The sequence below is a fragment of the Asterias amurensis genome, chromosome 9, assembly GCF_032118995.1.
Source record: "Asterias amurensis chromosome 9, ASM3211899v1".
NCBI classification, from domain to species: domain Eukaryota; kingdom Metazoa; phylum Echinodermata; class Asteroidea; order Forcipulatida; family Asteriidae; genus Asterias; species Asterias amurensis.
The window spans coordinates 12,542,061-12,686,239 of NC_092656.1; the positions used below are offsets into that span (position 1 = coordinate 12,542,061).

Sequence of the window (144,179 nt, forward strand, 5' to 3'; positions counted from 1 at the left end):
ACTAATTCTGAGGTCTCGAAATCAAATTCAAATGTTACTTTTTTTCTCGAAAACTATGTTCATTCAGAGGGAGCCGTTTATCACAATGTTGTATACTATCAACAGCTCCCCATTGCTTGTTACCAAGTAAGTTTTTATGCTAACGATTATTTTGAGAAATTACCAAAAGTGTCCGGTGCCTTTCACAAAACAACTCACAAAACAAAAACAAACATTTACTTTTTGGCAAAATAACCAAAGAAAGGTGACCATTTTAACTCATTTTTTTTTTTTTTTTTTTAAAGATCTTGTATTAGAAAAAAAATTCTCAGGCTGACTACAATTTGTTCAATAATATAACATGAAATAATGACACACCTGCTATAATAATAAATCAAAAACCGCCCCTTTTTTAAAGGAGAACAAATCTACTGCTTAAATTAATTGTTAAACTTATTTCTATAGCACAAACGAAACCACTTTGACTATGATATCTTTGATGTGACGAAAGTAATAATGGTTTAAAGGCACTGCACACGGTTGGTAATTGTCAAAGACATGCATAAAATAACAAGCCTGTGAAAATTTGGACTCAATTGGTCATAGAAGTGGCAAGAAAATGATGAAAAAAAAAAAAAAAAAAAAAAAAATCCCTTGTTGTACAAAATAGTGTGCTTTCACATAGGAAAAAGGGCTTCTGGCCAGAAGAATTCTATTACTTTACTGAGAAATTACCTCTTTCTCAAAACTACGCTACTTCAGAGGGAGTCATTTCTCACAATGTTTTATACTATCAACAGCTCTCCGTTGCTCATTACCAAGAAGGGTTTTATGCTCGGTAATATTTTTAGTAATAACCAATTAAGTACAGTGCCTTCAACGACAAAACTTATTTTGTACTTATTGTGACATCAGCGGTTAGCTTGAGATGATAACCCATAACCTCGTGCATGCAAGTCCTGCAGTCTATAACTACTTGATGACGGCGACTTGTAGGTGAAGGTACACCAAACTCGTCCCTTATTTTAGTTTTTTTCTTCTTTCTGGAATCAAGAAACCTTCTTGGGTCATCTTTCACAGCCCTCCATCAGTAAATCAGGCCTAGATTTACACAGAGTGCCACAGATGCAATGACCTCCGTTTCCCCTGGTTTCCCTTTCACAACCTCTCCATCAGTAAATCAGGCCTAGATTTACACAGAGTGCCACAGAAGCAATGACCCCCGTTTCCCGTGGTTTCCCTTTCACAACCTCTCCATCAGTAAATCAGGCCTAGAATTACAGAGTGCCACAGAAGCAATGACCCCCGTTTCCCCTGGTTTCCCTTTCACAACCTCTCCATCAGTAAATCAGGCCTAGAATTACACAGAGTGCCACAGAAGCAATGACCCCCGTTTCCCGTGGTTTCCCTTTCACAACCTCTCCATCAGTAAATCAGGCCTAGAATTAAACAGAGTGCCACAGAAGCAATGACCTCCGTTTCCCCTGGTTTCCCTTTCACAACCTCTCCATCAGTAAGTCAGGCCTAGATTTACACAGTGCCACAGAAGCAATGACCTCCGTTTCCCCTGGTTTCCCTTTCACAACCTCTCCATCAGTAAATCAGGCCTAGAATTACACAGAGTGGCACAGAAGCAATGACCTCCGTTTCCCCTGGTTTCGATCCCTTTCACAACCTCTCCATCCGTAAATCAGGCCTAGATTTACACAGAGTGCCACAGAAGCAATTGCATCCATTTCCCCTGGTTTCCCTTTCACAGCCTCTCCATCAGTAAATCAGGCCTAGAATTACACAGAGTGCCACAGAAGCAATGACCTCCATTTCCACTGGTTTCCCTTTTACAACCTCTCCATCCGTAAATCAGGCCTAGATTTACACAGAGTGCCACAGAAGCAATGACCTCCATTTCCCCTGGTTTCCCTTTTACAACCTCTCCATCAGTAAATCAGGCCTAGATTTACACAGAGTGTCACAGAAGCAATGACCTCCGTTTCCCCTGGTTTCGATCCCTTTCACAACCTCTCCATCCGTAAATCAGGCCTAGATTTACACAGAGTGCCACAGAAGCAATTGCATCCATTTCCCCTGGTTTCCCTTTCACAGCCTCTCCATCAGTAAATCAGGCCTAGATTTACACAGAGTGCCACAGAAGCAATGGCCCCTCGCCTCTGGTCTTGGCCTTGGTGCCCCTCCAAAGACATGCCCACGATAGACTTTTAAGATTTTCAAATGGAATTACTCTTTGCAAAATGAAAATAACCTTGCCCTCTCAAAGATGAAATTGCAGGCATGGTAAATTTACTCCATCTGTTCATTTTTGCCGACTGGTGCCTCCTCATCATCCTTATCCTCACCACTTTCGATCTCCCCATCCTCCGCGCAGCTCCGGTTTCCCTCGACAATACTGTCTTTAGTCTCCTTAGCTGCCTCTACTTTAGACTCTACACTGCTATCCATTCTACTTTCCTCAACTACTACAGTTGTGTCTTTTGTTTCCTCCACTGCGTCATTGGCAAACTCCTCTTCCCCCTCCTCCATGGATTTTGCCTGAGCGGCCATCTTACGCCGGTGTCTGTCCTTCTTGTGTTTCAGGTCGGTCTCTTTTTTCTTTTCCTCTGCGAAGATTTCAGCAACCTGAGAGAACAAATTCGTGGAAGATTACTTCTTTCTCGAAAACTATGTCACTTCAGAGGGAGCCGTTTCTCACAATGTTTTATACTATCAACCTTTCCCCATTACTCGTTACCAAAGGTTTTATGCTAGTAATTATTTTGAGTAATTACCAATAGTGCCCACTGCCTTTAAGGAGCACAGCAATTCTCCTCTGGCAAGGGGCATTTCTATGAGGAAATCTTACACCACATCAAAAGCATAGGGCCCCACAGCAATTGCTGTGGTAGCCGCAGGTTATTTCCAGGTATGTGACAGTTCATGTCCAGATTAACAGCAATTCAAGGGTTAATATTTTATTGACTGACCATACTAAAAGTAGAGCCATAAAGAATGGTAAACACTCGACAAAACAAGACCACAGACACTTTCTTGGTCAGAAGCACGGCAGCTTTTGATAGTAAAAACTATTTTGAGAAAAGATTCCCTTTGAAGTAATATGGTTTTGATCACCCCCTAAACATTTGAATCTGAGAAAAGAATACTGGGGGCTCCGGGTGTGGTTAAAATGAATGAAAATGTACATCAGCGTATAAGCGCCGTCAACTGCGCATCTATGCAGAGGGGAGTGACAAAAATAGAATTGACAACAAAAGCCCAACTCAAGCCATATTGAGCATAATTTTTGTGAAATTGTATAACATTTTTGGTGGACTTTTTCTTCTGCTTATTTTCATTTTGAGTAACTTTTTTTTCTTCTCTTTTTTTTTTTTTTTTTTTTTTTGGGGGGGGGGGTGGAGGGTGGTAACAATTCAATAGGTCTATGAAATTGGGCCTAAGTTTCGGGTGGGATGGGGTGATAGCTAGGGGAGGAGAACAATCCATCATAACACAAACCTGTTGCTTTGTAACTTGGGGATCTGTCTTCATGAGAAAGAGAAAGACACCTCCCGGCAAACGCCTTCGAGACCCATTCTGAAATAAAGAGAGAAATGAATGATATTATGGTTCTTTTTTAAACATTCAGGGCCCAATTTCATAAGGGCAAGTAACACTGCAGCGATTACGAAAACGATAACGACGCTAAGAGAGCGCATTCTATCGGATGACATGCTCCACGCTGAATACCGACACGCTTATTCAACCAATTTAGGGCGTGCATTGTTAACATTCACGATTTCGTTCTCGTTATCGAGGCCAGTGTGAGCGGGCCTTTAGAACTGCTTTAAAAGCAGCAAATATTGCCTGACAATTTTCTGCTTAGCGTGAAATGGTGATTTGGTTGGTTTCCTTATTCTTGCAAGCATAACTTTGTTTTGCCAAAAATTTGAATCTGAGAAATGTTACTGACAGGAATGGTTCTCAGATTTTTTTTTTTCCCCATTGCAGATTATTCTTTCTGCGTGGACATAGCAGCTCCAGATTTTCAGCAATATCTAAAAAACGCTACCACCTTTTGAAATAAAAATTTCACAGGTTAGTTTTATGGCATAGGCCTATAACTATATAGGATGGCAAGGCTCCCCCACTATATATCTGAACTGCTTCAAGTTTACACTCCATCAAGGAATCTTCGATCAAGTTCCATGCTTCTCCTCATTGAACCCAAGTCTCGACACTCATGGGGTGACAGGTCTTTTTCTTAAGCTGCGCCACACATCTGGAACTCTCTACCACTTAATCTTAGATCTTGTCTTTGTACCACAAAATTCAAATCTCTTCTCATAACTTATCTTATGTCACAGGTTTTCAAGGATTAATTTTGTTGTCTGTTTTTCTTTGTTTTTGTTTTGGTTTTTGGTTTTACTGCGCCTTGAACACCCAGCAGGGTGGATACGTGCGCATTACAAGTCTTATTATTATTATTACTATTAGGATTGAAACAAATGGTGTGTTCAAATAAGCCATGTCTGCATGCTAGATTTGAATACAATGATGTGCTTGACCACAAGTTACCACTTCAATTTGAATTCATCAGACTACAGAGACTGTTGCTATGTCACATGATTAGGTGCAAGCTTTTGCATTGTTATCCAAGATGCGGTAAACACTCGCCCACAGTTTAATGAATGGACGTGTATGACACAATGGTATCAGGGTTTGTCATCTGGAGGCTGCTATACAAAGGCTTGCCCTGAACTATTTGACATAGCAACTGTCTCCATAGTCCGAGGAATTCAAATGTAAGCGTGACAATGTAACTCAGCGAGTCATTGTACCAGACATTATTCAAATCTAACTCGCAAATGGCTTATTACCAAAATCCCTTTAAAGACACTGGACATTATTGGTAACAATTGTCAAAGACCAGTCTTCTAACTTGGTGTATCTCAACATATGCATGAAAAAACAAACCTGTGAAAGTTTGAGCTCAATCAGTCGTCGAAGTTGAGAGATAATAATGAAAGAAAAAACACCCTTATTGTCACATGAAGTTGTGTGCTTTCAGATACTTGATTTTGAGACCTCAAAAATCAAAATCTGAGGTCTCGAAATCAAATTTGTGGAAAATTACCTCTTTTTCGAAAACTACATACAGAGGGAGCCGTTTCTCACACTGTTTTATACTACATGTATCAACAGCTCTCCATTACTCGTTACCAAGTAACTTTTTATGCTAAAATTTATTTTTAGTAATTACCAATAGTAACCACTGCCTTCAAATGTTACCAATAGTAACCACTGCCTTCAAATGTCCCTTACCAGTGTCATCATTCCGCCATTCTTCTCTGTGTCAGCAGTGAGCTTCCATAGCTCCAATGCCTTATCAACCCCAACGGCGTTCACAACACGCATAATAAGTTCTCTCTTGCTCTCTTGAAGACTGAACGCGATCTTGCCGGCAATTTCTTGCTTGCTCAATGATGGGCAGATAGAAATAAACTTCATGGAGGATGAGTAGTCGGATTTTGGGCGACTCCCAAGTCTGGCCTTTGCAGTCTTTCTGCGGCCCGAGTCCCTTTCCCCTAGTCGCTGATGTGCACTGGCAAGCCAGATATCATCAGAAGTTTCCCCGACACCATGTTTTAGCTCTCGTTCCCCGAGGGACTCATTCTTGGTGATAGGGGGCGCTCCAAGGTTGCCTCTCTTCGTGCTGTTCTGACCCATTTTGTAGTCATAACTCTCTATGTCGCGGCTGCGAGACAGCTCCATGTTAAAGCCGTCCATCTCTCGTGCAACATGGTCTTCATTTTGTCTCTGCACCACCTCACCCCACACGTTGTTCCTCTTCGATCTTTTGACCCCAGAACTTGGTGCGGCACTGCCAGGCGCAGCACCCATCAAACCATGTCCCCTGTCAGATTGTTCTACTCTGTTGCCACGCTTGTCAAAACCGGACTGTTGTCCGGTCCATTTGCTCTCCGTCTGGTTGGATTGTTTTCGACGCTTCCATGGCTGATCGTCATCACTGTCACTGTTTGTGTCACTACCACTGTCGTCTGAGCTGTTTGTTGCTCGAGTCACATCTCTGTACGATGCCATGCTTTGTCTAAAGCTAAAAATAACTTACTTAGCTGGTTCCACGACCCTGGAATAAATGATAATTTATTGTTAGTGTTTAACATCAGAGCTCAAAATTTAGGATGAAAATTCACAAGAGAATTTCATCGAGGTAAATCTACATAATTAATATTATTTCATATCGAATGAAAAAGTGGTGGCGCCACACAGCACTGAAACTTTTCCCAAAATAGTACTACTAGTAGTAGTACAGTTAGTACAGAACAGCTAACTAGTATTATAACACCCCTTACAATTATTCTGCCTTTTCATTGGTTTAGAGCACGTCACATGATATGTCTAAGTTTTACTAGACGGCAGCGGTGTGACAGTGCATCGTTTGCCGTGTTAGTGCGTCCTTTGCCGTATGATAGTCCGACGACTATCACACAGCCTGAAGTACCCAGACGTCTTTTTACCCACCTCAAACCCAATCAGTTGTGTACTTTTGTGCACATGTGTGTCTGAAACACGCATTTGAAAGTTCAGTGTTCGAAGATGATAAATAGTCTGTTGGGGTGTTATAAAACAAATATTGACTGCTTTAACTCGTGCTGTGGTTAAAAGTACGACTCCCTCCAGTCGGTGATCCCTGGACCGTTCCGGCTGCGCCTCGGAAAAATAGAAGTCTTCGGGGATCCCCTCGGGTGTCATAGTTTTAACCATAGCACTCGAAGCAGTCAAGATTTGTATACTATACTAGCTGTCACTCAGTGTCATGACTAAGTGAGTGTAGTAATATTTTGTCTTTATTAAAGGCAGTGGACACTATTGGTAATTGTCAAAGACTAGCCTTCACAGTTGGTGTATCTCAACATATTCATAAAACAACAAACCTGTGAACATTTGAGCTCAATCGATCATCTAACTTGCAAGATAGTAATGAAAGAAAAAAACTCCCCTTGTCACACAAAGTTGTGTGCGTTCATATCAGATGGTTGATTTCGAGACCTCAAGTTCTAAAAGTAAATCTGAGGTCTCAAAATCAAATTCTCGAAAACTATGGCACTTCAGAGGGAGCCGTTTCTCACAATGTTTTATAGTACCATCAACCTCTCCCCATTACTCGTAACCAATAAAATGGTTTTATGCTAATAATTATTTTGAGTAATTACAAACAATAGTGAGTGTCCACTGCCTTTAAATTTTAGGCCTACTGAAATGCACATGCACTGTACTTGTGTAGCCTTTGTAGGACGTCAGACAGTGCCACTGTTGCCTGCAGCGGAGGAGTCCAACTTGGGCTATGTACTTGTGTTTTGTTGCATTTAATACTACTATTATTTATGTAACAATGTCCTAAAAAAAGGCTAAATTAAAGTCCCCTTAAAACAAAGTCTGAATGTAGATGCCGTTTGGTTGCATGTCCTCATGAATGAACACGAAATAATCATTATTTGGGAGTCGGAGGACACAACCCAAGGATAGTGGATACACCATGAACTAGAAAACTTACCTCATCTATTTTGGTTCGGAGTGAGAAGTAAAAGGTGCTCACTTACTTACACTTACAACCACGTTTTTGTACTGACATTTTTTGTTATTATGACATGAACCTACGCGCCTAGACGCGGTACCCCCTAGACGTCGCAAGGTCAAAATACAACGTACCGGTTCTCAAGCCAAAACAACCAGTCTGTGCGGGAAGCAATTTCTTTTTCTGTACCACACGCTGGCTACGGGGTCAACAGTGAAATGATCCGGGAAAGCGCCCATACCTTATGCGTGTGGGTATGGGCTCTTTTGCGGTACGGAAACAAAAATTGCGTGCGGGAACGGTACAAAGCGCGCCCTCAAGTGCTGGTAGTTCTCTGGTTTGTAATTTTTAGTCTGGTCCCCTGCCCAAAGATTCCTTGACGTCTCTTGTTAAAAATCTTAGGTCAGGTATCACCATATCACCCACGGTTAAAAATAGAGCATGACGCAACTTGTCAGGGTCGGGGGTCATCTCCAGGGAAACCATGTCTGCACGTGCTACTAGTTGCGATAACGTAACCCTCTTCCCAACGGCCGCAGGCCGGAGGGTTACGAGATTATTTTGATCGTCAATTAATGACAATCTGGTTCAACACGTATAATTTCGACAGCTAGTCACCAGATTTTCCCCCATTTTTACCACTTTTAAAAATCATGAAACTTAATCCTCAATCAATGTCTAATGACTATCAAGTCAAAACACCTTTGAAAAAATATTTTTGAAGAAAAAGGACAAAAACTTACCAGATCCCGGAGAGATTTCCCAGGTTTATATATTTTGAACTTGTCGCATCGCTTTGCAAACGCTTTATTTAGGCACAACGCCTGCATTGGCAATAACTGGCATAAAAACTCCTGCTACGGCCGACAGGACTGACATTACGAGTCCGTACCGAACATGAACGATATACTGTCCGAATGTTGACGACAACACGTTCGGAACATTTCGGATAACTTCGAAAGAAGAGGAATTCCTCCTTTTTGGTCACGTGATTTTGGGTGATACCGGGTGATAAATTCGACAGAGCCTACTCGGAGATTTTTGGGTCACAATCACCCGAGAACCGCTATCACAGGAGAGTCTTGGCACATTCGTTAAATCTCCCCCCAAAATGAAGGGGCGGGCTCTGCGGGAAACCTACGCACGCACATCATGTTTCCCCTCGATTTTGGGGGGAGATTTAACGAATGTGCCAAGACTCTCCTGTGATAGCGGTTCTCGGGTGATAGCGGTTCGTGGTTGATAGCGCGTTGGGGGTGATAGCGCGCTCTCTTGTGACAAATCCAGGAGAGTCTTGAACCAAGACTATGCCCATGGCGGCGCCCAACACTTGCGCGCCTGGATTCGTCTATAGAAATGTATAGGTAAGTCTGCTGCCAACTAGCGTTTCAAAGTATCCCATTGTAATATATAAATAACTCTCCAATTATTCTAAAATATTAATTTGTGGTTTATATTGATAAAATATTAATTCCCATGTTTTCCGAACAGTAGGCCTACGTAAGAATGATTGACTACAACGTCATGCATGCTAATTGGAACAATGCATCTTTAGGCTAATATGAACGACACTGGCACTATTGGTAATTTCTCAAAATAATTGTTATCGTAAAAACTTATTTGGTAACAAGCAATATATGGAGATGTGATAATATAACTCCTCCTAAAGTAACTTAGTTTTCGAGAAAGAAGTAATTTCCACTAAAATATTAGAATTCTATTTCGAGACCATAGAACTAAGTGTTGAGGTCCCAACATCAAGCATCTGAAAGCACACATTTTCGTGTGACAAGGTTATTTTTGCTTTTAATTACCATTAGTGTCCAGTGTCTTTAACCGAATAGGAACGTTTTTTTTTTATCTACCAGTAAGCATACTACAGGTCACAAATTTGAAAACCAGTAAAAACTATTAATTCGAACAATGACTTTATCATTTTATTTCAACATTTATAAAAAAAGACAAACATGCATTCAATTATTTAACTACAAATTATTTACCACTTCCCCAGTATTTTTCGCCTTTTTACACACAAAAAGAGGAAACAAAATGCAGCAAAATGCCTGATTCTGCATGTATATTAAAATAATAATAAATACTAGGTGAAAGTGTCACAGTGGCCCTTTCCCACAACTTATGCAAATTACACATCACACCTGCGCACTCTATTGCTACTGTGGGCAAAATGAGAGAGCATCGCGTGTTTTTGTGTGTGTGAGGTTGATGGTGGCATGACGCATGCGCGTTTTCCCCTCTGCACATGCGCACGCGTGAAAATAATTAGCATGTTTGATGGGAAAAGGCCAATTTCAGAGGTTGAGGGCGTGTGAATCGAGCGTCTTTGGCTCAGGCTGCTTAATTTAGTACAGGGTCTGTTGGGCAATGTAGCCATAGCCGCTACCGAAGCCGTGAAATAGAAAGAAGCCACTATAGATGTATTGCACATGACGTCACTGTCATTGACCACCGTCTTTGTTGTAAAAAACAATGAAAACGTACAAGCGTGTACACGCACTGTTACGCGTGCTCACATTACATCATTGTGGTCAATGCAAGGGGTCTGGTTTTAGTTTTGTCAAGACTCTGGTTTCAAAAGAGATGGTTACCCAGATGTTAACAGGGGGCCGACCCGTGTCATGGTCAGGCTGACCTGGGATTTGTTAGGGTGACCTCGAGGTCATACCGCCCGGAAATGGGTCTGGCTCAATGGGATTATAATCCAGATTAATTCTAGTCTGGGAGTTGTTAACAGTGGTTTTTATTTTTATTATTATTTTTTTTTTAAGTTAAAGTTTGTTTTATTACTTAAAATCTGACAAAAATGGAATCCTGCCATAGGAATAATATTTTCTCATAATGCCAAAAACAACAAAGATTCAGAAAAACAAACAATTATTTACAAATTTGAACAAAATATCCAAGTCTTTTTTTATTTTACAGTTATTTATTAGTTTTTAAATACAATATTTCATGGCGTTGAACTTAAATGGATTGGAACGTCGCTGACTTTTATATCGGTTCATTTTGTAAAGTGATGTTCACATAATTATTATTTTGAAGAAAAAAAAAAAAAAAAAAAAATACTAAAACTTAGCATAGTAACACATGATAACACCTCGACTGCATTCTATTTAAGTACATACTCACTATGGAAGATAACAAATCAATGCAACATTTGCACGTAGCATATTAAGAAAATGCTTCCCATCAAATAAGCAAACTTTCATTTTATCTTGAACCATTCGAGGTTTTTTTTATCACGGTGACAAGCAACCCTTCTGTCTTAACCTCCAGGAAGAGCGGAAATGTTAACCAATGCGTCAGAGATCTATAAGTGTATGTAAGTTAATTCAATCAAAATCTTCAAAAGGTCAGGAAGCAGTGCGCAGGTTGACCGGGAATGGCTGACTAAGGAAATAAGGGAATTGGGGAGCGGTAACGCGTATAGACAAAAGGGGTGTGGCACACGGGTTGTGTTAATTTAAGTGTTTCAAAGCATGGGTACCCTTTTTTTTTACCCATGATTATACCCGTCTGGAAGCCACAGTACGAAAGTTTTAAATCGAAGTTCGTTGGTAATCATTTCGTTTAAAAATAAATCATGTGTTTTTTAACTGTTCAAAATCTTGAGCCGTAGTTAGCCGCCCTCCGCTTCCTGTAGGCGTAGAAAGCGCCACCAGCGGCAAGACCAACAACTGTGAGAACCCCAGCGAAGATACCGAACTTGGCACCGGCTGATGTGCCTTGGCCCGAGTTGACGATGAGCCCTGGGTCGCCACCGATTACGTTGGGTGAAAGTGTTGTGGATGTGTCACCAGCGTTGTTTCCCCCAGCGGCTCCGGGAACTACCACAGCACCGCCAGTGTTGGGGCTGTCAGGTGTGTCTGCCCCATCGAGTTCCGAACCGTCTGCCCCATCGTTCCCTCCAAGAGGCCCAGCGGCGTCTTCTTCGGCACTGTTTGAAGCGCTGTTTGCCCCGACATCGGCATCGACCTCGGAGAATACTGAAGACTGACCGGTCTGCTGCTGCTGGTTTAACGGGGCGCCTGCGTTTCTGTACGGCTGTTCAAATTCAGGTCTTTCTCCCTCATTGTTCCTCCTTCCTCCTATGTTGAAGAAATGCGGGAACGCCACTGAAACAGCTGGAACGAGAACGAGAAATAGGAACGATTTTGTTAAGAAACATTGACAACAAACAAACAAACAATTATCGAATTGGGCTTTGTATGTTTCAAAGTCAGTTTGGTCATGTTTTGGCACAAGGCGTATTCTTTTGGTGACATTACATAAAAATAATTGGTTGACACTTCTGAACGCTTCTCAAAGCCCTCTTTTTTGAGATATAGATACCTTCTGCATGGTTCCGGTCGTTTGAGATATGACCTTAATCAATAAACTATGTTCATTAATGTCTGATCCATCATGAGGCAAAGATAATGTAAGTCAGGATCACACACTGTCAGTGCATAATTAGAGATGTCAACAGGTCAAAGGTCAAGGCTTGAGTCACCTCATATATTATTTTCAAATCTCATGAATGATGCTGTTTAAGTGCGAATCGATTGCAAGTCTCGGACCTAATCCACGACGGCCCGAAGAAACTTTTTACACTTATAAAAATAGACACTGGGTTTAATTGAACAATTGACATGTCACCCATCGGTTAAAGAACCTAAAGGCGGGTAATTATCCGTGTCGAACCCACGACCCAGTTTTCAAGCGGCCTGTTAATTATAAATAGCACACAATATGCGATGGTTATTTTTGGAACGAGTGGGTTTATCACGTTTTGGTTTTCTTCCAAGACTCGCTGGCGAGGCAGGTACCGGGCTGTGCTCTGCCGGGCTGTGCTCTGCCGGGCTGCTTTCCTGGCAAAAGGCGCACGGGCATATTTTGGGTTTCCCGTTCGGCAAATATAGACATTAAAAACCTTGTCGAGACCTGGGGAGAAATACCCAGTCTTATCCTTTCACTGACAAGAACAGCGGTGTTTTTTCATTTTTTTTATAGCCACTGTTAATTCTGCGTTCAGAGTCACCTGCCAGTGCCCATCCTACGCGCATTATTCGGTACCGTGACACCTAATAAGGGCAATACACGTCTTAGTCATGTCCCGTGATAATTTGCCAATTCCGCTAGCAATCACTTTGTATAGAAGACGTTTTTAGACTGCCACACACCGCCCGCGTGCTGGTCTGGTATCTGACCTCACGCAACATATCCTCGCTAGGGACTTTAAGGAGGATAGGGGAGCCTGATTGCCATAGTGCTCACTGTCAAGCGGCTCAATGCTATTATTAGGTTTGTATCCATTCCCAACAGATTGCGTACAATAATCTGAAAGGGTATACATAATGGGCTGATCTCAAAAATAGTTTCGGAAGACAAACAAGTCTTGAGGGAACCGAAATGTAATTAAGAACAACTGATAAAAGTTTTGTGTACATCCACATGTTCAACCACGAAACTTAACACGTCTTAGTCTAACAAATCTGCAGACAGAAAAAGCTCGAACAATAATTTGATTAGATCGTCAATATAGCTCGAGTCCAACTAACTTGAAATCCTGCAAATCATCCGAATAGCCGAGGAAGGGCTGGGAAGAGGAGGGGCTGGGGGTTAAACCCCCCCTCCCAAAACTGTTGGAAATGCTGCTTTAATGAAGATTTCCAAAATCTCACAGACTCCCTTTCGTTTAAAGTAGGATTTGAAAAATTGCATTGCGGCTGTACGGTGAGGTTTGCTGTAGCACCAAGTGTAAATCTCGTTTGAGTAGTGTTAGCCTATGAAGCCATGGCTAACATGCTGATCAGCGTATTACCAGCAGACTACAATCACTTGTCGAAGCATTGGGTAATATAAATCGTGACCCGTCAATGGGTGTGGCAGGTTCAGTTTTACAGGTCAATATTCCGCAGGGAGTTCAAGTTGTCGGCAAATGTCCGTGTCAGAATATTATACAGTGCAAGTCACGCAAGGAATTGTTTTGGGACCACTTTGGTCCATGTGTGTATTAACGCGCCACGAAAACAAAACAATCGCAAAACAACCTTAAGGGGTGCCAATGTTTGAATACAAGCGAGACTTGCCAAAGTCTACTGACGGCTTTATCAAGTGGCTATGGCTAGATCGCCGCTGGCTTCTTCAATGTTGTAGCTGCAGCCACTGGCAATAGCCGTAGCCTGAGTCATGTCAGTCGAACAATGTCTATAAGAGTTTACATACATGTACACGAACTCCAAATGCACACATCTTGATGCCAAAATATTAATATAATATGCTATAAAAGGAAGCTTGAGAAAGTATGCATCATGAGTAACACGCGTATAGAAAGTTGATTAGGAAACTGTTTAGTCGAATCGATGACATCCAACAACAGACTAGGAAGAAAGTTAAATAAATGCAAACATGTATAAGTACCCCATTACAACCTGGGTCGCTCTAGAAATGCCAAAGTGTTTCTTATAATGAGTTCATTTTATTTCTCGATGAGAATAAAGCATGAAGTACTTGAAGTCAAACACCACTATGTTGTCTTTAATTGCGGTAAGAAAATACATATTAATATTCATAACAATACACAATATTGTGAAGATGGCTGCTAAAGTATTACAATTGGTACGAGTGTGAATGGTACAGTTATTTAACTGGTGATGCATTACACTGAAGTAAATAACAATTTCATCACTGACAGATTGTTTCGCATGTTAAACCGTCAGTTACAATAGTCCAGTTTGCGGAATTAATAACAACAATCGTGTACTTGTATTCCCATCAGCTGCTGAAAGATACCAAAGTGCAACATGCTGTAGTCTCTGCTAATTCCTGGCATTTACTTCGAATGGTAAGCTTGCCAAGAAGCCGTCTTGGGCAGATGCCATTGAACTTCATCCAACAAAAGTTTAAACAACTTACCGATGCATGAGAAGAAGAATACTGACGTCTTGAGAGAAAACATCTCGCTTGTTTTGTTGAGTACCAACGGTTTATTTGGATACGAAAATTGAGTCTTGTAGACGCTTATTTGCCAGGGAGGTCTGCTGTATGGTCTCGTGTAACTGATTACTGAATCGTCTCTTCCCCCTTCCTAGTTTTATAAGCCCCCTCCCGACCGTCCTCCGACATTCATGCTCCAATTACTCATCCCTGTACCCCCACGTACGTGACTGGTTACTGGCTGGTACAGCCGTACCTCGAAGCCACGTCACGTCAAACAGCCTTTCCCTTTACGTCACAGTCTTGGCCGAGGACGACTTTAAATAGCACATTGAGAGGTCTTTAAGGTCAAGTTTCTGAGGGCTGAATTCGAGGCTGAGCCCGGATGTTACTAATGGTAATTTGGGGCTAATCGTAATTTCGCAATAAATGTAAATGATCATGTAGTATGTAGATATGAATACAAGGAAAGAAAATCGAACGACTGCAAATGGCCGTGAAAAGTTTCACTTTAGGTTGCAGTTAAAATAATTGTTGTGATGATTGGAGCCAGTCTGTTGATATTGTTACTAGTGAAGTTTCTTGGCTGAAACGGGTTTTTAAATAAAATAAAATTGAATAACGTGGTCGGAGATGATTACGTAATTGGAACAACAGGGACAAGATAATTATTTTGATGTAACTGAATAAAATTGGCGTTCAAATAACAACGCTCCTAATATAACAGAGACATCAAAGTATTGAATAAGCCCAGCATCAACACAGATTGATGATTATTCAGCGGGGGACCGTACTGACTCATTCTCCTTTTCTCTCTTGGTCTTACTGATTAAGCTCGGATAAGTGGTCAAATTACGAAATTGAACTACCAGGGATGGAATATATAGCGTTCACAGGGGAGGATTTGAAGAAATCGAGAGCATCCTCAACCCACCCTGAATCACTGCCATCTACAGGCGGGTACAAGCTGGCAGAAGTCGGAAGACTCAAACATTTTCCCGGAAGCAATAGTGACAAAATAGGTTAAATTTGTAGAACTGAGAAAGTTATAAATATGTGTTGATTACCGCTGCTGTTGGTTACCGCTGCTGCTGCTGGTTGTTGCTGTTGTTTCTGTTGTTGTTGCTGTTGTTTTTGTTGCTGCTACTGCTGCTGCTGTAGTTATTGCTGTTGTTGTTGTGCTGTTGTTGTTGTTCTTGTTGTTGTTCTTGCTGGTGTTATTGTTGTTGTTGTCGCTTTTGTTCTTGCTGTTGTTGTTGTTGTTGTTGTTGTTGTTGTTGTTGTTGTTGTTGTTGTTGTTGTTGTTGTTGTTGTTGTTGTTGTTGTTGTTGTTGTTATTGTTGTTGTTGTTGTTCGTGTAATAATGATGGTGATGATGATGTAAGTAATGAGGATGATATTTACACTTATGATGTTGTTGTTGTTTTTGTTGTCAATGTGCTTTTGTATCTTCAACTTTTAAAGGGAAGGTACACGTTTGGTAATTACTCAAAACAAATATTAACTTAAACATTGACTTAGTAACGAGCATTGTAGAGCTGTATAAAACATTGTGGGAAACGACACCCTCTGGAGTATTGTAGTTTTTGAAAAAGAGGTAAATTCTTACTAGAATAATAAAATATTTCTAGCTAAAAGTCTTTTATTCATATCTGAAAGCACACAAATTCGTCCAAGCAGTGGTGTTTTTTCTTTCATCATTTTCTCGCAATTTCGACGACCAATTGAGCTCGAATTTTCAAAGGTTTGTTATTTTGTGATTATGATGGGATACACCAAGTGAGAACACTGGTCTTTGACAATTACCAAACGTGTACAGTGTCTTTAAGTACGAGCTGTTCTTAGGATAACAAACCCAATACACAAATTCAACCCTTTCTCACAAAATAAATTAACGATGTCCCGATGGATTCACGACTCATTATCAATGTGTTGTTCCCCTACTGTGGAAGGACAGGGGGATGCAAGTGACATGACGTCACATTTTAATTTTAAATCTGGTGAAGGCGCTTCCCTTGGAAACATTTTTGGGCAACGGTAATGACCCGTACTAGCTCCTGGGTACGGACGAATTAGTTTTCCTCCAAGTTTTCGCAAGAGTTTTTACTCTCATGCTGTAAATTAAATTAGCCTTTCAGTGTTGCGGTTGTTTTACCTCAGAAATTAGTCAGCCGAATTCAGTAAAGGGTATAATATACAGTATGTTATACAAGTAGCCATCACACTAATGCATCATTTGCTGAACTTGATAGCCTGTTGTCTGGCTGCTTATCACTCAGTTCTGATCATAACCGCTTCACGGTCAACAATGTGTACATGCCATTCTGTATAATATTTCATGTTTTTTTGTACTAACTCATATAAATTTAAGTGAGATAATCGATGAATTTACTTGCAACCTCGTTAAGATAAAAAGTATGATCACAGTTTTACACAAAACCTACATGGTATAAAGGTTATGGAAGATAACTACCTCTAAATTGTTGCCTAAATGGCCCTACACATCACATGGGATCTACGGCTTCCCGAGCGAACGACGCATCAAGACTCGTTTGTGTATTGACCGGGACTCGAACCCACACTCCTCTGCTGATCAGAAGAAACACCAGACATTGAGTCATGTATTCTAATCCGCTCGGACACACACGCCATGAATCATATACCTTCTTCTGCGGTAATTTCCTATCCTGTACGTTTGCCTCTATTGACATTGATGACAATGTTGCATAATACCTACCCCCGGATGCAAAACAATTAATCTTTGTTAGCATCTGACTGCCCCTGTCAAAGAAGGAGATTATAAAGTCGGTTCCGGCTTCCCGGTTAATTGAAACATCGTGTCAATTAATGCCTGGGCTAATTGAGTTTTGATTAACGATTATCACCAACAAGGTTTCCACTTTCAAGTCGATGACAAAATTACGAAGGGTACCAAAGTCGAGCTTCCGGTTGGCCTCTTCGATTATCAACCCCCGCTAGTGGATTATAGCGATCCACTGGAATCCAAAGGCCGCCTTGGAAATGATACGTCATAAGTCCGTATCACCTGTTAAAAATCTGACCATATAAACGTAGTTGGATGTGCTAACGCACTCTTACTTACACATTATAAATAATGGGGTCAGGGGTCAGGGGCAGTCCGAGATAATAATGGTACGGGGACCAAGTTTGTATATAATAAAAACCCTTCCTTTTGACAACTGCTTAGCTAGACGTACTGGTAATATGCCCAGGGATAGTCTATATCAGTCATAATAAATAAATTGACCAAGGCTCGTGTGTGTACGAGTCAATGGGGGAATGTTCCGAGACAGCGGACAAGTCTATGTTGGAATAAATCCAGCGAGTAAACGAAATTACACGAATACAAACACTTAGTTTTTTTCTCCTTGTCTTTATCTCGACACTGGCTGTCAGAGCTTAGTTATAGTCCGCTTGTGATCAAACAATACGCACAACGAAACTTCAAAATGAGATCATTTTGTAAATAGTATTTGCAATTCAGGAAAATCACTATTTTAATATTTCGTGTTAATACTCGATTTTCTGTGACGTTGGTTTATAGTCCATTCGCGAACTTCTATTCACAACAAGGAAAAGGCACGTCTTCAAAATGGCGATTCAAAGTTATGGTCAGAAAAGTATTTGTGAACTCTGTTTCCTAAACAAACAAGAAGATACATGTATAATTAGCCTTGACAATTTAACGCGGCGAATGAACGATTGAAATCAATGTTGCTTTTTAAGATCGGCGAAATTTTTAAATTCTTAACCTGCCAAAGTTAAATTTGGTTAAGGAGTACTATATGTATTGAGTCACTGGAATGGACAGAGGTCAACGTCTAAAAATAGGTCCCCCCTTTTCCCGAAAGTTGATGGGCCGAACGAGGACAAGCTGACTTAATGCCGGAAATCGGGGCTGAAGACCTGGGTATACGTCGCATGGTGTGATTGCTAGATGACCTTTAGTTACCAAGGGAAAGGAAACATTGCGCCTAAACATCAGACTTATATTAAATGCAGTGGACACTATTTGGAATTGTCAAAACCTAGCCTTCACAGTTGGTGTATCTCAACATATGCAGAAAATAACTAACCTGTGAAAATTTGAGCTCAATCTGTCATCAAAGTTGCGAGATAATAATGAAAGAAGAAAACACCCTTGTCACACGAAGTTCCGGCGTTTAGATGGTTGATTTCGAGACCTCAAGTTCTAAACCTCAGGTCTCGAAATCAAATCCATTGAAAATTACTTCTTTCTCGAAAGCTATGGCACTTCAAAGGGAGCCGTTTCTCACAATGTTTTATACCACCAACATCTCCCCATTACTCGTCACCAAGAAAGGTTTTATGCTATAATTATTTTGAGTAATTACCAATGCCTTTAAGGTCGTTTTCTATACCCGGATCCGGCTTCGGAACGGGCTATTGCAGCTACATCTTCATTTTTCTTTTTGAAATGTACGCTGTCTGTATTGTAATTGGATTCAAGTAGACGCGAAGCCCCAAGCCGGATCCGGAACCTCAACGCAGTGGCTTCGTAAAGAACCCGGGATGCAATCACCATATCTGTTTTTGTAAGGATTATCTCAATAAGTAGTTTTTATATAGCACATTTCACATTGTATATTATGGCATGACATTTTGGCCAGTAACATGTGTAAAATAAGCAAGCTATGTTCATGCTTAAGCAATTTTTTTGCTTAAGCAGCTCCATGCAATTGGCCCCTGGTCATTGGGCCAATAACATTCATTTAAACAGTCCTCTGGGGAGTATACAACGAAGACAACCGTAGTGCTCATAAAGGTTGTGTCTATACACAAAAATCGAGCTCTATCCTCACATGTAATCATTTATACCCCAGGGAAGTAGTATAGTCAAATATCTTGCTCAAGGACCCAGGTGTTCAGACCGAGATTCGAACCCACACTCTGAGGACTTGAATTCGGTGCTCTGCACAACTCAGCCATAACTCCCAATATGTTACAGTTGTACACGTCCGATTTCAAATACGGAGGAGGTTGTGATTTAAGCCGAATCTTGGCACGTCTCTATTTTTTGTGTTAGTAATACGAGCATTAACTCAAGGTGGTTAACAAAAACCACAAAATAGCCAACTATAACCGATTTGATGCCGTATTAAGCTGAAAAGTTGGTGGTGAGTGAACAGTTGGTGTGGGTGGACAGTTGATTATGAGTGTACCAGTTGGTCATAGGGACAGTTGATGGTGAGTAATGGATATTAGTTTGTGAGTGGACAGTTGATTATGAGTAACAGTTGGTCATAGATTGGACAGTTGGTGGTGAGTGGACTATAGACTGATATAGACACTTAGTCATGAGAGGGCAGTCGGTCGTGGTTGGACAGTTGGTGAGTGGATAGTCGGACAAAACGGAAAGGTAGACAACAGTTTGGCTGTTTGCGGGTAGTCTACCTGATAAAGTCTTCCCATTGGGTTGGCTGCATTTCGACAAACAAATTGCACCAGCAACGAGACCTAAGAAAATTGGTCCATTAATTTAGCCGAAACTCTCTCAATAATACAGCTCTCTGCTGGTCTAACCTCTATTCACCAATCAGTGACCAGCAATTGCTCTGTATTTGTAATTCCCAGTACAGATTAGATACAGTCCACCTGTTTTGTGTTTATAATAAAATGACGTGAATATTGACTCAAATGTCCATAAAGCCGAAGTAAAGAAGTTGTCTTTCTCTCAGTGCACTTTATGCATACCATCGTAAAGTAGCGGATAAACACAATGTAGAATATGAAACTGAACTTAAGCAATGTCATCAAGAAATTTTAAGGGCCTACAACTAACAAGGAAGTTAGATTAATTACACAGTTATTATATGACCCCTTTGAACTTCCGTGTGTCTAGGGAGCCAGTCAGTGTAAAACGACATGATACGTATGGCGTGTTCTGGCTGAGATGTTAAGAGCACCGGACACAAGCATTGGTGTTTCTGATCAGAAGAGTGTGGGTTCGATACCTGGTTGATGAAGCACCTTTGTCCTAAAAGTTTGCGGGAAGCCTCTACTCTCAAGCCTATCCCAACATCCTCTCCTCCAGCTACACTAACCACAAGCTTCACGGCAATATTATTTGTTTGGTTCTATCCAACTGCGTAAAGCGGCCTCATGTCGACCTTGCGTCAACAAATTACAGTCGGCGACTGACTTTCCAGGATCACACTGCGCCTGAGCTAAGCCGATCGGGAACTTTTCAGTCGGCGATTATTCACGACCTGAGCGTAAAACTGCGATGATTTTAATACAATCTGAAACAGTCACCGCTCGAACAAAAACCAACAGTCGCAAGAGTAGAACAATTTCAACTTGTACGACGTGATCCCGACGGTCGTGAACCAATCGCAGGCGCACGATTTCTCAGTACTGTTGTTGTGACCTGCACATTTTGACGGTTTGTTGCGGGCGCAAGAAAACCGTAGGTCGACCTGAGGCCATGAGTCACAAATTTTGCAACCACCCTGATGTTTTGTTTTATGACCCCAGACCCCAGTTACTGTACTGTAACCTATTTTACACTGCGAAGCCACCTGACTAACAAAATAAACTCTAGTGAAACTCGTTCCAATTAAACAGCCATCACTCGCATATGTTTAGACTCAGTTAGTTTAAAATTCTCTGACATTGCTTGTCTGACAGTCATCATTTGTACACACCCTACTACGAGCATCCTCCTAAAACAATTCAGATGACAGCTACTATGTTTAAGCAAGATTATTGGGGCGTTCGATAAGCTTCCCTGGGTCGACCCCGCATAACACATCACACTACATGCTAGCTCAGACATACATCTATCATTGCATCTTCAGTCTGCTTTTTGTTTTGCATTGCCTGTTGTCTTACTTGTCTTCATGTTTATAGTTCAAATCTGTCTAGCCTTGGATTTATCGGACAGCCTCATACTCTCTTATATGGCAAGCTAAACGCCTCTCTTAATATTTACGCATGACGTCATAATTCTTACCCAACATGAGGCTATGGGCGCATTTCCCCCATCACTTGCAGTGGCTGCGCCCATCGCCTCGTTTTGTGATAGCATTGTGACGTACCTCATGCATAATATTAAGAAAGGCGAATACAAATTAATGCACCCTTTCCCTCCTTTTTCTGTGCTTACCATTTCGCATATCCACACTGTGCACTTGTGTTGACTGGAGAAGGCTAGTAAAAAAATGTTGAGTTGAATTGAATTTCCTTTAACTGAATTGAACTACTAGGTGGTTCTGGTTTAATCTCCCACTCAAGTATTAACGACTTCAAGCTTGAAGCTTATAGGCATCTTAAAACGCACACATGTTGTGCAACGAGTTTTTTTTTCTTCTTCTTGAAACTATTCTCTTGCAACTTCGATGATCAATGAGTCCACATTTTCACAGATATACCATAGTGTGCACATAGGCCTGTGTCTGTATACACAAAGTAGATTGGTTTTGTCAATGGACGGCCATATTGCGTGTTTACCATGGATTTGCACTGTGACGTCATTTATTTTCGTGCGGTAAGCACCGAAAGGTAATAGCACGCTTTATCGTGTGCTTACGGTAAGCAGCGCTATGAAATATAAATTTCACAGTAAGCACAAAATCGGCCGCTAATCGGCGATATGAAATTGGGCCCTGGCCTGGGCCCAACCTCATGGAGCTGCTTATCGGCCGATTTTGTGCTTACTGTCTTCTTTCCATTTCATAGCGCTGCTTACCGTATAAACACTTGACAAGGCATGCTTACCTTCTCGTGCTTCTCGTGCACGAACATGAATGACGTCACACTGCAAATCCATTGTGGACGTAGCCTTGCTCAAGGCAGTCGCATTATTCGCTCCGAAAAGACGCAGCTGTAAACCCACCCGCCGTATACCCTGTGCATGGTGTGTGCGATCACACCGAATGACCCACCCGTATACACACTGTCACATCGCACGAATACTGTTCACACAAGTCATCGCACTCGTACACCACTAACCGCATGCGGAGGCCGTCAGGCCGACAGCCTTGTCGGGTCTGTATCTTCCCGTTTTAATGTGTTGTATTGAAAACATTCCAATAGTGGACGAAATTGGGGGGGGGGGGCTCTAGGATATGCTAGTATGCAGCTCATGAATATGTATATCGTTCGTCAGACCTATCAGACAACACAGGATGTGAGGCAAATGAATTATTCATTTTGACGTCCAATCACGCACGCCTATCATGCTCGCTGAGCGTCCGTGGTGGTGGTGTGTGATGATGTAGACATGTCTCATCTTTCGCGGGCATTATGGTAATGAGCTGACCGTGGGAACTCTTCGCTTATTATAGTAATGAGGTCAGTGGCTTCAACACAGACCCTACAAGGCTGTCGGCCTGACGGCCTCCGCATGCGGATAGTGTACGGGGGCATCGTGTCGTGCGATGTTACGCACAGTGAATACGGGTGGGTTTTACGCACAGTGAATACGGGTGGGTTTTTATACAGCGGCGGTCTTTTTTCGGAGTGAATAATTCGACTGCCTTGAGCAAGGCTATTGTGGACGTGTGTGGCTGCCTACTTTTCTTGCTAACCTATGAAAAGTTGATGCACCTCAGCAAATTGTTCTGCTACAGTAAGCACGAAAATTTGCTTACTGGATCGCTTAGTTGGCGATTCTTTACTGGATCGGTGTATTGTGCCCAGACGGACGCGGAGGGCGTCTACCGTATATGACGCGCTTCCCCCTCTGACGTCATAGAGCATAACCTAAATCAAAGACCGTTGGGAAAGCAAAGGTTCCCATGTGTTGCGTCTTTGTCTAAGATTGATCCATGATCTAACAATAACAGGTGGACAGAAGTATGATCTTACAGCTGAAACGGAACAACTCTCTCATCAACATTTTGAATATTGTACTCTACTGTCTGGTATCCGCCCTTGATTCCATGCTCCTTTTCTAAAGTACTGGTTTTATGTTTCTTGTTCAGCCCGCCTGAGCTTGACGTCTTAAGGAAGTTAAACCGTCTTGCGTCTAATCTGAGACTAGACGCAGCCCTAGCCCAATTCTGTCTGGATTGATCGCACTCGTCAGCTCAACGATTTATCATAGTGAGCCTTTTAGTAAAAAAAAGAAAACAAAACAAAACAAAAACAAAACATGCATCTATACAGCGCATAATACAGGGTTTCTAAGCGAAGAAACGTACTAAAACAAAACAATTAGAACGTTAAGTGGGATGAAATAGCTGAACTGAACAAGCTTAGATGGATTTAAACAGGTGGGTTGTGGGAGCGGTTTTAAATGAGTCCAGTGTAGTGGATGCACGGACGTGGACGGGGAGATTGGTCCAGAGAGTGGACTGTAGCCATCAGTAAAATAACGGATCAATGGATCACAAGAAGCATCTCTGCCCTCACAGAGACCTATTTACTCCTGGCTGAATAGAAGCCCGATAGACACAAGAGTCATAACCGGGACCTGAACCCCATACCCATGTTACATGATCCAGAACTGGAGTCCAGTGCTCCCGGTTATTACACATTACGAGCGTATACATGAGGAAATAAAAGGGTAGCGACGAGTTCTTCTTTCTATGACTGAAAGGACAGTTTTCGGACCCGTTCGTTTGCGTAGTCTTGGTACAAGAAGTTTCTTGTTTTCCTTTCACACACAGTGCGAGCAACTCACCGACAGCGCCCGCATCACCCGTAACGGGAAACGTCTTGTACCAAAACTAGCGCGCAGTATCCGAAAACAACCGGTTCTCCAGAGAACCAGCTGGTCATTGTCAACCGTTTAAACACCCCCCCCACGTGACGCGCTCTCCACCAATGGGAATAGTGAAACTGTCTGAGGTATTTATGAATAAAACTGTAGTAAGGTGCACACCATTAATTTAATAACAGTTTCCATTTGAGTTTACGCATACAAACAATGATACCCGAATGGAGAAGGGCCATCGTCCTGCCGGGTTTGTGTTAGCTTTACAATAATTATGTCGTGTGAATGCGTAGGCAAGGCGGGAAATAAATATTAAAATGTCTTACTTAAAGACTTCTGGTCTTTTAAACACATCTCTTTACTATTCAATAGTGAGAAATGCTAAGTGTGACACACTTTTAGTTGTAATATTTGTTTAACCACGTCCTTAGCAATGACTGGCAGCTGCCATCCAGATGATTCAACTGTCTACATTGTTCTTTGAGAATGACGTCAGTGTTTCTGTGATCATCCTGCCTTTTACTCGTGGGAGTGAACGTGAAAGTCCCGGAAACTTTCAAATCACTTGAGCTTGGCATTGACAGACAAATACGCACAGCTCAAGCAGATATGTTCGGAGGAAAAACCATAGAACAGTTTATTTATTAAGAAAGCATAAGCTGGTGACAAGATTGCTGTAGTAAATGCCAATAAACCACACTGACGATTGATTTTAATGCATGTACCTCCAACCACAAACACATTGAACATCAGTTTTACGGGACTTGGAAATCTGTACAGTCCAAACTTATTTTAATAATGCTATTATCAACTTTCTTGGCTATTGTAAACATCTCGTTTGTAAATACACGCGATAAAACTTGTTAGTGAGAAAGCTAATAATTTAATAATTAGCTTATAAACATTCTTATTTTGATACATTATCACAAGTTTGTAAAGCTTGAGTTTATATGGCATTCGTCATACGCTGTTTATTGTTCTGGTGTTTTTTTTTATTAACACTCCTCGGAAGATTTGAATCGATGACCTCTTCCGTAATCAAACTAATGTGGAAAAACGTAGCATTGTAAGTTGTACCCCATTACAACAATTCAATACAATTTTGTTTGTGTAAGTTATCCTTTCATGTAGAGACCATGAGTGTGGGCATGTCTACTATTGATAACCGATGACTTTAACAAAAGGGATCCGGGAAAAAGTCACACCGGGGAGAGTCCTCGGAAAAGTTTGTGTACAAAACCAATGGGGACGTCTGAAGAACTATGTCCAAATAATGGGAGAACAAAGATGAGTCCTCAGTCTGCACCATAAACATGCCTGGGTGTGGGTGTGTTGGGGGGGGGGGGGGGTAGTTCGCTGGTTGCGGTTTCCAAAACCAAATTCATTCACAAATTATACTTTAGCCTTCAAAAAGACTCTGTTGGCCGAAACGCCTGGCTTTTATTTGTTGTTTGCATTTAAACCGTTTCAGACAATTTGTTTTGGTGAGCTAATTAGCTAATTATAGTTTCGCAAAGATATCTTAAAGTTACAGATGCTATGTCAGATCTTTGGCTCAAAACATTAAAAAAATAGATTTTTTTGAGTGAATGATATTTCAAAGAGTATCACCCGCTCTAACGAAAACAAGTTTAGCTTTTACTTTTAATGGTCAGGAACCATGACAAAAGTTTAAATCGTTTCTTATAAAACACATAAGAATTGGTCACGTGATATATTGTCGGGATCCCGACAAAAACTAATTTGGAGCACTTTATTTCACTGCTACTAATAATTGGCGGACTTTTTCGAGCAATGGCTCAAATGAAAGCTTGTAACTTTCTCGACCCCTATCAAAATACCTGTTGAATTTTAATTCTAAATTTTTAGATCAAATCGGTCAAAAATCTGACATAGCATCTTTAATAATTAAATCCGCATTTCCGATCATGCCTCGCATAAAATGACGCACCTCTTTCACCAAATAATTTTGATGAATTTCCGGGTAATTTTCCTACCTTGAATCAACCGACGTTTGTGGTTGACAATTGATCATGTTTCTAAAAAAAACCCGCCAATTAGCAAACCCTAAATATTGACCATGACCAAACCAGCAATTCAGTTGTTGAAATAATTAAACATGATGTCAACTTCCTCGAAACGTATAATGCCGACTTTGTTGGCGTGACGTGGCCGAACAGCCAAGAACTCAAGCAATGGTATTTCTGTTCTGCAGGGTGAGGGTTCGAGTCCCCGTCTTGGCACCTGTGCATCAGCAAAACATTAGAAAATTAGCCCCTTTGAAATAATTTCATTCACAGTTTTTGTTTTTTATATACAGATAATGTTTACCCAGACGTATCGGTGCAATGTGTAAAGTTAAAGACACTGGACACTATTGGTTATTATAATAACACCCCGTTACAAATATTCTGCCTTTTAATTGGTTAAGAGCGCGTCACATGATATGTCTTAGTTTTACTAGACGGCGGCCGTGTGTGATAGTGCATCGTTTGCCGTGTGATAGTGCATCGTTTGCCGTGTGATAGGGCATCGTTTGCCGTGCACTGATATACCGACGACTATCACACCGCGTGCAGTACCCAGACGTCTTTTTACCCACCTTGAACCCAATCAGTTGTGCACCTGTGTATCTGAAACGTGCGTACGAACGTTACGTGTAAGAAGATGATGATATGAATAATCTGTTATATGTTATAAAACAAATATTGACTGCTTTAACTCGTGCTACGGTTAAAACTACGACTCCCTCGGTGATCCCTAGAGCGTTTCATTTTCCCTCCGCCTCGAGAAAATAGAACGCTCCGGGGATCACCTCGGGAGTCGTAGTTTTAACCATAGCACTCGAAGAGAGTTGCCGGCAAAAGTGGTTAGGCGGGTGCTTTGACCATCCGTCAGACCATCAGGCACTGACCACAAAACAAACATGAGGAAAGAGATATGTCTCTGGTGGATAAGTTTAAACTTGACATTGGATTCGCAACATACGTCTGCCAACTACCAAGAATTGATTCAAATCTTTACCAGAAAGGTACCAGACTATATAAAGTAGCCACTCTACAATATTGTACTCATTGTAAAACACGCCCTCTAGTGTACAATAAACAACAGTTAAACGTGTCATTGCATAGACTACTTCCAAATAGCAGGCACGAACATAATGGTTTAATTGCATACAATGATTTCATTGGATAAACGTGTAGTGACGTTTGGTCCGATTGATGTCTGTCAGCTTGTCTTTCAGTCGTTTGCATGCAGCGTGCACAATGTTTGGCATATAATTTTTTTTTATTAATTGTACGTAGGATTTGAATGCGAATCTCCATGCAAAATGGTTGCGACGTCAAAGGTACATTTGTAAGGATCCAAACATTCGCTCAAGGCGGGCCGGGTATAAGGCGTTATTCGCGAGCCTCGAAGTGTCAAGTCAGATGTCCAGGCTTTCTCTATAGTTAGTATCGGCCGAGTAGCCTAGTGCACCCGGTGTCAAGTTCTGCTGGCCAAGTCATCGGACTGCGAGTTTTAATCTCGGTGTCCTTTAGCAAGACAGGTATCGCTTATATTCACCCATGCAGGGGTATGCTTAAACCTGCGGTATACCCCCTCCCCCAGAACACACAGTACTGTCAGTCTGCCGCAAACACAGTCTGCCCAGAATCTCATCATCCCATCAACAACTTTGCCATCTTTGTACGGAAACACTGCCAAGAACGGGTTCAAATTCTACCGAAGAGGGTGTGATCATTTCCAATCACGTTGGGTTCACTTTGATTTTAATTCACGGAACAAAATGTATGCACAGATCTTTAGGTACAAAGGTGAGATCACGCCTTCAGAACTTTGATCACTCTACAAAAGGTGTTTCTTTTTAAGAACCAATAAATTGATAACTTCCCCAAACTGACGGTAATCAAAAAATTGACGTAAGATTTATATGGACGGGTTCCAGGCAGCACCAACGGTTCTGATTCTGATGACTCAATTGCCCTGCAGCGAATTTCCGTATACGGTAAAAATATACTACCATTGAATGTCAGGTTTCATTTCTTGAAGTATAGGGTTTACTCAACCCGATTTAGAGGTCCGATAACCAACAAAAACGGATATTGTCAGAGGTGGTACTCTATTTATGTATTGCACGATCCTGTGGGTAGGACGGTGTCATGCTGTACGGGTTTCACCATTACGTTTTTGGCGTCTGAATCATTTCGGGTCTTTTCAGGAATGTTATGATGGGTTAAAAAAACACAAGGATGGTAATTGTCAAAAACCAGTCTTCTCACTTGGTGTATCTCGTCATATGCATCATACAATAACAAACCCGTAAGATAATAATGAAAGAAAATTAACCCTTGTCACACGAAGTTGTGTGCTTTCAGATGCTTGATTTAGAGACCTCGAATTTAAATCTGAGGTCTCAAAATCAAATTCGCGGAAAATTACACTTCTTTCTCGAAGAGGGAGCCGTTTGTCACAATGTTTTATACTATCAACAGCTCTCTACAATTTGTGACCAAGTAAGTTTAGCTAAACACTATTTTTGAGTTATTACCAACAGTGTCAACTGCCTTAAAAAAAAGAGTAAAAAACAACAACAACAACAACAACAACAACAACATGTGGTACTGATAATGGTTCTTGGAGTTGTAAACTGTCACCCAGTCATTGCACACGTTTGCCCTCCCCGTATCAAGTCTACGGAGAGCGCCCACTCACTTGTAGTAAGGTAATAGTTTAAAATAGAACCCCTTGCATCACGGAGCTCTATCACGGTGCAGCCATCTTGAATTTCTCACATTGATATCAGTGTTACCAAACCGAGGCTGGAAGAACAATTAATAACAATTTGCAAAATGGTTATTAGCAGTCATTATTGTTATTCGACACGCGGAACACGGCCACGATGTATGCAGCATGATAAAGTCTTTTGGCCTGCATCGTTGATGAAGACTCACGCCTGAAATGCTGTAGACCTTTGTCATGATGCCTCCATTTTGGCCATCCATCATATCAAACAACAAACAAGTTTACTAAGAATCATTAAAGACAGTGGACACTATTGGTAATTGTCAAAGACTAGCCTTCACAGTTGGTGTATCTCAACATATGCATAAAATAACAAACCTGTGAAAATTTGAGCTCAATCAGTCATTGAAAGTTGCGAGATAATAATACAACAAAAGAACACCTTGTCACACGAAGTCGTGTGCGTTCAGATGGTTGATTTCGAGACCTCAAGTTCTAAACTTGAGGTCTTGAAATCAAATTTGTGGAAAATTACTGCTTTCTTGAAAACTATGTCACTTCAGAGGGAGCCGTTTCTCACAATGTTTTATACTATCAACCTCTCTCCATTACTTGTCACCAATTAAGGTTTTATGATGATAATTATTTTGAGTAACTACCAATAGTGTCCACTGCCTTTAAGCAAATAAGAACAAGACTATTTTTTTCTTCCAACCTCGGTTTGGTAACATTGGTATTAATTGGACAATATAGTTGCACCAAGGTCTAGTAGGAGGTTTAGCTTACGTGCAGACGTCATACGTGAGCATGAAATGAGCCCAAGCAAGTAATATTTTTAGGGAAGCTTTCTACTAACATATCTTCAAACTGTGTAAGTTTAATGTAAAGTGGCCTTTTTTTTTGTCCTAGACAAAAAAAGTGCATATACCTTTTAAATGTGGCCTCCGAATTAATTGATAAAGTGTCCCTTGGTTCTGGTGGGATGGCCTATTGAAACTGAGAGAATGACACGCCTCTTAAAAAGCAACGATGCTCTTAACTGTTTGGTCTGACAAAATTGTTCATAAACGTTTGGGAGATTAATCGAATCATTTGGCGAATTTACAAAAAGGGTAGCGACGAGTTCTTAAACTGTCATTTATAACCCCCGGCGGGCTGTGGCCGTGCGATAAAGGCACCCACCTTTTGCTCAGGCCTTTATCGCACGGCCACGACCCTGCATGGTTTTAAACGGCATTTAAAAAAATGAGTCACTACTATTTTATTCAAATTCATAAACATTTTTAGGTTGGTTAAACGACGTAAAAAAAGTATGAAACTCTGTAAAATTGTGCCGTTGTCTGACGCCCTTGACTCTGTATGTGTGTTGCATTTTTATGACTGAGACAGTTTTCGAATATGGATTCGTCGTGTAGTAGTAGCCTTTGCATCCAAACGTATCCGAAAACAACCGGTTATAAACAGCTACAGCTGGTCGTTATCAACCGTACCAGCTTTTGTGCGTGGGAAGAATACTGATAGAGGCTTCTTTAATAGCCCTAAGGTCCGTCACGGATTTATTTTAAACACATGGTCATGACACGGCGAAACGTGCGGAAACAAGGGTGTGTTTTCCCGTTATTTTCTCCCGACTCCGATGACCGATTGAGTCTAAATTTTCACATGTTTGTTATTCTATATATAAATTGTCCACTGGCTTTAAACGAACACTCTACAAACTAAAGGGTTGAATCCAACACTTGCATGAGTTCGGTGACGGTGACTTCACTTTGGAAGTGTTGGATCCAGCGTTGTTTTTGTTAAATCAAGCATTTAAAATGTTTGATCCAACTAAACGCAAAAAAGGGTTAATTCAACAATTTAAGTGTTATTTCAACATTTCTCAAAAATATTCTTTGGAATTGTTGGATCATTGTTGACTGAATACTTTAAAATGCTGGATTAAAAATATAAAACGCTGGATCCATCACTTAAAAAGTGTAGTCATGCACTTACCGAAGTCATTAAAGTGTTGGGTTCAACTCTTAAGTGTTCGTTTACGAGAAGACCATGCAAAATCTTCAAAAATCGACAAGGTGGGGGGTCAGCGATTTAAACTCAAATCTTGGCTATTTGATCCCCACCTGGGACCATAACACCTGGTGGAGCAGCTCGCTCAAAAATCTTACAGTGGCCGAGTACGGGCACCAACTAGTTTCAGCGCAAAATTGACACTTCCGGGGAGTTTATTTGTAGTGTTTCTGGCGTACTGTTAGAGCCCCGTTAATTCCATTAAACTGTATCAATTTTTGTCGACATATACATCAAAAGAAAGAGCTCATCGTCCTCTTTACGATGAAATAATACAAAAATGTGTGAAAATTTTCACTTTAGATATCTAGGCATTAGGAATACACTTGACAGTTCTACTAAGGAAATAAGCCATCTACGCAGTTAACCATAACTTAATTAGTGCAGGGCTGAGTGTCAACAAACTTGGTGGAAGTATAGTTTAGATGTCCAACTACAATAATAACAAATAAAAACATTGCCAGCTCTTCTTGATTTTGATTGCCAAGGGTCAACAAAGATGGAAAAGTTCATAAGTATCTGTATCAAACCTACATACAGTCCTGAGTAAAGTATTGCTTGCCTTTAATTTACGTCTGGAAGAGGATGTTATTACAACATTAAACAAATACATCAACAAAGATGATACATAGTTTTTGCAAGTTGTGTGTATTAAGGTGGATGGGAGAGTTTTGTTTGCAGCAACGACCGTGATAATGGAAGTGGAACGTCCAGAACCGCCCACCCAGTTAGCGCGAAGTACCGCAAGAGGGCGCCCCACATTGCATTGCAACACCCCCCCCCCCCCCCCCCAATCAAGAGCGATGTCAACATGTCAGCCATGGATATGGCGGCTGTATCGCTGCAGTGTGATTTTTATAATCTTGAGCATTGCAAAGACATCGAGTGTGGTGTATATCCCTCTTATCCGCGAGAGAGCAATACCGTGCATCTTCGTCAATGCACAAAAAACATACGGAGCCATTTGCAGAAGTGGAAAGTTGCTGTACATGATGTGAATGTCGAGTGGAAGTTGATCCTCCTGCGATGTGGGTTATTCGACGTTGATGCTTACAACAGTGATAAGACGAAATGCCCGGCACATCGGTACAAGTTAGGGTTGAGTTGGACATCAACAAGGAAATGCTGTCATCCACTCCATGAAGGGAAAGGCAAACCATGTCGTGGTGCGAATAAAACAACTAGTCGTGAGGTGGGATAATCTTCCGCACGTCGCCACCAATTTATCCGCCGTTAATTAACATCAAAACCACATAATTTGTTTCTTACCTGAGAAGAAGGGTTACCGCATATATACATCAACAGTTTGTAAACAATGGTCAAAATTGGGCCGTTTTTGACTTCCAGTGACATCGAACTCCGCCATGTTTATGCTGTTTGTGTGTGTGTGAGTGTTGTTATAACGGGTTCTTCGTTACTTTATTGTTCGGATAAGGCTACAACGGATTTGACGATACAAAATACAATAATTACAGATGATTTATTATATACCTGTGCTCAGCTCACAGGAGCTATCTTGTCAACACAGTGTATTCAATCCCACAATGTATTTGGCATTCATGGTGCGCCTAATGGGGTACCTCTCAATAGTAAAGTATGAATAAAACGTGTCCGTTACAGAATTGTAAACACGCTTCTTCATAAGCACATACTTGTTTCATCCTTGCTTTATGCAGCATACAGTATCTCACTGGATTTATTCAGTTTCTCAAATTTTCAGCAAACGTGCGAGTCTTCATCAACTGATGACAATGTTACACATGATCTAGGTGCATTTGACTCTTCTTGGGCTCCAACCCCCCAACCAAAGATTATCCATCTGATTATTAGGAGTACCATCCGTTATTATAGAAGAAAGGCAAAGGAAGCTTTTGGTTTAGTTCTCAATTGTTCGGCACCTGGTCAAGAAGATGGGCTTATGAAGATCACAGTTGGTGAAAAAGCTGCTGACTTATCACAAAGTGATCAAGATGTTGACAGCAGTACCAGCTCTCTAGTTGTGTGCTATCAAGCTGCAGACAACTGGTGTACCAAGCGACAGATTTTATCAATATTGGCCCACAACATGACAAACATTACATTGTTACTTTGCACGTAAGTGGGCTGAAAAGATTGGCGAGATGCAAGCTGGCCCTTCTTGTTCCAGTACAGATGTTGAGACTCAGTTCTGGAGCAGCTTCGGCCTCTATGTCCCAGGCAATCGTTCCTGGCTGGGCTCGCAAGATTTCCAAGGCAAGGAAGAGGTTTTCACAGCAAGTGAAGGATTTTTTTGCTTGCTCAGTTCATGATTGGCGCCAGTACAGGAAAAAAGGAAAACCCAGAAACTGTGTCCCGGCGATTGAAAAGCGCTTTCACAGAGATGACTGGTTGACTACCCAACAGATAGCCAGCTATTTTTCACGTCTTGCTCTCCTACAAAAATCTGGGACACTGCCATCAAAGAGCTGGACTGATGTGCAAAATAATGCTGTAGAATTGGTAGAAAGACAGGTTCTCGTGGATGCTGTACAGAACCAGTGTGAGCTTTGAGGCATTTAAATGCATGATGCCATCGGACGCTTATCAAGTGTTCGTTTTTGATTAAACATTCAGTACTACTCTTCCATTTTTTTTTTTTTTTTTTAATCTCAAAATGTTGATGTTCCCAAACTACACCTAGCCAATTAGCTTTCCAATTGTCTCGTTACCATCAGGGCTGATTTTCACACCCCCAAAAATCCATCACTCAATGGCCAGTACTGCTTTCAACTGTGATGCCGTTTGAGTAATATCTATGGTTTAATACTTGTACCACTCTATCTTGACTGTATACATGTACATGTAGTCAGGGAATACCACACACAGGTAGTGTGAAGGTAAAAACTAAAACATATTGAACTGTTGCACTCATGATGTCAATAAATAAAACCATTGACACTTATTGTGTTATTCTCTAAACTATAATAAAGTCCTGGTGTGTTTATTTTGTTATCTAATGTTTTCTAATTAACTTATTCTGAAGAGGATATTGGCTTTGCAGTACTGCAAATGCCTGACAAGGACCAAATAACTGGCACTGATAGCTACTCATGTGATCATACAAATCACAACGGGTGAAAGGCTTGGAGGAGGGGGCTATAATTAAAATATGAATCAGGATTTGAGTATGACAAACTAAACAAAACATTTAAATATAAGGTCAGTGTCTGAATCCTGAGGAAATTGGTCATGTTTACCAAAAATACCTAATTAAAGATTCAGGGACCAATATAATTGTTTCATGTAGGGTGATGAGGGGTTTGCTTCATGTCCAATGCATCGAGACTACCATTGAAAATGAGGCAATCGCAAATCACAAGAGGTACCAGTTTTGAATGCTGCAATGCTAAACCGTCATTATAAGGCAAAAACAGGCACCTGCCATTTCAAACAAAAAACTGCTGGCAAATATTTTATTGATGCTACCTAAGGACCATAATAAGACCTCTCTTTCACCTGAATGTCATTGCTCACAGACCTGCACTAGTGACTCTACAGCGACTCAAAGATGTGACGCAAATTTGAGGGTACCCTTAAATGAAGAGTTACTGTTGCCTCTTAAGAGTCTTGGTTTTCCAAAATTTTGAGTTCGTGGTTTAGGTCAGGATACTAACCAAAGACCCTGCAAAATTCATTGCTCTACTGTATTCCACCTTTCAGCAGCAAGCATTTAAACTTTTGTAGTCAAAAATCATCAAAAACGCAATTTTTTCACTAAAAAACACATTTTTGCTATTTTTTCTGTTAGGGAGGTCGGATTGGCCAAATATTGTGCACAGCCTCAAGGCTACCTATGACCCACCTACGACCAAAGTTTCAGCCAAATCCGTTGACCCCCACCTTATCACGGACTGCAAGGTCCTCTCATGGACAGGCTCTTAAGTTTTTAGAGTGAATGTGACCGGAGGTACACTATTTTCAGAGCTGCAAATCTCTGTATCAGGCTGTAAAACCAGTTAAAAATGGTACCGTTAGATTATCTTGAATAAGTGGCGAGACGCTTGCTGTTTGAACCATAAATACATTGCACAAACAAACCCACAGCCGTAATCGAATCTGCCAATTTCCTAAAAGTTTCTTAAGTTCAACCGTCGTTTTCACTTTTTGTCTCGTGTGCATAATTCACGATTGAAAGCTTAAATTTCTGTTTCCGATGATAGCAGCACTGTATCTTGCTTTCCTAATGGTTGGCCCTAACTGAGTACACAGCGCCCTCAGTGGCCGAATATTTGTGCTCAAACATTTTTTGATGAATATTTTGAGGAGCTTACATATTCACAACCCGTCCTTCAACAGAATCACAAAACGCGATACTTGCGCCCTCTATCGACATTAAACTAACCATCAGAGTTGCGACGCAGTGACAACTTTTTCAACATTAAAATGACGTTGTTCAATGGCTTATACCAAACCTCGTTATGTGTACGGACTATTGGAAAACATACAAAGTGTCGGCGATTGTTGCTCGTAACATTAGTTTACCGGGGAAATAAATCAGAATAAGAAATAGTCGTATGATTTTACAGGCAGGCTTAAAATGGATTTTTGTTCACTTTTGACACAAATCCAACGCTTACCCCTTTTGACTTAGGCGCCCTGTTCTTTGTATATCGCCATGTAAATGCTTTGTTTTATTACTTCTTACTATTATTATTCCATTTCAACCCAGTTTCGCCATTATTACAATGCTTACCTCTTAAGGATGTTTAATTTTTTCGACTTTGCCAAGAAATGCACTGCTAAAGTAGCTGTTATCTTTTTTGGTATAATAATAATGTCGATTCACTTGTATGTGCACGATCCACATTTATGATGACGAAACACTTTCCTAGTACTCAGTAATTTTTGTCATCACTTTTCAAGTTGCAATACGAAGTGCATTATTGCACCAATGCTAAACATTAAAATAGTTTGTGCGATAGATCACAGCCAGTATTATCAAATTTGAACTGCGATTGAAAAATCGCGAAATCTTGCATTTTGAATTGCTGTCTCCAGCGCGAGTGGCTCAAGACTTGCAAATGGCCATGTTGTGTATAGGGCGCCACCAATTAGTCTGCGTGTGTGCGTGCGTGCGTGTTGCGTTGCGCAAAACTTATGACCCATAGACCTTTTCGCAAATACTGGGGCGCGCGCGTAAAGCTTGGAATTAGGTGCATTGTGGTCTAGCTGGTAGCAAAACTTGATGCGTATCTATCCCACAATGCACCTCATTCAACAGTCTGCGCTTGCGCATTGGTATTTGCGATAAGGTCTATGTTCATAATTCTGCAAAAACTGATGTTTGTGTCTTTTTGCTCACCAATGCCAGCTGTTCTAGATTGCATTACTTGCATCAAGAACTGCCTCAAATTATTAACAAAAAGCACCTTTTCGAGTCTGATCTCGCAACGGGCTGCGCTGCTACATGCTCGTTTACGGAACGACCGCTCACTTCTCCTTGGTTGTGTGGCTGGTGCAGGAGTGATTTAGCCTCGCTGAGGGCAGCCGCAGTTAGTTCAGCAAAGCCAAGGCAACTCCACCTGGTGAGTCCGTCGATCCGACCCCGCGACCGTGTCCGAGTGTGGTTCCCTCAAGCACTGCTGCTGCAAGATCACCCTGGCGTACTGCAAGACCAAGCCAAGCGGATTTTTGTTCCGTGATTGTGTTGGCAGAGAGTGTGGATGCCCTTAATACATTCAGTTCAAACAGGTTGAAAAACTAAAACATTTTTTTCTCAGACTAAAACATTTTTTTCTCAGAAAATGAACGATTTCAATCCGTCGAGTTCCAAAAATGAATCTTAATCTAAGAATTACCTTTAATGGAACCCATTTGCTTTCAGTTTCATTTCATATTCAGGGAATCACTGAACATCGAGAGCTCCGAAATTGCCACCAAAAGCAATGGGGGGGGGGGGGGGGCGTTAAACACATCGGGGCCCAAACTAATAGAGCTGATAAGTTAGCTGAGCATTACGTTTTTCCCTTGATAAAAACAGAATTACCAACCAAATTTACACGTGGTTTTAAGGATTTGCAAAAAAACAACAACATGTAACAATTGGAAATTTGGTTGGTAATCCTATTTTTTACATAGGAAAACATTGCAATGTAGGCACATTTCGTGCTTAGCAGCTATATGAAATTGGGCGGAGGAATTTGTCAAATGGTAATACTTGGCTTTCCCTCTTCCAACTAGGCATGTATATAATACGTTTGACTTTTCTTTTAATAACATTCATCCCATGGACTAAAAATGGCGCCCAGGCATGCGTATTACAACATGTATGCAATTTGCAGTCATATTATGGATCTGTTCATAGACATGGTCACTGGTACCTGCAACGCCACAGCCCGGGGCTTCTTGCCAAACCTGGTTGGAAAACTATGGAAAACCAAGAATGTAGATCGAAAACAGATCGCTATAGTGTTTGTAAAAATCTTTACAAACAGACTATTCTTATTATTCACATCGTTTATTTGGAATAGACTTCCTGTGCATATATTATTATTATTATTATTATTATTATTATTATTATTATTATTATTATTATTATTATTATTATTATTATTATTATTATTATTATTATTATTATTATTATTATTATTATTATTATTATTATTATTATTATTATTATTATTATTATTATTATTATTATTATTATTATTATTATTATTATTATTATTATTATTATTATTATTATTATTATTATTATTATTATTATTATTATTATTATTATTATTATTATTATTATTATTATTATTATTATTATTATTATTATTATTATTATTATTATTATTATTATTATTATTATTATTATTATTATTATTATTATTATTATTATTATTATTATTATTATTATTATTATTATTATTATTATTATTATTATTATTATTATTATTATTATTATTATTATTATTATTATTATTATTATTATTATTATTATTATTATTATTATTATTATTATTATTATTATTATTATTATTATTATTATTATTATTATTATTATTATTATTATTATTATTATTATTATTATTATTATTATTATTATTATTATTATTATTATTATTGTTATTATTATTATTATTATTATTATTATTATTATTATTATTATTATTATTATTATTATTATTATTATTATTATTATTAGGTCTTATTTTCCTTTGTGCCGGTAACTCCTCGAGTCGGGCTACGTCCCGTAGCCTTAGATCTCAAGGGTCTTTCTCAGGATCCTCGCTGTTCCCAAAAGCGCTGCCTTCTGCAACAGATCTACCCTCACATTTGTCCCTATTTCATCTAGATGTTTCCCCAGTGCTTTGGGAATGGTGCCAAGTGCTCAAACCACGTTGTTTATTAACAAAACAAAGCTCTATAATGACTTATTATGAGTCAAATCACTCTTTTTTTTATGCAAGTCGCCAGACACACAAGGCCGGAAGGCCACTTCAAGGTGTGAGCTACAATTATTTTATTCTAGAGGCCGTTGCCACTTACTTCTAGGACTGAAACAGGGTTACCCCTTTTACAGTTCATATACGGATGTTGCCTTGGGTATCATCTTGAGAAAGCACTACCTCCCCAATTTTACGTAGCAAGTGTCACGACCGGAACCCGAACCAACTTTCTGATGATCAGAAACACCAGAGCTTGAATCCGGCGCTCTTTAACCGCTCGTCAATGACAGCAGAAGGGAACATTATTGCAAACTTAATGACGCCATGCTTAGGTTCTTCTCTGCAGAGTCAACGCATAGCTGGTATTTCACTTTAATATCACTCTTTGTTTTGTTGTTTCACGGGTTGACTTCGAGTTATTTGAGTGATATTGTTTCAGGTATCTTCATGCAATTTTGAGATTCGAACATCAGTTCAAGCCACTGGACACTATTGGTAATTGTCAATGCAAGTCTTCTCACTAGGTATCTCAACATATGCATAAAATAATAAACCTGTGAACATTTGAGCTCAATTGGTCGTCGAAGTTGCGAGATAATAATAAAAAAAAAAAAAAAAAAAAAAACCCTTGTCACACGAAGTTGTGCGCTTTCAGATGCAAGTTGATTTCGAGACCTCAACTAATACTGAGGTCTCGAAATCAAATTCGTGGAAAATTACTTCTTTCGCGAAAACTACTTTACTTCAAAGGGAGCCGTTTCTCACAATGTTTGATACGACCAACCTCTCCCCATTACTTGTTACCAAGTAAGGTTTTATGCCAATAAACATTTTGAGTAACTACCAATAGTGTCCACTGCCTTTAAAAACAAAAAGGTTAAGCCTCCAACAACCCAGTAAACCATATTGAGCTTCCGTTCTGGCTGATTGTTTTATGTTGTCGAAAGGCATTTTGGGAAGGAAAAGGGGGCTTTGCAGTAGCGATCTTAAGAAAGCAAACGTAAATTGAAACACAAGATAATAAAGTAAAAGAAAAGATTATTTTCCTCCAATAAAATATTTCATTTACTTTTTATTAGCATGTATTTAAAACTATTATATTACAGATCTACATTTTTATAAATGAAAACAGATTTAAGACAGGAAGTGCCGACACTCAAGGCGCTGATGGAAGCCATTTATGACTTGCGGTTACCATTTAATTTACAGTTAGTGCAACTTAAATGGAACATAGGTCTTTTCGAAACCACGATTGTTTTGACATGGATAGTGCGTGCTTGGCGGTGGCGCTCGTTTTTTTTTTTTTTTTTGTAGACGAGTGAACGGAGCCTGAAGCCAAGTCCACAGCCGAAGCCGTGGATTCGAAAAGGGCCACACTCTCACTGCATAGTTTGTTTGGGCGTCATATCATTGAGATGTGCATTAGTAAATTATTACAAACTAGCTGATGAACTTATGCCAACAATATTCGCAATGTGCACGGAGTCTTGCGAAAACGGAAAAGATGGCTCATTTTGTCAAATTATTAAGGGGAAATTTTCACCGGGGGCCCTGCCACGATCGGGCCAGCTTGGACTGTACAGATCATCATGACACGGAACATTGAGTCAAAGACCACTGATCCGGATGCCTTGGGGAGTTTCCAAATTCGGCCTGGGCTTTGGTTCCGGCTTCTGGCTCCATTTGATTGTAGGAAACACCGTAACAAAATAATGTACACTGTTCCGGAGATGATGACGGGGCCAGACCCGGAACTGGAGCCCAGACCGACGTTTGGAAAAGGCCCCTGGTCATTTGGACCCAGGAAATGAGTCAACCTGACCACAAAATGGCTACAGTGGTCACCCGTTTTTTTTGTTTTTTTTTTGCACGTTTTTCTTTTTAAATAATGAGAGACTTTTGAACGCTAGGTGGCAGGTAAATTTCAGTTTGTTTGTAGCTCTGACCATGCGCACATTAACGAGGACAATAATCTTACCGGGTAAATTTGCTGCCACCTAGCGACCCGAATCTCTCGCCGTTATGATGTACCCACTCACATGAAAGACGAGTTGAATTGGAACTCGTCAATAGGTTTACTTGAGAAACGCTGCTTGAAGCTTGGAAAAACACAAATGATGTGGTGTTGCACAACGTGTAACATTCGTGAGCTTTTGAAGTGGGTTTTGTTGAATACCTCTTCCTAGGACTGGATTATGTACAATCGAAACGTCATGGCCTGCAGACGTATTATATAACTATATCGTATTGTTATTGATATTCTGCTGAGTGTAATTTGTAGGATATGAGTGTTATAAACACATGTATTTCTAAAACTTAGAAATAAAATCTATGCGGAAAGAAAGGAACTTGAGCATTCGATGTTTATTTTGAAATGACAAACAAATTTAAGCGACATGTTTGAACATACCTCAACTTTAGTGTACGCTTAACTGCAGCTATACTTCTAGAAAAACAAAAATGGGATAAGAAATTGCTGTGTACTGAAATCTATCAGGACAACAAGACGATTCGGATCAAATTCATAGATAAACAAATTAAGGCAAATCATAATTTTCATTACATACAAATCTCTGAAATGTTCAATTTTATTTTTACAAAAAATACTGATTACAATAGAATTGGTCTCCATTCGGTTATCTGAGGAAAGAACGTGACTCTTCGGCCACTATTCTCCCGGGAGCGTCTGCTAGTTCTCGATGCTCCCAAACCATCAACAATTCAATTCCTTCTCTTGATGACGAAGATTGCTACACCAGCAGCAACACCTACGAGGGCTACGACACCGACCACGATACCGACCGTAGTGCCTGTGGACCCGGCACTGCCGACGATCTGTCCGGGGTTCTTTGCCTTCTCCTCTGTGTTGGGGCTGCTCACGGAGTCTCCTGCACCGTATGGTCTAGCTGGTCTCTGCTCGACTCTGGGCCTGTAGGATCCATCACCGCCTGCCCCGTAGCCGCCAGTACCGTACGTCCTACCGTACCCGCCAGTGCCGTACGTTCCACCGCCTGGGTTGGTACCGTAACCATCGAAGCGACCGGTACCTCTATAGCCATCACGGCCTCCTCCGTAACCACCGCTAGTGCCTGAACGTCCGGCATAACCATCATACCCTCCGTAGCCTCCGTATGTACCGGGGCCAGCACCATTCGGTGTGTCGCCACCACCGTCGTTAGCGTTACCGCCGGCTGCTGCTGCGCCGTTGCCTCCCGTGCCGATGATTGGACTTCCCATACCGTCTCCGTCATTGGAGGTGCCGCCTGCGAAGAACGGGTTCCCCAATGCGGCTTGTTTTTCACCAGAGCTTTGTTTCAAAACTCCAGCCTCAAGGAACGCCATGCAACCTGCAACATAAAAAAAAAAAAAAAAAATGAGGAATTGTAATACAAGAAGGAAGAACAATTCAGTCGTACAAAGTGTGGTATTTGTATTTTTGTAGTTTCTGATTTGTATTTTTGTGTAAAGCCTTTGAGGCAATATTTAAGGCGCAATATTAATGTTTCCTATTATCATTAGTATTCCTTGAAGATTTGGCATCTTATAAGCATCCGGTGTCGTGATCAGTTGAGACTTGATTTGGAGTACTTGAATTTAAGCGTATGCCAGTATTAGTAATGTTATGGTTACACTTAAGTTGTAAGAAACATTTTCATTTAAAAACAAGTTGAAAAGCTTAAGACAACGTTGGTGGTGGTTGAGGGGAGGGGAGGAGGGGGGGGGGGGCGACCCTCAATAAAAACAACAGATGACGTGAGTGTTCTGAGTTCGACCTGGTTGTGCGCATGTGCAGCCAAAGTGCCCCGAACAGGAAATGCTGACACATTCCGATGTGCGCATTTCCTTCCAATTAACTAAAAGGTCAGGTTTAAAGTTCACAGACTGAAGAATCACTGAGTTTACCACTGTTGCGTATGCGTTCAATCAATGTTCATTAGTCTAGTTTTCATTCGGTCTCATGATGGGTGGGGCTGGTCGGGTTTAGGGGTTTGGATTGGGTTGAGCCAACGAGGCACATTACATTAAGTGAGATTAGAGAGAAACAGTTTGGATTCTGAACATTTTATGACTCATGAGTTAGCCTACTCTAGACACACAGAGGACCTTCGCCTGAAGAACAACGAAGTAGAAGACGATTTAAATCACCCTTTAGCTGGGTGAGGCGGAGTACTTATTCGACAGATAAGCAGGCCACATGTGACCGCTCTTGGACAGACAGCGGATGTAAGTTATTAGCCGGACTCTGTGAGTCAACCAAATCACGGACCATGGCAGAAACATATGCTTTTTTAGAAAGTTATCTGGGTTTGTTTTATTGTCGCTGTTTCTGTCAGAAAACTTGGTTGAATATGAAGCAACTGCCGCCCGTATATATGACTGACCTAAAGGGTGGTATAAAAAGCTTTTTAGTTCCTTGCATTATTGAAAAGCTCAGTAAGACTATGTTTGAGGTGGACCCCATTCTTCACATAATAACAATCGAAGTATTATAATAAAGCGCCGGTATCTGCCAATACAGGCGCTTATCATGACGCTTGCTAAAAAAGAAAAACGCACTCTAAAGCTGAGCTCCAACTGCTCGTGAAATACCTCACCCCTCATTTCAAGTCCACATAATGGCAGACCCTTTATTATACAGTTGAGTTGTACACTTTTCCTCATGAAATTGCACAGCGATTTGAATATGTTTGCTGCTAAAATAATACTGTGTTAGGTCTATAGGAACCCGTTGATTTGTTAGCCAAAATTACCAAATGCAAAGAGAGGTAACTTTACCTCCCGGCACGTAGTGAGGTAAATCAGACCTTACCTCTTCGGTATGGAGAAAGACACTTGTCTTGTTTCAGGTTGGGGGTAAAGTACTCCCAAAGCCATTTTGTAAAAATTTTGAATTCCAACTAAATTTTCATGGTAACTTTCTACAGTTGTAAGACTCCCTGATATCTACAAAGTAACAAGAAACGTGTGTGTTTTAAGTGGAGCTTTTGCATGTGTCAGAATTATCTTTAAAGCGTATAGAATTTGACAATGATTACTGCTGATGCATTTTGCTCTTTGAGAAAACATAGTTTGCTCTTTCCAACCCAATAGTATACGATCAAACAAAGCATATATCGCCTGACATTTCCACAGAGGCAGAGTCTTTCGTGAAGACTAACTCGAGAAAGATTATGAGTGTCGAAACGTCAAACCATTAACTAATTTTGCTTTTCATTCCACTCTAAGAAGTTATCAAATGACACAATAAGATCACTCATAAAGACTCTTCACGAAGATTCAAAGGGTTAAACCCAACCAGACTTACCCATGATAATGGTGATTGCTAGAAAAGACTTCATCTTGCTGTCTTCTGTCGCTACTACTAGTCAGAGAGTGAAGTTCAGACTGACAGCGGGAGACAAGTGTGAAACCGTTCGGCTGAGATTCAAAAACGATGACTGAACTCCTGAGATACCGTCAACTATAAACATTACCCGTTGGTGAACAGGAGGAGGGTTCTCATTGGCTAGAAAGTCTCCTTGACTTCCCAGGGATGTTAGAAAATGCTAGGCGCCTATATTTGGGGTGGTGACTTGTGACGGCTTTCGTAACTTTGGAGGTTGCGTTTTCATGTTTAGACAACGAGCAACCGAGAATGTATTTATTTTCGGAGACTTTATGAATGTATCCTGAATTAAAGCACGGGGTGTGTTTTATGTTGATTGAGCCGCATTGGAACTTGGATTGGATCAAATAAGAGTTCCCAGATATGGGGGGGGGGGGGGGGGTTCATTTATTGCCATTATAACATTCAGAAGCAATTTAACCATGATGCTTCCCTTACTATTGAACTTGTTTCATCATGACATCATCTCAGGCCACGATGAACCCAAAATTGAGCTTTAACGAAAAAAAAAAAAAAATAAGAACGACGGGTAAAATGACACATAGTGTTGATTCCCGATAACTGAAATAAAAATCCCGTAAATATACTAATTTTGTTGATAAGTAATTTTGTTTTGATTTGTTGTTAAAATTTCAAACATCTCTAACTGGTTTAAAGCTTCAATTTTTAACTGTTATTTTATTATTATTTTTTTCACTCGCAAGTATCATCCTCATATCAAATTTGGCTTTAAATATTGTACTTCTAATGTACTATTTAATTTGTCTTAAAAACATTTGACACTTTCCGTAAACAGTGTCGTTCAAAGGCCCACACTTCGTGTATCACAACTTAAATAATTATAATAACAAACCTGTGAAAATTTAGGCTCAATCGGTCATCGGAATCGGGAGAAACTAACGGGAAACCTTACCCTTGTTTCCGCACGTTTCGCCGTGTCATGACACGCGTTTAAAATAAATCCATAATTCTCGATGTCTTCTCAAAAAATAAAGCATTTCATGGAATAATATTTCATAAGAAGTCTTTCACGATAACCTTCTGTAAACCCCTGTTTGTTATTTGTAAATCTGTGTTGTTTTTTTTTTTACTTTTTTTCTGTTCCGAAAGTGTCCAATGCATGGCTGTAACTGTATGGACAATGTTAATGATTGTAGATTAGACTCCGATCGAAACCAATGAGTAATCATCTCATGTCATACATATAAAATTCAGATTCAAGGCCATACATTAATAATCATCGATGACATTGTCTTCTTACGGCAAAGATTATGTGTGTATTATAAACGCAAATAATTTAGCTGAGGGCGTGGATGGGGTATAAAGCTGTCACCAAACAAACAAATCTTTCTGTTCCGTCATTTAGACCCTCTTTAACGGATTTGAGTACTTTTTCAAAATGCTCATAGATTTACCTCATACTTATAGGGTTTTGAAGACGATGATAGTGGAAAGCTTCCCATCAAATCTTACTTACTGAGGTGCTGTAGTTTTTGAGAAATGAGTAAAATAATGTAATGCAAATACGTTTGTTAATGCTTATAATAGTGTTGGTCTCATGAGACGAAAATTATTTTCATGACATTGGTTTACTCATTTTCCAAAAACTACAGCACCTCGGCAAGTAATATTTTCAGGGAAGCTTTCTATCATCATTATTATCAAACTGTGAAAGTTTAATGTAAATCTGTGCACATACACCCTTTAACATGGGTAATCATAGTTGTCAATTATTTTGCTGAAATATTTTGATCCTTTCATTTTGTGAAATAATATAAACCGTGTTCGTTTTAGTGGTAAGGTTAGACGTTCGTTTTTCACATTTTAAGATTGGACTGATAGGCTTTCGAGTCACAGTGGTTAGGCTCACTTTTATAACTCCAGCCGTCGATTTCACAAAACTCTTCCTAACTTAAGACTTATCTTAGGACTTGGGACGAGTCCCAACCCTGCACTGTAGCATGCAGACTTTAAGATTAATCCTAAGTTAGGAAGAGTTACTCGTCCTAACTCGAGATAAGACGAGTCCTAACTCTTTGTGAAAACGACGGCGGGCCATCTTAGAACGGGCTTGTCCTGTCTGTTTTTATAATTGTCTTGCTTGAGTGCCAGTGCCCTGTCTCATTCAATCATTGGTTTACTATTGTTCTAGGTGTCATAAGTTTACATTCGTTGTTTCTTATCCTGTTATATTTCTTTAGTACGGTAATATTGTATCTTGTACTGCTTGTTGAAAATTTGGCCGAATAAATAAAAATAATAACAATAATAATAACCATTTTGGACGCAACTAATCAGTCGTTAGTTGAGACGCATAATGGGATATGGCTTAAAGGAACACGTTGCCTTGGATCGGACGAGTTGGTCTATAAAAAGCGTTTGTAACCGTTTGTTATAAAATGTTTATGGTTAGAAAGATGTTTTAAAAGTAGAATATAATGATCCACACAAGTATCTCTCAAAATTGCACGGTTTTCTTTTTACGTCGCGAACTATCACGGTCGGCCATTTATGGGAGTCAAATTTGTGACTCCCATAAATGGCCGACCATGTTATTGGACGAGTTAAAAAGAAAACCACGCAATTTCGAGGCATATATTGTGTAGATCATTGTATTCTACTTTTACATCATCTTTCTAACCATATGCATTTTATAACAAACTGTCACAAAACCCTTTTCAAAGACCAACTCGACCGATCCAAGGCAACGTGTTCCTTTAAGTGAAGGCCATTTAAGTATTCGTAAAAGGCCTTGTTAAACGCATAAATCAATGTTTATTTTTAAAGCCCGCTAGGCCACCTGCAAGTTCATGTAATTATGAAGTCGGAAGCTGTTCATTAAGAAAGGCGTAGAACTGAAGCAAATCTATGTCCTTCATGTTTCCCGTTGTCATTTATCCTTGTGGCATCATCAATGCCATTAATTATAATTGTACACACTTTACTTTTTTTAATCGGACATGATAAGGGGAGTCTGGGGCTCATTTTTGAAAGATCTGATTAATATGGCCCAAGCTTTGCATTTGCCTTGTGTTGTCGCAAGATAAAACAATAACCATTGCAAAAGTTACCTTATATCTGAATCCACATTGAGCACATTAGAAAAAGATTAAAAATAAACTGAACATGGACGTTAACCGTTTTACGTGTGTTCCGGAGTATTAGATGTTATAAAGTTTTGTTGCTGCCAACAGAGGGCAGTAGCTGCATTCATTGAGTAGCACAGAGTGTATTAAAAAAATAAGTTAGATTGGATTTTTCGAAAAACACAAAATGATTGACTGTACTGTTTAAATAAGCAAGTCATTGATAATGAATGCAAATAGATCTTTCCCTATGAGCTGTGGTGGTTCTGAACAGACCGAGTGGCGTACAACACATGATCAATTTGTATCACCACTTTTAAAATTAAGACATTCTCAAATCCCATCCAGTATTGTTTCAGATGTTTAATGTGTTGTATAAACCACTGGTAATTAAAACAATGAACTCGCATAATATAGCAAACAGTAACACAAACAAAATTCATACTTTTAACTGAAGTCTTTTTTTTAAAGCCTGAAGCATCTGCAATTAACACAAAGTGATCACATGAACATTTTAGTGATTTTTGGGGGTAATATTTTTACGTGTGAAAAGCAGACGCTTTGGCAGAGTGTTATAGCTTCGAATCCCGGTCATTTAATTTGTGCCCTTGCGCCAAGTACTTTACCATAAATGGTTCTGGAATGGCCCAAAGAGTAGGTGACAGGTGCCACTGGTGGCAGTTATTTTGGGCCAATATAACCCACATTGGTTCAGTGCAGTCTCATCTTGAAGTGTAAATAGGCGACCTATCTTTGTCTCAAAAAGGTTTGATGTTTTGCTTACTGAAACAACCTGTTACACACCTGTGGAAATAAAGCTTCAAACTATTTCTACGAATAGTGTTAATCCGTGTCAAGTCCCACCTAGCACCGTCAACACCATGACTGGATTTGCTGTTCAAGCTCTTAATGAATTAGATTGCTTTGGACCCTTTCAAAAATCTTTTTCCGTCCGGACACTTCTTATCTGTACATGCTGCTTAAAAAAAAAATCGTTCACGAAAATAGCTACCGTGGAAATTGAAGCAAGGTTCAGCTGTCACATTTTAGACTTCTTAATTTCAGTGTAATTGACATTGAAAAAGCTTCCTACCTTTTCCCTTTTGCTCATCCATGGCATAAACGCCGCCCCAAAAGACATATCATTGCACATCCCCTGCATGGTAAGAAGGGAACTGCAAATATTTATAACAGCTAACATCTTAGCTGCTACAAGTAATTTTACTTAACTAACTTTGATTTTTTTTTTTTTTTTTTTTTTTAATGAATACCTTAAGTAGTCCGGTCCTCGGTGTAGCTCCAAGCATTTAAAGTATTGCAACTATTATTATAGCTGAATGTAGGTCAAGGGTTTATGATGTATTCGGGCTTTAAACCACTGTGATCTAAGTAAAAAAAAACAGTGGTATACAAATGCCATTTGTATTGTATTTGATTTAGGTACAGATTTCAATTGGGGCTACATTTAAAGGCAGTGGACACTGTTGGTAATTACTCAAAAACAATGATTAGCAATATAACCTTTGTGAGAAATGGCTCTCTCTGCGGTGATGTAGTTTTCGAGAAAGAAGTAATTTTCAACGAATTTGATTTCGAGACCTCATATATTTAGAATTGAGGTCTGGAAATCAAGCATCTGAAAGCACACAACTTCGTGTGACAAGGGTATTTTTTCTTTCATTAGTATCTCCCAACTGCGACGACCGATTGAGCTCAATAATGTTCACAGGTTTGTTATGTTATGCATACAAAATTATGTCAAGTGAGAAGACTGGTGTTTGACAATTACCAATAGTGTCCACTGTCTTTAAACACTCCAGTGTCTTTAAGTTAGGGTTACATTAGTGTACTTCAGGCTACGTGACAAAGCCTTCAGAAGCACATTCGGTACGTCAACAATTAATTAATGCCAATATTTATGTTTACCACTGGTATTTCCTCCCACCCTAAGAATGTAGTATAGACCTACAAATAGTGCATTTCTTTTTTTAAATATCCTTCTAGTGAAAACGTTCTCAAAGACCTAAAACGTCAACACATTAACGTCATGGGTCAGCACATTTTTGTTAAGGAAAAGTTTAATTTCATTCCTGATTTATTTATTACATTCAGTCAAAAAAGCATTAGACTTGGCCTCTGGACTGGACATTTCCATTTTATTGCAGATTTTCAATGGCGTCATGTTTCAAAAATAGTGGTCAAAAAGAGTATACAACATTTTGAATAATATTGTTAGATTTTGAATACTTACCTACTTCTACAAGGACTCTTTCTATTATATACATATGAAACATTAGTTTGACAATGGGACATTATAATGAAACAATTTCTCATCATCCTTCAACCTTCATATCCCCTTAATCCAAAACGTGTAGGTAACAAGGGGAACCTACATGGCTGCTCGACGTCCTCAACCTGAGTCCCATATCAAACCCTCTCCGTCCCCTGGCTCTTCCTGTTCCCACCGCAAATCTCTGACTCACTCGAGGGTCACCGTGTGAACAGGGGGATGAACCCATCGAGCTGTTGCAATGACACCCACGGATGATTAAAGCTCAATACACCATCAAAATCCCATTACCCCAGTTTTTTTAAAGGATGTCTTTGTCAATGGAAACAATCTTGACAGGGTGAAGAAATCTCAAGCCCAAAGTGGGACAACTTCTACTATGCCAGTTTTTTGATAATATTTGAGGGTAGCGGCACGTTACTTCATATTGTTTTGCCATACGGTGTCCAATGCGTTTTATTTGTTTTGCATAAATTGGTACACCTTTGGTTGGGGATTTGCATCAGCCAACAGCTTTATCCAGCTGCCTGTGATAATCTCATAGAAAGTTACCTTAATAAATAAATATAGTGAGAACAGACCCTCCCTTGCACTATTAAAACTGGCTTTAAAGCTTTATTATACTTTGGATAAATACATCTCCATCACCAACGATTCCACTGTTAGTTTTCAAAAAAAATGGGACTCTTTCAAACTATTGGTTCAAGGTTAACTTTGTAATTTGTTTATTTCTTTGCTGTTAATATTACGTATTTTCAGCGTATCTGTAATATGAGGAGTGGTCTTAAGTGTGAATAACAAATTCCTCTGTGGAAAAAAAAAAAATAAATAAATAAATAAAAATAAATATGTTTCACAGAACTACTTTATCATCCTTGACTTGTTACATCTTGGACCGTAGTTCTGTCAGAGTGTCGCTTCATCAAAACAAACCAAGAGCTTTGGACAACGTGCTTCTTTTCTGAACAACAGTAATCATTGCCATCATAAACACAATATAATATATTCACAGACGATTAAACAATAAGTGTTTTGGCATGCGGTTCTTTATTCTTGTTCCTTTTTCTTCGAAGTGAAATGTTTCTCAGAATGCTTTCCTGCAAAATGTTTTTATTGCAATTAGTCTCAAGGGTTGTGACCATACGTATACTTTCCCTTTAAGTTAACGACTGCGAGGAAACACTCAAATTGAAAAGTTGTCTTTAAACATGTGTAAGTTTGGAAATTGTCCAAGATTCATCACACTTTTGACCGTGAATCATGCGCCCCGGGAACTATATATGGAAACAATTGCATGGATACAATTAAGGGACACTGGTGTCACATTTTGATAGGTGCTTGAAAGATATAAACAGTGTTTAGTATTTTAAAGGAACATTACATAGTTGGTTTTTTGCTAACAAACCGTTTGCTGGCATTGTAAGCACTTTTTGTTATCCACTATAATTAATAAACGTACAAACTTGTATAAATTTGAGTTTGATCGGCCATCTGGGTCACGAGAAAATTATAGTGAACAACCGATCTTACATATTTTGCATGACATCGATGAAAAACAAAAATAAATATAACACTTGTTCTTCATCATTCTTAAATCTAGTGCGCTTTGTTTCAAAACCAAACGATCAACACAAAGTAACAACCATAACAAATAATGTTAAAGGCAGTGACACTATTAGTAACTGTCAAAGACTAGCCCTTGCAGCTGGTGTATCTCAACATAAGCATAACATAATGAACCTGTGGAAATTTGAGCTCAATCGGTCATCGAACTTGCGAGATAATAATGAAAGAAAAAAACACCCTTGTCACAGAAGTTGTGTGCGTTTAATGGTTGATTTCGAGACCTCAATTTCTAAATCTGAGGTCGCGAAATCAAATTCGTGGAAAATTACGTCTTTCTCTAAAACTATGGCACTTCAGAGGGAGCTGTTTCTCACAATGTTTTATACCATCAACCTCTCCCCATTACTCGTCACCAAGTAAGGTTTTATGCCAATAATTATTTTGAGTAATTACCAATGGTGTCCACTGCCTTTAATGATAAACCGTCAGTAGGGCCTAAATTAATCTCAAAATAATCGTACACAAACAAAATGCTATTTTAGTTTGAAGTTACTGTGTCTTTTTTTAACATTTTAATTCTTGGCTGCAACATTTAAGTTGTAGATACCTTGGCAACTATCCATATACTTCAGTACGAATCCATTAATAATCATGTCAGTTTGGCTACAAATAGAGCTCGTAGCAAGACATTCGGAGCCGGTTGGGAGGGTCAATGTAGGTAATGCCCCATTATGTTATTTTTTAATAGAAATGTAAAATAGATTTTCATGGTTTCGGAATAGGCTAACACGTCTGACACCCCCCCCCCATCATTTATTACCGTTCACGCCGCGCAACTCGGCGTTTGAAATGGAAAATCTTATCACTATCTGATCACAATGCTTAGAGTTTATAAACCTTTCAGGTAAGTCTGGTTGACGACATTTATTTAAGTAGTATTAGAGAAACTTGTCAAACTAGTAAGACCCCTTTTCAATAAGTATTCTTGTTTGTAGTGTGGGGCAGTGCGTGACCGTGACAACAGCTTGCTGAACAGTTTCGTAATTCTAAGATAACTTTTATTGGGTTTACATATTGTTGGTAGAATGTCGACATCCATTTCTCTCAGGAGGGTGAACTTTTTTTTTTCTTCAGCGACATTTGTTTCCCGAGATGCTAATTTTGGAACGAGGCCATTTTGTTTTCTCTCTGTAGAATAACTTCCCCGTGAGACAAGTAATTGGGATTTCACCAAGTCTTACAGCACTTCTAGGCTTCCGTAGTTTCAATCTCAAAGCTATAATATATATTTCTGCAAGATCTCTCTAAGATCGCAAATTTTAATTTTGTAATTAAAACAAACAAGGAAAACAGGTGTTCATTAGTTACAAATTGGGTGCATCCATTAGCCTTGACCATAAAACAGGTTTCTTTAAAGGGTTTTTACAATGTTTGTTGTCGTTTGTTTTGTTTATGTTTTTAAATATGTTGATGTTGATGTTTTTGTTTTTGTTTATGTTTATGTTGTTGTTGTTGTTGTTGTTGTTGTTGTTGTTGTTGTTGTTGTTAATTTTGATGTTGTAATATTGATGTTGTTAATGTTGTTGCTCTTTTTTATGTTTTCGTTCATATCAGTTCTTAAATTAAACAAAAATATTATTATTTCAAATATAGAAACAAACAAGTTTTACAAATAATATAAATATGTCTGAAAAGAATTCATCTTGCCCAAATCGTGAGCAAAGTTGGACAAGTTTCAAGTCCTCACCGTGTTTAGCGATGAATCACCTTGAGGGACTGGATGATATAAAGAAAGGCTTTCAAGTGGGACCTGGACGGGAACAGGGGCTTTGATACAACCCTTGTTGGGTTTTGTAGCCAAACTAATCAGGGACACTGTTTTGGAAAGAGTTAACGCTCGGTTTTAGTTTTTGGCACAGCACATAAATACTATTTTGAGCTGTAATTTTTGAGGTAATGTACTCTGTTTGCATGCTACAGCAGCCTGCATTTTCATAGGATCTCCCTGCATCAGAAAAAGAAAAAGTAAATGCACATGGCGCCATCTTTAGACCGGAAAAAGGCAATATTTCGAATGCGTCTCAAAAGCATCTTCAATCAGAATTTGAAAAAGGATTTTACCGTCCGCATGATAATGGTTCCCAAGATGTATGTTGAACATATTTTACAAAATATTGTGTCCGACCATAATTTTAAGTACTGAGTATGCGACAAATAAACAGCAAAATATAGTAACCTTCATTTTCGGATTATGAAAACAAAAAAGAAGAGATTTGAGAGTGCCACACCTCCTGAAGATTACGAGATAAATAATCTCGCAAAAATCGACTTACCGTGATGATTTGTCTCGAAACGTCGACTTACTGGTGATGTCGACTTACTTTGGTAATTTATTTTACAAATTAAATTTACCGAATGATGATTAAAATGTCGAACTAATAATATCGGACTTTGAGGTATTGCATGGTTAGGTATCATTGTACAGGTATTGTGTATGTTGAAGTAACCCTGCCGTCGATTTCACAAAGAGTTAGGACTCATCTTATCTCGAGTTAGAGTAACTCGTCCTAACTTAGGATTAATCTTAAGGTCTGCATGCTACAGTGCAGGGTTGGGACTCGTCCCAATATTAATCCTAAGTTAGGAAGAGTTTTGTGAAATCGACGGCAGAACATTTATCTTGCAAAGTCGATTACTGAGGTGAAAATGTTCACATATGAATTCCTCAAACTTATAAGTTTACATATACCAACGAACTTCATAAGTCGATTTTTAAGTTAAAAAAACCCAACAATAACGATTGTATTTTTGAAACAGAGAAATTGAAATCACTACCACAAAGACAACCCAAGCGGGTGATTCATCCGGCACATGGTGTGGCTGAGTAAGGGTGTGGGTGGAGTGAAGATGGGTGTCATTGCGAGTCATTATAGTGGTAACAAGTTTGAAAAACCTCAAGACGCACCATATTGAAAAGGTCAATTTAGAGATGCTCTCTAAATCTAAAAATTATGACAGACGGGACTTTGAAGAAGTCCCCTTTATCATACGTGTCAGGTTGATTAGATCTCTCTCCTTCTCACACGTATGACATGGTGTACTGTCGGAATTAGAGGTCGAGGTTGTAAAACTACCGGAAGTTTTTGATCGAATGTATATCTTCTGAATGCACAAACAAAGACAACATTAGGATCATGTAAAACCTTTTCTTTTGTCGAACATATTTGGAAACCTAATACCGCTGCGGCTGTCGAACACGTCTGGAAACGTAGGATTTTAATTTTTGCATGGTGGAAATACAATATATAAAGGTTTTTGGTGACACCAAGTAATAATAACCTCTAAATGAGTTAGGGTGGTTCTTAAAACAAACGTTGCTTTCAACTCGACGTTTCGATCAGTATGCTCTGATCGTCTTCTGGGGAAGAGCTGTTAAGAAATGTTTAGACACCTTCCACGAATTAATTAAACTGCATGCTTTAATTTTGTAGAGCACTGTGAAAAGCCACATCCATGTTTACACATTGTTTTACTGCCCAATTTCTTAGAACCACTGATGTCGCCGTTATCTCTTGTTGTTGTTTTAATGGCTACGGTTCATCTGCCATTTTTAATAACTGTATTTAAATGTGCAAAACGAGAAAGTGATTTTTCATGCTGGGCATGACGAATGAAGAATTGAAATGAATTGAATTGATCTCAGTGTTGTTTTATATATCAATACCAACAATCGCTGTGGTGTTAAAGCTGGATAAAAAAGTTATATAATTGCGTTTATTCAATAAAAGATCTCAAAGAGTTACTCGATATTTATATGTTTTTCATTTTGGTGTCTTTGAAACAGCAATCTGGAGGTCACAGGTTTGTGTTGTGGTGTCTTGCCTCCCCTCTCACCTATGGGACCCTGGTTCGAATCCCACCATGGGTCATTATGTGTACCCACGGTTGTAGCAGTGCACACATGAAGTTTACACCGTCTATGACCTCTCATCAACCAACTCGTCTGTACACAAAGTCAAAGCCAACACAGACTTCACTGTACACGTTTGGTAATTGTCAAAGAACAGTGCTCCCAGTTGGTGTTTCCCACAGTAAGCATTAAATAACAAGCCTGTTAAAATTTGAGCTCAATTGTTCATCGAAGTTTCATCAGAGTCGTTTCCAACCATGTTTTATACTACCAACAGCTCTCCAATGCTCGTTCCTAGGTCAGTTTCTAAGTTAATATTTCTTGTGAGTAATTACCAAACGTGTACCTTCCCTTTAAAACGTCTAAGATTTCTCAGACAAACTTAGGGAAAATACAATCGTTTTTATAGGGCGTGCACTTTACACACGATTATAAACTTATCTGCTCCGTCAATTAACAATCTTAGAGAGCCTACATGGATAAACATCCTGAAACACGTGTGCTATATCTTATATATATCTCCGGCTGGTGATCAATCAGGTCTGATACAGGAACTCCACTATGCCGTTACCTTGGAAACGTCACATCAATACGAACTGAAGATCTCACATGGGTTAGTGGTTTTAATTTGGAAGTGCTACAGACAGAATGCAGTGGGGATAAGGGCATGTACTATGAGCTTAAAATACATAGTAAGCACTTTTAGAACCGCTTGATTCATTTAAGAATTTTTTTCTTTCAAATATAAGAGTATATGCTTACGAACAATAAAACAATTTTTTTAGTAATTGTTTGTCACGATTTATATGTTTAAAAAATATATAAAGTTGATTGGGGGGCTGACTCCGCCTACCCCTTTTGTGACGTCAATCGAGGCAGACTTTGCCTGCAATGCGTATAGTAAACACACGTGCAAAGTACATGTATGTCCAAGTCGTGAGTTGGTACATTTCAAAAAGTGTTTTTCTGCATTCAGCAGCAATACACCTGGTCGGCATTGCCGGAAAAAAAACTTGAAACGTACAAACTCACGATTTGGTCCGTACATGTACTTTGCAATTGTGTTTACTCTACGCATTACAGGCAAAGTCTGCCTCGATTGACGTCACGAACAGCGCCCTCTCGGGTCGGGGTCTACTCTTAAATTTGTAAATAACATAAGAACTGATTTTTTAAAACCTTAGCTAACTGTTTATTCACATTCCACTCATCAAAACACAAATATTAGTGACAAAATCTTTATTTTGAAAAAATACCACTTCCAGGTGACTTTAACTATCGAACATTTAATTTAAAAAGGTGGTCGCTTTTTGTTGTAAATTTGCCGAGAAACCTGAGTGTGGTAATGCTTCTCAGATTCTTATTTACCAAAAAAATCTGAAATCTCTCTACATAAAACGAGACATTATTTCAAAGTGAATTGATTCTCAAAATTTTTTTTACTATCAGATACTGCCGTGTATCTTTTCTAAAAGTTGTAATTTTGTGTAATTTTAAAGTGGTTACAAAATGTGTACGTTACCTCGCAGACGAGGTGAAAGGGTGACCACCATGACAAACTAAATACCTTACGGACAGTCGAAATAAAGGACATAGCGATGACTTAGACTGGGATTGCAGGGTCAGACTGAATGTGGTAAGAGACAAAGCCTTCGGGGACGGTCTTATTCAATAGCTTGGGATTGGGATATTCCACCCGAAATTGTTCCTTTACACAATTAGGTAATGTCAGCCGTAAGGACGTTATAAGCTAAGGGTTTTCTTGTTCCGATCTTCGGATGACGCTTTTGAAATCACTTATAAGTCCACAAATAAATATGAAATGAGGAGGTAGACTGGTGGGGTGACGGTGTGAACAACGGGTGGGCCTAGAGCCTTTGATCTGAAATCGAAAAACACTGCCTCCTTAGGGATTGTTCCAATATTAACAATCACGTCCACCTTTAAGATTGATTTATATAACCGATGCTGGGACATGTCGTAGCAACATCAATACCATGGTGGGCATTTGGGCAATTTCGTAGTTACTTCATCTGGATATTCCTTCTGACACATGGGACTTCACTATATAGGGACTTTTAATTCACAGGATCCGTTGCACTGACATTCAAATCCAGACGTGAGACGGTACGGAATGGTATTTGCAAACGGGAAAAAGGTGGGGTCTAACATTTTAGTGAACCCCTTAAAAGCTGAATTATGTGCAAGAATGGTTTATTGGTTTCTATGACTGATCTGTTTTTTATATTCATCATCAGTGCGAACATTTACTGTGAAAAGGAACCCTTATTTGCATAATGAAGAATTCATAATTGATTCCAAAAATCTAACCACTCGAGATTATAGTTTCGTCACATCCACAGTTGGGCAAACCTTTTATTTTAAGAAAAACACACAATCAGTCATCACCCGTTTTGTATGCAATGTTCTTTATTTATAATTAGTCTTTTACATTATTTAATATTTCATTTATTTTAATAAGCAGGCAGACCTCAATAACGTTATATACAAATAAATTCTGTTTAATTATTGACCATTAGAATGAGATTATGAGGGACCCAAACCACACCAAACTTGAACAAATCCCAGTGGTCCTTTACCATGATAAAGCCACTGGACACTTTCGGTAAACAGTATTGTCCAAGGCCCACACTACGTGTATCACAACTTCTATATAAAATAACAAACCTGTGAAAATTTAGGCTCAATCGGTCATCAGAGTCGGGAGAAAATAACGGAAAAACCCTTGTTTTCGCACGTTTCGCCGTATCATGACATGTGTTAAAAATAAATCCGTAATTCCCGATATCGATATTTGACATTGTTTTAATGTTTTCTCAAAAAGTAAAGCATTTCATGGAATAGTATTTCAAGAGAAGTCTTTCACCATTACCTTCTGTAAACCCGGTAAGTTATTTGTAAATCTGTGTGTTTTTCTTTTTCTGTACCGAAAGCGTCAAATGGCTTTAAATGATCAGCCGTCGATTTCACTAAACTCTTCCTAACTTAAGACTAATCTTAGGTCTTAGAACGAGTCTCAACTCTGCACTGTAGCATGCAGACCTTAAGATTAATCCTAAGTTAATAGGACGAGTTACTCGTCCTAACTCGAGATAAGACGAGTCCTAACTCTTTGTGAAATCGACCCCAGTAAATATTGATTAGTACGAAATGATTTTACACTCGACTTTCATATAATGTTTATAAGGGGTAAATATTATTTTAAATAATCTGAATGTGGAATTTTTGTAAGATGTCTAGGTCTGAACCCTGGGTGATCCCTGGGGGATCCCTGGGTACTGTGGGTGATAACTAGATGATCCGTGTGTGATCCGTGTGTGATATGTGTGTGATCCGTGTGTGATCTGTGTGTGATCCGTACGTGGTCTGTGTGTGATCCCTGTGTGATCCGTGTGTGAGCCATGTGCGATCCCTGGGTGATCCCCGGGCATTCGCTGAGTGATCCCTGTGTGATCCCTATGTAGTCACTGGGTTATCCCTGTGTGATCCCTGTGTGATCGGTGTGTGTGAGAGCCATGTACGATCCCTAGGTGATCCCTGGGTGATCCCCGGGCAATCCCTGAGTGATCCCATTGTGACCCCCGGGTAAGCACTGGGTTATCCCTGTGTATTCAGCAGTTTCAGATTGATTGGCTTCTGACTGGCACCCAAACAATCATTGGCAAAGTAAACAACTATTTGGACAAGATAGCTCAATTGATAGAGCACTGACACGTTAATTTGGAGCTCATAGGCTCAAATCCAGCTCCAGTTAGTTCCAGGAAACAAACCACGTGTTTTAAATTAATTTGTCTTGTATATACTAAGATGGGACAATATGGATACTTATTTCATTTATAATTATTTTACTTTGAGTGCTGTTGTGCAAAGATATTGTTAATTTATGTTCAATGCCAAGAATTTATTTGTGTATCCTGCACAAAAAAAATACAATATGTAAATATTCTTCTGTACAAAACAATTAGCGTATTTAGTATATCACATTTTATTATTAGTATTATTTTTTTTTTAGGAATAAGCAAAAAGCTGAAGTTGGTTGCAGCGCACGATGATCAATCAATCCGAGGGAAACAACAGCTAAAATAAAATAATATAATAATTAAAATAATAAGATATACCTCAGTGCAGCATTTACTGTAATGGTTTGGTGTCCTTTTTTTAAGTTCAGTTTTTTTTTCAAATTATTTACAGGTATTAAAAAAGTTGCTTTGCCAAAAACAGGCTTCGATCTTTATTTTCTTTGAAGGCATCCTCCGCAGCTTCTACAAAATTTCTTGCATTTTTGTCTTGTCTTTTTTTTTTTTTTTCGTTCTTACAGACTGTTTAAAATTTCTCAGCATCATAAAGCTTTCATTGAAATGTTGTTAAAAAGTCACCTACAGCTTGTAGGAATGTCAATAATGTCTGGTTAACATTGTTTCGAGGTTATTAGCGTTCATAAATATAGGTCTATAGCTCGTTGCTAGCCTGGGTGTAGAACCTCATAAACCCGTCTCTCTTCTTTCGGATAGCGAAGATGATACCGATGGTCGACACGGACACCAGGGCGAGCACTCCGATGGCAATGCCCACCGCTTGCCCAGCACTTCCCGTGTGCAGCTGGGTATTGCCATTGGTTTGGATTTTGGAGAGGAAGGATGGATCGTCTTGCAGAGCGCCTCCTGGCTTCTGCTCACCGCTGTTCTGGTCGGTGGATCCGGCGTTACCACCCCCTTGCCCTCCACCCTGCGCACCGCCTCCCTGTACACCGGTTGCTTTGTTACCCGCTGCACCAGCACCGACGACCGGACTTCCGCCTTGGCCTGCCGTACCGGAGGGGACGCTACCGACGGGCACGATAGAGCCCATGTCTGTGTCGCTCCCTTCCTCCTCGCTACTGGAGCTGATTGAGCTATCTGCCTCAGTGGGGATGAAGTACGAGCTTCCAGTTTGAGGGTTGCCCTGTGGGTTGACGTTGGCACCTTCATCCTGGTCGTCTGGGGTGTCAATATTCAGAGGGTCTTGGAAGTTGTCCATCGTCCCTTGCGGGAAGCCTGTTGCCATAACAACTAAGAATTTCAAACAGGGAGATGTAAACAGTTAGAACCATTCTTTCAATCCATCTGTGCATGTTACGTTTAATGTAATTATACACGATTTTGCTTTTTATGTTGTTTTGTAAACTAGAGGATTTTGGGGTAATGTTGTAGAATGTGCTACACTGTGACAATGTCCTGTTAAAATGTTGTGTTCAACGATCACGGTGCAAAATTTGTGGATAGACAAACAAATAATTTTGTTATGTTCGTTTAGTCGTCTGGAACACTGAGCATGATACCGGCAACACCGACCAATAATAAAAAAGATAAAGGCCGATATGTATGTGGTATAAAACAAAAACAATGTATTTTTCTCAAAATTGAAAGCACGGTAAATGCCATGGTTTTACTGGATGCAATGTTTGCAAATAAGGTATAATAAATACTACCCGAGAAAAAAACCAAAATCACAACCGAACAAAATCACACCGTCAGTACAAAACCTTTGTCATTATTGATCCGGGTTCTGTGTCCTGTGGTCTGACCCTATTTGGGTCAGCCTGTTGAGGAAAGTGAGTAAAATGACACATTAACTCGGACTCTGTGCCAGTTTGACCCATATCTGTGTCATTTTGTGTACACAGATTGCGGGTCATACTGACACCAACATGGGTCAGATCCCATGGAAACCGGATCTAGGTCGAATTTGACCAGGACGTTTTGCATGTATGTAACACGAACAACATCAACAGCAACAGAGCAGCATCAGGAGCATGAACAGCAATCCCCCCCTCAAACCCCCTCCCCCCCAAAAAAAAAAAAAAAAACAGCAACACCAACAACAACATCAACATCAATAACAGCAAAAACGAAAAAAAAAAAAAAAAAAGGCAACAGCAACAGCAGCAGCAACAAAAACAAAAACAACAGCACACTACTTCTTCAACCATAAGATTTCCTCAATGCTGGACTCTTTTACACCCATTTAACGAGTCATGCTTGATGTACCTTTGAACTGAGATTCACAAGTTGTCCAACAAAATGTCAGCAAATGTGATTAATTTAACTCTTTGCACGCTGAAGTTCTAGGGTCTCCTTAACATTGACTCATAGAGTTGAACAGACCCTCGTGACCTTTCAACTCGTGTTGCGCTTGCGCATCACATTTGTATAGGGCAGCTCTATTTTTTTTATTGCTTCACCAACTTTCAAAATTCTTAATGTTAGAATCGTAAACATAACGAGTTTCAACTTTTAATGGTGACGTTAATAACACTCCTTTATAGAGGTTATGTGGCAATCAGCAAACTAAATATGACTTTCACGTTTACAAGTTTTGATTTTGTTGGGCCTATAAGTATGCTCAGCAGGGGAGTTGACTGAAAAACACACCTAAACTTCGAGTGACGAGTTTTACCCACGAAGAGTATGGACCTTCAACATAATAGGTCCATTCAACACAGTAACTTGAAACACTGTGTGGGCGTTTATGCCCACAGAGTGTTTTCAAAGTGTTAAAGGCAGTGGACACTATTGGTAATTACTAAAAATAATTATTACCATAAAACCTTTCTTGATTACGAGTAATGGGGAGAGGTTAATGGTAAAAAACATTGTGAGAAACGGCTCCCTCTGAAGTGCTGTAGTTTTCGAGAGAGAAGTAATTTTCAACGAATTTGATTTCGAGACCTCAGATTTAAAATTTGGAGGTCTCGAAATCAAACATCTGAACGCACACAACTTCATATGACCAAGGGTGATTTTTGTTTCGTTAATATCTCGCAACTTTAGTAACATTTTGTGATTTTGAAATTTCCTGGAAAGGAGACACTCTTTAAACAAGCTAGCACCTGCTTTTGCCTTGCTGGAAAAAGAAGCTAATTGCAAAGGCAGCCAGGAAAATGTTTGCCATCAAAAGGAAGCTTGGAAAGCCTCAGATAAAAATTGCATTCCTAAAAAAGAAAATAAATGTGGCAATCTTCTCCTAAGGTTAACTATAGGCTGATAATTAAGTTAAAATTAAAACGCACTATAATTTACAACAGGAAGCCCAAAATAGCAAAGAAAAAGCATTTTATGTTCCATCTTATTTAAAACAAGTGTTTGAGCTTGTGAAACCATTAGCTGTTTTTGTCCATGACATAATGACTGTCAATAAACTTGTCGATGGAGTCATGACCTTTTAACGGTTTATTTCAAGTTTATCTCGGTAAGCCCACTTGGGTTTACAAAGGTTTGCTTATAGTTGCTTGCACATCCTAAAGCGTAGGAGCCGAGCACGTGGTGACAAGTAAATCCCCAAAATAAATGTATAGCTATCTATTAAAAGTACAATTATATAAATTTTACGAAAATCATTGTTAACATCATTTGCACTTTTAAGGCACTGGACACTGTTGACAAACACTTAAATAATTGTTAGCTTTACATTTGACATGGTTATGAGTATGAAGAGAACTGTTGATAGTAAGCAAATTTGTGAGAAACAGCTCCACAAAAATGTTTTTCTTTGTAAATATGTATTTGTCTCACTCGTAGTACAACACACAGGTTTAAAGCCTTTAGTGGGCATTTGGCAGCACAAGAGAGCCATACGAGTGTTTGTTCTTTCATAATGACTATTTGAGTTCAAATTTTTACATATTTGTTTATTGTATGCATGTGTTGTGATAATCCCACTGAGAATTATTGGTATTTGACAACTACCAAAGGTGTCAAGTGCCTTGCGAATTGTCATTCGTACCGAATCAGAACATTAAAAAAAGCAACTGTGACGTATTAACGACACTGGACACTATTGGTGATTGTCAAAGACCAGTCTTCTCACTTGGTGTATCTCAACATGTGCATAAAATAACCAACCTGTGAAAATTTCAACTCAATTGGTAGTCGAACTTGCGAGCTATGAATTTAAAGAAAAACACACCCTTGACACACAAAGTTGTGTGCTTTCAGATGCTTGATTTCGAAACCTCAAGTTGTAAATCTGAGGTCTCGAAATCAAATTCGTGGAAAATTACTTCTTTCTCGAAAACTACTTCACTTCAGAGGGAGCCGTTTCTTACAATGTTTTATATTATCATCCTCACCCTATTACTCGTCACCAAGAAAGGTTTTATGCTAATAATTATTTTGAGTACTTACCAAAAGTGTCCACTGCCTTCAATAATGTACAATGGTTTGTCATGACCACACTCTGAATTTCATTAATCAGAAATTACAGATCGAATCTTCAGAGCATATGCAATGTATAATATGTCATTTCGCAAATTAAAACATTCTCAATTTAATTCTAGTTTAAAAATAAAAGCAAGGCAGCATTAAGTCATGTTTAACATTGCCAGTTCAAAGTATGTGGAAGTGCATCAATTACAGTGAGCACCCAGACACCTGCGCTTCTAGCATACTCGGGCAAAGGAAGTAAGTTAACATGCAGTAAACGTTTCTCTTATTTTGTCAACTGTAACGATATATCTCCGCCAACATAGCTGAAAGTGTAGCTTAGAAACATCGCCCTGAGAGCATTAAACGCATAAGTCAGCCTTTATGATTGCACATAAATAAGTAATTTTGCAAGATGCAACAAAGATGCATGAGCTGATCAAACATAACTTGATTGCATTGCCAAGTGACTGTCTCATTTGCGAGAAAACTTGACCAGAAATGTATTAAACTTATCGTTTGTATGGCCTAAATGACAACGGTTTTGCAAGGGGTGTTGACGATTTTTAACAAATGAAATGCACCTCAACCACAAAACGTCATCCACCAAAACTGCTCCTTCCACCGCAAAACGCGCTGCACAATAGCTCAAGCTAAAAGTTGTACCTACCCAAAGACAAGATGCAGCAGCACATAAGTCTCATTTTCAGTCAATCTTTAGCAAGTCCAGGAAGAAAAAGGAGAGAGAATTCTTGAAGTTGCAGTTGTGTGATACTCTTCACCAGAACACCGTTTAAACTGATATAGATGAGAGTAGGTTTATAAGTGAGTGCTGGATACAGTTAATGCAGCCAAGGGGTTTTATTTTACTCGGGACGTCATACCTCCCTAGACCTTTGGGATGTACTATTTGGCTAGCGCGCCCAGGGTCGTCATAAAACGAACTTGTCAGCTTCTTGACTTTCGTTGGATAACAACGAACAAAAAAACCCCAATTCTTCTACAATTGCTCATCTTTTTATGTTTCTATGCAATCCAGATTGTGTTACCATGAGGTCACAACTCAGGGGAAATGCACGATATCCCTAGATTTTCGACGCCCACAAGTTCATGATTGTTAGGTTATTTATTTATATTTTTTGTTTACATGTCTTCTTCAACGATGTAATTTTCAAAGGGAAACTGGGTCACAACTCATGAGTTTTGTAATTCAAAGTTACCCTGGGGAACAGTTGTGTCCCTGTACAATAATTTTAAACAACTTTATGTTTTAAATTTAGTATTACATGAACTATTACAGTATAAAATGCCTGGAAAAAAAATAATATTTTTTTCATGGAACAATAAACCCTGAGGTAGCCTTGAAGTTTGTGCGCAGGTCTTTGGAAACAAATCAGCATAATAGACCAATTTGAAGTGTCTGGCGACAATTCTGGATTTGATTTTGGCCGTCTTCCCGATAATAACATCGAACTTGGCTTCGTATCGAGATAGTGTCAGAAGGTCAATCATTTCCATCGTGCCAAACTTCCTGCGTATACTGATAAAAAGTACAATCCTGCTATTTTGGTCAAAATTCTGCAGGATTTTTTTTCTTCAGAACAAATGAAAAGAAAAGGTACTTTCTCATCCCGTTTTTGTCGCAAAAAACATGTAGTTTCACGAACTTTGCTAACACCTTACTGGTCCCTTTCTTTTTAAACAAACTCTTAAAGCAAACATAACAACATTTTCTAAACATTGTATGAGGAGTCACTTTGTACCAACACAAGGAGCTCAACCATTTACACAAAAATGTTAACACCAAGAGCCCTCTTGTTCAACATAAACAACCTCATGATCAAAACTAGCCTCGTTATCAACACCAAGAGCCTCATGATCAACACAAATCGCCTAATGATCAACACCAGGAGCCCTATGATCAACACCAAGAGCGTCGTGATTAACACCAAGAGCCTCATGATCAACACCAAGAGCATAGTGATCAACACCAAGAGCCTAGTGATCATCACCAAGAGTCTTGTGATCAACACCAAGAGCCTCGTGATCAATACCAAGAGCATGGTGATCAACACCAAGAGCCTCGTGATCACCACCCAGATCCTCGTGATCAACACCAAGAGTCTTGTGATCGACACCAAGAGCCTCATGATCGACACCAAGAGCCTCATGATCGACACCAAGAGCCTCGTAATCAACACCAAGAGTCTTGTGATCAACACCAAGAGCCTCGTGGTCAACACCAAGAGCATGGTGATCAACACCAAGAGCATGGTGATCAACACCAATAGCCCCATGATCAACACCAAGAGCATGGTGATCAACACCAAGAGCATGGTGATCAACACCAATAGCCCCGTGATCAACACCACAAATCTCATGATTAACAACAAGAGCCTCGTTTTTAACACCAAGAGCCTCGTGACCAACACCAAGAGCCTCGTGACCAACACCAATAGCTTTATGATCAACACTTAGACCTCGATGGTCAACACCATTAGCCTCGTCAGCCTCTTGAACAACACCAAGAGCCTCGTGATCAACACCAAGAGTCTTGTGATCAACACCAAGAGCCTCGTGGTCAACACCAAGAGCATGGTGATCAACACCAAGAGCATGGTGATCAACACCAATAGCCTCATGATCAACACCAAGAGCATGGTGATCAACACCAAGAGCATGGTGATCAACACCAATAGCCTGATGATCAACACCAAGAGCCTCGTGACCAACACCAATAGCTTTATGATCAACACTTAGACCTCGATGGTCAACACCATTAGCCTCGTCAGCCTCTTGAACAACACCAAGAGCATGGTGATCAACACCAACAGCCTCGTGATCAACACCAAGAGTCTTGTGATCAACACCAAGAGCCTCGTGGTCAACACCAAGAGCATGGTGATCAACACCAAGAGCATGGTGATCAACACCAACAGCCTCGTGATCAACACCAAGAGTCTTGTGATCAACACCAAGAGCATGGTGGTCAACACCAAGAGCAAGGTGATCAACACCAAGAGCATGGTGATCAACACCAATAGCCTCATGATCAACACCAAGAGCCTAGTGATCAACACCAATTGCATGGTGATCAACACCAACAGCATCGTAATCAACACCAACAGCATTCTTTACTACACCATGAGCCTCATGATCAACACCAAGAGCCTCATGATCAACACCAAGAGGCTCATGATCAACACCAAGAGCCTCAGCTTAAGACCAACAGGCACATGGTCAAAACTGAGAGATTTGTGATCAACACCAACATCCTCGTGATCAACACCAACATCCTCGTGATCAACAAAAAGAACCTTGTGACCACAATACCAATATAATTTTGATCACCAGCAAAGCCTCTTGATCAGGACAGCCAACAGTAAACACCAGCGTTTTAAAACACCGTCAGCACAACCACTGGAGCACCAAAAACACCACCCTTATCAACACCACCAATCGACCAATCAACATAGCACTCTCGATATCACCACAGTGTGCAACCACCGGTATTAGCATCGATCATCACAACTTTTGTACTCAACACCATCAACACAACTCTCTTAAAAAAACAACACCACCGCTATCAACACCACCCACCAACCAAACACCACCATAATCGTCGCTATCAACATCGAGGAAAACCACTGGTCTCATCGTCAACAACACTTCTATCAACACATAACTAAACACATTCAACTCCTACACATAAAAACAGTGACTACCATCGGCATTTGTATCAGTACCTCATTTCTGAGACTCGTCAACACAATCGCCTACCTGTAAGACCAGCTATTCCACCGCAATCAACACCATCAAACTAAAACAATCAACATTGCCGCTACCAACAACAACACAACATCCATGAACATTATCAGCACCACCACCACGAAGGACAACCACCGACAATGGCATTAATGTGACGGGACTCAGCACCATAGGACAACCAGTGGTAACACCACTACCACCCTTTTTAACATCATCAGCAGACCTTTCCACAATCATTGTGGAAGTGTCGTGGCCGAGCGGTTAAGAGCACCGAATTCAAACTCTGGTGTTTCTGATCAGCAGAGTGTGGGTTCGAATCCCCAGCCGTGAAACTAATTGTGTCTTTAAGCAAGACACTTAACCATTGCTTCGTCCTTCGGATTGGACGTAAAGCCGTTGGTACCATATGTTGTGTAACGCATGTAAAACAACCTAGTGCACTTTTCGAAAAGGGAAGGGGTTTGCCTCGGTGTTCCTGGCTGTGGCTGCCGTATGCGCCGTAGCATCTTGTAAACACCAACAAACTGTGCTCAATAACTGTGTCTCCACAATTCATCACTGCAATTACCTATCTTTCTGAAAGTTTGTTACCTTGTTAGGTAGATAAAAGGGACCTGTATCCGCTTAGCTACATCCAGTGACGCCATTTTGCTCCAGATACCACAAAACCAACAGCAACTGTGAAAACCTAAATGCATTAATCCTCACAAACGCAACCACCACAAACATGTTTACCAACCCCCTACCAAAAACTTCACAGCCCAGAATCATTAATTGCGCTTGTTATAACTTCCACTGCCGCAAGCGCTATCGCCACAACATGTAACTGTTGCATCTGCACCCGAAAAACCATGGCCAACACCATCATCTTCAGCCCCCCACCCCCCGCCACAGTCGCCATCATCATACAAAAACAACCCCCCCCCCCATTCATTAGCACACTCCCCATCACCACCATCAACCCAATGACCACCAACATGCCTCTTCTCATCCACCACCACTGCTTTATTTATCTTTCTTCAGGACCACGCCCCACCCCACAGTTCATGCATATCGTTACATCAACCCAAAACCAATTACTCATGCTTCATCACCCATCATAAAGGTACTTCAAATTCCTTGGAGGTTGCTCCTGCGGTAGATCTTTAGATTAAACACATTATGTTCTTGACTTTCTCTTCGTTGATATCGACTTCTACACGTCACTTTACCCCAGTTAACTTTGTTGGCAGTGAGTCAAGTCATGTTTCCGTCATAATTGAATCCGATCCCCAGAAAGGCTTCAACTACTTCACATTACTGTCTTGCACAAGATATATTATTCTCTGTAAATCTTAACATTTATGTGACGTAGACTTTGTTATGAACAGTTTTACAAATAAACACTCTGTACAACGGTCGTGTATGTTCCTTTACCATAGACGTTAAGATGCATTGTCGAACCCACACTAGGTTTTTGAGATTGGATGCTGGCCTTGAACACATTAAATGTCAATGTAGGTTGCTGTCCGACAGACGAAACTCTGCTTCTCAAACTCGAGCTATTACACGGGTGTGCGGCACCTAAATGTAGCCCGAGCCCTAAATGTAGCCTGACCTTAATGTAGCCCCAAGACCCTCCTACACCCTCCCACATATATATGTTACATCATTGCTTTCATACAGTTTCATCTTATGCTGTATTTGCTTTTCGCAAAGCACTATCAGGATGTTTCCTTCTGCATTTTTGAATTTTCCAGCTGTAGTTCAGTTAAGATCCGGGCGCAATTTCATAGCGCTGCTAAGCACACAAATTTGCTTAGCATTAAATTTCTTCCTCGATAAAAACAGTTATACCAGCCTAAGTTTCTTTTGTTTGATATTGCTTACTATTGGTATTCAGCTGCCGTTTGCTTGTCCTAAAAATCACGTGGGAATTTGGTTGACATTCCTGTTTTTATCAAGGGAGAAATGTCATGCTTAGCAAATGTTTGTGCTTAGCAGCTCTATGAAATTGGGCCCAGGTAAATATCTGTATTTCTTTTGAACACTGAGACGCAATATCACAAATACTTCAATCATTTTCTGCAGTACTCTCGTTTTATTATAAATCCATCAATCATTTCCCCCTTTTATACAGCCTCTGCCGGTCTATTGATATCGTGTTTAAAAAGTATCAATATTCCAATATTGATGAATGAATTGCATTAATCATGAATACACCAGCGCTAGTCGAGCGTACAATAACAACGTCACTAATTGTCTAGGTCATGCATAAAACCAGCCGCACTGGCGAGAATTATAGCTTAGCAAGGATTCCCCTGAAAGGGGGGGGGGGCGCAATTTTGTTTCAATGTATTTTCAAGCTGTTGATTGGCTTAGTATGGGAGAAACAGAAGAAACACAATCAGAACCCCCCCCCCTCCTGTCGGCTTATGGGGAGGGGTGTGGCTCGTGGTAACATGCAAAGTGAAACAAAACTTGTTTTTTTTTTTTTTTTGGGGGGGGGGGGCTGTACCTCTCCTGCCTTATACAAAGATTGATTGCAGTTTTAAAGTCCTCAGTTTCTCTCTTTCTTACCCCTTTTTCAGTGCCTTTTCTGTATTTGTTGTTATACCTGCTCTCCTTGTGTACAATGTGTCTGTTTAACATAATGTTTTTTTTTTTTTTTTTTTTTTTTTTTGTTTTTTTTTTTTTTATGTTGATATCTTTATAGTTATAATAACTGTAAACTGGTTGTGTATATGCGTCCGCAATTCGGGTTTTGGGCCGCGATGTAAGCATTTTGTTTTTAACCAATAACAGTAGTACAAGAGCTCCCAAAATTGGTTTAGTATTTGAATGATACAATACTAGTTTTGGGGAATCCTTGTTTAACTCTTGCACCAATGAGATACAAAAATATAACAAAAACAACGATACCGTTTAACAACAACCACAACAGCAACATCACCAGTTTCAGCATCGGCAGCTGTAGGGCAATTTAAGCGGCAGCAGCCGACCAAGTTTAGATCGATCATTACCAATACTAACTGCTGGTTTTTACTCCACTGCAGGAGGAAAAGAATGGTATAATGATCCAAAACTGCAATTACAGAGAATTCTTAGAATCGTTATAACTTAATTACAAGTTTCTTTTCAAAGCACTAGCGGCGCGTCCAATCTGTCAATCTTCATCATCGGGATTATAAATCATCCCCAGGCTCGGGGAAATTAATAACAACCTCATTCACGTCAAAACGGCAAGGACGTTTGATTTCACACCAGCAACTGCTCTGACCTCTGACCCGATTAAGAAAGCCAGTTCGGAGACTCGACATTGGCTGTGTCTGACTGTGGCTGCGGCCGTTGCCAAGGATTGCTAAGTGCAGCCTATTATTCCAACGCGTCCTAACGTGGTAATATTGCATAGCCTTGGCCCTAACCGCAACTGTTAATTAGGAAACTTCACAAGTCTCCGGTTAAATTATGGAGTAGTTGTATGACACATGGTATGTTTAAAGGCAATGGACATTTTTGATAATATTGTCAAAGACCAGTATTCTCACTTGATGATGTATCCTACTAAAACATAACATACACAATCTCTGAAAATGTTGGGCTCAATTGATCGTCGAATATGTATTCAAGGATTTGGGTACTTTTTCAAAATGTCCACAGACTTACCTCAAACTTACAGGGTTTGAAGATAATGATAGTGGAAAGCTTCCCTTCAAATATTACTAACTAAGGTTGTATAGTTTTCGAGAAATGAGTTAAACAAGTCACAAAATAATTTTGGTCTCATGAGACCAAAATTTTTTTAGCATGTAAAATCCCCTTAACCAGTTATGATATTATACCAAAACCATTACTTTTACTCATTTCTCAAAAACTACAGCACCTCAGTAAGTAAAGTTTCAAGGGAAGCTTTCTACTATCATAATCTTCAAACTGTGTAAGTTTAATGTAAATCTGTGGAAATTGTGTTTTTTGTTAGGAAAAAGTACATATACCCTTTTAAGAGAATAGCAAAATAAAAAAAACACCATTGTTGCATGACTTTGTGTGCTTTCAGATGCACACTAAAAGGCGTCAGCTGATACAAAAGTCGTTTGTTATTTGAGTGAGAAAAAAAGCTACGTTACTCCAGAGGGACCCGTTTCTCACATTGCCATATACTATCAACAGCTCTCCATTGCTTGTTACCAAGTAAATTTTAAAGCGAAGATTAAAGAGTAATAATAAGAGAAATCATCACCACTAGTGTCTAGTACCTTTAATGCGGTGATCTGGCCTCAGCCTCGGCCATAACCCCAGCTGCTAATTATAAAATAGTGTAAGTCTCCGGTTAAATTATTGACTAAGTGTATGACACACGGTATGTTTAATAAACCGCATACGAAGAATTCATTTTTTTAACAACTCTAACAATGATTCTCGTGGTTTTGAAATTAAACGAAATAAGTGCACAGTCACAACCATGTGAACACATCTTGTGTGTGTGTCCACCTTATGAATAATATCCTGAAAACCACTGATGAAGCAGTCATCAACATTCTATAGTTCCAACTAACAATCGCTGGGACAATGATGAAGAACAGGGTCCAATTTCACAGAGCTGCCTCACGGCATGCCCTTTTTTTTGCTGTTTCACGTAGCAAAACATAGTTGCTTAAACGTGCACATCATTTCACGAGCGGTTGCTGGCTTAAAGTCACCTGTAAGTGGTAATTTGCCAAAATAAAGCTTTTGTCACTAAAATAATGTGTTTTGATGAGTAGAATGAATAAACAGTGTACATAGGGTTACACAAAAAATAGTTTTCATTTTGTTTACAAATTTAAAAGAAAACCCGAACCGAGAGGGCGCTGTTCGTGACGTCAATCGAGGCGCGGTATTTGAAGAGAAAATGTGTAGTCCGGCTCCATACGCTACGTTTGGGTACCTGATCGGAATGGTGCCTACGTACAGTACTACGGTCACGGAGCAGACTGCACGCACTGTATGGCTGCTGTGCGGACGGTCCATTTGGATGACCCTGAACGGTGAATCGCATGCAGTGCCAACACAAGATAGTGACGCTTGGCGCAAGCTAAAAACATGCCCTCAAAGTTGAAACAATACCCGATTTTGTTCACGTCAGGCAAATGTTTCTTTAGGTTCCTCACGTCTTTCAGGTACCTTCTTCGACTTCCAACTCGCTTGAAAGTTTGTTGGGACGGCGTCAAAGTTTAGAAAATAACTTTTCTCTTCATGTCAAATTGTGTGGTGTATTCCGGATTCTCGAAGCACGGCGCCTCGAAGTGGTTGCTTTACAGCAATGGAAAAGACGTCGGACCGGACCACTTTGCAAATTTGTAGTTGTTTTGCTGCCTCCAGCAGCAACACCCCTGGTCGACATTGCCGGAAAAATGCAACACATAAACTGTTTTTTCAAAACGTTCAAACTCACGACTAGGACTTGCATGCACTTGTGTTCGACGTTCGATCGAGGCAAAGTCTGCCTCGATTGACGTCACAAGAGTAGGAGTAGGCGGAGTCACCCCCAAACAACTTTATATATTTTTTTTTAACATATAAATTACAAACAATTACTCAACAAATTACTTTATCGTTCATAAACATATACTCATACTTCATAAATATATAAATATTTGGTTTGCGGTAACACCATGTGTGTATCTACTTGCCAGGTAGAGTTGTTCTTAGAGAACTGTCTTGCTTTATTCTACTGCCGCGGAGTAGATAAACGTTGAGACTAATTCAGAACTGACTCCGCGGCAGTACAGGTAATTACGATCCTATAAGCTAAAGTAGTAGTTCAGTCTAAATAAAAGACTTCAGCTGAAGCCGTGTGCCTTTATAACGCAACAAGCATAAACAGTGGTTTTCCTTCCATCGTTTTTTTTTTGCAAATTTGATGGCTTTGAGCCGTGTTTTGTTTTACTTGTTATTTTAATGTATGATGGGATACACCAAGTGAGAATACTGGTCGTTGACAGTAGACCCTTCCCATGAAATATTTAAATTGCACTTAGCGCGTGCGCACTTACATTTTGGTTGGCATACTGAGGGAATATCGCGCTGTTTTGTACACGGCTAATGGCTGCGTGATGCAGACGCGATTGCGCGTCTGCTTAGTGCACAACTATATGGCGTTTGCCAACCGACATGGTCTGCACGCATGCGTGAAGGTAATTAGCATATTTCATGGGAAGGGTCCATTACCAAAGGTGGCCAGTGATTTTCAGATTTCACTGATATCTTCAGTCGACACTTCAGTTCTTGTCATTCAATCATGACCTAGCTTTTGAAGACTAATCAAGACTAGTGACCACAACGACTATGACGAATTAAACAGATTTCTATGATTCACGATGACCCTTTCCACGATGACAGATGGGGACTAAGAATGACCTTGTTTTAGGGGTCAAGACCAACAGACATTACGACCAAAAAATGACTCAATGACAAGAGGCACCATCCCAGTCATAACAAAATTACCCATCGACTTAAGGTCAAGGCTAAGAAGATAGGGGTGAAAATGCAACACCACACTTCCGGGGGATTAGTTTGCTATCTCCTTGACTCTAACCTCCATAACCCTATGTCAGAACCGTTAGGTTCACCCAACTGACCAAAAACTACACCTAGAAGTACTCTGTCTGGTTTGCTAAAGATTATAAAGTCTAGATTTTAAGCCTGGTTTCTACTTAACATGTACGCTGTACATTCCAGTTTCTTTCATGGCAGACAAGAAACACATCATTTTCTATAATACTATTAAATAAATTTAAGAATTGTATTAACAAACGACTTGGTTGGATTATACACTGATGTACTTTTTGTTTGGCTGGCATTTGTTTTAAACCCTTTGCTTGAAAATGCTCCGCATTAGGCTGGTATGACTATAAGACAAATTACTGCACTTATCTAGGAAGGATGGATGGCTCATTTTAATTTTTCAGAACAGCTTTATTGGCTGGTTGCTTATGGCAGCCGGCCAATGGTTGCTTTTGGGGTCCTTTTTTGACAACTTTTTTGAAAAATTACCTTTAAGATCAACAGCAAAAGAAAAGATGTAAGACTGTTTGTAAAAGTGACCGTCTCCTCTTGAACGTATTCTCTAACGTTGCCGCTGATCAGACTTGTGCAGAAAAGGTTTGTTATTTTTTGCAAATTCGACAATTACCAACAGTGTCCACTGTCCAGTGTCTTTAAGATGAACATAAACTTGAGAGGCGTTTCCTTGTAGTTCTAGATTTGAATTGGTTATCAACTTATGTAATCTAAACTAACTAACCCATGGGAGCTGAAGGTAGGAATTTATATTCCTCTAAAACAGTCTAGATGGATGGAGGGAAATGGCATCAAACAACAGCTCCAAAAGAGATGTCGTGCTTGGAATAATGCTTTTGGGTGGCTCTTTGTTGTTTCCCAAGTTTGGATTCGAACTGTCTCTAGCTACCGGACAATCTCGGTAGTCTAGTTTGTAAGACACTGCTCTAGAATTCCAAGTCTCGTGGGTTCGAATCCAATCCGGGTAATATGCTTGTGATATGTTTTCCACTTGACTCGGGAAAGCACTGAGTATACAGTGCTACAAAAACACACATCGGTGTATGGATAAAAACCACAATTAATATAGGTGAGAACAAACATGAGGAAAGCCTGGTTTCAAGCTCAAACACCCCGATAGGAGGAACCAGGTTGGACACACTGGAGGTACATTTACGAGTCAGGAAACTATGTGTCGAAAAGACAGATGCTTGCTACATTATACCCTTTGAGCGGGAAAATAGGTTACGCAAGTAATTAGCGCGGGAGAATATCACCCAAACAGCTGCACTGACTTGTTATTTCATTTCATACATCTCTCAGAAAAACAGAACAACAAAGTCAAAATAAAGAGCTTATTTCATGTAACTGTTTAAGTTCATCACAATGAAACTGACACGATTCGCTTGATTGAAAATGACAGCATGGTGGATTGTTAATAACTATTTCAATTAGGCTACAACTTGGCGCCGTCTTTCTTACCAATGTCGATGCCATAATATTGAACCCTGACCCTGGATTAATCTGCATAATAACTGATCATCTTGGCATCATTATTTTGACACGTTGTTTCTAAACGCTGACGTTATGAAAACCACCACCAGACAAAACCAATAGTTAAAGAAAGAGAAAATATTCATAATGATTTACGTTATTCAAAATCAATTGCCCCCCCCCCCATTTGGCCATTTTGGTTACGTATGTAATGTACATTATCCGCCCCCTTTCTTGGAACACTGTCACGCGAAGATCCGCCCATTTTAATACATTTTTTAGAGGGCGCTCTTCACCGCTATTTTTCAACAATCATGTGATCATTCATCTCTGTTTTGGGGGCTCCTCTTTCAAATGTGACATCGTGTTCGTGTAGCCCTTTTTAGGGAGGTTTATTTAAATTCACTTCGAAATCCCACAAAGTGTTTGACATTATATCGGGGCCTACACAGAACGTAGACAGGGTGTTATGGGGTGACAGCTAATAATGATTAAAAGTATCTTGTATGAGTGTTTCCCTCTGCTTACTTTCTATGCTAAGATTTATGTTTTAATGACAATAATCATAAACTGGTCATCAATTTCACATGCAATTTAATTATATTGGAGCACATGAAACTTAGGGATGACCATACGACTGCTGCAAAGCTTTGCGTACATTTGTTTTTATTCGAACTTTGGTTTGCAGTGAGTTCGCTGCAGAATGTCAGTATTCTTTGCTGGTTGTCCTGTCTTCTCAAGCAAAGAAGCTTTATGCCGCATCCGCATAAGAGCTAAACGGCTAGATGCTCTTTTGTCAATCAGTACTTGCATATGTTTTTGGTTGTTTAGTTGATCAGTCTAAAAAAGAACCATCAGGGTTCACAGTGCAAGTTTCAACATTACTACGTTGGTTTGCTTATTAGTGATTTTGGATTTATAAGGCAGTAGAGAAGTCATCATTTCTGTTTGATTGCCTACCGAAACCAGTCAGTTTGAAAATGTTGTCTTTGTATGAGCTGAGAGGTTCTTGTTGTCAAAAACAAATTGACGACGACAACAAATGACTGCACTGCTTTCAGAGGTGCCATTTTATACATCCACCGGGTCACAGATTACCAACTGTGTCATTTAAGAGATTAGCCAATCAGGACACCGTATTACAAATAACGGCACATGCGCTCTTTGTATAAAATCCACCAAGTACTATAAATAACCTCAATCAACGGTATCTAAAAGTAGCCCTAACTTATTGTGATTTCATTCTGCGCATGCTCGTCAGATATCAATTATATGTTTTTGATCTTTAATCGATAGTTGCCAGTTATCGAAACTGATTGCGCTTTGCACTTTACCGTATTGATTTGAATTTGACCTGTACAAAAGATTAACCTTAAATGAACACTCACCATGCCTCATCAACCGCCCTCCTTGTACCGTGACCCCGCCCACCCCGGCCGTCCCATCCCGTCCTGGTACCGTTCGCCGATTCATAGGCATGCTCTTAGTCATTAATTGAACCGGTTTCCTTTCAATTAAGAGGATGCATTAGTCCCACATCCTTGAAGAAACAGGGGCATGATTGAGCTCAGGCAGGGGGACCCGCCAGTCTTCGGGTCAAGGGAGGAAGAAAGGTTAGCAGGTCAAAGGTCAAGGTTTGAACAGTACACGTTCACGAGTGTTTCTACACCCAGAGTTACCTTTAATTGGTTAATCGAGGGTATGAAAATGACTTCGAACGATACGTGGTTGAGTCACAGATTGTGGCGACACGCCCATCCCATCAACATGGTCCCCATGCGCAATCTGCCTTCCCTTTGGGCTGGTTTTGCGCATGTCCATCTAAGTGTTTTAGACGCCATTCTTTTTCCCTCCCCCTTCTTGTATTGGTCATTTTGATTGATGAAGTTTAGCGACAAATCAAATTAACACATGCTTGGCTTTTGGATAACCCTGGGATGATTCGTTTTAGCATCAATGCTTATCCGTACAAAGACACCAATATAAGCTAGCAGGGCGCCCTCTTTCGAGAAAGTGCAACTTATTTACCAAGTTGGTAGGAAAAGTCATTATAGTTCGTGCAAACCCTTTCCGGCTTCTGTGATCACGAGCTACACTGTCATTGACTGTACTGCACAAAATAAACCTTACTTATAGTAAAAGTTTTTTTTTTCGTTTGAAGTCATGAAACTGGAACTAAAGATTCGAAATTGTATTATTATTAAATTACTAATGTCTTGTTAAATGAAACAGAGGACCCTCAAAAGTTAACAGCACTGTGACTCGTTGGTCTGCAGATACAGTGTTCAGAGAGGACGATGACAGGTTCGGTTTTAGATGTGGAATGAAAACCTCACATACAACACACAATACAAAGTTAGCAGATACACGATGTAAACGACATCTTCAAAGATTTTTAGTTTTTAATACAATAATATTTAACAAGTTGGTAATTTAATAATTCACAATTTTGTGAAAACAAACAATAATATTTACTTTCTTGTAATACATATTCCCTGGTTTCCTGGTTATTTGATTTCAATAGAAAGAATAGTCATTTTGGCGACACCAATCAAAGCCCAACCGAGTCCATATATCGGTTACTGGTTGGTCTGAACAACATCGTCACCGCACTTAACCGATGACCAATGTTTCTGATTGGGGTCGCCAAAACGCACTCCGTATCGCAAATACTCGATATGAGTGAAATGGGGTGCATGGTGGTCTAGCTATCGATCATAATTGCACCCCTAGCTATACCAGCATACAACTCATTTCAAAGCTAGTGCTTGCGCAATATTGGTATTTGCAAAACAGTTTTAGCGGCAAGTGATGTGAGAGAACGGCGCCCTCGCTCGTTGGAAAGTATTCAGCTCAGTCAATTCATTTATTCAAGTTCCTCACCGAAGAACTTTTACACGTCATCAGCCGATATTTTAATATACAAAGTAATACAATAAAATAGTATGGTCTGTTAGTCAGGCACTTTAAGTTCTTGATTGTTTCCGCATTGACAAAAATAATGTTATTATTTATATGCAGCCATATTAACTTTGTGACAAAAGAAGTTTGTCAACCAGCGTTTCAAAATTAACATCGCAATGATCATTACCGCCAGTTACACAAATCCTTTCCAATTTGATGTCAGTCTTGAAAGCGATGCTTGGTAAGTGACATATTTTGAAAAAGATAAACATGCACGCTCGAAGAGAGACTACCATTGGACGGCTCGCCTGCAAGCATTCGCGTTAGTCTCTTTTCGAGTGTGTTTTATGTAATATTTTAAGAAAGGACTCACTGACCAAGCAAAGCTAGAAGACTATTATTATCAATCAGTCTTGCTAACTACATGAATCGCCTTAACAAGCGTTTTGCTTACAGGCACTGAGACACTGGCAACAATTAAACCGATGTCGAAGAAAGTGTGCTTTCAGAGAGTGTCTTAAGTATGTAGAAAGGTTTTGTGTCCCTGATGTGAATTGAGAAATTATAAACAAAAATAGTTTAGCTCGAAGCAAAACAATGATTTAACTTTCTGAGTATGACTCCCAACCCCCCGTTGAAGTGCCATGGGAACGATCACAAACATTCGATCGTCCCCATGTGGTGTGACGGGTGAGATCCGAACTGAGTTAAGCTATTCCGAATGATGGGTGAATCTGTGTTTGCAGATCATGTTTGGTCCACAGAAAAAGAGACCAGTCTATTCATTAACTCTCTACCGCGATGACTTTTGAAGCCAGTGAGATCGAAGATTTTCAAATGATTTATAAACATTGCTTTATTACAAGCAATGTATACTACTTCAACTCAATTTAACTTATGTACTCTACAACCGAATATAGATACAAAAAAACGCTGCTACTCTAAGGAGTAAAAATCTGATTAAAAGTAAAAATGTCTGTCCAGGTTCTTAAACATTAAGACGTGTTGTACCGGCCGTGTTTCTCTGTTGCCTTTTGTAAAATATGTACATCCCGCCTGCGATCAGGAGGCCTCCGACGACGATACAGGCAAGGGTGACGGATGCTGTTTTCCCCGGGCTGTTCAGTAGACCGACCCCGCCTCCAGCTCCGTAGTCATATGAAGAATACTGGGCGTTCGTGCTCCCGTCGCCTGATCCTGAGCCGTCCATATCGTCCGAGTCATCGTCGGTTGCGCCTCCTGCCGCTTGTCCGGCCCCAGCGGCTGCACCGGGTCCACCGCCGACGCTTCCACTGTTACCACCCGGAAAGGAGGCTCCCCCCGTACCACCGATTCCACCTACTCCACCCACTCCACCCACTCCACCCACTCCATCTACTCCACCTACTCCACCCACTCCTCCTGGGTTTCCACCTGCTCCGCCTGGGCCACCTGGGGCACTTGGGCCACCGGCTGCCCCCGGTTCACCGATGCCGTGTCCAGCACCACCACCACCGAATGGTGGCATGGGGGGTTGTGTCGTTGACGGAGGCTGTGGGTAGTCTACATTTGGTATGTTCACGGGTACGTACTGGCAAATCGCTGAAAGATCACACATTATTTTTTGGATTAGTAACTTTTAATCATCATCTTTAAAACTATGATTATACAACAAAAAGGACAATATGCAAAGTCAATTACATCCATAATTATGTCACAAATAACTTTGGATACCGTTATGATAATGAGAACTCCGTAAAGGTCAGAAATAAGGCTACCTGATTGAGGTTATTTATTTTAGTTGTTTTTTTTTCCAGGAAATTTAGTCACTTTTCAATCTAAATAAAACATGAGCATTGTGTTTCTTTATGAAAATGTGGCGGAATATTACGACGATTCTCTATTAAAAATTGTCAGTTTGAAAAGAGCAACTTTCTTCCTCAGAAGCTTTCCTAAAAGTAATGTAAACGTTTTTGTCTTGTTCTGAAAAATTACTTATAAATAAAGTGTGTAATCTCTTTAAGATAGTAGGCCTCACAATTTTATTTTTGATGCATCTAAATACATGTGTCTATTGATGAAAGCAATCTGGCTGTAGAAATCTGTCAATTATGATAGTTTTGTGGCTTTAGTATTTCATTGAGAGTGTGTTCTATTTAATTAAAACTAGTAATTATCATTCCTCTGAAGCAAAAACAAGCTTCTATTAAACAAAAGTTAAAAACATGCATACTTTGTGTTTCATGTTAAGACGATAAATTCGTCTTAAGTTTCAACGATCACATCTAATTCTCTAATTGTGAGCCGTCTCGCCAATTCATGGATGATTGGTGAAGTCCGCTACAGGCTTTCAGTATTTTGTGTTAAATATATTTGCTGAATAATCATGTTCTTAAAAAGAAACATGCAAACAATAATAATTCCGATCAAATCGATCAACGCATCGTAACATAAGTGTATTTCATGACAGTGGGATGTGTCCCCAATGTATTACCACTTTGAATAAACAAGACTCAAAGAAACCAGTCATTATCTTAATTTATAAGAATGTCACATTATAGATAAAATGATGTATCTTACCTGCTAATGGGCACAGTGCCAGTATCAATAATAAGTATGTCATGTTTTACTGCAGGGAGACTCCGTGTGCCTTGTGCACGTAGAAATGATATTGAGAAGTTGGTAGTTCGGCTCCCGATGGTAGAATGAAACCGATTGCCGCGCTTATTGCCGACTTTTGACGAGCATGCCCATATTAGGGGATTACTTTTTGTTAAGCCCCTGTGGCCCGATGGTACCTTGTTACACCATGGATGAACTGTGTAGGGTCTGGATAATTGGATTATTCCGCTGCTAGTCAGAAAACCACGAACGATATAGCACTTGCGATCTCTAAATCTGGAACGGGAATTCTAAAAATATCGTGGTGACTAGAGTCATCCATGCTCCGATACGATGACCCCCCGTTCGACGTCAGCCGGTGAACCGCTCTCAATTAAGTCTAACAAATCTCATCCGTGAACACAATAGTAGATTAACTATTTAAAGTAATTACTCCACTTTGTTGTGTTTATCCCTCACGTCTCACGTTTTCCCGATTCAAATTAGAGTCTCAACGGTATCGGGGCTCAGGTAATTCTCAACGAATAGTGGAAACTACTCACAATTCATCAAAAAAGGGTTTCTTATATGTTATCTTTAGGTATCATCTATATTAAGGTATCATGGCCGAGTGATAAATTTAAAGTTCTTGTGGTTACAAGAGCACGGTCACGACACTTTGTGTCCTTGAGCAGTAAATGGCTACCTGAAAGGGTATAGGTTTCTACTGAGTATGATAGAGCATTATGGACGCCACGGCAAGCCAGGGCTGTAATAATATCTTTCGATTTATATAGCGCCTAATAATTAACACTTAATTCTCTGAGCTGTATACTGTCTGAAGGGAGCTGAGGGAGTATTACAAGCACAGTGACCTGGGGTCGATTTCACAAAGAGTTAGGACTCGTCTTATCTAGAGTTAGGACGAGTAACTCTTCCTAACTTAGGATTAATCTTAAGGTATGCATGCTACAGTGCAGGAGTTGGACTCGTCCTAAGTCCTTAGATTAGTCTTAAGTTAGGAAGCGTTGTGTGAAATCGACGGCAGGGCCAATATATATATACGGTATTTGCAAAAAAACACTTAATAGCAATACGGTATTATTAATCAAAATGTTGAATAGTCTATAGTCTTCAAGTCGAACATGCAACGTTTTCCGGACTCTTGGACAATCATAGAGATTAGTCCTTGTATACCCCCCCCCCCCCCCCCCGCACACTGCGGTGCAAATAAACTCATTAACAGGAGTTTGCTTTCAACCAACACCAAATCTGCCATAATTCGATAAAGGAATGTGAACTAATACCGAAGGAACAATCTTCCCCTCATTTTGCCCCATTTTCACTAGTAGCATTTTTACCTAAATGGCTTTTGAACTTGTGTTGGGAAATACTTAAATATAACAAAATGAAGTTGATTGTCACATTTTCCTTTGTTTCTACTTTAATAAAATAATCACATCGGTATACTTCGCAGAAAGATAGTAACCGCTGGTTGAAAGATGGTAATAAAGTATCATCGTATGAAATCACAGATCGACAAAAAGTATAGATCTTCATTAACATGTTTTCGATATCATACTACAGTGACACTTTTTTCATTCATGGTATATTGTTTAAAAGTTTAATACTTGTGTTGTTAACCTACCAAGGTGCTGTAGTAAAATCATATCTCAAATTGTCTCTGTAAAGGTTACAACAAGTTAGACACAATTGTCATTGATGGTTACTTTTCACAAGAAACTTCTGCTATTTGTTGAAATAGGGAACTTTTTTGACGCTTGGTGGCAGCAGACTTACCAAGTAAAATCCACTGTTCTCGGTAATGTGCGCGTGCTCAGAACTACGTTAACAGTGTACATTTACCTGGTAAGTCTGCGTTTCAAAGTTTCATATTAGGGACTTTTCGTATTCGGCGACGGATGGTTCTGCGACGGTAAAGATGACATTTTGGCGTCATCTGCGCACGCGTCGGCTTTGAGGACGGTCGTCCCTCAATTTATACGACAGTACTTGGGATGAATCTTCGTCGTGCTGAAAACGACAACGTTTAGCTAAACAACCGTCGCAGAACCACCCGTCGTCGAAAACGAAAAGTCAATATTCTCATCAACCGCCGACCTCACCGTGACAAAAACGAACAACATTTCTTTTGCACTTCACCATGTCTTTGAAGAAGTACTCATGGGGATCTACAATAACAATTATTACTCCTAATCACTAATTACCAGCATTGACTTTAATAAGTCGCAGCAATAGCCAATAACGGGATGTGAATACCGCTTTTTGCATTTTTGTTAACACACTATTTAGTTTTGTGATTCAAATTATATAGGTTTTATTTTTTCGATAGTCTGAGATCATCAAATTAAATTTTGTCAAATCATGCAACTCATCATAGCAATGTATAGCTGCAGGTGATGATGCTGTCATTTAGTCAAAAACGTGTAACAACAACACCTTTTACTAAATCATACCAACTGTTCAACTTGATTTACGTTCTTTAAGGAACTAAAATATCTTAGTGTTCCAATAGATGTTGACGGTCGTCTCAGATCATTTCATTCCATTTGTCCAGTCTTTATACACATCATCATATCAAGGTACAGCAAGTAATGACAGCGAACATTTGCACTAGGAGCATCTTCCAGACCCAACCAAGCCTGATGGAAGACGCAGCAGAGTTCAAATTGGCGTTCTTCCTCCTGTTCCTTGGTGGCACTTTAAAGTAAGGATTTAGAGGTATGTAGCTTTGCGATCCAGTGCCCAGGCTTCCACCCTGGCCCCCGCCATGGCTGCTACCTTGGCTCCCGCCCAGGCTTCCACCCTGGCTCCCGCCCTGGCTTCCACCCTGGCTCCCGCCCTGGCTCCCACCTTGACTCCAGACCTGACCTCCACCCTGACTTCCACCAAGTCCGCCACCCTGGCCTCCTCCTCCGCCCAGACCGCCACCACCCTGGCTCCCCCCTCCTCCGCCACCTCCGGTACCAGCCTCGCTCTCACTCTCGGCGACGCTCTCCCCTTCGGGTTCCTCGACTTCCTCCGAAGAATCTCTCCGGACACGGTGGATTCTGTTCTCGTATCTCTCCACTAAGTCCTCTCGGAGACTCCGTAGATTAATGTTGGAGCGAGTACTGTCGATCGCTGCTCCATGATGTTTAAGTTTGCCTGTGTGTTCGGCATCCGAAAGCCGAGCATCGGCTGACCCAACTGTGCACACGAGTAGGAAATAAACTATATGGGAGAAAAACTATGAAAATTTAGTTATTAAAAAAAAATATATATATACAGCATTTTGTTTTCAGTGCCGTTCGAATGTTTTAATATTCTAAAAAAGTAGATGTTGCGAACTTATTACCATCAAAATTACGTGTGGTATAAATGCAACCAATTCGTTGCTAAGCCTGACGTTTCGACCCTAACAACTCTACCAGAGTCGAAACTACAGACCATTAACTATGTTTTGTGTAGACACTAAATTTAACAAGTAACATTTCATGTAAAGTCGCGTTTTCGATATTAGGGACTTTTCGTTTTCGATGGTCCTGCGACGGCAAAGATGACATTTGGCGTCATCTGCGCATGCGTCGGCTTTGAGGACGGTCGTCCCTCAATTTCTACGACTGTACGTGGGATGAGTCTTCGTTGTGCTGAACAACCGTCGCAGAACCATCCGTCGTCGAAAACGAAAAGTCCCTATTATCGCCGCGAGTTCGGAGCGATTATGAGTAGCAACATCGCTGATCTTCGCACGTAATTTGAGAGGCGTTACGCGGTAACGCTTCTCAGATTCAAATTATGTTGAGTGCAGAATAACTGATATCTTTCAACATGACTACATTATATCGAAACGAAATGTTTATAAATTTGTCTCACGCACTATCGTAAGCTGACGTACGCTGGTAGCAAATGTTTTCCAAACGTACACCTTCTATTTAAAGGCACTGGACACTATTGGTAATTATCAAAGACTAGTCCTCACAGTTGGTGTATCTCAACATATCCATAACAAACCTGTGAAAAAATTGAGCTCGATTGTTGAAAGATTGAGCTCAATTGTTCGTCAAAGTTGCGAGATAACCATAAAAGAAAAAAACACCCTTGCCACACGAAGTTGTGTGCTTTTAGATGGTTGATTCCGAGACCTCAAGTTCTAAATCTGAGGTTTCGAAATCAAATTCTTGGAAAATTTACTTCTTTCTCGAAAACTACGTTACTTCAGAGGGAGCCGTTTCTCACATCAACCTCTCCCCATAATAAAGGTCTTATGATGTAGTTAGTTTGAATAATTACCAACAATGTTCACTGCCTTTAACTCAAGTAAGCCATTTATGCAATCATGGATAGTCATTGATACAAATTGAATTTTAAACTACAGACAGTACTCACCAAAGGAGAGCCAAAACCTAGTCTTTACTGGACCCATAATTCCGAATTCTTCAGTTTCCAAACGTCAAAGTGATAATGGCCATTTGGGATGTTGAGTTTGTTTGGAGTTGGACTTAGGTGTGGTACCTTAAGACGGATAAGTTCAGTTATCTTGTTAGGATATGGTCAGAAATTCCCGGCCATTGTTTCAGAATTGTTCACAGGAAAGCATTAGTTTTATGTTAGCCTAGTTGTTTAAATACTCGTAAAAACTGTGCACAAATGATTGTGTATAATAATTTATTAATATTACTTGTACCAACAGTTGATAATAATGATGATTTGATAATAATCTGCATACAATTAAGAGATGTTTTTTATTTTTTTTTTCTAAGCCAAGTGGCTCCTTCAATCGGCTTCGCGGTCAACCAGTTCCGGGGCTTTCCAGAAAGCATATAGTTCCTTTCATGTATACAGTATAGCAGCCCAGCCGTCGATTTCACAAAACTCTTCCTATAGCTTAAGACTAATCTTAGGACTTAGGACGAGTCCCAACCCTGCACTGTAGCATGCAAACCTTAAGATTAATCCTAGTTAGGAAGAGTTACTCGTCCTAAATCGAGATAAGACATCTAAATGTTTTGAAAGCGAAACTGAAGTGGAAATAAGCCGAAATGGGCTCAACTGTTGTTGAATAGACGAACACAAAATATTTTTTTTTTTTTTTGTAACTCTAAAAACAATGTCCACAAATTAACAACACTTTTCCACCGTTTGAAAATAATGGTAATAAAAGCTTACCAAGAAGGTTATTTTAAGTTGAGATTCGAGTGACCTCACAGGAGAATATAATTAAAGACACTTATGTAGGCCTAACAGGCTGTTACATATTTCACACATCAAAGAACCCAGTGGCACAATTAATCTTTCGCCGGCCATCTGTACAACATTTCAAAGGGCATACTTTTATCATAGTCATAGCTATAAGCCATAATTGTATTTTACCTACGATTTTAACACATTTACTGCTGTTCATAACTAGGTATAGGCCTACATGGTTACTCTGGGGCCTTGTCCAAAGCAGATGCGGCTCTGGCTTAAGCCGGATTGCTGAAATGTCCCATTTGTCAACGTTGTCACTGCAGCCGACGCCCAAAGCTAGCCGTAGGCGAATAGCACATTCGTCGAAGTTCTCATTTTTGTCTTACAGTACCCTGTCACAGCGCCCTCTGCTGAGTTTGAGACTGTCGTGTCGTGCAAAAACCATTGTTGACCTTTGACTTTCACGACGTCATATGCGGGTTGCATTTGAGAAAATTGAGCAAAGTCAGTACATTACACGTACTTTGATGTACCTAAGCTACAACTAACATAATATTGGGGCAGGTTGTGCTTCTTATGGACACACCCACTTCCAAGTTTCACGTTTTTGTCACAATATTTGGAAATCAAGTGTCAGTCAATTTAAGGTTTGTTTACAGGGCCCAATCCGACAGTACACAAACATTGAGTGGCTCAGAGTGGAATGGGAGGAATATTATCGCAAGGTCAAATTTGGCGAAGCCAAGTGAAAAGGAACAGTCCAAGTTTTACCGAGCGATAATTATTCCGTCCATTCCACTCTGAGCCACTCAATATTTGTTTTAAATAACTGACATATAGATCCTTGTCATTTGATGTATTTGTAAAGTACAACATTATGAAAAAATCACACAAATTACTGACAAACATAAATTCTATAGCGCCGCGTAGCGGCAGCAGTGCAATAATCGGATCACAACATTTTGCACAGGTGCTCCTTTGTTTTAGCAGCCCGCGCCACTGTACTGCTCAATATTGTGAGCAAGGATGATCCAAACTATTGAATGGGAAATGTTAATTATTCCCCATTGGCGAATAGGTCTTTTTGGATAGCCGCTGCGGATGGGAGTAATACTGCATGTCACGCGAAGTAAGTTCCACCAATCAAATGACAAGGATTGTATTGCAGTTACAACAACTATAACTGTTGCCTTCTTCAGTATTTCAGATAATTTAGGGTTACGCCCTTGTTCCAGGAACTCAACGTAATCTGTAGCAAAATGTCAAAAGCAATATGCATTCTGACAATACCAATGTACACAACATACTGTTTGTTGCTAGAATCCTTATGACATAATGGTTTCCCAATCCCCCAGAGCTTATAACCATCTTAATGTAATGACTTAAGAATGTAAACAACAACTCATGACAGTATCCGGTTATGGTAAAACCGCAGTTACTATCATCCAGTTTTTGAACATTTATGTCACTGTTTCATTAGATGTACTCATGCAACAGCCGTCAGCACTTTCCGAGGTCACGCTCATGACCTAACCTTAGCGGAAGTATTTAGTCACATCTGACCTCGCTGGAAACACCCAAAGTTGGCCTGGCTTTGTAGGCCTATATAATTTATCATATCTTGCACACTCATGAATTATTCTTCTTATGTTAAAAATGACTCCGTTCTAAGTTAGGCTCCTCATGATAGTTAGATCCATAAATTACAAGGAAGTGTTTATCGAAGGTAACACTTAAAGACAGTGGACACTATTGGTAACTGTCAAAGACCAGTCTTGTCACTTGGTGTATCTCAACAAATACATGAAATAACAAACCTGTGCAAATTTGAGCTCAATCGGTCGTCGAAGTTGAGAGATAATAATGAAAGAAGAAAAAAAAAAACCTTGTCACACGAAGTTGTGTGCTTTTAGATGGTTGATTTCGAGACCTCAAATTCTTAACTTGAGGTGTCGAAATCAAATTCGTGGAAAAATACTTCTCCCTCGAAAATCATGTCACTTCAGAGGGAGCCGTTTCTCAAAATGTTTTATACCATCAACCTCTCCCCATTAATCATTACCAAGTAAAGTTTTTTGCTAATAATTATTTTGAGTAGTTACCAATAGTGTCCACTGCCTTTAAACACACTAGCACGTATATATCTTCTGATTTGTGCAGTCAAACCCAGTGCTATTTTAAGCTTTTCAAGTTATTTCCCTTCCTTTACTTTTAATGTCAAACTATAAATAAGTTATTTTGTTGGTTTCACACGTCAACCTCCTCCCTATGCTAAGTAAGTTATTTATATCAAGCTAAACAAAGCGTTTACGTGTTTGACTCGAACGAACGCCAACCAACATCACGAGCCCATGCGCTCATGTCAACTGGTAACATTTTAACTGCAAATAACATGGACTCTTTTTCTTGTTTTTGATTCCAATTTCAAAAGTATAGTCGTGTGACTCGATGTGCTATGCTGATTTATCTTTAAAGGGAAGGTACACGTTTGGTAATTACTTAAAACAAATATTAACTTAAAAACTGACTTGGTAACGAGCATTGGAGAGCTGTTGATAGTATAAAACATTGTGGGAAATGACTCGCTCTGAAGTAACGTAGTTTTTGAGAAAGAAGTAATTTCTCACTAAAATAATCGAAGAACTCTAGCTAGAAGTATTTTATTCTCATCTGAAAGCTCACACATTAATTGTCAAACAAGGGTGTTCTTTCTTTCATCATGTTCTCGCAACTTCGATGACCAATTAAGCCAAAATGTTCACAGGCTCGTTATTTTATATGGTTAATATGATGGGATACCCCAAGTGAGAAGACTGGTTTTTGACAATATTACCAAACAAGTACCTTCCCTTTAAGCGAGTTAATGTATACCGTGCACAAGCTTCAATTTGTCAGCCCTCTGCCAAAAGCAACACCCCTCTGCCGATATGGGATCTAGACGATAATGACGTATTCCGTCGAGCTCATGAAATGAAAAAAGAACAATGTTGGAAACTTGAGTGTCTGTTTCGGGGGAAGGATATGGTTGGGTTGGGATTGAGTAGGTGGTGTTTGAATCCCCCCCCCCCCCGAAAAAAAAAATATAAAATAAAAACATGCATAGAACGGTTAAAAAAAAAAAAAAAAAATGTAAAGAACAGTTTTGGTTTCTTTCCGATGAGTCCCCACTTGGTTCACTGTTTTTTCTTAATCTCAATATACCTGGTAGGAAATGAAAAATTTACTCATTCTTTTAAAGAATTCTATGCACTATTAAAGGAACACGTTGCCTTGGATCGGACGAGTTGGTCTATTAAAAGCGTTTGAAACCGTTTGTTATGAAATGCGTATGGTTAGAAAGATGTTTTAAAAGTAGAATATAGTGATCCACACAAGTATCACTCGAAACTGCACGGTTTTCCTTTTACGTTGCGAACTATCACGGTCGGCCATTTATGGGAGTCAAAATGTTGACTCCCATAAATGGCCGACCGTGTTAGTCGACAGGGTAAAAAGAAAACCACGCAATTTCGAGGCATATTTGTGTAGATCATTGTATTCTACTTTTACAATATCTTTCTAACCATATACATTTTACAACAAACGGTTACAGAACGATTATCAAAGACAACTCGACCGATCCAAGGCAACGTGTTCCTTTAACATAATGTGAACGGATGGTATGTTTCAAAGATGAACCCATATGTCCCTTCCTGGATACCGTACTCAAAACATAAACCAAGCAGTATAAACAATAAACTCATGGTCGTAACTTCCCCCTTCCCTTCCTTCTAACCCCATCTGTTCTTATGTTGTTCACTGTCTGCATCGGATGTCCACCCAACCCCTCATGCGTTATCTTAAGAGCCTCTGCAATGTGTACCCGATGATAGGAAAGGAAGGGAAAAGGGAACTGATGGAAGGCCTGGATTGTGTTGAATTGTGGTGGCAGTTACCCCCAACCCTACCTACCAGGTGTTGCGACCGTTGGAGGTGCGGAGGGGGGGGGGGGCAGCACCCCAATGTGCTATCCCCTCGGTCTGCATTGTATTTCTCAGTCAGCTAAAGAAGCGCCCACTTCAAGTAGAACAACGGCATCAATACTAAAATGCAGTCGTAATTTGATCTCAAGCTGTGTTTTGTTTCTGCTACACACCAAGTGTTCCAACACCAACGCCCCTTATGTTTTGTCCTAACCCTTGTCCCGACCCTAAACTAATTCCAAACCCTCCCCCAGCGTGCATATCACAATGGATGCGTTTGTTTAGCTTCCCTGGGAAGCTAAACAAACGCTGGCTAAACGAACGACCACTCACCGCTCTCGTAGTGACGTCATGCACGTGGGGCCTGCCCCCATGTGACCCACTGCACAAAGGGTTGTCGAAACAAAGCGCAGTCGTGTGTTTTTTTGTTTCTTGCACAGTTATCCTCACTAAAATACAGTGGTTTTGGTTTGATGTTTCAGTTTTGTAACAAGACTTCAATTTTTGATTTAGAAAATAGTATCGCCCAGGGAAATTTGTTCTGTGAAAACCAGTAAAAAGATTGTAAGTCCAGATTTGTTTCCTTTCTTTTTCTAACCTACAAACAGTTCCGTTAGATTTGGAAGTTTACAACTTAAATTCTAGTTCACTCCTAACAACCACACCCCAGTACGTCATTGTGTGACGTAAATTCCACATAAACCCACGCCTATACTTTACAAAAACTTGCTCCTCTGAAAATTCCAGTGAGCTCGTTTTCTTTACTAATGCAAGACAAGTAAAACAATTGGTCGTTAACACCTTCTTCAAGACTCGAGGTTTTCAAAGAAATGCAGGTTTCCTTAAAAAAATGCTTTTGGACGATTGGACGGATAATTTTGGTTAACATTACCAAAATACGTATGCAAGCCATGAAGCCAAGAGGTATCTCACGTATGACACAATACCTTACCAACAGGATAGCCAATAAGTGGGGTACAATGTTAACAAACAACGAATAGTATGAACTAAAAGGCTTAAAAGCCCAAAAGATTGAAATTAAAATATTTTATTTCCTTTATATTAATTAATTGTAAACTTCTGCTTTGTCATCATAGTAGTGTACAGAAAAAAACATAATAACGAACATTGAAGACATTAATTTGTTAAGAAGAACTGATAAATCAATGTGTTTTTGTGAAAGGCTTGAGAAATATTTTCAAGTACAACAATTTTAGAGTGAGTTGATGAGTTATGTAAAAGCAACGTCAACCAAAATAGCAAATAATGTTATCTTTCCTTACCATTACCATACAAAAACTACAATTTTTATTTTGTCAGGTGCGTTGCATTGTTTTATGTTGCATTATGGTTTACCTGCATGTGTACTCAGAATTCTTTGTGAACTTTTGGGTTCTTTGAAAACCCTCAGTTCTTTGAGAACCATGGGTCCTTTGTGAAACCTCTAGTTCTTTGATAATTTTGTGTTCTTTGGGAACTTTGAGTTATTTGAGAACCTTGGATGTTTGGGAAACTTTTTTGTTTGTTTGTGTGTGTGTGTGGGGGGGGGGGGGGAGGGGTCGACCGTGAGTTGTATGAGAAAGTGTTGATCTTTGAGAACGTAAATTTATTCAAGTTAGGGAACCATAATCCAGACATTAACGTTTAGATACAAACGGGTTCAGCGAAGGATGTATTTAACAAAAAAAAATAAAAAAAAATAACCAAAATTACTTTTATAAACTTAGAAAGATGCATATACATTATATAAATTTAATATATACAATTAAAAGCTTGTGTAAAATAACTTCTTGGTAAACGAGTCCAGTGCGTTCGATTTTATGGAAGAACAATTTTGCTTCAAACAACTGATTTTATAAATCTGTGTACAACTTGAATATCAGTTTTCATAATAAATGCTAGAAACAATAAGCTGAAAAACTCATATTATCTTAAACTTGTCTTTTAAATCAAGTTTGGTGGCGGTACGGAATAGTTCATTGTTCTATTGTTCAAGAGATCCGTACCCTTGTAGCTACGAAATAAGCAACGCCCCCAATGGTTGTGACGACGACAACCCCACCAATTACTACAACGGCGAGTATTGCTGGGAAGGGTACAGGCTGTGTACGTGGGGCCTTGGGTTCATCTTGTGAGATTTGAGCAATGTTATTGGAGATCGTAGGAGACTTTGATTTGGGCCGAACATCTTGTTTTGGTGGTTTAAATCCCGCCCCGTTCATCCTCGGGTTGAACGCCTCCATCCCGATATCACCCCTCGTGCGGGTGGTCAGGGGTACCGCTGCGGGCCACTCGGTGGGTGCAGGAGGTGGGATAACCGGTGGGATCCTTGGGTAACCAACGGGATTAGCTGGACCAATATCTGGGTACTTTGGTACCGCAACTGGGTGATACCTCGGAATCGCAGCGGGGGCTCCTCCTGCTCGGCCCGGGCCGTCTGGGTTCACATGACCCGGGTTGACCGGGATTACGCCGACGCTGGGCCAGGTGTTTCCCGCGCCTACCTCCTCGGAGCTTCCACCAGTCTGTTCGGCACCATCGGTCTGGCCTGCTAACTCCTGGCTTTCTTGATCGCCAAAGCCATTTGTTTGTTGCTGCCCTCGTTTGCCATCTTCCATACTAATTGGGAGTGACTCAATGACATATGGAAGGATAAAGAAACCTGTAAATAGGTCAGAGACAAACAAAACAGGAAACAAATATTTTAATGTAGATGAATACAACAGGTTGATCCAATTAATCAATCAAGAATAACATAATTGTTCTGTTTTAATTCGGACAATTCACTAGGACGCACAGTTGTTCATGCTTATTAGAATAAATATCAACAAATGTTGGTGTCTATATTAAAAGTAACGAGGAAGTACATACTAACGGAGTAATTACGTTTATAAATGTTTTCTAGAACTATTTTGGTACATGCATTGTTCGTATTCAGCGAGTAAGCTGTGTCTGATGCAAAGGATGAAGTTCCTTCCTTCCGACCATTGAAAGGAAAACAATACACCTTTTGTTTTGTTTAATTGATTGTTTTAATCCAATCAACGTACATGTGTACATTGCGAAACAAATGTGACAATTTCACTAACAAAACAAAATTGTGGAAGCGTTTTTTTTATGTGTAAGTTGATGAATCTTACTGCATTGTGAAATATAAACCAGAACTCCTCGAAACCGAGTCTTAGTTGTCATGGCAACAGTTTATACAAAGATAACATATTTTCATTTCAGAACAAATATGACGTCGTATTGGATTATTTTCTTTTTTTTCTTTTGTGCAATAAATTATCCCAGTTAATTATTATCAGCGTAGAAACAACTGTGACAATACTGTTTGATTAGGAAAACAGTCCTGAAAAAGGGTAAACGTTTGATTATCACACACACAAATAATTGGCAATACAAACTTATTTATAGGTTGGAAGTAGATCAGCTTGCGATTGTATAAAACACTGAGTAAACATTGAGTTTAATAATATAAACAACATTCAACACAATCCGATAAACATTACTGTTGACAGGTTTCTTAGATTGTGTTATCTAATAACATTTTACTGCGTGGACCTAACTGGATTTTGGGCTGTTTCTAAAAGACGCTAACACCTTTTTCACAACTTAGTTGTATTGTTTACTTAAATAATGCATAATACTATTAGAAATAAAACAATCAAACAGTTCTCAAAACCAAAATTGCACATTCCCTTGTATGAAAACAATTATTCAGAGCGAAGAGTAGCGGTGGCAGAGGCATCTGCATTTTGCCATATTCTACAACAGACCTATTGATATACACAATGGAAACAACAACTCCAGTGTGACCAAAACGTTGATTAGCAGCATAACAATTTAAAGTCAAATTTAATGAACTTATCAGCAATGACAAACCACAATCCGACTGACCGGGAATGAGTCAGAGTGCCGGTGAATCTCCAAAGTTGCCATTACATCATCGCATGTGCCCGGTTATAAAACTAAACAAACAATATTTAAGACTTACCTATCACGGCAACTAAGTAAAGGCTTGCTGTCGACGCCATCTTGGATTCAACGTCAATTGGTTTCCACGAAGTTCTTGAGACAAAACAAAATCTTGAGTCACATGAAACAAAAGTCAAAGCTCTTTCCTACAGGCATGAATGACTCCCACAAGAAACAAACTCATGTTGAATCGGTACGTACAACTACCGTTTCAAGGGTCTGCAAAACGGATGAATTGATTAGCATCCAGGAGAATCACGCGGGAAGATTTCTGATTGGTTGCTAGTTAAGCGCAACTTAAGCGCAACTTAAGGGCATCCAGTGTTAATACTCTCTATACATGAGTCAAAATGGCAATCTAGAATATGTAATCAAGTTAGATGTATCAGATGTACACGCTGCGAAAATAAGAGATAAACTGACTGGGAACAAACATATATCAGACTGTCTGTGTGCTTAAATGCATTCGGTATAACTGAATAAAAAGATTGCAGGAGATTCTGTGAAATGCATTTTGATCATCGTCATGAATAACGTCATTAGATCCACGAGAGAGCCCAATATGAACCCCAGACGTCATTCCTTCCACTTGTGGCTTGTTCGTATAATCAAGACTTCCTTTGAGTTTCGGATTCTAAGCGGTAAAAAAGAGTAAAACCTATCACTTCATTGTTTTTGTTGACGTGAGTATGAGTATGTCTACGTGCGTTACGGGAGATAGGGTATACTGGCAAAGCTTGACTCTGGGGGAAATGGGGTGGACGGGGGTAGGTGGGGTCGGAACCACATCCTCCTTTCTTCCTGATCTTAGATGTTTGCCAAGTTTTTGTTTTTACACATTTTGCCAAGTAAAAACATGAAATGCAGTTAGTTTTCATTTTCTTTAAAGGCAGTGGACACTATTGGTAATTACTCAAAATAATTATTAGCATAAAACCTTTCTTGGTGAGGAGTATGGGGAGAGGTTGGTGGTATAAAACAATGTGAGAATTGGCTTCCTCTGAAGTGCCATAGTTTTCGAGAAAGAAGTAATTTTCCTCGAATTTGATTTCGAGCCGCAGATTTAGAATTTGATTGTGGTTTTGTTTTCAAAGAACTCGAGAAGGAAACGGGTATACAGTGTAGTTTAAACACATCGGTTATGAGGTAAAACCAGACCAATATTCTTGCAAAATAAAAACCCATAAAAACGGTATGCCTAACTCTCGGAACCAATTTTTCTCCCTGTGAGCGTTTTATAATAGCTGTTCCAGAAATTATGTTACTATTTTGTCTTATAATCAACACCATGTAATGCTTAAATCATCACCCACATGGTATTCGTTTGGACTTAAAGGCAGTGGACACTATTGGTAATTACTCAAAATAATTATTGGCATAAAACCTTACTTGGTAACAAGTAATGGGGAGCTATACTGATGTTACAAAACACCGTGAGAAACGACTTCCCCTGAAGTAACGTAGTTTTCGAGAAAGAAGTAATTTTCGACGAATTTGATTCCGGGACCTCAGAATTAGTTTTGGAGGTCTCAAAATCAAGCTTCTGGAAGCACAAAACCTTCGTGTGACATGGGTGTTTTCTGTTATTATTATCTCGCAACTTTGCAACTTTAACGACCAATTGAGCTCAAAATGTCACAAGTTTATTAATATATGTTGATATACACCAAGTGAGAAGACTTTGGTCAGATTTGTTGTCTGCCACGCTTGACATGTTTTATATTACGTGGACTTCGGTCTGCTCAATCGACCGACTAACTACCTCTTGTCCAAATATAAACCGGCCTTGTTCCGATGAATGTCAATAAATAGTTTACTATTTGCAAATTTCACCGTGCACGTCAACGTGGCGGCACGCACCTTGCACGAGGTAATCATAACCAAAAAGACGAGTTGAACTTCGCGCCAAAAATAACGATCGCTTGGTCTTGGTATACCAGTTTTGTTCGTACACAGTTTGTGCACAATTATTCAAATAATTATAAATAATTGACTTAATTTTCCTACGTCACTTGGTGACTTTCATTCTGCTCTGAGATTTCATCAACATCAAATGAACACAAAAATCCAGCCACGTGATTTCAGCGATGTCATCGAAGAGTGGAGATGAATTAACAAATATATATATATATATATATTTTTTTTTTGCGTTATCACCACTTTACAAAACCCTTAATTTACCCATTCTGGTTTTAAGATAGTCAAGTAAGAAGTTCATACAAATTAGATAATTGTCTTCAAGTCGAAATAAAAACCCTACTAAAATTGCAAATTTGTTTTTATTATTATTTAATACACAATGTGTGACAAGCCAACATGTTAAAACTTTGGTATAAATAATAATAGTCCTTCGACCAAAAATACTTTCATCTTGAACAATTCAAATATTTAATTACTTATTAATATGTTTTAATTAACAAATTCACAATAAAATTATAATATGTGTCTATATCGTAGTATAACAATGCGAAATGACATTCAGGAAACCGTCCTCGGCAGTAGAAGTGAGTGAGATGTGTTGACGTTTCTGATTTGAGAGCTGCATGTTGGCATTGGTCTCCCGGTACGGATACAACAAGTAACTATACATAGTTTGGGAATCTTATGAGTTTTTTTTTTAATTTGTATAAACATTGAACATTTCTATGAACTTATGAACCAGTTAAAAATACATCTTCTCCATACAATTATTTAAATTAACTATCATTCACACACTAGTTTTAGTCTTAAACGTGAATTTGGGTTAGAACAAGAATACGCGCAATCCATCGGGAGCTAGTGCTGTAATCTGCTCTACCGGCCAAGCTTCGTACTGATCATACCCAAGCCTTCGTCTCTATCGACTGTACAAGGGCTAACCCTGTTTCAGCCCTAGGAGTACGAGGTAATGGCCTCTGGGAAATAATTGAAGCCCACACCTTGTATGTGTCTGGCGACTTGCATTAAAAAAAATAATAATAATAATTGTTTGTCTCCTAGTGTAGCAATGGGGTCAAAAATCACTATGGAAGTTCTTACGGAACTTGGTAGTCTATCATTATTTACATAAAATGAATGGCTCGGGGACTGGTACATAAACATTGGAATAACTCATCGATTTAAGTGTCTACTCCGTTCCATCACCTCGCGGAGTTCTGCCTGGTGGCGTTGTCGTTACGGCTTGCGTGGTTGTCATTGCTATCGTGGTCGTCATCGCTGTGGTCGCCACCGTTGTCGTTGTAGGGGGCATGGTCGTGGTCTTGACCGATGTGGTGGCTTGAGTCGTAGCTTGAGTCGTCGTGGCTTGAGTTGTGGTCGGCGATGTCGTGGTCGTAGGTTTCTTACATGGATTCTCATTGCTGTCGTCTCCGTTGTCATCGTCCCCGTCATCGCTGTCATCGTTGCCACTGTCACCGCACTCGGAACTGTCATCGCCGTCGCTGTCATCACGGACAATTCGCTGACGATTCTTCATGCGACGGAACTTTCTCAGGGGGCGACTATCAGAGATCTGTGCTAAGAAGAGCGCTGTGAACAAAACAGGAATGTGATAGTATTATAAGACAAAATGTCATATTTGGTTACAAAAGCTATACGTACAAAACAACTTTGGTGATCAAGCTGAAACAATTAAAACAAGTTTTTACCGGGTTACAGACCAATAAATGCTTAGCCAGGTTGAGACTTAGCTTGAAGGTTTGAAACCAGGATGTGTAAGTTGAATGTCGTACCCATATTTTTTTTCTTTTCTTTTTTCTTTAAGAAGAGATACTGTCAGCGGGCAATAATCAGCTCACAGATGGCATCATAATAGGATTGAACTTAGTCAACTTAATATCTAGTATAATAACAGATGTATGGTTGACTCGTTAATTCCGGCGTTCCGGCCTTGAAAGAAAGTACTCTGTTAGGGCAGTTCCCGAATTCCGGTTGTAATTAAACGGCGCTTCGGGTCTTACGCTTTGGGCTACAAAAAGCGATTGTTAAACGGAAAATTAATTGACATTTTGTGGTTTTGTGCAACTCTCATGACAAAACACTGTCCACTATTTTGTAGAACCGAAATGGTTGACTACACAACAAGGCGAACCCATTATTGCCGTATAATTCTAGAGGCAAAAATATTTAATGGCAACTTACTCATCAATACACACCGGTGTGTTTCAGTGCTTGAAAAACTCTATCCAAACAGAGAGGAATTTAAAGGTAATTTGCCCCTTTAATTCAATCGCAGAACATCCCAGTAATTATCCCCGTAAAGTTTGAAATTTCTCATTCGTACCCATTTCCGGGCCCCAATACTTTCCCCAAAACATTGATTCGAATATGAATTTAGCTGACTCAAACAAACACATCATTGAAAAGTTACAAATTCTTATATGTTAATCTCAAAAACATGATGGCTAAACAGTTAAGATTTTTTTTTTTTTTTTTTTTTAAGATATAGGCCTAATAAAAACATGTGTTGCGATAGTTTTTTCATTGTTATAATACATGTCAAAATCATGTTTGTTTTCATCGAATCATCATTGAGTATGAGAAGATGTGTCAATATTGCATTATTTCCCGAATACCTTAAATGATGAACTGGTTGTTGTTTTCTACATGTTGGTTGACTGATCAGTTTCTAGAAAACAGTCCTATGATAACAGTTTTGGTTGTCAAAAATATGGTTTAAAGGGTGTATGTACTTTTTGTAGGACAAACAACACAATGTCCAAAGATTTACACCAAAGTTACACAGTTTGAACATAATGATAGTAGAAAGCTTCTCTGAAAATATTACGTGCTGAGGTGCTGCAGTTTTGGGGTAATAAATAAAACAATGTCATGAAAATAGTTTTCGTCTCATGAGACGAACATTATTTTAAGCATTTGCAAACGTATTTTCATTACATTGTTTTTACTAATTTCTCAAAAACTAAGGCACCTCAGTAAGTAATATTTGAAAGGAAGCTTTCCACTACCATTATCTTCAAACCCTGTAAGTTTAATGTAAATCTATGGACAATTTGAAAAAGTACCCAAATCCTTTAACTAAACAAAAATAATTACTTACTCAAAGCTGCGACCAGCAAGAACGTTGTAATAATCTTAGCTGAAGTCATTCTCGTAGGTCAGTTTACTTCACGATTTATTTTCGTACCACAAATAAAACTCAGCGAACAGAATTTGTTTTCCCACGTCCTGCTGCAGTCACTCAATCTTAATAATTAGAATCACAGGATTTAACATTCATCCTTTTATGCTGATCCGTTGGTGTCCGTTTTGTTGTTATTTTGTTTTGTTCGTGGCTGTTAAGTAAATCGAAACTAGAAAACGTCACTGTATTGTTCCGTTGGCGAATACAAAAGCTGTCATGGCGGACGTTCGCTTAACAGGATGTAAAGTTCTATAGTACACCGTTCTGGTAAAAGTTAATTGACTTGTCAGATGCGCGTATGCTGATTCACAAAATGATTACGTCATGATTTTTTTAAAACAGCCGTGGTTATTTAACGAATTAAAGTTAAAGTGTGAACTATTAAACGTGCCAGAGTTTCCAGAAACATGTCTTTTTATGTAAGTTCATGCTAAAAGCTTAATTTTGGGGATGAAGTAAATAACATTAAAAATAGGTTTTAATCGGGCGTTCTAAAACAATTAAAGCAAACATAAATGTTAAAGAATGCAGGATGTATGAGGTAAATCTATAAAATATTAAAACTTGTTGCCGTGCACAAACAAATCAAGCAATAAAGGCATCGTATGAAACAATATAATACTATTGAAGTCTTATATGGCGCCGCTAATATCCACCAGACTAGGTACTCAAGGCGCTGAGTATGTACAAACTTTCAGAAAGATCTATAGGTTATTGAAGTGATGCATTCTGAGACCCTATTATTTATAGCACCTTATACGGGTTTACAAGGTGCTACGGCGCATACAGTAGCCACAGCCAGGAACAGCGGGGCGAACCCCTTCTCTTTTCAATAAGTGAAATGGGTTATTTTACATGCGTTTCAACACACCGGACGCAACGGCCTTACGTCAAATCCGAATAAACGTTTAAACAAACAATCACATTAACGTAATTTTCCTTAAACTAGAAATGTATTTTAATGTTGTTTGTCTGTATGTCCCTAATAAATATGCCTTTTTGAGTAAAATTAAAATAAAAAAATCATACAGTTTATTGAAAATCAAGATGACTATGGTTAAACACAAATACTTATTGCAATATAATTATTATTAATCTGCTTAAATAACAACAAATAATAAGATGATAATATGGTAGCATCGAAGTTGCAATTATTGTCCCTTTAAAGGCAGTGTGTACTTTTGGTATAATTGTCAACAGTATCCCATGCACAATGAGTAAACCAACAAACCTGTGCAAATTTGGGCTCAAACCAAGTTGCTTTAAGATGCCTAAAAGGGGGCTTTATGTCTGAAGTCTATCACGGATTCAATTTGAGGGTTGGACAATCCTATTTCTCTACTACTGTAATGTCAGTTCTAAAAACGATTTATAATAATTTTTTAATCGATGTTTAAAACGATGGAGTTTTTTTCAGAGCAGGGTACATTTCCAGTGCTCTTTTTCAATTGAGTGTTATTATGGTCAATAATGGCTGAAGAAATCACAGTGCTGGCGATGCTAGGGAGTTCATATTTGGAAAACAAACCATTAATAAGAATGACAATATTCAAAACTCACTACATAATCGTGTGCAAACGATTGGTATTCTTAAAACAATGTAGACATTTGCTTTATCATTGATCATAGGCTTACTTGAGTCCTTGAATGGTCAAAGCAGGCTTGTGGCTGTACATGGAATTATGAACTGTCACCATGTTATTTCATGTGTGCACGTACCCTTCACACAGCCGTCGATTTCACAAAGAGTAATAGGACTCGTCTTATCTCGAGTTCGGACGAGCAACTCGTCCTAACTAACTTAGGATTAATCTTAAGGTCTGCATGCTACAGTGCAGGGTTGGGACTCGTCCTAAGTCCTAAGATTAGTCTTAAGTTAGGAAGAGTTTTGTGAAATCGACGGCTGGAGTAATAATTCAACGTTCAACCTTTGACCTGCTGTGACCATTGAACTTGTGCCCCTGGTATAACACTACATTTCGAGTGTTCAATTTATAATAAGTTTATTTACTGGAACCTTTAACTCAACATGGCAATACTTGATACTTTTAAAGGTAACAAGGCAACGGCGGTTTTATAGCCGAACATTCTTAATCTTAATTTAAAGGGTGGGAAGGGACAGGGTGGGGGTGGGATGGAGGTGGCGGGACGGGGATGGGGGGGGGGGCAGAACATTATTATGTTTGAGCACTAGACTGCATTTTGCATATGTTTATTATAAAATGAAGCAGCTTTTAATAATGAGGAAATTGGCGTCTTTAGGTCCTGGTTGCAGAGATTTGCCGGTAAAGTGTTTTTTTATCATTACCTAGTTCTGAGAATGCGCCATTTTCCGGGAGTGTCTGTTTCCTGATAAGTCTGCTGCCACCATGTGTCTAAAAATGTAATAGTTGCTCTATTTTCATGGAGGGCTGGGGCGTGAGAAAACAATAATATGTTCGACCATTACAATTCGAGGTTCTACTACTTAGAAGTGTATTCGATAGTTAATGTCATTTGACAAAATTTGTTTATCGAGTTGGCCAATGTGTTTCTCAATCATGCACCGTGTCCGAAGTGGCAGCTACGGTTACTGTTAGGCTTCAGCTAGATCACGGCGTCATCATGCAATGAAGTTTAGTAAGTCCTTAGCAACAGCGGAACAACAGGTAGCCGCAGCATTCAATTCTCATACGACAATACTACTCCCCGGAACACAAACAAGACTTTAAAGAGACGTTAGTCCGATTACTTTTGAATTTGTGTATATGGTCTTCTAACACCGTTTAAGACATGAACTCTGACAGCAATGACCACCGATCAACATTGGGTCTAAAAGGACGTGTCCAATTTAGCGGCTACAGCTACGGCTACGGCTAGATTTCAGCGTCGTCAAGCTTTGACGCAAGATACGTCCTTAGCAACAAACGTGGAAACAGCCATAGCCGTAGTTATAGCCGCCAATTCGGACTCGGCCTATCAATACTCATGCCACTCAATACTCATCAAGTGTCATGCCATACGATTTATGCTGGTGGTCCAGAGTTAGATCGTCGTTGTGTATGCTTTCCAATCACAATAGCGATAACACCTACCAGTGTCACGGCTCCGATGGACGACAGCGAGATTGCAATACGGGTCTTGGTGGCGTCACTCAGCCCCTGTGAGGTTTTATCGTCTTCATCCTCTGTGGGTGGGGGCGTGGTGGCACCAGGCTGCTCAGTCGTGACCCCGTCAGAAAGCTGCTTTGCCTTTTCAGCAAGTTTGTTCAACTTGAGGTCAGTTGACTCGGTATCCTCTGATGCCTTGTTATCCACCGGTTCCTCTATGTCCATTGGTTCCTCTGTACCCACTGATTTATTTTCATCCATTGGTGCCTCATTGTCAACTGATGCCTCTTTCTCCACGGGTACCTCTTCGACAGGGACCCCTCCGCTGGTGGTCATCACGCTTGAGGATTCAAGTTCACTTCCCTCGGCAACCTCTGAGCTCTCATCATCAGCCTCACTCTGTTGTCCGATGTCGGCTCCCTGCTCCTCCTCGCTATCTGTGGTAACTCCGGCTGTCTGTGCAGCTCCTTCGGAAACTTCAGAGCTCTCATCGCCAGCTTCGCCCATCTCTGCTCCCTCCCCGTCACCACCAACCATCTCTGGAGCGTCCATACCCTCACCCTCAGGTTGCCCTCCATTGATAGCGATGAAGGGATTAGTGCCTCCCGCTGGGGTCTCCTCTTTCTCCTCGCCGCCCATAACCGGCATACCTCCCGTTGATTCCTCACCATCAGCCTCCTCTCCTTCCATCTCTTCATTCTCCTCCCCAGCCTCAGCTGCCTCCGATTCGTCTTCTGGTTCATTTTGCTCGTTAGCCTCCTCCTCCGTCTCCTCCTCCTCCCCATTCTGCTCTGCGACAGCAGCAGCTTCCATGGCGGCACCTCCGGCCTCAGTGCTCTCCACGTCGCCATCTCCCTGACCGGTCATCTGTGGTTTGGGGACGACCTTCCCGCCGATGTTTCCGAAGAATACCCCCATCCCCTGCCGATCGACCTCTCCTGCCGTTCCACCGGCCGCGTTGTCGGTACCCATCTGAGCAGCTGCATCAACCTGTTCGTTGCTCTCGTCATTCTGGGCAAATGCTGTGCCTGGGGAGTTACACAAAAAACATACGGATGAAAACAGCCTAATATATACAGTGATATTTTTCTTAAGAGGTTGAAGTGAATATTATTCAGTGCGCAAACATTCGTTTGTGTGTGAGTACACCACAAATAAATAATAAACGCCGATGCACCTATTTTAAAGTAGTCACAACTTTTTTTTAGTCGACATGTCTATACCATCAACTATTTTGTTTTCGTATGTTATCGTTTGTCCCTTTAATGACGTGTTTGTTTGTTTGTTTGTTTGTTTGTTTGTTTGTTTGTTTGTTTGTTTGTTTGTTTGTTTGTTTGTTTGTTTGTTTGTTTGTTTGTTTGTTTGTTTGTTTGTTTGTTTGTTTGTTTGTTTGTTTGTTTGTTTGTTTGTTTGTTTGTTTGTTTGTTTGTTTGTTTGTTTGTTTGTTTGTTTGTTTGTTTGTTTGTTTGTTTGTTTGTTTGTTTGTTTGTTTGTTTGTTTGTTTGTTTGTTTGTTTGTTTGTTTGTTTGTTTGTTTGTTTGTTTGTTTGTTTGTTTGTTTGTTTGTTTGTTTGTTTGTTTGTTTGTTTGTTTGTTTGTTTGTTTGTTTGTTTGTTTGTTTGTTTGTTTGTTTGTTTGTTTGTTTGTTTGTTTGTTTGTTTGTTTGTTTGTTTGTTTGTTTGTTTGTTTGTTTGTTTGTTTGTTTGTTTGTTTGTTTGTTTGTTTGTTTGTTTGTTTGTTTGTTTGTTTGTTTGTTTGTTTGTTTGTTTGTTTGTTTGTTTGTTTGTTTGTTTGTTTGTTTGTTTGTTTGTTTGTTTGTTTGTTTGTTTGTTTGTTTGTTTGTTTGTTTGTTTGTTTGTTTGTTTGTTTGTTTGTTTGTTTGTTTGTTTGTTTGTTTGTTTGTTTGTTTGTTTGTTTGTTTGTTTGTTTATAATTGACTGCACAAATCTATAGGAGGCAAAACCATGTTAACATTCAAAAGCAAACAATGCACTTTCATGATGTTTGATAAGTTTTATTATCAATGATGCAGGTGACCGGGTATAGCAAAATGACAGCTGTTTCGAAGAAACAACCTAATTTAAAAGCAAACCTTGCTCCTTCAATGTTAAAACTAAACAAATATGAGTGTAAATGTCAGCTGTCATGTGACTCATTATCAAGTGACTCATGGTCATGTGACTTATATATCTAAAATAAGACGACATTATGGCTCCGATGTTGATGTTGATGTTGAGTTTGTTTTCAAACTACAGAAAAATGATTTAAAAAAAAAAAAAAAAAAAAAAAAAAAAAGCCATTTTATCAAAATTGTTCACTAAAATAAATGTGCGCCATGGGAGGGCTTCTGTATGATATTAAACGAACATCTTCCTGAATATTTGTTGCAATAACTTCGTACACTAACCATTCCAGTTTTATATCAAGATTTTCGACAATAATTTTACAATGATTTTAAAATATTGGTCGACAGTAAAATATTGGTCGACAGTTTTGTTTTCAGAATCACTTGCACATCCTCATAGTTTCTTGAATCAGCTTACGTTGAACAACTCATGGATAAGCACAACCATATATTTACTACCCCCCCCACCCCACCCCAACATATTTAACTAAGCATGTAAGCACAACACCTTGCTAAGCACAGCATCGAATTTTCCTTAGAAGTAACAGGTTTAACCTGCAAGCCAGAATTACATTGAGCTTGCATTTTTATGGCTGGTGCCGCACTCAATATTTGCTTAGCAAGTGTATGTTATATAAGCAGAATTTCTGCTAGACAGATTTATGAAGTTTATGCTGCAAACAAAGTAAATTTAATTGATACCTTACCCAAACAGAAAAAAAGCCGGGAAAGTTTTGGTGAAGATTTGACTTAAACCAAATTGTACATCAAAATAGACAGACAAACCGACACAACCCCAAACTATCAGCCTAGTCCCATTAAGTTTTTGCTTTTTGCCCAAAGGAATCTTTAGTTTTTATAACAGCTAACATTGCAATCGGAAGATCTGCTCAAGTAGTATGCGAAATCTTGCATTTCCAAGATGGCTGCCATTTTCAAATAATTGTCTAAGTATATTCCCAAACGGCCGATGTTTCCACCAATCCATGATCCTAAACCGTAACAGAATAAATTAATTAAAAGCTGAAATATGACTAACTTACCGATAAGAAGAACAACGATAAGAACAGACAATGCATTCATCTTAGACGCCATTGTAGCTAATATCGAGACGTCCTGAAGCCGGCTGAGCGAGAGAGAAAAAAAGGACCGAGAAACGTGGATGTCTCACACCGGCTGGGATTGTCGCATGCCCAAGGATGTATAGAATCACGGTACTAGCTGACTCACCGCAACGTGTTCCAGGCCCCCTTCACGTGAGAAGTTGACAGACCCTGTTTACCACAAAATGTAGTTGGGGTCATTCATACCACGTACATTATTAAAATAAACTTGTGCTTATGCTTACTGAAAAATATAAAAGGCAAGCTTACGTCATGTTGTACGTTACGGTGACATCTTGGCATCGAAATGATGTTTGAATTTCCGGTTCGAACCGGAAGAGACTCCATTAGAAAAATTAACTCCCTTGATGTTTTTAATTTTGGCCTGTAATTACGTCGAGCATTTTGGTTGGCTCTATGGTGTCATTAAACACAGACTGTGGCGTGAGATAAAAATATATCTTGGCAACACAGTTGCTTCTTGCGGTTAAAGTTGTTTTTAACAAAGACGTCGTTGACAGAATATAGGATGGGTCAATTAAGGACAATGGGTGGTGGACTAAAAGGTTTCAGTCAAGAAATCAGCAAGTGCCTAGAGGAAACCTTCAAAACATTTGTTTCCTTAAAGGGAAGACAACACGCTTAATTTTACAGACCTATCAAATAATATGTTAAGGTTATAGAGTGATCGCTTGGTAATTGGAACCCTACTGTTTGTTTAAATACAACTTAGCTGTAAGTATGATACCATAAAACTAACAGTGGACAATTTAGTTGAAAAGGTGTTCGTGTTTGTTAGATTATAGCGAAAAATTGGGAGTTGTGATGTTCAAGCCGAAATCTAATCTGCAACTAGAATACACGATCTGAGAAACTGAACTGTCGGTAAAGGTTTTTTTTTTTTTCTTTCTTTTTTTTTTTCCGGGGGGGGGGGGGATAACAACATTAATATTTCCCAATAACCTTTCAACAGAGAAGCTCCTCAAATACAGTACACAAACAAAATCTGTGAAGCCACCTCCTCCACTCATTATGCGATGATTTTGTCTACACCTTCCCCGAATGATTTATTTTTAATTACGCCATCTGCCATTGTTTGTGGTTTTTTATTTCATTTCAGAGGGAACACTACTGGGTAGGAATTGTGCCAGCATGACCTTCGCAGTCAGTGAGATTTTATTTTGACAGCATAACGTTCTTTTAAAAATGCTACTGAGTCTTTTATCATCAAAGTTATGTTTACTTAAACATACAAACAACAAAAAGTAATTCCCAACATGTTGGGTGGAATAACTATTTGTTGTTTGTCTGTTTTTGTTGTTGTTGTTTTTTACGCCATCTGCCATTTGAAGACAAAAGACTTTTGAAAGAACGTCATGCTGTCAAAGTGTTTTTATTTTTTATTTTTTATTATCATTTTAACCAAAACTAGTCTAAACTGTAATAGTTTAGACGTGGTATAAACTTTAAATTTTATATAAACATTATAAAGAAGCTAAACAAATCGAGCCTTTACTGGAAACAGAATTCTCAAATTAAGTTGTGATTTCCTGGATACACGTGTTGTTGTTTTTTTTCCCGTCGAAATTACTGACAAACACAAACACATTATTAATGTGGCGCTAACTTTCAACAGTTTTTGATTGAATTACTAGACGGAAACTGTTCATTCAGTTTGGCCTTAAACTCTAATCGAGGGACAGTTAACTTCGTGTTGAGCAACATTGAATGTCTCATTTTTGATTTCCTGATGTTTTCCCTTTAAAATCTGTGTTTATTTTACCTAAAATGGTTACAAGTTGCAATGTTTAGGTTTTGAAACAAACAAAAAGAGAGCTGATAGACCTCTTGTTAAGTAATAAGGTTGTGTAAAGTTCCGGTCATTACTCACTGTCTGACCCGACTTCCCGGTTAGTCGAGGTCAAGAGGTTAGATTATGTAAGGTGCAGTCTCGTGAAGAGTTTCTTTAAGTAGTGAGGTGTAAAAGAGTGCGGATTCATAATGTGCCCCGTGGGTTTGTTTTCTAACTGAACGGATTCAATTATTTATGTGTGGTGTCTGGCTCAAAGCTTTTGCCGACTTTAATTTGTTTGTCAAAATCAAAGACGGCCACAAAGATGGCCGCCAAATTACGCCATGTATCTATTTATTCAAAATTGGAAACCTCACAATTAACTGGACACTTTCAAATAGTAGACACAAGTTAGACAAAAGTATCAATGAAGTGCGTCACCCCCCCCCCCCCCCAACCACCACTTCCAACCGGACTAAAGTTATTGCATAAAGTAAAACGAAAATGACAATCAAGAAATGTAAATAGTATTCATAAATCGTGCACAAAGTGGAGAGTTGGCTCGCTCTTCGGTCACAATGGAATTTTACATTAGTCAAATTGTATCTCCCAGAAGAAGAAATTAGCTCGAGTAACCGGCTTTTAGATGTCTATGGTCCCCCCCCCCTCTTCGGTTGATATTAATGGTTGGGATTACCTAAATACAGCGGACACTATTGATAATTGTCAAAGACCAGTCTTCTCACTTGGTGTATATCAACATATGCATAAATATACAAACATGTGAAAATTTCAGCTCAATCGGTCGTCGGAGTTACAAGATAACTATGAAATAAAAAAGCACCCTTGTCACACGAAGTTGTGTGCTTTTAGATGCTTGATTTCGAGACCTCAAATTCTAAACTTGAGGTCATGAAATCAAATTCGTGGAAAATTACTTCTTTCTCGAAAACTACGTCACTTCAGAGGGAGCTGTTTCTCACAATGTGTTATACTACCAACCTCTCCCCATTACTCGTAACCAAGTGAGGTTTTATGCTGATAATTCTTTTGAGTAATTACCAATAGTGTCCACTGCCTTGAAACAACCGTTTTTAACCAAAACATGCATATTGAACCACATCGGTATTATTAAGGGAGGCCATATCGTTTTGGTTTAGTTAAACATATTTACCCATCTACTCACTTAAGTCGTATAAATAATTTCCAAGATAATGTACCAACTTTACAATAGCGTCAAGCGAAAAAAAAAAAAAAAAAAAAAAAAAACAATTTGTAATGAATCTTTTCATATTCACAAAATGTAGGTTTCTCATTGAAGTCATTGAAACCAACGCGAGGTTAAATGGTAAACTATTCTGAAACCATTAAAGGAACACGTTGCCTTGGATCGGACGAGTTGGTCAAAACAAAAGCGTTTGTAACCGTTTTTTATAAAATGCATATATGGTTGGAAAGATGTTTTAAAAGTAGAATACAATGATCCACACAAGTTTGCCTCGAAATTGCGTGGTTTTCCTTCTACTGTGCGAACTAACATGGTCGGCCATTTATGGGAGTCAAAATTTTGACCCCCATAAATGGCCGACGTGTTAGTCGGCAAGGTAAAAGGAAAACCACGCAATTTCGAGGCATGTTTGTGTGGATCATTGTATTCTACTTTTACAACATCTTTCTACCCATATGCATTTTATAAAAAACGGTTACAAACGCTTTTCAAAGACCAACTCGACCGATCCAAGGCAACGTGTTCCTTTAAGTAACGCACTTGTCATCGCACGCAGGGAGAATGACGAGATAAAATCTGCTTTTATACTTTCCTGTACGTCAGAGCTCCTATTTATAAAACATGATGAGTAACAAACATTTCTTATTATGAAAAGCCGACCATGCACATGTATGTGTATGTCTCTGATGTTTTATCCCCAAACCCACCATTGCAACCAAGTCCAAAATAGGAAGACCTAATTAGTGACACGGGCAATGTGTCAGTTTCCGCAAGTTAACAATTCAATTTATCAGCCACGGGTTTGAACTGTATTGTTACTGAAGACTTATGCAACTAGTTGTTGTTATGCAAAACAAGTAAATGAGCATCTCAAAATAGATTCACCGCCATACTTTATGGAATGGAGACAAGGTTACATCGTACACTTGAGTGTGACTCCTAAACTAAAGACACTCCTAAACTCATGAGACTGCCAAAAAAGGATTGATGGTTCAATTCGTGTTAGGTGATTCGGAGGTCGCGGGTTCAATTTCCGCTATAGACAAATGTGTATGGCTTCAAACCCGCTTTTATTTACATTTACTTACTCAGTTTTCATCTTGTACTTTATTACTTGACAGAGAGACACGTAATTATAAAAAATAAAAAATAAAATAAACAAGTAGTTAAACATACCCATTTCATGTTTAAATTGTATACAAATGGTTCATTCTCCACGACAGTAAGCGTTGAAAGTCGTTTATATTACAAATTAAGTACCGAATGTGTCTGAATTGTCAAATTTATCGCTCCCTGAGCGTTTTATTCGTTTTACTTTTTGCAACAATGTCCTGCAATTGTGTAACCGGGTTTTCAATATTTTCACTTGACCCAGATGGGCAATCGATCTCACACTTCAAGAGGTTTGTCAGTTTATGTATATGGTGTATTACATAAAGTGCCTACACTGCCAGACACCGATTTGTTAGCCAAACACAATAATTGTGTAATACTTATTATGTAATGTTCGTGTAACCGAAGTTTGCGACTTCAATGGAGGTTCCATTCTTATAACTATTGAGTTTTGTGCTCCCATCCAGTGATGTTCTAGTAAAACTCTAAAGCATTTATTGTTTATTTTTTATCTTATTTTATTTTTTATACACTTCTTCGTTTGCTTTACTGCTAAAGAAGTTCCAAAATGATTTAAAACAGACAAACAGAATAAAACAAACATCGCTTTAACGTTTGTTAAGTTATTTTATTTAAATTTTTAAAACCTGCACGTTACTTTTCTTAAAATGAAAAATACCAGGCAATTTTATATACACATTGTCAAGCAATTATGAATGACAATACAACTATTCTATACATTGATATTAACGATCATTTTGTGTATTTTGTTTTCGTTTTATTCATTGCTGTCCCATGCATCAACATAGGAGCATGGTCCAATCAGGGTTTGATTCATGAAGGCCATGTCACGCAAGCGAAAAGAAGCACTTATAATTCAGCATGCATTTTTGTCTTACTACCCTACTGTACATTAAAACAAATATAATGACTTTATCATGTGGATTGATGTTCACCCTGTCTGTAAATTGCCTTGATGACATGGTCTTTAGAAATTCCTACGAATACCAATATGTTGTGCTGCAAAGCTCAGTGGATATGTGTTTTCCGGAATATTGTTGTAAACCTTTGTCCTGCGAGACGTTTCCATCCCCTAAAAATCTTCAGTTACCTTCACCCAAAATTTGCCCAACATTTACACGTTGGTCTAGACTGGTGTAGTATGGTACCGGTATCAATTGGGTGAAATTGGAGCTACATAATTAATTAGGACCGGTCAACAGAGGCCGAATACGCGTGCTAGTGTCTTATGTAATAACTTGCCCTATCTCAAGAGATCACAGGTTAAAGTTCAGTGCAATGAAATGACCTAAGTCAATGACCTTAGTCAACCAGTATTTTAAATTACAGTAATATGACATCTCATTCACCACGCCAAGGAGATTATTTTTTTTGAACGCATTTCCTTAAAATCTCTCAAAATTATTCCTGTTTGGAAAAAACAGCTTTTCATTTTTTTTTTTGAAAAATTTAAATAAACGGACCGAAGGTAATAAACTGTTTCACGATCTAGTCCGCTATTTTGAGAAAGCGATATTTTAGTTTTACATACCTGGCTGTGTTCTATGTGTTCAATTCAAAAGAACAACACAATGGATTTAAGGGACCATTTTGTAGAATATAATTACATTCTACTTTAAAACAGTAATTTTTGAACAAACATTCTTTCTTAACATTCTAATAGACAAGAAAGCGCACAATCCAAAGGCAATGTACATATTTGTTGGCTTCAGTTACCATGTAATACAAGTAAATCTTGTTACGGGCAAAATTCTTCTGGTTTAGCTCTATCAAACTTCATCAATGACAATTGACAAAAGTAAATAATTACCTTTTTTTACAAGAGGTAAGATATAGCCAAGATTAAGTCTGCTAGCATGTTTTTTTTTAAATGTTCGTTGATGTGCCCTCTTTTTTACAAGAACCTTTATAATTTTAGAGCAAAGTCTTAATGTAAACATTCCTTCTCACTTGGAAATAAGTATATTTTTAAAGGTAAAAAATGTACAACAATTGTGTGAAATGTATCCAAAAGAATACACTTGACTGCATGTTTTTATGTTCGTAGAAAGCTAAGACAACCAATTAAACGTCTGGTCTAGTACTCTAACTAAATGTCCGCAGAGTTTTTCTGATTTATTTGGGGTCGTTGTTACGGGAGGTAGTTTTCTTAAAGAATTTAGACACGCTAAACATAATGAAACTAATCAATGCACCAACTCCGATCGCTGCAGCAAACATAACCACCGCCATGACTCCCGAGCCTGGTATGCCGCTGCTTTCACTGGTCTCATTCGGCTCGTTAGGCGTCCCGACGCCCCCCTTGACTCGGCCTTCGTGATCCCCAACCTCGTTCCCAAGTACATTCGAGATGATGTTCAAGTTGTTACTCTCCTGTTCGCCAGACTCGATCGGGCTGTTGCGTACACCACCGGGGATGGCGTTGTCTTCAACAGACGTTGTCGTCTCGGCTTCTGTTGGTGTGACATTCATGATTTCATTGTCGACATTATCCCCCTCCTCCTGGTCAGTGCCAGGCTCCTCCCCTCCTCCCTGACCGACTTCACCGTCCAGGTCAAAATCGTTATCGTCCAACTCATGCCAAACCGTCGTCGTCTGAATGAGTATCGACTCCTCGGTATCGACACCGGATTCTTCGATCACAAAATCGGAGTCACCTGCACTGGATGTGCCGTAAGGCTCGGCGTTGTCGGAGCTGCTGAAAACTTCGCTTGACGGTTCGAGACTACTCGACTGCGAGAGAATATCCGAAGTCGATGAGAACTGTGACGCTTCGGACTCGCCACCGCTTCCTTCCTGGTCTATGACGATTTCAGACCATCTTGGACTGAGAGCAACTCCGCCTGATACCAGCTGGGGAACTTGACTCCCAGAGCCTTCAGCTAAAGGGGCGGCCTGGAAGCATTGCACCAACACTGTCAATGGAAAAAAAAAAAAAACAGATAATGAAGAAGGGTGTTTGTTTTAGTTCGGTACACTGCAACATTGACACCATGGTGTTGATATACACAAATGTACTCCTTTCTGGATTAACGTTCGATTATTTTGTTGTGTATCAATATTTGACAATAAACCATGGTGTAAAATGTGTACAAACCCCGTTCTGAACGCACTGCACTCGCCCTAACCCATTTATGCGTCAGGTTGACCACGAAAACAAGTTTGTAAGAAATGCAATTTTAACTCGGATTCTGCGTATAGTTAGATCCATTTACTAACAAACTATCGGTCAATAATAACTCAGATCGGGTCAAAAGCCTCAAAGTTCCTGGAATCCTGGTTATTTGTAACACGCGAGTTTTGTACAGAGAGTAAGCGCTTTTGAGCCCCATTTATTATACAGTGAATATCATCTAATATTGCGTCTAGTATATATGAACCCTAATAAAAAAAAAAACCGCACATGGTAAACCACTTAATATTATCTGGGTTTAAAGGGAATACACACTATTGATAGTTGTCAAAGACCAGTGTTCGCACTTGGTGTATCTCGACATATGCATACTACAAACCTGTGGAAACTTCAGCTCAAATGGTCATCGGAGTTGGGAGAAAATGATGAAAGAAAAAAACACCCTTGTTGGACGAATTTGTGTGTTTCATAGGAATAAACGACTTCTAGCTAGAAGTCTTTAGTGAGAAATTACCCCTACTTCAAAATCTATGCTACTTCAGAGAGAACCGTTTCTCACAATGTGTTATACTATCAACAGCTCTCCAATGCTCGTTACCAAGTCAGTTTTAAGTTAATATTTTTTTTTTAGTAATTACCAAACGTGTACCTTCCCTTTAAATCTCCCACTAAGCAAACCTGAAATTAAATTGTTCACGTTTTTCTTAATAATCTACTTTGGTTTCCGGTCTGGGATACTAGACATCCAGAGTGTTCCTTCCGAGGGTTCACCCGGACCAAACACTTTAATGTGGGTCATCAAAGGTTGGAGAGGAAATTAGCCGTGTGAATGGGGCCATTAAGTTTCAAAAAGCGGGATGTTGCAATTATTATTATAGTAGATCTTTCAAGCCACTTCCATTGTCTACAGTCCTGCAAAAGGATGAACCTAATTGTGATGTTGGCCTAGCTTTTAAGAAAGCCAGTTTTTGTTTTCATGGTCATCATTTTATGTTTTGCAAACTTATTGGGACACAATTCGTTTGTTGTATCGCCCGATTCTTTATCAAGTTGTAGTTTTAAAATAAAAACGATTGATTATAAACACAAAAATCAAAAAAGATTAATCTTAAAATAAGTCATTATCACCATAGACATCACACCTTGCTTGAAGACACTGGACACTATTGGTAATTGTCAAAAACCAGTCTTCAACAGAGGGCGGTTAGGATGTAAACCTAAGTTTGGGGTGTCCCCCCCCCCCCCCCCCCCCCGTTCCCGCAATAATGACCTTGTTAATAAACTGGACGGAAATAACAATGAAACATCTAATAGGTATTTCCAGGTCTTGTGTATGACCTTTTGTGGACGAATTGGAACAGTAAACAATGTAGCTGTTCTCTGCAGAGCCGAACCAAAATCTGAAAATATATATAACTCCTTATAAGTATACCTTTTCTTAACAATTTGTTTACCATATGGGGTTGAACTCACATCAGCATGGGATGGAGAGTCACTATTTAAAAAAAAAAAAAAAAAAAAACTTACTTTCAAGATTACCTTTTTATATACAAAAACTCTCGTCAGCACATTTTGTAGTTTTTCATATTTTGTAGTTTTTCATATTTTGGCTATTTCATAATGGTCGTAATTTCTCTAATAACTGTGTGAATTTCTGACAGGGCTTTTCTCATAATTTCTGGTCGACTAAAATTACTGGCATCTCGGGCCCAGAAGGTATTTCACTTGTCTCTTCTCCCAGACCAACCTCCACTCGCAGTATACACGCCTTGCCACACCATCCCATCCCTTCTGAATCCGCTCCCAAGGCCGACCGATACTGTGCAATACTTGCCTTCTCCCCTCTTAATGCTCAACTTCTAAAATGCCTTGAACTGTATCATGCTTTGCAACCATTGTACTTATGATTATTCCAGTTCGAAACAACTGATATGTTAATGCCTAATTAAGACAATCTACCCCGCCCTCTTTCAGTGTTAACTATCCTGCCTTTGTATGATCGTTGTGGGGAATTTTGTATTGTTATCAAATTATGGCACTCGTTTCAATGGCTGGTATGTGAAATACCGTTACTGCAAATAGCACACCATTGCTCTAATCTTTTCAGATTATAGATAGGAAACAAAACTTTATACAGTTTGTAATTGTATATAATTTGTAGGAGGTGGGGGATACCAAGTATTGGCTGTGATATCATCAGATGTTTGATAATGAAGTTATTATTATTATAATGATATGAACATCAGATGAACACGTCGTTTGTTATGTTGGTGTTCTGTCTTCGAACGTTGAGTGACCTTTTAGTGAACGATTTAACAAATGTTGTCTATCAAATCGAAATGTTCATCTATACGGTCACTGGAATGTTGCTTAAGGTCTCCGTCAACTCCAACCTCAATATGCTATGTTATTTTCCCAGAAATATACCACTAAGGATCGATGTGCTTATACAACTGTTCAACCAACCCTAGTCCATACTTGGTCTTATTTTAAAACAAACAAAACAAGGCGAAACTATAATTGTACTGAACCAAGGAGGGTGCGAGATTAAACGGAAGTTGCCAGGCGTTTGCATCTGTTGATTCGGTTATGTTACGATAGCTTAATCAAACGTAACGAATAAACAATAACATGTGAGGAACTTGTTCTAAATTTTGTTGATGGTGTTCTTACTAAAATCAGTTATTTATTTTATTATTACATCTTGTCTGTAGTAGAGTTCCTAAACGAAATGTAAAGCAATTATATACGGTGTTATGACAAATGCCTTTTATATAAATGTTTTGTTTTTGTTTTTATAATGGGGTTCCTTTTTTTGTTTAATGATAGGGTGAATGAAAAACGTTACGTTGTATTTAAACACAGTGGACACTGTTGGTAATTACTCAAAATAATTATCAGCATAAACCCTCACTTGGTAACGAGTAGTGAGGAGAGGTTGACAGTATACAACATTGTGAGAAACGGCTCCCTCTGAAGTTACGTAGTTTTCAAGAAAGAATTAATTTTCCACGAATTTGATTTCGATACCTCACGTTTAGAATTTGAGGTCTCGAAATCAAGCATCTGAAAGCACACAACTTCGTGTTTCATAGTTATCCCGCAACCCCGAAGACCAATCGAGCTCAAACTTTCACTGGTTTGTTATTTTATGCATATGTTGAGATACGCCAAGTGAGAAGACTGGACTTTGACAATTACCAATAGGGCCATTGTCTTTAAAGATACTGGACGCTATTGATAATTGTCGAAGACCAGTCTTCTCACTCTGTGTTTCTCAACATATTGCTTAAAATAACACACTTGTGAAAATTTGAGCTCAATTATTGGTCGTCGAAGTTGCGAGATAATAAGAAAGAAAAAGAAACAACCTTGTCACACGAATTTGTGTGCTTCGGGATGGTTGATTTCGAAACCTCGTAATCTAATTGTGAGGTCTCGCAATCAAATTCGTAGAAAAAATTACTTCATCATCGAAAACTACGTTACTTCAGAGGGAGCCGTTTCTCACAATTTACTATCAACAGCTCCCCGTTACTCGTTACCAAGTAAGGTTTTATGCTAAAATTATTTTGAGTAACCAATAGTGTCCACTGCCTTTTAATAGTTTTTACAGGTAACACGGAGACTATGTGCCTACATGGTTGTACACACAAGTTTACTATTTTTATTCTTAACACCATGCGAGGCTTCAAACATTAAACAACACAAATATTGACACAAAAAAATGAAAAGGGGGAAAGCTAGCATTGGGCTGTAGTATAGCTCACTCTGGTAGCATGTCGCCATGTTAAACTGGGGGTCGCGGGTTCAAGTCCAAATCTAGTCACTTTTTCTTTGTTCGACCCAAAATTATTTAAACGTTATTCATGTCTTGCGGTTGAGTTGGTTTATAAATAAGAACTTGTCGTTAAAACTCCCTTCCTGAGGTCTCTGAATCATGCTCACGTGTCGCGTTTCCTTACCCAGACGTTTCCCCATTTGCGTCATTCACTTAAATTTAACCCCCCATCCCCTTCTTACTCACGCTACGCCCAATGGCGCTGACTGTAAAAGACTGCGTTAAGCATAGGGGATGAATCGCTAAAAAAAAAAAACGGTCAGCGTTGTTGGCTAATAAACATGCCAGACTTACCCATCAAAATCACCGTCACGAGGAGAGAGGTTTGTCCACGGGAAGACATGTCGGCTCAATTCCTGTCCTATGTCTGGACCTCCCGAAGCTTTGAAAACAAAAGAGAGTTTAAGTGGGTCTCTACCACACCAAGTGTGGTTTATGGGTCGTCCACTTGACAAAAAAAAAATAGACGGTCCTTCCGCAGCTTGAAGTTTATCCAGAGCGCCTCACCGTAAACGAGACCTATAATCGAATTATAGTAGTCTCTTCATTATTGGGAGCGTAGTTTAGTTGCTGCTGTCGCTTGCCGGCCAGCAGAAGCCCCCCGAGTTAGGGTCCCACATCCGCTGTGTTTTGTTTTCCTGTCGGTTGATCTTGTCTTGCAGGCAGGCAGGAGTCCCCCCACAGTTTACGTAGAGTTAGAAGAGAGGTGGGGTCCGTGTAGAGTTGAGCACCTACAGGGGGCCGTCACGTCTTTAAGACAAGCTTCGGGGATGTGTTAAAGGCCAAGGAGCAAACTTATAACAACAGTCATCTGTTTCTGTCTTCCACCTTCACTCTCAACGGGTTAAGAGAAATATAAGAAAAAGAGGGAAAAAATAAACTTGAATGTCACATGAAGTGACCGATAGTTATATGCATAGTTCACGCGTCGGTCTCCTAAAGTCAGTTTGGTTGAAACTTCTATCGAATTTGTTCGATCAAATTTGACATTTCCCCTTATCTGTTTCAAAATGATCGATTGGCATTTATTAGGCTTTTTATGCGTCATGACAAACTGTGTCTTCACATGTTTGCTGTTCACAATGTTTAGTTCAACTCAGTATTTTCTGCACAAAGTGAACCCACGATTAATGAGTAAGCTGTTGAGCTATCATGTTATTATTATTATTATTATTTTTTTTTTTTAATTTAAATGTTAATTATTGTTGTGACTTTTTACGTATATTTTCCTCGGTTCTTTGTTAAACAGTATTTCCAGACATGTTGGCCGTCAGGTCAGGTCAATACGCCTATTAACAAGGGTTAATGGTTATTTTTCGTCGCAACAACAATAACATGTGTTTCTCTTGGTGTCTCTTCAATTTTTGTTTTGTTTTTACTCATTAGTTCATCCGCAACTCACATAATTAGTTTTTAGTTCATCTTTATACATTTTTTTTCACTCATATGTTTTTCTTAAAAAAAAAAAAACATACAATAAACATCATTTTGGGGCTTGAATTTGGGGGTTCGCTCTGTTGTTATGTATAATACTTTTTAATTTATTTTAACTGGTATGTTTTCAATAATAAAAAACAATTATTTTTGTGTTACTTACAAATAAGTTGTTGACTGGTACCCGAATGTAGTCCGAGCTACAATCGAGAACAGGTGCAAGCGGGTTTATTTTGTATTTTGTTTTGCTCGGGTTATAATTCAGTCTACACATACACAATGTCTTACGAATAAGTTGTGGTTCTAATAAAGGTTACATTCTTTCTCTCACGGGTTTCCAATCAAATGTACCACGTGGGGTTAAAGGAACACGTTGCCTTGGATCGGTCGAGTTGGTCTTTGAAAGGCAGTTGGAACCGTTTGTTATAAAATGCACATGATTAGAAAGATATTTTAAAAGTAGAGTATAAAGATCCACACAAGTATTACTCGAAATTGCGTGGTTTTCCTTTTACCTTGTCGACAAACACGGTCGGCCATTTACGGGAGTCAAAGTTTTTACTCCCATAAATGGCCGACCGTGTTAGTTCGCAAAGTAACAGGAAAACCAGGCAATTTCGAGGCAAAGGTGTGAGGATCATTGTATTCTACTTTTAAAACATCTTTCTAATCATATGCATTTTAAAACGAACGGTTACAAACGCTTTTCAAAGACCAACTCGACCGATCCAAGGCAACGTGTTCCTTTAAGCTTATCAGTGATGTTTCAAAAGGGCGTGGTTACTCGCTACTAGGGCGTGGTTGAGTATCATTTAAAGTTACTGGTCATATTTTTTGCCATACGTTTGTATCGACTGGAACTGTATGGTTTTGCAGTCGTTGTTTTTGTTGCTGCTGCTGCTGCTACTGCTGCTGCTGCCGTTGTCGTTGCTGCTATCGTTGTCATTGTCGGTGTCACTGTCACTGTCGTTGTTGCTGTCACTGTCGATGTTGCTGTTGCTGTCCATGATGTTGACGTTGTCGCTAACACTGTCCATGCCATTGTCATTGACGGTGTCGTTGTCGTTGTTGTTGTCGTTGTCGTTGTTGTTGTCGTTGTCGTTGTCGTTGTCGTTAACGTTGTCGTTGTCGTTGTCATTGTCGTTGTCGTTGTCGTTGTCGTTGTCGTTGTCGTTGTCCTTGTACTTGTCCTTGTCGTTGTCATTGCCGTTGTCGTTGTCGTTGTCGTTGTCGTTGTCGTTGTCGTTGTTGTTGTCATTGTTTTACAACTAAGTTATTCACTTTAAAACCATTGAGGCGACTGCAAAACAAACACAATCTTTAACTACATATAATATTTGACTGAAAGAAATTTATTGCCATATTGTCACAGTTAATACAACGTTCCACAAATAAACTCTGTTAGCGTATTTGAAGTTATTTATTTCAGGTTCCACAAACTTGTTCTCTAACCACTCGGTATTAATTGTTTGTTTACCCTTTAAGAAACCACCGACAATGACTGATTGACCAATACTTTTGAGCTGCTGGGTCCAAAACATCAAACCTGGGTGGGGTGCAGTAGCCCCTACTTCACTCTAAAACATTCATGGTCAGTGTTGACCTGGATCCTGGTTCAAGGGGGCCTGGCTCAATCCGGGTCAGGTTAACCTGAACTGTTTTCTTTATTAACTGTGATCCAACTCGGGTTCTGCGTCATTTTGACCCCGTTTATAGATTCCGGGACAAAATGACCCAGTTCCCGCTTAACAGAGCCAGGATACGGGTCAGTGCTGACCCGGTAGTTTTTAGAGTTGTAGTTACTTTGATTTTGGTGTATTGTCACACCGAATACGATCATTGGTCTACAGCCGATAAGACTTCAAAATCAAGTTCGTAAACTATGGAGTTCGAACTCCAACCGTTTGGTCTGTAAGTATGGTTTAAGTATTCAGACCATGAACAAAACAGAAAAGGTAACTTATAAATGTGTCATAATTATGGAATTAGGTAGAGATGTTCGTGTTCTTAAATACGGGGCCAATGGAAATATTAATCTAATTTCCCCCATAAACTGATGCACAAAATCGAATGTGTATTATACAGTGTTTCTATATGCATTGTCAAACATAGCATAATTACTTCACACTCATTTTATTATACAGTTCAAACTGATACCTTTAAATTAGTTATTTGTACAATCAAAACACTATAATGTCAAAACCGACAATATTTTGACGATTTCCTCAACGTTAACACCGTCACAATAATTATTAGCAGTGATTTTAAAAGTACGTCAATATTCACAGCGATAGTTTCAAAAACAATTATTCGTATTGTTACTATTTTTTTTTAAAAGTTGATGTCACATTTTATTTCCCCTAAAAATTGACAACTCAATGTTAGCTTCAAAGTCTCATTGGTTTTTAACCATTTAGAGGTGCCCTTTCGCCCGATCACAAAATACTCGTTACCAGTGTATTAGGCGTGGAACGCGGTGCATAATGGCCTAGCATGCACCCCATTCAACAGTAAGGGCTTGCGCAATGGGTGCTTGCGAGAAAGGTATGGGTGCGTTCGCTTAGCTTCTCTGGGGTGGGTTTCGCAAAGAGTTAGGACTAGTCTTATCTCGAGTTAGGACCAGTTACTCGTCCTAACTTAGGACTATCCATGCAATTTGGATATCTCATAGGACTGGTCCTAAGTTAGGGCTAGTCCTAACTCTTTGCGACATCTACCCAAGGGTCGGCCCCGCAGTGCTCACTCGGGTGAGTCCGCGTGAAGAGCTAATCGAACGACCACACTCGCCTCTCGTGGTGACGGCATGCACCTCAGGTTGCTGGGGGCGACTTTGTAGGGGGCGACTTTGCAGGGGGCGACTTTGCCAGGGGGCGAGATGACTGACATTTTCCACAAGCAGGGCACTGGGCGCTGACCCGGGTGAGCCCCGTGAAAGCTATTCGAACGTACCGGGGCAGACACATTCTCATTACGGGTGCGTTCGATTAGCTTCCTCGGGTCGACCCCGGAGTGTGGCGTTTTCTTTTTCCAGGACGAACGTGTGAAGATAATTACCCACGTTCGTCCTGGGGAAAAAAAACCTGCCACACACCGGGGTCGACCCAGGGAAGCTAAACGAACGTATGATACATTGACGGTGTGAAACCTGAAATTAGCTTTGTACAAAATCAATCAAGATTTGCCAAAAATTAAATTACCATGTTCTTTTTTTCACCAATATCATATCACCGGCCGGTAATATCATTGTATCAAAACTGTGTAGCGAAAAGTAACCAGATCAATTTTCATTTACAGCTAAGATAAACTTATAACGTCTTTAAGAAAAATTATTCGATTTATATAATGTTATATTTTACGTATTTCTTTTCTTCAAATATATTTATTTTTATCTTTTTCAATCCAATGGGCTACAGAAGTTCCTGTGTTAAATAAAATATTTAACTGGTTTCCATACGAATTATTCAACCAGGATCCAATGACAACTTGTTATCGTGATTCCCATGCTAAAATATTGAAGTATTTATTACAGTAGTTTGGCGTCAATACAGGATTGGTAAAGATCGATTTTAAGTTAAACAAATTAACTGATTATGAAGTTATTAAGAGAACCCTTTCTCTGTGCACTTCCATCGAGAAGTGATCTATTAGTCGGGAATTATTTGGAAAAACTGAAGCAAACCTGATTTATTCCAACCAAAATCATTTAGGCCTTAATGTGTATACTATTTACAATTACACATGATTGTAGACCAGCATGCACCACATTCAACAGTTATTACTTGTACATTGGGTAATTGTGTAAAGGTCGTGGAATGTAGCTTCAGATTTCTCAGAAGAAAAACAAAACAATGTCTTGTAAAATAATGTTTTCTATACCTTGTCAAGCAATGATATCGATGCACACTTCAATTTAAAATTGTTGGCCCAATGCAACTGACGCCATCACCAATGATCCTAAAAGTGACATTATTATGTTGGTTGTTCAGTGCACATCATGGTCGATGCATGCTGAGCTTGCATTTTATTTAATGGTCTGTATTATGACTGCGGTTTTAAGTCTGGAAACTGAGGCAGCAAAATGCGTAGTATTTACGAAGTACTGCGGTTGTTGAAAATATATCATTGTTTACCCCAGAACATGTAAGTGTAAAAGCGTTACCGCGGTAACGCTTCTCTGGGTGTGTATTCCCATTTAGAGTTTAATTCCTGCTTGGACATTCGCTCCGGACTTTTGGCGATACAACATAAACACGACCACCATTTTGAAATAACATATTCAAAGGTTAGTTTCATTGTATAGTGTACCTACATTTTTATAGGATGGAAACATTTAAATGTTCTAACAACTAAAAGGCACAGCCTAATTTGCCTTTCACAAAGTAGGTTTTACTCCCAAAATTTCAAATTAAGTGCAAATTACAGCCGCATGTGACGTTGGTGAATGAGTTTTACGTTCGTTATGAAATCAAAGGGTTTGAAAATTTTTCTCCAAGTAGAATGTTTTGATCAACACAAAGTGGTTAGTAACACTTCAAAACTGCACAGTTGTACGTTTATGCCGCAAACTTACCCGGTCGGCCACTATGGAGTGCAAATTTGGGCTCGACAAAATGGCCGACTGTGTTTCTTTGCGACGTGAAAGGAAAAACTCACAATTATTGCGAGGCATGTTTTTGCTGATCGCTATATTATTCTACTTTTAAATATTACACAAACTGTTTCAAACGCTTTTTAAAGACCAACTCGCCCGATCCAAGGCAATGTGTTCCTTCAACACAACATTACATGTTAAACCCAATAGTATATTGTATGGATCGTTCATTTATACTCGAACGAACAATCTTAAAGGAACACGTTGCCTTGGATCGGTCGAGTTGGTCTTTGAAAAGCGTATGTAATCGTTTGTTATAGAATGCATATGATTAGAAAGACATTTTAAAAGTAGAATATAATGATCCACACAAGTATCACTCGAAATTGCGTGGTTTTCCTTTTACCTCGTCAACAAACACGGTCGGCCATTTATGGGAGTCAAAATTTTGACTCCCATAAATGGCCGACCGTGTTCGTTCGCAAAATAAAAGGAAAACCACGCAACTTCGTGGCAAATGTGTGTGGATTACTGTATTCTACTTTTTAAACATCTTTCTAACCATATGCATTTTATAACAAACGGTTGCATACGCTTTTCAAAGACCAACTCGACCGATCCAAGGCAACGTGTTCCTTTAAAGGTGTTGTAATAGACTACCCTTCGGCTGTTTCCAGTGGTAGACCAGCAATTGCAACCGAATCTCTTTGTGTGCTCATCTCGATTGTTTCATACCTTCCTCCTTTGTTGATCAGTGGTACATTGGTACGGTTCTTTTTGATGAAGTAAACTCCAACAGCCGCTCCGGCTATCAGTGCGAGGCCCCCGAGTACGCCACCGACCGCCCCGCCGGTCATCCTTCCCGATGTGTCATGCTGTCCATTGACGTGGTTGACGATACCCCCTACGGTAACACTGTGATGGGTTTCGTCGTACACACCACTAGTACCGGGATTGACACCTCCTCGTCCCGTTCCCCCGCCGTTACCTGGCTGGTTTTGCCCAGGCAGGTTCGGGCTCTGTCCGCGTCCTGACGGAATCCTACCGTTCCCGTCAACTGGAAGATGTGTCAACCGATCTCTCGGGCTAGGAGTTGGTATTCCGACAGCGGTTCCCCGTCCAGCTGGAATGCCGAAGCCTGGCCTTCCGCCAGAGCTAGCAGTCCCAGTTCCTGATCCGGTAGAGCCTGATGTTCCGGTTCCAGTTCCAGTACCAGTTCCTGTACCAAAGCCGGTACCAGTGCCTGTACCCCTGCCTGTACCTGTGCCGGTACCAGTACCAGTTCCGGTTCCACCGTAACCGCCCCTCCCAACAGTTCCACCATTGCCATAGGTGCCTTCTCCGCCAACTGACCCCTCTGACCCAAAATCCACACCGGGCCCGAAAGGCCCAACTGAACCTTCTCCTTCCATAGTTCCACCTGTGCCTCCTGTGCCTCCCACCCCTCCGGTCCCTCCGGTCCCTCCGGTCCCTCCGGTCCCTCCCGTCCCTCCGGTCCCTCCCGTCTTTCCCGTCCCTCCCGTCCCTCCCACTCCTCCCGTCCCTCCCGTCCCTCCCGTCCCCCTACCAGCTGCTCCTCCGACAGCTCCGGTTCCAACTCCCGGACCTCCAGTACCACCTTGCCCTCCACTACCCGTACCAGTAGCTCCCGTTCCCCCAGTTCCCCCAAAACCCCCAGTGCCCCCTGGGTAACCGGTTCCCCCGGTCCCGCTTGATGTTCCAGTGCCCCCGGTCCCACCTGTTCCACCGGTCCCGCTAGAGGTTCCAGCTCCTCCAGTCCCACTCGCAGTTCCAGTTCCCACAGTCCCACCGGTTCCCCCGGTCCCAGTTGTGGTTCCCGTTCTCCCAGAATCGTCTGAGGTACCAGTTCCGGTCCAACCCTTTTTCCTTTTGTTCGTTTCTGACTCTTCTGAACTCTTGCTATTTTCGTCTCCTTGTTGAGGAGCAAAGGGTTGTTTTTCGAACTTAACAGGTTCGGATGATAGAGGTTTATTCAATTTAGTCACAGTTGGTGGTAAAGTGACATTACCTCTATTGGTCGGGCTACCCGGAAGCCCGTAGTTCGGATTTACATTACCAGTGTTCACTTCTGGGGTTCCTGCTGCTGGCCCATTCACTGGGGTTCCCGGAACGTTTGGTGATCCAGAAACAGGATTTCCATTCGGTGATCCAACACCTGGGTTACCATTTGGTGATCCCGAGGCTGGATTTCCATTGGGAGTTCCAGATCCCGGATTGCTGCCTCCCCCACCACTAGCACTTCCATTTGTAACTCTAGGATCAGTCGCGTTTGGATTTGTGTTTGTCGTACCGGATATGGGATTTCCAGTCATGCCTGTACCCGAAGTTCCATTCGTTGTTCCGCCAGAGGTACCCCCACCAGGGTTTCCGTTAACCCCAGGATCCGGAACTCCAGCTTCTGTTCCACCACTTGAATTTGTGTTTGACGATCCGGATTTAGGACTTCCGTTCACGCCTGTACCTGAAGTTCCATTCGTTGTTCCACCACTCGAATTATTTACACCCGGATTATTGCTAGAGGTCCCCCCGCCAGGGTTTCCGTTAACCCCAGGATCCGGAACTCCAGCTGCTGTTCCACCACTTGAATTTGTGTTTGACGATCCGGATTTAGGACTTCCATTCACGCCTGTACCTGAAGTTCCATTCGTTGTTCCAACACTCAGATTATTTACACCCGGATTATTGCTAGAGGTCCCCGCTCCAGGGTTTCCGTTAACCCCAGGATCCGGAACTCCAGCTGCTGTTCCACCACTTGAGTTTGTGTTTGACGATCCGGATTTAGGAATTCCGTTCACGCCTGTACCTGAAGTTCCATTCGTTGTTCCACCACTCGGATTATTTACACCCGGATTATTGCTAGAGGTCCCCCCGCCAGGGTTTCCGTTAACCCCAGGATTCGGAACTCCAGCTGCTGTTCCACCACTTGAATTTGTGTTTGACGATCCGGATTTAGGACTTCCATTCAGCCTGTACCTGAAGTTCCATTCGTTGTTCCACCACTCGGATTGTTTACACCCGGATTATTGCTAGAGGTCCCCCCGCCAGGGTTTCCGTTAACCCCAGGATCCGGAACTCCAGCTGCTGTTCCACCACTTGAGTTTGTGTTTGACGATCCGGATTGAGGACTTCCGTTCACGCCTGTACCTGAAGTTCCATTCGTTGTTCCACCACTCGGATTATTTACACCCGGATTAATTGCTAGAGGTCCCCCGCCAGGGTTTCCGTTAACCCCAGGATCCGGAACTCCAGCTGCTGTTCCACCACTTGAGTTTGTGTTTGACGATCCGGATTAGGAATTCCGTTCACGCCTGTACCTGAAGTTCCATTCGTTGTTCCACCAATCAGATTATTTACACCCGGATTATTGCTAGAGGTCCCCGCTCCAGGGTTTCCGTTAACCCCAGGATCCAGAACTCCAGCTTCTGTTCCACCACTTGAATTTGTGTTTGACGATCCGGATTTAGGACTTCCGTTCACGCCTGTACCTGAAGTTCCATTCGTTGTTCCACCACTCGGATTGTTTACACCCGGATTATTGCTAGAGGTCCCCCCGCCAGGGTTTCCATTAACCCAGGATCCGGAACTCCAGCTGCTGTTCCACCACTTGAGTTTGTGTTTGACGATCCGGATTGAGGACTTCCGTTCACGCCTGTACCTGAAGTTCCATTCGTTGTTCCACCACTCGGATTATTTACACCCGATTATTGCTAGAGGTCCCCCCGCCCAGGGTTTCCGTTAACCCCAGGATCCGGAACTCCCAGCTGCTGTTCCACCACTTGAGTTTGTGTTTGACGATCCGGATTTAGGAATTCCGTTCACGCCTGTACCTGAAGTTCCTTCGTTGTTCCACCAATCAGATTATTTACACCCGGATTATTGCTAGAGGTCCCCGCTCCAGGGTTTCCGTTAACCCCAGGATCCAGAACTCCAGCTTCTGTTCCACCACTTGAATTTGTGTTTGACGATCCGGATTTAGGACTTCCGTTCACGCCTGTACCTGAAGTTCCATTCGTTGTTCCACCACTCGGATTATTTACACCCGGATTATTGCTAGAGGTCCCCCCGCCAGGGTTTCCGTTAACCCCAGGATCCGGAACTCCAGCTGGTGTTCCACCACTTGAGTTTGTGTTTGACGATCCGGATTTAGGACTTCCGCCCACGCCTGTACCTGAAGTTCCATTCGTTGTTCCACCACTCGGACTATTTACACCCGGATTATTGCTAGAGGTCCCCCCGCCAGGGGTTTCCGTTAACCCCAGGATCCGGAACTCCAGCTGCTGTTCCACCACTTGAGTTTGTGTTTGACGATCCGGATTTAGGACTTCCGTTCACGCCTGTACCTGAAGTTCCATTTGTTGTTCCACCACTCGGATTATTAACACCCGGATTATTAGTAGAGGTACCTGTGCCAGGGTTTCCATTAACCCCGGGATCCGGAACTCCGGCTGCTGTTCCATCACCTGGTTGTGTGTTCGTTGTCCCCGTTCCTGTTACCCCTGAGTCCGGAGCTACTCCAACTTTTGGGGTATTTGGGTTCCATGATTGGATTATAGCGCCACCTTTTGACATTCCAGTGTCAGTTGCACCATTTGTCCTCGCGTTCCCGCCTTTTTGTGTTACACCAGCACGTCCGACTGGTTCTGTATCTGCCAGCAGTCCGTTTGTGACACTTGACCTCACAGTCGGCAAAATGACTGGTGTGGTTGGTTGAGCGCCACCAGCGTTACCATTAGTAAATGCCATAATAGGCCCTCTCGGTAGAAAGCCTTTCTCTGTGTCTATACGTCCGACCGGCACACCAAAGCTGTGAGTTTTTCCTGGTGGAGGGGTGGGTGTCCCGATGTTGTCATTTGAGCCTGCTGTTGCGACTGTAATTAAATGAATAAAATAAACAAAATAAACAAACACGAACTAAACAAAGTATTGTTAAGTGACTTTCACCAACAAACTCCCCTTTTCAAGACTAAAAAAAAAACTATCACCCACATCTACCCCAAAAGGCAAAATAAAAACTATCGCCATGAGTTTATGTTAAGCAAAGTATAGTCACCTTGAATTTGATAACACTATTTTGAAGAAAAAAAAGTGTACAGTACACAATCAACTTAGAAGGTCAAGTTCACTTCATGAAGTTATCACAAGTTAAAATATCATTTAGACTTCGAGAAAGATTCTTCTAGGGTGGAAACGTTAACTATGTTGTGCAAGTTAAAACATCGGCACCCCGAACAAAGATATTGACAAAATAGGGACACTGCCAATATCGGGCTAGATATCTCAGTTGGTAGAGCGTTGGTTCGAATCCCACTCTAGTCAACTCTTTGTTCAACCTCAAAAATCAAATTAAAATATCTAAAAAAATACTGGGGAAAAAATACGACGACGCTTGAAAAGTAGAATGGGTTAAAGTTCCCTCATAAGGAAAAAACTTGTGCACTGTTCCCCAACAACATACCTATCCGGGGAGTAAGAACAACCCTGCCATTAACAGGTGTCTCATTTACATTCATGAATCAACCTAAAGTCGCCCACTCAATTAATACCTTTCAAAAATTTCTACAAAAAAATCACAATCAACATTTAAAAAAGGTAACAAAAATGTATCATGTCTCTTACCAGACGCCAGACTGCAGACAAGGAACAACTTCAGCAACCAAATCGCCGCCATCTTGGGCTTTATGTCTCGCCCGAGTTCTTTTTTTTATATATAATGTCAATGCTTATAGTAACAAGACATGAGCCCGTACACTGTCCCTGTCTTTAAAGCTAATTGCTAGCTTGATACAGAGGTTTGTGTTCTGAAGAAGGAGCGCAAAGTATGACAACACCAAGCCGAGCTTGCTTCGCCTGTCTTCCGTTCTGGTTTTTTTTTTTACACTGTAATACTTGATCGTGAGCCACAGACGCGTGATTCATGATCTATCCTTTTTAAGGTCAAGAAATGACTCGTCTTAAACTCGTGCCAGCAGTTATTTTTTTTTTTTTCCTTTTTGGAGTCCTTTTTTATATAAAGCAAGGCAAGCTTGACCTGTTAATTTGATATTTCGTGTATCTTATCATATCCAGGTTGAGCAGGTGGTAATTAATTGAAGCTGGGAGATATGCTGAGCGATTGTAATTGCTTCCGACAACTGGAATGATTACAGGAGTGGTGTTTTAATATGAAATGAAGAAATAGTTTGGATGTGTCTTTTTTAGCGGTGACTAATTTGTACCTCATTTATCAGGGTGTTTCCTGGCTGGAACAGTTGATAAACAAATGTCTGTTTTAAAATACCACCTTTAAAGACATTGGACAATATTGGTAATTGTCAAAGACTAGTCTTCACAGTTAGTGTATCTCAACATATGCATACAATAACAAAGCTGTGAAAATTTGAGCTCAATCGGTCGTCGAATTTGCGAGATAATAATGAAAGAAGAAAAAACCCTTGTGTCACGAATTTGTGTGCTTTCTGATGCTTGATTTCGAGACCTCAAATTCTAAACTTGAGGTCTCGAAATCAAATTCACGGAAAATTACTTCTTTGTCGAAAACTACGTCACTTCAGAGGGAGCTGTTTCTCACAATGTTTTATACCATCAACCTCTCCCCATTACTCGTAATCAAGTAAGGTTTTACGATGATAATCATTTTGAGTAATTATCAATAGTGTCCACTGCCTTTAATGATAGAACAACGAGAATATCCGCTGCATGAAACATTGTTGACAGAATTTATAAATGTTCATCAGATTGCTAGATTGAATGGGTAAAAGTATAGGAAACCTAATTTCGTCTTCAAATTATTGTCTACTTCTCGTTTGTTTCAATCTCGATTGGTGTAGACGAATGCCATGTATACTGTGTGTGTTTTAATGGGACAAAACAAACGGCTATCTGCACTCCTAAAACAGAAAAAAAGGATCAGAATTGACCCGAAATCATCATCCCAGGGGCTTGACTCATTTTCGGGTCAGGCTTACCCCAACTCTGACACAAAATGGGTCAGGCCCCACGAGACCCGGATCCAGGTCAACTCTGTCCAGGGGTCGATTTCACCGAAACCTTTTTTTTTTTTTTTACTTCGGACAAGTTAAGTTCTGTAATCATACTCGTATTTTTACATCCAAAGTTAGGAAGCCCTAACTCGAGATAGGATTAATCCTAGCGTTTCGTGAAATCGGCTGCTGGAGTATTTGAGAGTGAATGGAAAACAATTACTAAAACATATTCAAATAACTATGGTAGACCGGGGTACACTATGCTATTTTTGTGATGGGTGCCTTCCACCCCAAAGGCCGCCAAGGTTTAATTATAGCATTGACCTATTGGCCGATATCTGTCTTCAAAGACGACGTGGTGTGATGGCGTCATTCCGAGCGTGATCAAACAGAAGATACCTAATCATTGCTATAACAAAACCTTAATTTGCGTTGACATTAGTAATCAATCAGATTATGATCGGGGCATGATGTGAGAATGACTCGCCATGAACGTTCCAACTTAAACATCCGAACAGATGTAAAACTTATTGCGGAAACAATGAACAGGGTTTAATCATTAATGCAAACAATAATTAAGCCGAAGGCCGTTGGTTGGTAAGCTTTTGCTTCGAATTTTTGTTATAGGTCTTTAAAAAAAGGAAAACTTCACATGTCGTTAAGCCGGGTTGCATTTTGATTCATTGATCTATTTTTAAATAAAGTTTAATTTGTTGCATAGTTATAGTGACACCCCCACTCCCCCCTCCCCCCCCCCCCCCCCCCCCCCTCACCCACCCATCATGCCACCCCAGCACAGCCCCAACACCAAACACACACATCGTATGACTTGAAAATCAACCAAACTTCAATTTGGTAACAAAGTGATGCTATATATGACATGTGTCTACTAAAGCCAGTGGACACTATTGGTAAATGTCAAAGACCAGTCTTCTCACTTGCTGTATGTCAACATTATGCATAAATTAACTAACCTGTGAAAATTTGAGCTTGATTGGTTGTCGAAGTTGCGAGATAACTATGAAAGAAAAAAACCCTTGTCACACGAAGTTGTGAGCTTTCAGATGCTTGATTTCGAGACCTCAAATTCTAGACTTGAGGTCTCGAAATCAAATTCGTGAAAAATTACTTCTTTCTCGAAAACTACTCTACCTCAGAGGGAGCCGTTTCTCATAATGTTTTATACTATCAACCTCTCCCCATTACTCGTCACCAAGTAAGGTTTTATGCTATTAAGTATGTTGAGTAATTGCCAATAGTGTCCCTGCTCTTAAGCCGTGTTGCATTTTTAATTCAATGATGACCTATTTTTAAATAAAGTTAAAATATGACATGTTTCTATTAAAGACCAGTATACGAATTTCGTCTTTGCCAAGCAAATGCTTTAAAACACACTTTTGAAAATTAAGCATTCGATTACTCAACGACGTTGCAAGAACATGTGAACGAAAAAACATCCTTAGTGCTGTGTGCTTGCAGATGCATGACAAAGACTTTCACGCCCGAAGCCTTTCTAATACTCAATTATGTCGTTAAAAACTTACTTCTTTTTCTAAATTATATTCTTCAAAAAATGTCGCTTCTAGCCATGTTTAATATTGTCAACAGCTCTCCTTTAGTCTTAACCATGCTTTTTAAATGTCATTCATTTTTTTTCGGAGTAATTACAAAAAAAATAGACGATGAGGGCCTACCTTATTTTAATAATAATATCACCGTTTGCCAAGGGGAGGTTAGAAGTATGTTTCGAACTAATTTCGTCAAATGTCCCTAACTTCCTGTACTCCTGGCGACCCCTTTACCCCCATCCATTAACCCCACCGTAATCCCCTGCATAGTCTCTTTATTTGGCAGTGATACAGGAGTGTCTATTTTTACCCAGCTTATATTAAATTATAATAACATCCTCCGGCGTCTTAGGATACTTTATTTCGCTTTCTTTGGCATTTAGATTGATCCGGTACAAACATTAGAGCTGTCCCTTGACGAACATGGCTCAAACTTTCCCCCTTTTTAACGAGTTAGATAATTAAAGCATGTACTGTTTCCGCACTTCTTGACATATTAACTGGTTATTGTAACATACGTTTTAACAGCTTGGTGTTTATTTTTAGACTTCGTGAAAGCATTGCATTTTTCGTGATGGTGATATCTAAATTTAAACTATGGTCTGTATAAGGCTTGCTCTTTCACGCCTTGTTTAAACTGATAACTTTATGATGTACTCCAAAATAAAATTAACATAAATTAAGCTTAAAAGAGAAAATAAAATGCAAACTGCTTGCCAACAGACGGACCTGTGGTATAATGACCCGAGAAAGACTTTGCAAGGGTCGAAAAGTCAAGCCATTAAAACATGTTTGCATTAAAGTAAAATGGAAACACAAGAAAACGGTGCATTTTCATGTCATGTAAAAATTACCTAATAATGAGGTATTCTCTTTTGTCTAGCAATACACTTGGACCTTGTTTAAACATTGAACTTTTTTCTCTACCTAATTTTGTCAGTTTTGGATTGTTCCATAAAGCCATTGGACACTTTCGGTAAACAGTGTTTTCCAAGGCCCACACTTCGTGTATCACAACTTCTGTAAAAAATAACAAAGCAATAAAAAATTAGGCTTGATCGGTCATCGGAATCGGGAGAAAATAACGGGAAAACCGACCGTTGTTTCTGCACGTTTCGCCGTGTCATGACTTGTGTTAAATAAATCCGTAATTCTTGATATTGAGAATTTATATTAAAGCATTTCATGGAATAATATTTCAAGAGAAGTCTTTCACCATTACCTTCTGTAAACCCAGTCAGTTATTTGTAAATCTGTGAACTTTATTTTTCTGTACCGAAAGTGTCAAATGGAGTCAAACAAGTTGTAAAAATCTTCACAACGATGAAAAATTGTCGTCACCATGAAAGAAAATTTAATTCATCCACTTTGTTTCAACTTAAATGGGAAAAGTGATATAATTGCCCAGCCCCTTACATCTTTTTGGCTCGCGGTTCGAATCTTAAAAGACCAGAACCTCCCCATGTAAATTGGATTTTCAATCCGTAATTTATTGCGTAGTTGAATATTTTCCCACATCCAAACCGCATTCGAATACCCGAATACGTGTTAACAAGCACGAGTACAAGTTCCACCAAAACAGCACTTTGGTATCGGATACATCTCTGTGGACCCCGGTTCGAATCTCACCTTAGACCGGAGCCTCCCTATAATAAGTTGGGTGTTTCAGTCCAAAACTGTACGTGGGTTCTCCGTTGATAGCGAGTGGTTTACAAAACAGTTAACGTTGATGGTCAGCAACTGCTATGTTTCATTATTTTAAAAGAAGTCACTCCAGACCACTCGATGGATAGATGATTAGCGATTTTCAAAAGTATCATAAAGAGAGTACGGGAAAAGTGAACAAATTCGAATGTCATGGATTGCAACCGAAGCTGCTACCTTGGAAAGTACGCCTGAGGCACTTTATTAGATGATGTGCATGGAACAATGGGTTCAAGCCTCATCGTCTACTCATCATCATGGAGTGCCACGAGGTCAAGTTATTAATCTTAGCAACGCACGACAAACTGACTGGCTGGACTGAACTCACTGGTCAAGTTTTTTTTTTTTCCAAAAGTGAAACAGGACTCAGCAGATTAAGGCTCTTGACCAGAGGTAAGCCACAAGTCCTTCCAGAATCTATTTTAGAATGTGTACCTGATCTATTTTTGAACGACAGGAAATTACTTTTAATTCGTTGATGGTTTGTGTGGAGTTAATAAAACAGTCAGATTGCTCGTGGCGGGGCACGCGCTTCAAATGCCGCCGGAATGGGGTGTGATGCTAGTAGAGGAAGCACCAATTTAAGTCTGAACTGTTCACAATTTACAAAACAGCATAACTTTCAAAGGAAAGTGTAAAACAGGTGCAAAATGTTACTGTGTCGTTTAAACTTAACTGATCGTAAAGCTCGCAGTTATTACTTTGACCACCATCATCATAAAAGACACTGGACACCATTGGTAACTGTCAAAGACAAGTCTTCTCACTTGTATGCATCTCAACATATATGCATTGAATAACAAACCTGTGAAAATTTGTGCTCAATTGTTCTCGAAGTTGCGAGATAATAATGAAGAAGAAGAAGAAGAACAATAACAACAACAACAACAACAACAACAACAACAACAACAACAACAACAACAACAACAACAACAACAACAACAACAACAACAACAACAACAACAACAACAACAACAACAACAACAACAACAACAACAACAACAACAACAACAACAACAACAAAGCAACAACATCAGCGACAACATCAACTACAGCAAAACTATAGTTATGCTTCATGAAACCAATTGTCACTTCAACAACGTACTTCAAGCGGTCAAATCTATTTAAAAAAAATGTGACTAATTCAAACATTCTAACCACAAATGACTGTTGTCCGAAGTATATCTCTCAGTGTCGTCATTAATGAAAATTATGAGCCCAAATGAAAAATTATTTTAATATCCGTTAGTCCAGCATAAAATTATGGCTGTGATTTTGTGGTCAACAAAGTATAACGTCATCGTGAAACTGCGTTTTTTTTTTCATTCAGGTACATGTAATGGATGGATTGACTCTTGACCTTTTCGAAACAACTCGGTGATTTGACTTCTAATCCGACATGGCTCCGTTTTCCTGTTTGAGTATTGGCCGGAGCCGCAGTGGAATCCGGGGTTTCGAAAAGGGTTTTAAACGCTCGATGACATGTTGTTGCTGTTTTGTTGACGTGCAAGGTTTTGCGTGAGGGTGAGCAAAGCTGCTAAATATATAACAGTATTTCTTAGCCTAACTCACTATAGTCTTCCCAAAGTCCGAAACCCGATTTGGTTTGCCAAAAATGCCACGTTTAATTTTCAGTCAGTATGATCATGCTTAAAGACAAACCTGTGAAAAATTGAGCTCAATTGGTTGTCGAAGTTGCAAGATAATAATGAAAGAAGTAAAAACACCCTGGTCACACGAAGATGGGTGCTTGCTTTCAGATGCTTGATTTCGATATCTCAAATTATAAGCTTGAGGTTTCGAAATCAAATTCGTGGAAAGTTACTCCTTTCTCGAAAACTACGTTTTCGAGTGATTACCCAAAGTGTCCACTGCCTTTAATAAAATGCTGACAACTATCAAATACCGTTTAGGCGGTGTTCTAAAACAAATATCATTACATATCTACATAGGCTCCATTAGTCCATATTTATATTAAGCATCTGTGGTGAACTTAAACTCTCGTCTTGGTGGTGGGCAAACCTTACATTAACATTAAATAAATTGCTGGTCGACGAACAAGTTAAAAACAAAGACACTGGACAGTATTGGTAATTGTCAATGACCAGTCTTCTCACTCGGTGTATATCAACATTATTATGCACAAGATAACAAACCTGTGAAAATTTGAGCTCACTGGTCGTCGAAGTTGCGCGATAATAATGAAAGAAAGAACACCCTTGTCACATGAAGTTGTGTGCTTTCAGATGCTTGATTTATAGGCCTTTAAATCTAATTCTGAGGTACCGAAATCAAGTTCGTGGGAATTTACTTCCTTCTCGAAAACTACGTTACTTCAGAGGGAGCCGTTTCTCACAATGCTTTATAATGTCAACAGTTCTCCATTACTCGTTACCAACTAAGGTTTTATGCTATTCATTACTTTGAGTAATTACCAATAGTGTCCACTGCCTTTAAATCACAAGTCAGTGTCTTTGTTTTGTTTTAAGATTTCATAGGTTACTTTTTGTTTAATCCAGAAACTATCAGTTAGGTTACTTGTTGTTTAATCCAGAAACTATCAGTTTCTTTCAAATACATCTTCTTGAGAATATCCGCTAATCAGTCAACAAAATCGTATGCACCATGCAAGTTCTTATAGTTACGCAGAGCTTATGATGAATCTTGAATGCAGTTGACGTCTTTGACGTACAAGAATTGTGGCCACAAGTGCAAATACCCCAACGACAATAATGACAGCGACAATCACACCAACTGCAGTGCTAGCAGCGGTTACGAATCTCGCTTTGTTCCCTTCCATTATCTCATTGAAAACTTTGGGATCAAATTCACCACCAGCGATAAGTCCCGGAGCTTTACCACCGTCTATGTCAAAGAATCCATTATTTTTCCGTCCTGATTTCGTGTCCGTGTTACCAGCTGACGGGGCTTTCGGTGACTGGTCACCGTTGAAATAGTCGTGTCCCCCGAAGCCTGCCAGGCCATTTGACGAACCGCCTGATTTACCCGGGTCGGCATTGGCTCCCTCCACGGGTTGAAGTTGAGGGTCACCCATTGCTGCAGCGCCACCAGGAGGCTTGGTGCTCGAGGGCGACTCGCCGATGGGTACCGGCCCCAGGGCGTTTCCTCTGGTACCGAGGGCATTCGGCCCACCGTACGCTGGCTCGGACCATGGTGGCAAAGTGTCGTATTCATGTTCAATGTCATTGAAGAATCGTACGTTCCTATTGTCGGGTAGTGGACCACTCATTTGTCCTTGGATCAACCCTAGAAAGGCAGAACAAAATAAGACAATTGGACGTAAGATTCAAATATTGCGAAACCCTACCGTGGCCGTAAAACAACAAAAGTCATGGCAAGCGGTCTCACCGTCTTCCAAATAATGTAATATGCTTATGTATGCGAGCTTTTATGGAACATTGTAAATACGGAGTAAATGTTGTTGTTACCATAGTCATTATAAAGTAATACTCCACAAGGGAAACTGTCTGATTGGGTAGTTTTGTAATAATCTGGGTTTGAATAAAGAAAGAAAGGTGTGATTTGAACCAACGACCCATGTTTAAAGTATAGGCACTCTACCAACTGAGCTATCTAGCACTCAATATTATAAAATGGGCTGGCTTCATTTTCCCAGAGTCTTCAGCAGAAAATAATGTTTAAACATTGTGGCATTGTATTTTGGCTGGCAACCAATAATAACTGCATTAGTTTGTTGTGCTTACCAACCTGCTTTTTTGGCTTATGCAGCTCCGTGAAATAAACTTGTGTGAACTTGGTTTAACCCTTGCTTCGTCAAACACGAAGGATTGTCTTATGACGCGTTGTCGGTAATATCATGGTGTTTTGTACCGGTATTGTGACATCACACCTTGCTAAGCAGTTAAGGCTGATTCACATCGTTAGATCGGTCTTAACCCTTTGTAAAATTAAGCTTATCTACAGAAAATCAAAAAGAAGTAGTTTCATGGCATAAACACAAATCTGGCGTATTGGTCGAAACGTCGAGTTTCTACAGCGATGGTTTTTTTTTAAAACCACTACACCACATGAGAGAGAATCTGAAATAATTTATCGCAAATTTTTTGGATATTATCTCCATCTGAGAAAATTAAAATACTATAATATAAACGTTTTGGTATGATTACCACAGAACAATTAAATCGCGGATGATAACAATAAGCTTTCGTGTTGTAGCAGTACTAATAAAAACAATGTGTAATTCATACGTTTTAAAGGGAGTGTCGTGGCCGAGCGGTTAAGAGCACCGAATTCAAACTCTGGTGTTTCTGATCAGCAGAGTGTGGGTTCTAATCCCCAGCCGTGACACTTGTGTCCTTATGCAAGACACATAACCGTTGTTTCGTCCTTCGGATGGGACGTAAAGCCGTTGGTCCCATGTGTTGTGTAAAAAGAACCCAGTGCACTATTGAAAAGAGGATGGGTTCGTTCCGGTGTTCCTGGCTGGATTGGCAGCACATTGCGCCACATCACCTTGTAAACCATTGTATCCTTTGGCAAAAGGCGCGTCATAAATAGCTATTAAAGATTCGGTTACAAAGATGTCAGCATAATTTCTAAGATTTTAATCAGCAAACAAAGATTTAGTTTCCCTACAGTAAAGCAAACATTTTGTTTATCAAATTGCATCAAAACTTACCCAACAGTGGAAGAAACACAACAAGTACCTTCATTGTGAGTTGCTGTTTTCTTGAGTTGGACAATTGCAGCTAAATTTTTTCAAATAAGGTTTGTCCTGCAAGTCGCATAAACTTAGTATTGTGGCGACATGTATTAAATTACAGTTATATATAAATGTCACGACAAAGACATTGACAATTACCCGGTAGAGACGAGGAACTGAATATTCAAAGTTCCGCACACTGTAACTCTGTCAATTTAAAGTATATTTAAAAAACCATCTGTCACATTTCAAATTAAACAAATTAAAAGTTTGCAGAATTTAGCATATAGGTCTTGTCGCCCCCCCCCCACACACACACTCACACGTTAACCTTTTGAACATTCCAATATTGGGCTTCATTAAAGAAGGCATACAATCAGCAAAAGTAAAATTAAACTCGTTTGATTTCACCTGTTGCATCTTAATTGAAATCACTTAAAGCTTAAAGACGAGCGGCAACACCTATTAAAGGTACAACTTACTTGCTGTGAGCCTATTTTTCTATCTTTATTTGTCTCGTTTGTGGCACCTGTAAATCCATAATGGAGGTAGCTCAGTCAGTCTAAATGTATGTCTAGCATCTTTCTCAAATTCAAATTACTGATGACAGTGTCGACCAAAAGTACTTAGCACTTGACGAAAGTGTTTTCCTATAGTTTTCATGCTGATTATGTTACACTGGTGAGTTATCACTATACTTGCTTAAACCGTGACCAATTGTCTGAGAAAACAACAGAGTTTGTCACTGTTACCAGAGATTTACCGGGGACAACTGTTTCGCTTCAGGTAGTATTATTGTTTTTAAACTACAGTGACATCTACATCTACATCTGTGATTCTGTGATTCAATTAATTCTTGTCAAAGCATTTCCAGCATCTAGACAAAGTGAGAAGACAATGCAAGAATTTAAGTTTTAAAAGTAGGGGAAAAACTACAGAGAATTGTTTTAAAGGGAAGGTACACGTTCGGTAGTTACTCAAAACAAATATTAACTTAAAAACTGACTTGGTAACGAGCATTGGAGAGCTGATGGTTGAAAACATTGTGTGAAACAACTCCCTCTGAAGCAACGTAATATTTGAGAAAGTGGTTATTTCTCACTAAAATAATAAAAGACTTGTAGCTAGATGTCTTGTATTCCTATCTGAAAGCACACAAATTCGTCCAACGTATTTTATGGATATACCAAGTGAGAAGACTAGTCTTTGACAATTCCCTAACGTGTACCTTCCCTTTAAGGAAATCCCACGAATCAAGGAACTGAAAAACCCAATCCACGTAGTGCCCCCGGTAGGATTTGAACCGGGGCCTTAGAGGTGCAAGGCGAGGCAAGACACCATTACACTAGTCTGACAACATGGGACAAATCAAAATAGGACTCCACAGAGATGCTAAAAACAGAAATTGTGTAGTGAAATTCACCAGAAGAATTACAAAATATATATATGTATACAAAAATAAGGGGAAAATGTATGGTTCCTTTGCGTAAAGTTCGTGAAATCGGCTGCTGATCTCTTTAACAAAGGAAAGCGAGATGATTGAAAGCTTGTCGGAAAAAAGAGTTGAAAAGAACGCTCAGTGATTTGGAGGCAAAAGAGCTAAATCCTAAAACGTCCCAATAATTAATGACAAAATGACATGGGTTCCCATTGAGCCCGACCCACTCCCGTAAGCCCGAAAGCTGTGTCAAAATAGCCCAGAAGCAAAACAAAACGGGCGCAAAACCCGAGATGAAATCAAATTTTGGTTTTAAATCAATTTCCAGGTCAGCATGACCCAGAAATGAGTCAGGACCCTGTGGGACCCGGAACCTGGCACGAACAACTGACGTCACCGTTCAAGATTTCCACCCGGCGTGAATATATGCACCTTTGACCCACTTTCATTTCACATACAGATATGCAGCCAAATTATAGGGCGGCTGTGATAGGAGTGTACTACTTGGGCTTCTATGGAAAGCTCATGTCAATGCACATTTATTCAATGATTTCATTGTATCCAATGAAATCACTGGATCTGAGTAGCAGGTACCTGTATTTGTTTGTTTATCCTTGCGGAACTACCCGAAACCTACCCTGATCATCTGATGTCACACTCCGTGGCTCGTGAATAACGCCAGAGTATGGTGGCCCCGACGGGACATCGCATAACGCAAACGTGTGCGCACACGTATGCAATGTCGTGAAACAAATCGCGAATATATGCGCACACGTATACAATATCGTGAAACAATAGACTGTGCAAGTCTCGCGCAGATTTGAACTTCCGGGACCATTGTGGTCCCAACCTTATGGAGTTTTACGTTGGGGAGATTTTGTTTCGTCCAATACTTTAGTCTAATGTAGTTTATGACCATAAAAATGACATATGTTGTTAAAAATGTAATACTAATTAACAACATATATAAAGTAAAAATAAAGTCAACATAATAACAAAGAAAAACCGATATTTAAACTTGACCTCAGGTCAGGTTAGTTGTAAAAAATTAAGAATTTGTGCCCATCTCCGGTCAAGAAACTTACGCAGACGCTTGTTTTGGCCGCGCGGGGTGGAAAGCCTTTTCATTGGTCGCTTGGGCGTCGGCTTCCTCTTTAAAATGCGTCACGCGTTTATCTAACGCCCTTGCGACCATCGTGCGTCCGCGTATACCCAGCTTTTAGTAGTTTCACATTCGGGCGTAGATTTACAAAAGGGGTTTCAAAACATTTAAAATCAAACAAACATCCTTGTCCCAGAGTTTTGCTTGTGTCCATACATAGACTTTAACCGATAATTGTGTATGTGTTTAAAAAGCTAACACTTATTTAAACAAGCTCTAATGTGTATTTTTGTTGTTCAGATTCGGCATTAAGAATAAATTAAAGCAAAGATTTGATTCACAAAAAAATAAAGTTCTTCAGTTGTCGTGTTTTCTCGCTCCGGTGCGCGCGAGACTTGCACAGTCTATTCGCGAATATGTACGCACACGTATGCAATGTCGTGAAACAATTCGCGAATATGTGCGCACACGTATGCAATGTCGTGAAACAAATCGCTAATTTGTGCGCACACGTATGCAATCTCGTGAACCAAATCGTGAATATGTGCGCACACGTATGCAATCACGTGAACCAAATCATGAATACGTGCGCACACGTATGCAAACTCGTGAACCAAGTCGTGAATATGTGCGCACACGAATGCGATTAGTTTTGCAATGTCGTGAATTTTATTGCATAAAACAGCTGGCGCTACAGCAGGCTCCCTGTGTAAAGCATGTGTATACCCAGGAACTTGGCACCAGGCCAAGGAAAAACCACACGCCTCGCTTGCCTCACAACAAAGACTACTGCTGCAATAACTACCGCTTATCTTACTGTTGGAAATAAACCCCCCAGATCGTTAGACATTTTATTCAAAGGTATGCAACATGGTATGCAATAAAATTCACGACACCGCAAATAATATTCGCAGACGTGTGCGCACATATCCGCGAATTGTTTCACGAGATCGCATACGTGTGCGCACATATTCGCGAATTGTTTCACGACATTGCATACGTGTGCGCACATATTTGCGAATTGTTTCACGACATTGCATACGTGTGCGCACATATTCGCGAATTGTTTCACGACATTGCATTCGTGTGCGCACATATTTGCGAATTGTTGCACGACATTGCATACGTATGCGCACACGTTTGCGATATGCGATGTCCCTTCAGGGCCACCATACCAGAGACCTGCCTCCAGACCGGAGTGCATTCTCACCTTTGAACTTCATGCATTATATTGCGAACTTGACAGCAATCTATGTTTTTGGCATGGAAAGCTCACGTCACAGCACGTATCCAATGCTATCATTAAATCCCACGGAATCACTGATCTGAGTAACAGGGACCTCGGGAGACCAGTCTGCCCGGAAACATGATTCAATATTAGACTTTTGGGGACTCTAGGTGGCAGCAGATTTCCATCTAAACTCACTGTTTTTAAACATGTGCAAATCAACAATTAAATTGTAATTCTGCTGCAACCTAGTGTTCAAATTTCTCCAGATGTGAACTTCGCTCGGCCCCAGCGGCCAGTCTATCCAGGACCGCTGGGATGGGCTAAACGCTTGCACAGATTCTTGTCAATGAAGTACGTCATGTATGCAGTGCATAGAAATATGGCACAGTGTGAGTGTGATGCATGATGGGACTGCGCATTATAAAACCAATGACAGTGCATGGTACGTTTGCTAATCCCAGCGCCTTTGGTTAAAGTAAGGCGCTGGGGACGAGCGAATATGTGAATCTGGGGACGAGCGAAGATGTGAATCTGATTATGTTTTTTTATATTGCATTACTCTTACCTAAACTCTTATGAATGTTCACGCCCAGGTTGGGCAGTGACTATTAAGGTTTAACACTATACAGGTCTCACAGTTCGAAAAGTTCTTCTTTATTGTTTTAGTTAAAACCAGAACTGTCAGAACACATTGACTATACCGACAATAAAAGGGAGGTGTATCTTTTGCCAAAAGCCCAGTATTCTCACTTAATTTATCGCAACATAATGCACAACGTAACAAACCACCCCCAAAATTGTCTTAATCGGTCATCTAAGAAATTATTGATTGGAAAACACTCTTGTTACTCGGAATTGTGTGCCTTGGATGCATGAGAAAGGCTTTATTCTGAAGCCTGTACAGGTTGAAACATTGGGTGAAAAAAAACACCGCTTTCTCGTACTAAAGGTGTCGTTTTTAACATTATGCTTTATTTATCAACAGCTCTTCGGTGCTCCTTGCGATACAAAATTGTAGAGCCACAGTAACTTGCGGAGTATCTAACAAAAGTATACCCTGCCTTTAAGTCACCTAGATATTTACAGGCAGTAGACACTATTGTTTATTACTCGAAATAAGTATTAGCATATAACCTTACATGGTGACGAGTAATGGGGAGAGGTTAGTAGTATAAAACATTGTGAGAAAAGGCTGACTCCCTCTAAAGTAACATAGTTTTCGAGAAAGAAGTAATTTTCAACTAATTTGATTTCGATACCTCAGATTTAGAATTTTTAGGTCTCGAAATCAATCATCTAAAAGCACATAACTTCGTGTGACAAGGATGTTTTTTTTCACTTTTATCTCGCAACTTCGATGATCAATTAAAGATGCTATGTCAGATTGTTGCCCGGCCCAAACATTAAAAATTGTATTGTTTTTTGAGTGAATGATATTCCGAAGAGTATCACCCGCTCTAACGAAAAAAGTTGAACTTTTATATTTATAGGTCAGAAACCATGACAAAAGTTTGAAACGTTTCTTATAAAACACATACGAATCGGCACGTGATATTGTCGGGATCCCGACAAAAACTAATTTTGAACACTTTATCTCATAATTGGTGGACTTTTCGAGTCTCAAATGAAAGCTGGTAACTTTCTCGACCCCCATCAAAATATCTATTGAATTAAAAAAAAAAAAAAAAAAAAATGTCATTCGGCCAAAAATCTTACATAGCATATTTAAGCTCAAAAATGTTCATAGGTTTATTATGTTATGCATGAGTTGAGATACACCGAGTGAGAAGACTGGTCTTTGACAATACCATCAGTGTATTAGACTATTCACGTCTGTACCATCTCGAATTGAAATACAACGTATGATCACCAGTTACAAAGTAAAAGGTTTTTATTTTATTTTTTCAACGGCAAACAGAAAAAAAAGAATGAGAAAAAGACATTACACTGAAACAAAAAGCAAAAAGACAGAACAGACACTCTTTTCAGAAATGTGGTTTATGTTCTAATCAATACAACTAAAGTTCTAAGTTTACAAATACAACTATAACTAATTTGACAAACAAGAAATTGCTTTGAGCGCTTTACAAATCAATAAATAATTTAAGAAAACTTAGAATGACAACACCGTTGTTTTTAAATTTAAATCATATTTCGGTCAACGAGACACATATAGTAACATTGTTTTAAAATTGATAATTATTTTTGTCGCGGTTCTCATTCGGACGGCATGGTACAGTAGTGTTTGTGCGAATGAGAGAGAGGGACTAGTTTTTCTGGGAGGGGTCACGTGGTTGCTGGACGCCATTTTGTCTCGAAATACACCACAACCAAATGGGCGGACTAGTCTGGCACCTAGTATTCGCCAACGCGTTCTGGGGACACAAAGTTACATCTAATCGCAAGGTGCCGTTACTGATCCAATATACGGCTCTGCCCTCTTCCTATTTTGCCTTCATTGTGCGCTTGGATTCTCAGAAATTATTGAGAGAATTCTACGGAGGTACTTCTGATCAGGAGGACAGCAATGTGTGTCTTAGTGTGGGAACATTGGGAGAGAGGTTAAAGGAGCACGTTGCCTTGGATCGGTCGAGTTGGTCTTTGAAAAGCGTTTGTAACCGTTTTTTTTTTATCAAATGCATATGGGTAGAAAGATGTTGCAAAAGTAGAATACAATGATACACACAAACATGCTTCGAAATTGCGTGGTTTTCCTTTTACCTCGTCGACTAACACATCGGCCATTTATGGGGGTCAAAATTTTGACTCCCATAAATGGCCGACCATGTTAGTTCGCACAGTAGAAGGAAAACCACGCAATTTCGAGACAAACTTGTGTGGATCATTGTATTCTACTTTTAAAACATCTTTCCAACCATATGCATTTTATAAAAAACAGTTACAAACGCTTTTGTTTTGACCAACTCGTCCGATCCAAGGCAACGTGATTCTTTAACGTCTGTCCCCATAACCGTCTGGCAGCTAGCCTGGTTCCCTGTCTTTATCCGTAATACATGTACCGGTCTCACAAACGCATTGGTTTCACTGGGTAGATTCATGCAATTGTGACACGACAGATGCGATTACCAGTTTTTAGCACAGCATGGATGCAAGGTCGAGGTCGATGCGGCGAGAAACTGCATTGGTCCTTAGGCCAGCATCTAGGTTTACCCACTAGACTGAATTGTGACGTCAGATGCAGGATATATCTTCTGACGTCATATTCGAGGCTAGTTATTTAAATAGCAGCCTAACTAAAATGTCAGATTCAGTCCATCTTAATAATAGTAATAACAATAACAAAAACATATCCACCCTGCTGGGTGTTTCTTCTTATTTTTTTTTTCTCTGGTTTGTTTGTTTGTTTGTTTGTTTGTTTGTTTGTTTGTTTGTTTGTTTGTTTGTTTGTTTTTTTGTTTGTTTGTTTGTTTGTTTGTTTGTTCGTTTGTTTTTTGTAAAGTTTTTTGTTTATGTGATTGCAGACAATTACGCATGACCACAGTGGATGGTTTGCACAATATGTTAATTTGTGTAACTAGCTATAATGTGCTTACCATGGAGCAATGCTGAACAACCTATCAAAATCTCTGTGCTGAATTTTGGGGGT

At 39.8% G+C, this 144,179-nt stretch overlaps 11 protein-coding genes across 12 annotated transcripts in view; all 11 read right to left on the bottom strand.

Moving 5' to 3' along the window:
- Window positions 1–281: 281 nt before the first annotated feature.
- On the bottom strand, window positions 282–7,829 carry LOC139942218 (phosphorylated adapter RNA export protein-like). 2 transcript variants are annotated; one of them, XM_071939000.1, is made up of 4 exons: window positions 7,702–7,829; window positions 5,293–6,118; window positions 3,487–3,564; window positions 282–2,613 (listed from the first exon to the last, which is right to left on the bottom strand). In XM_071939000.1, exons 2-4 carry the CDS (start codon window positions 6,070–6,072, stop codon window positions 2,278–2,280), a joined length of 1,194 nt encoding a protein of 397 aa, XP_071795101.1. In that variant the 5' UTR covers window positions 6,073–6,118; window positions 7,702–7,829; the 3' UTR covers window positions 282–2,277. The 2 variants fall into 2 exon arrangements, with proteins under 2 accessions (XP_071795101.1, XP_071795099.1); XM_071938998.1 differs by lacking the exon at window positions 7,702–7,829 and adding an exon at window positions 7,547–7,695.
- A 1,718-nt stretch (window positions 7,830–9,547) lies between these two features.
- Window positions 9,548–14,636, bottom strand: LOC139941889 (uncharacterized). Its single transcript, XM_071938536.1, has 2 exons — window positions 14,483–14,636; window positions 9,548–11,709 (listed from the first exon to the last, which is right to left on the bottom strand). Exons 1-2 carry the CDS (start codon window positions 14,523–14,525, stop codon window positions 11,186–11,188), a joined length of 567 nt encoding a protein of 188 aa, XP_071794637.1. The 5' UTR covers window positions 14,526–14,636; the 3' UTR covers window positions 9,548–11,185.
- Window positions 14,637–39,468: 24,832 nt separating this feature from the next.
- Window positions 39,469–43,849, bottom strand: LOC139941818 (uncharacterized). Its single transcript, XM_071938439.1, has 2 exons — window positions 43,722–43,849; window positions 39,469–41,763 (listed from the first exon to the last, which is right to left on the bottom strand). The coding sequence occupies exons 1-2, from the start codon at window positions 43,753–43,755 to the stop codon at window positions 41,138–41,140; spliced, it is 660 nt and encodes a 219-aa protein (XP_071794540.1). The 5' UTR covers window positions 43,756–43,849; the 3' UTR covers window positions 39,469–41,137.
- Window positions 43,850–57,080: 13,231 nt separating this feature from the next.
- Window positions 57,081–63,712, bottom strand: LOC139941943 (uncharacterized). Its single transcript, XM_071938589.1, has 2 exons — window positions 63,526–63,712; window positions 57,081–59,723 (listed from the first exon to the last, which is right to left on the bottom strand). Exons 1-2 carry the CDS (start codon window positions 63,557–63,559, stop codon window positions 59,125–59,127), a joined length of 633 nt encoding a protein of 210 aa, XP_071794690.1. The 5' UTR covers window positions 63,560–63,712; the 3' UTR covers window positions 57,081–59,124.
- A 13,355-nt stretch (window positions 63,713–77,067) lies between these two features.
- On the bottom strand, window positions 77,068–80,239 carry LOC139942051 (uncharacterized). The gene is made up of 2 exons (XM_071938733.1): window positions 80,100–80,239; window positions 77,068–79,121 (listed from the first exon to the last, which is right to left on the bottom strand). The coding sequence occupies exons 1-2, from the start codon at window positions 80,140–80,142 to the stop codon at window positions 78,529–78,531; spliced, it is 636 nt and encodes a 211-aa protein (XP_071794834.1). The 5' UTR covers window positions 80,143–80,239; the 3' UTR covers window positions 77,068–78,528.
- A 10,116-nt stretch (window positions 80,240–90,355) lies between these two features.
- On the bottom strand, window positions 90,356–93,689 carry LOC139942096 (uncharacterized). The gene is made up of 2 exons (XM_071938788.1): window positions 93,270–93,689; window positions 90,356–91,934 (listed from the first exon to the last, which is right to left on the bottom strand). The coding sequence occupies exons 1-2, from the start codon at window positions 93,307–93,309 to the stop codon at window positions 91,264–91,266; spliced, it is 711 nt and encodes a 236-aa protein (XP_071794889.1). The 5' UTR covers window positions 93,310–93,689; the 3' UTR covers window positions 90,356–91,263.
- A 1,876-nt stretch (window positions 93,690–95,565) lies between these two features.
- LOC139942028 (uncharacterized) lies at window positions 95,566–98,429 on the bottom strand. The gene is made up of 2 exons (XM_071938697.1): window positions 98,289–98,429; window positions 95,566–96,757 (listed from the first exon to the last, which is right to left on the bottom strand). Exons 1-2 carry the CDS (start codon window positions 98,335–98,337, stop codon window positions 96,357–96,359), a joined length of 450 nt encoding a protein of 149 aa, XP_071794798.1. The 5' UTR covers window positions 98,338–98,429; the 3' UTR covers window positions 95,566–96,356.
- A 2,109-nt stretch (window positions 98,430–100,538) lies between these two features.
- Window positions 100,539–104,915, bottom strand: LOC139942026 (uncharacterized). The gene is made up of 2 exons (XM_071938694.1): window positions 104,629–104,915; window positions 100,539–102,489 (listed from the first exon to the last, which is right to left on the bottom strand). The coding sequence occupies exons 1-2, from the start codon at window positions 104,678–104,680 to the stop codon at window positions 101,378–101,380; spliced, it is 1,164 nt and encodes a 387-aa protein (XP_071794795.1). The 5' UTR covers window positions 104,681–104,915; the 3' UTR covers window positions 100,539–101,377.
- Window positions 104,916–109,452: 4,537 nt separating this feature from the next.
- LOC139942029 (uncharacterized) lies at window positions 109,453–116,479 on the bottom strand. The gene is made up of 2 exons (XM_071938698.1): window positions 116,111–116,479; window positions 109,453–111,757 (listed from the first exon to the last, which is right to left on the bottom strand). Exons 1-2 carry the CDS (start codon window positions 116,157–116,159, stop codon window positions 110,958–110,960), a joined length of 849 nt encoding a protein of 282 aa, XP_071794799.1. The 5' UTR covers window positions 116,160–116,479; the 3' UTR covers window positions 109,453–110,957.
- Window positions 116,480–134,758: 18,279 nt separating this feature from the next.
- On the bottom strand, window positions 134,759–136,811 carry LOC139941507 (uncharacterized). Its single transcript, XM_071938042.1, has 2 exons — window positions 136,778–136,811; window positions 134,759–135,384 (listed from the first exon to the last, which is right to left on the bottom strand). Exons 1-2 carry the CDS (start codon window positions 136,809–136,811, stop codon window positions 134,759–134,761), a joined length of 660 nt encoding a protein of 219 aa, XP_071794143.1.
- Window positions 136,812–142,258: 5,447 nt separating this feature from the next.
- Window positions 142,259–144,179, bottom strand: part of LOC139941529 (uncharacterized) — a 9,179-nt gene continuing 7,258 nt past the window's right edge. Inside the window, exon 3 of the mRNA XM_071938069.1 lies at window positions 142,259–144,179. This exon is cut by the window's right edge and continues 712 nt beyond it. The gene's annotated coding sequence lies outside the window, so the exon portion shown is untranslated.

What these genes read in the sequence shown, in the direction of transcription:
- LOC139942218 (XM_071939000.1), bottom strand. Translation starts at nt 6,072, where the DNA reads ATGGCATCGTACAGAGATGTGACTCGAGCAACAAACAGCTCAGACGAC. An exon ending in ATGGCGGAATGATGACACTG is followed by an intron (nt 3,565 to 5,292) that starts GTAAGGGACATT and finishes TCTTTATTTCAG; the next exon opens with AATGGGTCTCGAAGGCGTTT. An exon ending in CCCAAGTTACAAAGCAACAG is followed by an intron (nt 2,614 to 3,486) that starts GTTTGTGTTATG and finishes TTGTTCTCTCAG; the next exon opens with GTTGCTGAAATCTTCGCAGA.
- LOC139941889 (XM_071938536.1), bottom strand. Translation starts at nt 14,525, where the DNA reads ATGTTTTCTCTCAAGACGTCAGTATTCTTCTTCTCATGCATCG. An exon ending in ATTCTTCTTCTCATGCATCG is followed by an intron (nt 11,710 to 14,482) that starts GTAAGTTGTTTA and finishes TTCTCGTTCCAG; the next exon opens with CTGTTTCAGTGGCGTTCCCG.
- LOC139941818 (XM_071938439.1), bottom strand. Translation starts at nt 43,755, where the DNA reads ATGAAGTCTTTTCTAGCAATCACCATTATCATGG. An exon ending in AGCAATCACCATTATCATGG is followed by an intron (nt 41,764 to 43,721) that starts GTAAGTCTGGTT and finishes TTTATGTTGCAG; the next exon opens with GTTGCATGGCGTTCCTTGAG.
- LOC139941943 (XM_071938589.1), bottom strand. Translation starts at nt 63,559, where the DNA reads ATGAGACTTATGTGCTGCTGCATCTTGTCTTTGG. An exon ending in CTGCTGCATCTTGTCTTTGG is followed by an intron (nt 59,724 to 63,525) that starts GTAGGTACAACT and finishes TGAAATTCTTAG; the next exon opens with TTGTTATGGCAACAGGCTTC.
- LOC139942051 (XM_071938733.1), bottom strand. Translation starts at nt 80,142, where the DNA reads ATGACATACTTATTATTGATACTGGCACTGTGCCCATTAGCAG. An exon ending in GGCACTGTGCCCATTAGCAG is followed by an intron (nt 79,122 to 80,099) that starts GTAAGATACATC and finishes GTGATCTTTCAG; the next exon opens with CGATTTGCCAGTACGTACCC.
- LOC139942096 (XM_071938788.1), bottom strand. Translation starts at nt 93,309, where the DNA reads ATGGCGTCGACAGCAAGCCTTTACTTAGTTGCCGTGATAG. An exon ending in TTACTTAGTTGCCGTGATAG is followed by an intron (nt 91,935 to 93,269) that starts GTAAGTCTTAAA and finishes ACCTATTTACAG; the next exon opens with GTTTCTTTATCCTTCCATAT.
- LOC139942028 (XM_071938697.1), bottom strand. Translation starts at nt 98,337, where the DNA reads ATGACTTCAGCTAAGATTATTACAACGTTCTTGCTGGTCGCAGCTTTG. An exon ending in CTTGCTGGTCGCAGCTTTGA is followed by an intron (nt 96,758 to 98,288) that starts GTAAGTAATTAT and finishes TTTTGTTCACAG; the next exon opens with CGCTCTTCTTAGCACAGATC.
- LOC139942026 (XM_071938694.1), bottom strand. Translation starts at nt 104,680, where the DNA reads ATGGCGTCTAAGATGAATGCATTGTCTGTTCTTATCGTTGTTCTTCTT. An exon ending in TATCGTTGTTCTTCTTATCG is followed by an intron (nt 102,490 to 104,628) that starts GTAAGTTAGTCA and finishes GTAACTCCCCAG; the next exon opens with GCACAGCATTTGCCCAGAAT.
- LOC139942029 (XM_071938698.1), bottom strand. Translation starts at nt 116,159, where the DNA reads ATGTCTTCCCGTGGACAAACCTCTCTCCTCGTGACGGTGATTTTGATG. An exon ending in CGTGACGGTGATTTTGATGG is followed by an intron (nt 111,758 to 116,110) that starts GTAAGTCTGGCA and finishes TTCCATTGACAG; the next exon opens with TGTTGGTGCAATGCTTCCAG.
- LOC139941507 (XM_071938042.1), bottom strand. Translation starts at nt 136,811, where the DNA reads ATGAAGGTACTTGTTGTGTTTCTTCCACTGTTGG. An exon ending in TGTGTTTCTTCCACTGTTGG is followed by an intron (nt 135,385 to 136,777) that starts GTAAGTTTTGAT and finishes CTGCCTTTCTAG; the next exon opens with GGTTGATCCAAGGACAAATG.